The 144,179-nt window shown below is 40.5% G+C and overlaps 2 protein-coding genes across 2 annotated transcripts; both read right to left on the bottom strand.

Moving 5' to 3' along the window:
- Nucleotides 1-1,378: 1,378 nt before the first annotated feature.
- On the bottom strand, nucleotides 1,379-3,610 carry LOC147441710 (serine carboxypeptidase-like 43). The gene is made up of 7 exons (XM_086483472.1): nucleotides 3,565-3,610; nucleotides 3,452-3,487; nucleotides 3,262-3,363; nucleotides 1,960-2,061; nucleotides 1,776-1,871; nucleotides 1,592-1,684; nucleotides 1,379-1,509 (listed from the first exon to the last, which is right to left on the bottom strand). The coding sequence occupies exons 1-7, from the start codon at nucleotides 3,608-3,610 to the stop codon at nucleotides 1,379-1,381; spliced, it is 606 nt and encodes a 201-aa protein (XP_086339598.1).
- A 46,219-nt stretch (nucleotides 3,611-49,829) lies between these two features.
- Nucleotides 49,830-143,250, bottom strand: LOC147441709 (uncharacterized). The gene is made up of 3 exons (XM_086483471.1): nucleotides 142,148-143,250; nucleotides 50,186-50,331; nucleotides 49,830-50,068 (listed from the first exon to the last, which is right to left on the bottom strand). Exons 1-3 carry the CDS (start codon nucleotides 143,248-143,250, stop codon nucleotides 49,830-49,832), a joined length of 1,488 nt encoding a protein of 495 aa, XP_086339597.1.
- Between the last annotated feature and the right edge of the window lie 929 nt (nucleotides 143,251-144,179).

The raw sequence follows: 144,179 nt of genomic DNA, 5'->3' as shown, positions 1-144,179 counted from the left end.
ACCTACTAGATTTCCATCTTTAAAAAATTCCTTGTTTGTAGGTCACTTTCCAATGAGGAGCTCTAGCAAGATCACCCCAAATGAGGTGTCCCCTTTGAAAGTGCAATAAAATCTTTCGTAGTGATGTGGAGTGTGGAGGCACATAGTGACCTCCCGTGCCAATGTGCTCACATTCAAGTGAGTTTCCAATGCACTTATTGGTCCCGCCATGCCAAAATTAATATTTTTCTCTCAAGGTTATCTTTCGACACATTGGCACAAGGGTTCATTGGGAGAGGTCCAAAAATCCTATGATTCTTACATGCATTACACTCTCGACATGGGAGAGGTCCAAAAATCCTATGGTTCTAAGAGCCTCGTACCACCATACTGATGCCCTTGCATTGCAAACATCCTTGCTTAAAAGTGAGAGCACATCTAGAAAGATTTGCCACTACTCAGGGAAATGTATGTCTCCACTTATAACCGAGACGGAAACAAATCCCCCCCTCTCCCAAAGGGAACAAGTAATGATATAGTGGCTATGCTATTCCCTGTGAAAGACTCCTGAATCAGATTCAATTATTTCCCTTTTATTAAGGAAGGCATTGCCAACATCACCGGTTTTCAGAACTTGTAAGCAACTCGAAAGGCAACATTGTTCACACTACAATTAATTGATCTCCCGAAGAACTGTCATTTCATGTTCAAAGTAGACAAAAAGCAAGTTGGAGACCGCAGGCACATGAGGTCACTTTTTACATCGTGGAAGTGTTAATGGCAAGGTGGACCGAACACGAAGAATTCATTGGAAAACAAAGAATTTTCAACACAGTACTAACTATCATTAAAATCAAGAAAATACTATAACTTATTCAAAAAAGATCTTACAATTGACTTGCACTGTCTTGAGTGTGCAAATTAAGTTAAGCATAAGCAACAAGCTCACATTGCTTCTGGAATATAGAAAAGAAAAGTTTTTCATAGAAGAGATGCGATAGCTCGATGGGAAGGAAAAATATTCTTTTCAGTTTCACATCCTCCCCAACAGAATCATGAATAATGAGTGTTACATATGTAGATGGCAATTACATAATTTGCCCTTTGAAGGGCCATTTGAAGGCCTAATGCTATTCTGAAATTTTAAAAAAAAGTGAGTCACCCCTTCCTTTCTCTTCGAAGATCCCAATTAGTTGTGCATGAGTGTAGCCCAGTTGTAAGAATAACATCAGATCACAGACGAACAGGCACTTTCATGACACTAGATCAGATATGATTCCATGGGACCACAAGTATTCATAGGTTGCAGCAGTATCAACATCAAGTTGAAAAAGCGGATTGCATATTTGCAACCAAAACATCAAGAACAACTTAAGAACTAGCTAAAAGTAAGCATAGTTCAACTCCTGAAAGAGCTCACTAAATGCATTTTTTTGGAGGTCCTCAGAGCTATTCCCTTCAGGTTAAACTTGTACCCATCAGAGCCTTTGTATGCTAGCACTACCGATGCAAGTTGGGGAACATAATGATCTGCATTTCAATAGGAGCCTCAAAAAGTGAGTATAAAGAAATTGTTGCTTACAGAAAATTGGTTGGATAAAATGTGATTCACCTGCGTAACTCTCGCCAATGATATAAAAATCAGTGTTCTTGTACTCTGGGAAGAGCTCGAGCCACCCAAGAAGAAATGCTAATGAGTCTTGAGCTGCTTGCGAAAGTAATCAGCTTATAAGAGATTTAGATGGCTTGAATGAAAAGTTCAACAGAATTGAGACCCAAAATGATGGAAAAAACACCAGTTTCTTTATCTCCAAAAGATGAATAATCTGTGCTTGTATTTAAGTAGGACCATCCAACTCCAGCAGGGGATTCCAAAAATATGATATTCGACACTGTTAGAATAGCTCATGAGAGGTGGCCAATGATTATCACATACCAATTATTGACTTGTTCTTATTCTAATTGAAAGCCAACCTTTACCTTTGTTCCAAGAATAGTAATTTATTCGCAGACCTCTTCCATCAGTTTGAGGGAAGAAAGTTCCTAGCTCTGTGAATGCGCCCGCTCCAATGGAGGAACATCCTGGACCTGAAATGAACACGTTTTGTGAGCTGATGAAAATAGTGTTAATGTCAGAGTTCAAAGCATTAATCTTGTGAGATTTGGAGAAAGTGATGTACAAACTGGCATGAACGTGACTGTGGGAACTAGCAGAGCAATAGGCAGAGGGGCAACTTAGGGGCAATGTGCTTCAAAAACACAATTTGGCTTTGTTGGGTAGAGGAAAAGGCGCACTGCAGGGAGATGAAGGTAGTGGGTGGAGCTCAGGCTAAGGGTACGGCGTTCTAGACTTATTGTCAGGAACGTCATGGAGTCTGGACCCGAGATAAGAGGGAAATTGCAAGAGCCTATTGCAAGGGGGCCTGTACAATTCTGCAGAAGCTCTATGAGGCAGCAAAAGGGCATCACAATGGCGCACACGACAAAGGAGAACGAAACATGAGGAAGGCAGTAAAGGAGAATGGGCTGGAAGAGTTGGATGCACATAGGGCTCGTGCTCGACATAGGAGATATTGGGCAGCGGACTATGGCGTGGGGTTGCAAACTGAGTAGATGTCGTGGACCAATACGACATGGTGGGTGCAGAGGTGTGGGGGGGACAACGTGGAGCTTGAGGATGGCAGCACCAAGGGCAAGTTGCAACGCATGGCTAGGCAGAGCATATGGACACCGGGCAAGCTTTGGCACAGACAGTAGATTAGGATGGACTGTCGAGGCGAAGTCATAGGCAATGGATTGTCTCCCTGGGACTCTCTAGTGCCATCATTTGGCTTGTTTTTTCCATCCCACACAGCTCCCCAAATTCACGGTGGCTCATGTATATTTCCTACCTTTGCTTGCCACAGGTGGAATCTCTCTCTCTCCGTGCGATTGTGTGACCTCTATTTCCCACAACATGCAGATGCGCATGTCCTCAGTACAGACCGGCCAGCGTAGAACCTCTCTAGACGTGCTCTTACACCCTCCCCTTATATGTGCAACCTACTCCCACTATCGCCTTCGAACCTGCCTTGAAAGCCTAGACGTGCTCTTACACCCTCCCCTTATATGTGCAATCTACTCCCACTATCGCCTTCGAACCTGCCTTGAAAGCCGGTCATGCCCCTCTCTATGATTGCAACAGTCTACCTTGTTGAACCACTGGAGACAAACGAGAGAGAGAGAGAGAGAGAGAGAGAGAGAGAGAGAGAGAGAGAGAGAGAGAGAGAGACTGCGGATTACCTCTGAGATGATCCCCTGAAGAGAAAGTCAGAGAAGGGTCTATCTTTGCACCAATCCATCTCCTCTTCTGCTCCTTTCGTCTCCTGTAGCTAAATGCCCCACCTGCGCCGCAAAAGAAACACTTTCCTCACTCTTGCGTGCTTCCATGTAGCTTCCAAAGCCACTTGCTCTGGAGTCTCCATGCCTCTACCTGCCAGGTACTGGCATAACCAATTTGCTCTTGCCTGTCGTAACCAGGGTTGTCACGCCAACTACAAGTATCTTTATGGGTACCCCTATAATGAAAGCCCCCAAAAAGTTGTTCCCTCCACGGAGTAATCACCCCACTTCCAATCTTTAACGCTTGCATTCAATGTACATCTGCTTACTAGCCGAGTCTCTGATTTTCAATAGTGTGTCATTGCTATCATTTCCATAACCACTGACCTCCTACTCTTAGAAATGAGTACAGTCATCCAAATGAGTGCCCACTATCTTATTTCAACCAATCAGCATTTTAAGCCTAGCAAAAAATGCTTGAAAAATATAACTTAATTTTTTTCTATTTTAGTCAGGAAAAAGAGAATGCATTTCTATAGCCTTTGCCCTTTGGGCAGGCCAAAAAAGAAGTGGACCAATGCCAAGAGTAATACTCTAGCATGCAGCTAGGATGTTGAAAGGAAGTTAAATAAAAAATAATAATCTAAAAGAAATTTGTTAGTCACTGTCTGCATTTATAATAGACTCATAGTCATGGACTCATGGCAGATAGCAACTACATGAATCACAGTAACAACGCATCAGCAGCAAATATACAGCGAGTAAGCAAGCATGTGGCACTGCTCGGCAACAATATACAGCGAGTAAGCAAGCGGTCGTCGTCAATATGTCCATGAAGTAGCTCAATATGTCGACAACGTGGCAGACATAATCGATGGGATGGATACAGAATTAGAATCATGTGATGCGGTCGTATTAGATGATGGTCATGTTGAGGTGGCTGCCCATCACTCGTGGAGCCACGTCGACAGCTCTGCTGAATGTTTAGATTTTGAGGAGTTATTCGAACGCTATTTAGTAATCGATGGGCCGGAAGAAGAATGCTATGCAGAAGATGAAGCGACGTATGAGTTATACAGCTTGCCTGACGTACGCAACGTCCCGCGTGCAGCAGCAGAGGAGGGAAATAGCGATGATGAAATTAGACGAGGTCCCGTAGAATCGTTGATGCAGGCCCTAGGGGGCGGCGTCAGCAGGGTATGCCTACGTAGCTGCTATATCGGAGGAGGATGTCGTAGAGGTGTGAAAGCCTTGGGAAGGGACGTGGTGGTATAAATGTATGGTTAATGCGGTTTTTTAGGCCATAACTCCAAAGTGGGCCAATTGGGATGGTAGGTCTAGTTTTTTGAAGTGGTGAGATTATGCTTTGGGATGTAGTATTTGTGATGCTTTACGAGCCGATCAAGATGGCTCCTCAAACATAGTCACGATGAAAAGTTATGGTAGTTCAAAGCTAGAAGGTTTTGGGATGTAGTATTTGTGATGCTTTACGAGCCGATCAAGATGGCTCCTCAAACATAGTCACGATGAAAAGTTATGGTAGTTCAAAGCTAGAAGGTTTTGCAGATCCTCGACGAACGGGACAAGTGGGAATAGGTGGTGAGAGCAATTGTGAGTAGATAGATGTAAGGTGCTCAAGTTGTGGAGCATACCGGCCTCTGTGGTTCCTCAATGGGAGCTCAAACATGCAAGATATGCGCAATGCAAAATTTGTTGGGAGCCAGTTGTGTGTCCACTTGATTGTGTGGGTAAACATGCCATCTAGAGGGTTTTTGGCCTCAACGATGTTCCAAGTGGTAGAGCTCATCATGTTGAGTTGACAAGAAGCGATCGTTCGTCGATCGGGATTCCAGGTGATAAGTTATGCTAGGTTGAAATTTTGGAGCATCTGCTCGAGAGAAGATTCTAGGTGATTTTTGCCAATTTTGGCATCTTGGGTTAGCAAGCCTTGGAATCTCAAAATGTGCCAAGGTGTGCACGGTTTGGGATCAGGATAGTAGGAGCTTTGACTGGTCTTTATGGCCCAATCACAAGAGATGTGAGGAAAAAAATGGTAGACAAAGGAAGTTGGGGGGAAAAGCTCAAAAGAATGGTGTCCTTTTATATGGCATGGGGGCCTTTGGAGGACGAAGGCATGAGGGGCCTCCATGAGGCATCAAAGGAAACCCACATTTGGATGCTTCGCTAAGGAGGAAAGGCTATATAATGTGGAATGTGGCCTATAGTCAGCATCAAAGGGTGGTGAGAGAGCTTGAGCTCTCACGAGCTATGGAGTTAGCATTACGGCACTCTATCGGTGGCGCAGTTGTGGCAGCTCTGGGCGAATCCATGCAAAGGGTCGACGGGTTTTGGAGAAGGGCGATGGAACCAAGAGGTGAAGGCATGCACGAGAGTGTGGATGTGGCAATTTCCTTCATTGTTTCATTATGTGTTGTTCACCCTTACCCCCTTCTTTTTTTGACCGCTCTTATGAAATCCGCGGTTTCGTGTGCATGTGTAGGTATATGCCGAGCTGACAATGCTTAGTGTTGCAAAGAGGGTGAGAGATAAGTGTCGTGTGTGAAATGAGCATTACGAGATGAGTGGCCTTGAGTGTGATGCTACATAGGGTGTATGAGTTTTTGAAGTTTGTAGACAATACTTGGTTGGTGAAAGTGGTGTTTTTTGAAGGTGTATTCGAGAGGATAGGGATGTTGTGAATACCCTGAGCTACAGAGAGGAAATTTTGTGTGTGTTGGGCATGTTCCTCATTCCTCCTCTCTATCTTCTAGTTCCCCCCACTGAGGGAGGTACACTAATTGACACAAAGAGTCGGTTTTTAAAGTTGGGAAGCATGAAGCTACGGTCCAATTTTCACAGGTGAAGAAAATCTAGATGAATTGCCTGCAGGTTCTGAGTTGTACATGCTATTTCTGTGGATGCCAAATGAGGGTAGCAAAATGCAATGTTTTCTATTGGTGACGCACAGTAAATCTAAGCTATGGTATGAAGATTTGGAAGGGGAGTCAAGAGAGGCATGGCCGGCTCTATGGACGATATTTTTGCATGATTTTCATAGAAAAACGTCCCCAATTGAGATGGATGCAAAGCTAAAAGCTCTAAAATAGGATGTAAGTGAGGAGTTCAATTTGTTCTTGGATCATTTCAAAGCATGTTTGGAAAAGCTAGCAGCGGCTATGCCCTTAGCCAATGGTGAGTATTTCAAATTGGACAAATTTGTGGCACATTTGCATCCTAAAGTGTAAGAGAGTGGACTATGAAAGCCCAAAAAACTAAAATGGGTTAGTGACAATTGCACAATAAAAACGTGAGAAGATTAAGAAGAAGATAGAACAGGTGTCGCACGCTAGAAAATGATCATGCATGTTCAATTGCAAAGTCCTCAAGAGGTATCCCAGGAGGAAAAATAGGGGAATAGGGCTATGGATTCTATTCTGCAGTAGTGGGTGTGCACGGTCCCCAAGATATAATAGAGAAAATGCAATATGTGTGGCTAAGTATAATGGACAAGGGATAGACAAGAGGAGGAAGAGATAGGGCAAGACTGTTGTTGGGCAGGTTCTATAATTGTGTTGAAGAGGGTCACTATGCTCCAGATTGCCCCTAGCCACCGAGGGAAAAATGAGATATTTACCCGCTATTTGGTGGAGGGAGAGGTCAAGGGTAGTTCAACGGCCAAAGGGAGTAGGCAGTCAAGAATCCAGTGCAACCAGCCCCACCAAATGGTGGTGAAATCCCTAGGGTGGATATTATTTTGTGGATGATCAGGATGTGGATGTTCTGGCCAAATAAAGAGTAAGAGCTGAGAAGGAAATAGAAAACGAGAGGGAAACCCAAACTTGCAAAGATAAAGAGATGGTATAAGAAGGTAGAGACCAACTTGAAACTAGCAAGAGGAGGAGTCATCACAAGATCAAGGAGGCGGAACTTGGGCACGGCCATCCCAAGTACGACTTGGTAGGTGAGGTTCAAGTCAAAAATCTAACACTAATTTTGCATAGTTGTTGGTGTTGAATACAAAGCTAAGGTGACAATGTTCTACAAGCATTTGCAAAGCTATCAAGTGTCAAAGGGAATGTATATGCGATACAAAATATGGCCTTGAGGGTGGGAAGTCCTACGGATATTCTTCCTCTTGTGGAGGGAGTCATTGAAAAGAATATGGATGTACATGCATATAGAGATTGAGGAGGCCAAGTGTGTGTCATGATGGAAGCAACTATGAAGTATGCATGTGTTAAAGTGGTGTCCAAGTCAAACATGCACATTAGGATGGCCAATATTCCAAGGCGAGGTGTTTAGGTGTGGCTTGGAACGAGTCCTACCATAGCCCGAGCAAGATTTTGCGAGCAAAACAAAACTCGAGCGAAGATCTATAGTTGTGGTATTGACACCTATCTAGAAAAAATGGCCATGATCATTATGACACTTCTCACCAAAAACTATGCAGGACATATATAGTACTTTTGAAAAAAACAGACAGTTTCCCTTGTATATGAAGTATTATTTCAAAAATAACCATAAACCTTCACGGCACCTCACATGAGGATTTTAAATCTTAACCAAATCCATCAATAGAGTACATACTATATGTCCATAATCCAGAATATTAGAACATCTATAGTTGTGGTATTATCACCGCTCGAAAAAATAATAAAAATGGCTATAACCATTATGCCTCCTCTCACGAAAAACAAAGCAAAACAAACATAGTACTTTTTAACAAAATTGGACATAGTTTCCCTTGTACATGAAGCAATATTTCAAAAATAATCATAAGCCGTCATGGCACCTCACATGAGGATTTTAACCTTAACCAAATCCATCAAAACAGTACATACTACTTATCCAAAATCCAAAATATTAAAAAATCTATAGTTGTGGTATTATCACCGCTCGAAAAAATAATAAAAATGTCCATAACCATTATATCTCCTCTCACGAAAAACAAAGCAAAACAAACATAGTACTTTTTTTAAAAATTGGACATAGTTTCCCTTGTATATGAAGCACTATTGTAAAAATAACCATAAACCTTCACGGCACCTCACATGAGGATTTTAAATCTTAACCAAATCCATCAAAACAGTACATACTACTTATCCACAATCCAAAATATTAGAACATCAGTATTTGTGGTATTATCACCACTTGAAAAAATAATAAAAATGACTATAACCATTATGCCTCCTCTCACGAAAAACAAAGCAAAACAAACAAAGTAATTTAAAAAAAGTTGGACATAGTTTCCTTTGTACATGAAGCAATATTTGAAAAATAATCATAAGCCTTCACGGCACCTCACATGAGGATTTTAAACCTTAACCAAATCCATCAAAACAGTACATACTACTTATCCACAATCCAAAATATTAGAACATCAACTGTTAAAAGTTTTCTTCGTGATATAACGAGATTCTTATGAACACAACAAGACATGAATTTGAATTTTAACATCCACCAATGTTATAAATCCACTGTTCTTATGACGACTCGCACTCATCATCAATGAATACGTTATGTCTCTGATACCTCTCAGGGATGCAAGAATTGTACCGCGTATCTGCTGCCATGGTTCTAGCCATCTGCTCTGTGTAGACCAGCAATGCACTTCCATTATAAAAAAAAGATTGTGAATTTAAACACCAAACAAGTAATATAGGAAGTATCGATGATCAATAAATACCAACTCTAATACAAAAATAGTGACAAAAAATATGAGAGCAATGTCAATGTCAAAAGTAAGAGGGGCCCTCACTAGTCGTCAAAGGGATTGACACACGATGGTATGTCACTCTCATCATCAATATCTAAAGAGGTGGTGCCTCCTCTCTGCCCCGCTTTCTAGGGCGAAGCAATGGTAACACATATCCTGAAATCACTGGCTCATCAATGTCAACTGCAACACATGCTCGTCCTGAAGCCAAGCAAGCTGCTAGTACAGGGGCTGTGCCACATCCAAGCTCCAAACAAATACCTCCTCGTTGGCAAAGAAACTCAACAAAACATGCAATGAAAGAATGGCTCCGTTGCAGTCCTCCTCGCAGTGGCTCGCCTGATAATGATCTAGCTTGAGAGAGCTCCGGAAGGTGATGCACCATAAAAGAATCCAAAGAGTGCATACCAAGATGGGAGAACAAGGTAACGCTTTCTGATACAAAGCAAGGTGGATGCATACCCACTCTGTGAATCATAAATAGCATAGAGCAATTACACTGCAAAACAAGACACACGATTAGAGAAAACAACAAGACAAAGTGCTGAAATATTGATGTAAAAACAAATGTATCACCTCCACACGACCACCAAAACTCTCCACATAACCATATGCATCATGATGGAGCACTACAATGCGTCGATGAACCACCATCTCCGAAGCACGAGAAAATCTCTCCACCCAGCCAACTGCCTCTCCTGTTATTTTAACTAAATATCAATAATAAATACCACAAATATTACAATTTTTTTCCATGACTATAAACAAGATAGACCTGCCAAAGAAACCATGATCAACAGCCATCCAGAATCCACCAATGTGGAGAATGCCAAATGAACGCCAGCAAGTACATGATCCTCAGTGCAAATGTCCCAACGAGGTGAAGCAGAGGATCCTAAGAGGGACCCACCAATTGGAAGATCTAAGAAAATCAAATTTGTAGCCCATGAAACTGATTCCGTGCCGCGAGTATACAAGATAGAGTCAGAGTGTGCCCGCATGAGATGCTCGTGTACAGGGACCCATGCAAGATTACGGATCCCCGCCCTATAGTCTGTAGCAATGGCAATGTAGTCCCCAACAATAGCCATGCATCGAGTATCCATAGAACTAGAGAGACAATGAGATGGAGACTCCATAATATAAACAAAAGAGATAATCCTTCGAGCCACGATCGTGCTAGGAGCAACTGAGACATTACAGTGAGGTTTAATAAGCCATGCATCAACCACATGGAAGGGAAGCATTAACAAATGTTTTTGTAGTTTACCTGGAGGTGGATCCACCTCCTCGTCAATGATCTGATCCACAACCCTCTCCTTTTCCTTTTGTGAGTTGCGCATTGCTAAAATAGATAAATTCAAATCAGAGCACTGTAACTTTTAGATAGGTAAATATAAGCATGATCAAACATACCTGCACGACTTTCTTCTGCTATGTCTACTGGAGGAACCTTCATCGCAACATCCTTCGATATCATCTCTTGTAGCTCTCTTTCACGTCCAAGAACATGGCCCTTCTCCATATCTATCCACCATGGACAATTATCTATCTCCCAAGGAGTCAATGTGTGCATAGTAGAGGGATACATGATTGTGTCTTGGATCGATAGCTGAGTCCACTGTCTAGCCAGAAAGGGCATGGCAGGCAAGACACTCTTGGCAACCAAGAACATGAAGAATCTACAAAGGTCAATTAGGCGACACGAATGTGAGAAACAATAACAACGAATATTATATATCTAAGTCAATTAGTGATTCACCTGAAAGCCAAACGTTGTGCTGCCATTCTCAATGTATCCACCTTCTTTAATGCCTGCTTATCGATATCCTTAGTCTTCACTCCAAGAGACACCTCTATTGGAAATAGATAGGGCCTCGCCTCAAATTTAATTTATTCAAAGTAGAATGCAAGAGTGCAGTCATGCTGCAAAGGCACCCCGCCTCGCATATCCAAAAGATCTGACACAATATAAAATGCCCTCTGAAAAACCCGAGCCAAAAAACCCTCTCTACGAAGCCAGCTACAATCCCAAATAAAAAGAGGAGACAAAGTTAGACTTATATATAAAGGCATGATATATTTAGTACTTTTAATCTTAGCTATCCTTACATGCGAAAGACGTGATCTCCCTTTTTCAGACCATATGCACTCCTTGTAATCTTGTCTGCTTCCAATAATGAAACCCAATGAATCTTGTTTTTCATAGGGGCATCTTGAAGTGCTATTAAGTTCAGCTTCTCCAATGTAGCCCAACTATCAAGACCCCATTTCAAAGACAAAACTCTTGCTAGCCAATCCGTCCCAAGATTGGGATCAACAATGTTAAGCAGCTGAAAAATTTAATATTGCATATGACAAGTACTTAAGTAACTTTTTGCATGTTTTTCTCAAGAGAATGCCGTGAATTCATGTTATCTACATACCTTTCCAATTCGATCGTGATATTTGTGAGTAATCTCCTCACAAATTCTCTCTTCTTCTTTCTAATGCTCTTCCGCAGACAAGCTCTGTTTGATAAGAGCAACTCACTTTCTTTTTCTTTTGTCATTTGAATCTAAAATTAAATATACATTAACAAGCTTCGAAATCATGCATTTAAATGAGAGTAAAAATCATTTAGTCTGACACATACGTCATAGACCAATCTGCCAAGGTATCGTCGTGTAAGTGGATACCAAGGCTCTGTACCTTTGGCATTCTTCTTCCGTACAGCGGCAATAAGTTTTTGATCTCTATCTGGAAAACCCTTTAGTTACATTTCATGGTCCGCTGTGCAAATATGTGTCGTATTGACAATCTCACGAAGATGAGTGACAACAAGAGCATGAGTGTTCATGCTGCATTGAAAGACCAAAAAACCATTTGATACTCACATTCAAGTGTTAGCAAAGGTAGAAGAAACATCAACACTTACAAGTTCATTCGTTGTAAACTGCTTAGCAAGGCAATCTCTGGAACCTTAGTGGGATCTATAATGGTGCATAGGACTCGACAGTGTTTCTCCTTTTAAGTGGAGAACTTCTCTTTTATCGCTTCCCTCCAAGCCACGGTGCGATGATTCCCTTCCCAAACATAGAACTTGTGATTTGTGAGATCTTGAAACTTTCTTTGTTTTTTTAACTCGGCTTCAAATTCTTCATTGATTTCATTCCAAAGAGGATCCCATGTAGCCTTTATCTCATCTAGAACATTCACAAATTCAAACTTCAAACAACATTCACAGCACGTGGACATCAATACAAAAATGAAAAGTGTGAACACATACCATTCACAAAACTCTCCTCTCTTTTGCATGTTACCAAAGAGACAATGAATGCTCCTTTCTCTGGCATATAACCTTCTTTTGCAAAGGCCACCTTCAATCCACTAAGATCATCTCTCAAACCTCTCACTCTCGCATATGGAATCAATCTACATAAAGGAATGGAGGGACAATCGAATCAACTAAAAACACTTGTGATTTCAAGAATGTTTGCACCTCTATGCATAAAGATATTTTGCTCATCTTCCATCTCAGACGCTGCAGTAACCTCATCCATTATCTCCCATGGAACAATCTGTAAACCATTCTCCTCGGGGGCTAAAGTATCATCAACTTCGTGTAGAGAGCTCTGTCCCATTTCTATGGAAAGAACCTCCTCACCTTGTGTCTCAATTTCCTCTATCATGCATGTCGGTAGGTGAAACTGAAGATACTTGATCACTAGCATCTACCTGGCCATAAAGAGAAGCATTGTTACTCCTTCCCCTTAGTGATCTTCCACGCGGTTTCGGGTTGTTTCAACATCAACAAAAAACATGGAGACAATAATTTTACAAAAGAGTCAAATTATATATGGCACCATATTGAAATAAAACACAATAGAAATCTTTAAAAAAATTGGACAGAGCTACCTTTGTACATAGAGCATTATTTCAAAAAATAATATAGCCCATAATGGCTTCTCACATGAAAAATTTTGGTCTTTTAAATTCTTTCATAAACATAATTTATGAAGCAACACATTAAGCAACAAATTTAGTACAAATATCATAAGACAATGCATACGTAAATAAAGTAAATGGTTTATATGCGTGTTGGATATTGTTTTATTTGTCAGAAAGATAGTACTCACGCATATATACTAGTAGTCATCATAGTGTATACACCCTCTTCACATTTGTGAGACAAGTACTAGTTATAGTAAAAGATGAACTATTGTTTCTATGCCATCAAAAAGATGTAATTATTCAAGTGATTAAATATGCAAACAAGTCCTTGAGAGTTTGTGATGATCCATGCCATAGAATTTGCCAAACATCACAAACCAACGAAGATCCACCTTTTTACAATGGACTGTTTATAGTATCTAGGCCCCTCGTAATGCATAGAAAACGTGGTATTTAAACTAGGTAGCATTTGAACAAATGTATCACAAAACGTGCTAACAAACTACCTAATTAGCCGTGGTCTCCATACATCAAATGCAGGCATATGTCATACTGCATGCTGTAGAACCAACTGATATTAAATTGAGCAATATCCCCATTCAAATCCAAGCTATATAGAAGGGAAATGTTAAGCTAAGTTTAGGATGCATTAAGCTAGGAGTTTACTCATCACTTTCAAAGCAAAGAATCACACAATTTTAAAGACCAAAGTTTGCATTGAGCATCATTGAGTACCTCATAGATGGACGACCCCTTCGATTCAATGCGGAGTTTCGACCAGCCATTGTCAATCCGTGTTCTAAATCACACGTCTCAAAGCCCTTTCTAAAGTAGGAAACCACACTCTTTTGAAACTTGAATCCACGGACCTGCTGAGTTTGTCTTGGACGGAGATACCTGAACAACCGTGCGTCGGCGCGTGATCTTGCGGCTAACTAAACACTGACCTGCCTGACTGAATGCTGACTTGCCTGCTCGTGAACCTGCCTGAAATCGGACCTGCCTGAACCAGCCTGCCTGCTCATGAACCCGCTGAAACCGGCCGAACGATGACCTGCCTGCTGAAACCGGCTGAATGCTGACCGGCTGAAATCGGACATGCACTGGCCTTGTGTAGGGCAGAAAGAGATAAGCTCAGCTGAAATCGGACCTGCCTGAACTACCGCGCACCGGCGTGCGCTCCTACGGGTAGATAGGTGTGGCTCCTCGCACGCACGCGCAACAGAGCAAACGCAAGCACGCACGCAGAAGGGAAAACCTCAGAAAAGCAAGCACGTGTGCAACAGAGGAACCTCAGAGCAGTGTTTGGGAAATATCATTTTCACAAACATACAAAAATCCCTCCAAGACAAATCTGAACCGGAAATTTTACAATACTAGCCAATATTTTTGCAAAATTACACTATTTTCCATGTATTTTAAGCAGAATTTTCTCCTTCTTGCCCTCCCCTCAACCGGCTACTTTGATTTTGCAACTGGCTCAAGGCTGTTTTTGTTTTTGAAACATGTCTTTTAATTTACTATTGATGTAGATTACGACATATGTTCAATTTTGAATTGATGTATTGTGATTCAGTGTTACTTCTATCTACATGGCACATTTTGATTTAGATGTTTTGTGCTATGTTGTATGCCATTCTAAATTCAAATGACAAAGTCATTCAAATTTTTAATGTTTTGCTTGAATTTATTTTTGGAAGTGAGATATGGTGTGATTAGTTTCAAGTCCTCAATTTCCCGAACACTGCCTCAGAGAGATCGCGTTTCACAGAGGCCCAATTATTAAAATTTTAAAAGATTTTGGCATAAGTCAAGTTACTTAGAGGATCAATTTTACTAGATTTTACAAATTTTTACTCATTGACAAGATTTTATTGAATTTTTTAGATTTTGAACCGGATTTGCTTAACGTTTCGGTGATCATGTTTTATGAATGCAAGCCGTCTGCACCGCTTTTTGGAGAATGACGCCCGAAATAACGACTACCATCTGTATCTGATGTTATTTTTCAGTCTAGACTGTGCACTCACTTTCATTTGAAACTTAATTAGTAACCTTAACTTCTCTAAGACGATTGCTTCCAATGTCTAGGCACATTACAGTATTCGGGCCACAAGTTGGTCAAAAGCTTGTCCTTATTTTTGAAGGCAACACATATGCATTTTCTGTCTCTTCTATGAAACACCATTTTGAGCTAACTAATGCGTTTACTTTACATCCACTTACACTAAGTGGAGGACAGGTAAAAATGGAAGTTACTGAGTCTATTAGTGGTGAAGAGGTCTTCCTTCTGAATCATGATGTCTGTCAGTTCTTCAAGGTTCGCTTGACAATTCTTGAACATGACAATGGAATTAAGGCTCCTCCAGTAATTGTCGATTTAAATCAGATGCCGGGTCACGTGGCTGCTCTAGCGTACGTGATATTATATGCTCAATGCCTCTGCAGAGCAACTTGTACTTGGCCCTGAAACAAGCTAAAGATATCATTCAAGTTCAAGAGCTTCCTGTGTTTTATGATGGATGTGTTGCATTTGAGTTGCCCTCTCTAGGTCACGCTAATGGAATGATTGGGATGGAACAGAGACATGATAGCCACATGTGGACTGAATATGTCACATGTAGCAATGATACCTTTCCAGGGGACGTTAGGTTCACTCAATGCTCGGGTCACTTATGCTGTGTCAACATTGATTGTCCATATTACTCAAGGACAGGACTCTAGAATGAGGTTCATTGGCGAGGCCGGCTTTCAAAGTCATCTCCAAAAGGCATGCTGACACCTGAATATGGCACCTTGACATGCAATCATTGCTCTAAAATGCCAGAGTGTGTGGCAACCTGTCCTGCAGCTATTTATTATTGTATGCCAAGGGATAAACAAAAGTGGACCCGTTGTGTGCTGCATCTAGGTGAGCATCAACATCCTTGTGCGGAAGGGAGGTCAAGAGTAAATGAGAAAAAAGTAGCATCAATGCTTCAAGCTCGTGATGCTCAAGAACCATTCACTACAGCCAAACAGCTCGAGCGCATGACTGCTCAGGATATGATCATGGGAAATCTTGTAATGGAAAATGCAGACAACACCGAATATATTGAAGATTGTGAGTTTGTTGAATTTCTGGACACAATCACACCTTTTTCAAGTAGACGAAGGATTGAACGAAGCTTGGAATGCGCCAAAATATCAAAAAATATAAGTGCAAGAGGCTTAGAAGCAGTGCTTGACTTGAAGAGTAAGAGTAGGTATCCATATATACATGATGTTCTCTTCCCTGGTCAACTTGGAAATGCCCAGCAACCACATGTGTTCAAGATGTCAATAATTGGGCCAGGAAGTGGAGTTGATCTGGTTAATCGAATGCATCCAGGTGGAAATCTTGAGTAGATGTGGATACACTTTGATCATGTGCATCGTGTGCAAGGATGGCCCACAATGTCTGCACATGTTTATGATCCCGTTTGTTCGTGAACTCATGACAATCGCAACATGTGAGTTTACTGTGGAGAATAAGTTTGCACAGATAGAGTTTTGGAAGATGCTCAAATAAGGTGGTTCAAGGTGAAGGATTTGATAACCCTGAGTTCAGAGGTTTCATGTCTGATGAGACTAATGCAAATTGGATAGCAATCAGAACAGTTTACTTTGGCGGTCCCAACAAGGTTGTACCATCTAAGGAAAGGTCTTGCGTGTTTCATTGGGAGCAATCCATGATCCGACATACTAGTAAGTGTATCAAACCTTTCTCACAAGAGGAACACAAAATTAAATGCCGAAAATGGCAAAATGCACCATCAGAGAATCAAGCAGATATTTGCAAAGGAGAGCTTCGTCGCTTTTGGAGAGCAAGGCATGCTGTTGATGGTGAAGTTTCATGTTTGGAGACATGGTTGGCTTGGTGGGATATCAGAGTTTCACATTGGGGAGGAAGATTTGTTATGCAAGATGAGTCTTGGATTTTTGTGCCAAACACTAACTTGTCTGAGAGTAAACATGCTAGCATGCGAGCATGCTTTGGTTTCAAAGAGAAAATTAGTTTATATGAAGACGCAGGGGCAGATATGGCAATGGCTATACTACAAAGTGTTAAGTACAATGCATACCTTAAAGGTGCAAAGACATGTAGTGGTCCCGGAATACAAGACCTTGCGCAAAGATTTTTAAATCATTCATCCACTACCTCGGCTGCAATGAAGTTGGTCAATCTTACACACTGCTCAATGGACGAAATGGGTTTGCAAAGTCCATAGATGAATAGGTCAAATATAAGGGAGAAGAGTGTAAAGAAAAAGAGACCAATCTTTGTGGATGCTGGTGTTGTGCTAGAGGATGATAGCCACAGGCCCGAGTATGTCACAATCACTGAGCCCATTGGTAGAACAAAGTATGCACGTGCACATGGGGAAACAAAGTACTGGCCTGAGGTGACTGTTGCAAAAATGATATGGACAATTAGGAGAACTGAACCTGGACGTAAAATGACATGTTTGGAATTTCACAAGATCAAACAGATAGATGTGGACGATTCATTAATCAAGGCTCGCCTAATATTAATTCTGGGGTAGCTGCACCGTGCTTTTGGGGTCGGAGAAAATATCCCTCATCAGGATCAAAGCCTGGGGGGATTGTTGAGGGTTATGTTTGGTTCTGCAATGCTAGTAACATGCACACATGGAAGATTCATGACATGGTGGCGGGGCCACCCGGACCTACACCAGGGGTTTGGAGAGTCGCAGAGGGTACAAATCTACTACCACATGAGGCAGAACAACTCCAAGAAAATGGATTTGTACTTCAACAACAACATGGAGTAGAATGTGAAACTGTGAATGGGGGCATTCGAGCAACAAATAGAGTTACAAGTGCCTTTAGGCCCAAATACAGGGATGGCAAGGTTATTAAATGGAGCTCAAAGCTGACAAAATAATTTCAGACCACAATTGATATTGGAAAATGCATGGCAGCAACATTAGTTAAAGAGGTTATTGTTGTGTGCAATGAAACACATGTTTTCTACATTAGCACAGAGGGTTCAAGGGCAAAGGGAGTTTCATACTCTGTGACATTGTCTAGTTTTCCAAGATGTACATGTGAGGACTTCCAAAAGAGAGAGTCCAAGAGGTTGACATATGTGCCATGCAAGCATATTTACTATGTGTTTCTCCAAATTTTGGGTTTGGACTCTCATGCCCATGAGTTCATGCACCAAGCAGCCCTAACAAAGGTGGAGATGTTTCAAGCTTTGGGAGGATTGTGGCCAAATGTGCAACAATAGTTAAAGTCCCTCTAGATGTAAAGGCTTTGTGTGGTATGTATTTTGAAATGTTGTGGTTTTTTTTGTCTACTTATGATAAGCCCTAGTTTGTGAGAGATCAGCCCTATGATAAGCCCTAGTGGTAGTTTGTCTACTTATGATAAGCCCTAGTTTGTGAGAGATCAGCACAAGTTTTGAGAGTGCATTCTATTAATAGTTTCTTGTAAATTTCATATGTGTTTGTAAAAAATGAACACTATTTTGTTTTAAACAATGTAAGATGCAATGGGTTTGCTACATAATCTTATTGAAGATTGGGGTTATGTTCTTCATTCAATTTCTTTTGTCAGTATTTTGGTGGCTAGGTTAGTTCAAGTGCCACTCTTAAATTTTCCATTTACGTTTGCGAACAAATTAACATTATGGATCTTTTGTTATAAACAAAGTAAGATACAACAAGTTCGCTTATCTAACCTATCTCGCTCGGTTTTTTGTTTGCTCGGAAGTACTTGCTCGGGGATGGGGATTCCCCGCTTGGAACATAAGAGTCAAGGTAATGGGAATAGAGTGTCTGATTGACTTTTTTGTGATGAATGTAGGCAACAATTCTTACCCTATCATCTTGGGAAGGCTAAGCAAGATTGGGAGTGCTAGACTTGAATACTAAAGAAAGTTAGTGCCATTCTATGGTAGAAAGAGATGAAGGGGATTCAACCACAAGGTATGAGTATGAGATTGAAACAACTTATGATGAAGGCTACAATAGTACTACAAGGGAAGAGGAAAGTGATGATGATATGTTGAGAATTGATGCTGATCTGTTTGGTGTCACTATAGAGTATTCCCCTACAAAGAAAGGTGTGCATGGTATAGTTGCAAAGAAGGTGGTGGATATACTAAGGGAAAAACTAACCAAGCAGGAGAAGGAAATCTATATCCATATTTGAGCTTCTTATCCTAATCTATTTGCAACGGAGTGTAAGGATTTTTGGGGTACAAAGAGAGTAGAGCACAAAACTGTTCTTAAGGAGGAGTACAAGCCAAAAACACAAAATTTAAGGAGATTAGATGAAATTCAAAAGAAGAATTCATTGGCAAGAGCTAAACAATCCGCTAGATGTAGGTATCATATATCATATAGAGAAGTTGGAGTGGGTTTCACTGTAGTCATCACTCCTACAACTACTGGGAAATGGAGTGTGTCGACTACAAACCATTGAATGGAGCTACCATGAGGAACCACCACCCTTTTCCATTCTAGGATAAAATTTAGAATCAAGTAGCATTCATGAGAGGTATTCAATCATTGATGGGTTTTCAGGGTACTTCTTGATGGAAAATGCACTTGAAGACTAGCTGAAGGCAACATCCATATCTTCTTGGAGATATTTTACCCTCGTTTCACCTATCACAGAATGATGTTTGGTTTAGTGGATGTCTATGACACCGTCTAGGATTAGAAAAGGCAAACAAAGAGAGGATGAATATTTTGAGTTACCTCCCCCACCCTTAAATAACTACACCTCTAAGAGGTTCCAATAGAAAATACAAAGGTAATTTACTCCCCTTTACTTGCATGCAAGGGTGGGACAAAGAGACTATATCAATCTAATCAATAAATGAAAGCATATGTGTGTAAGACCATTTATTGATGGTAGCTGGTTTTGAAAGAGAAGAGTTAATATTATTTCTATAGAGAGAAGCAATGTAGTGAGTATTTGGAAGTGTAGATGTAATGGAATTTGCCTATTCAATTTGAGAGTAGCCGAATTTAATGAGAGTACTTTCAAGAAATGATTTTGTGAGCATAGCGGGTTGACATAATTGAAGATAGCAACATAATCATAGCAATTAGTTAACTTGGCATACACAATACTTTTGCAAGAGAGAGAATTTAATGAACATGACAACAGTTGAGGACCGGATTTATGTGGAGCCGGTCCCCCCTCCAATAGGCATTTGTATTATGATTTCTCCCATAAAGAGAGACTTGTTACAATACATTCTTTGTGTTCCTTGTGACCTAGGTGAAGCAATGAAGATGGAAAGCTTCATGCATCACCATCATAGCATAACCTAAACTTGAAGAAAGCTTTAACTATACCAAGCCTCAGTCCCAAGACCTCAAACACCTTCGAAGGTGGAGAGAGCTAGCAGGGAATGAGGGTAGGGAAGAGGAAGAGAAACATTTCATATGAGAAAGAGCTAGTTCCTCACTTATCATAACTCTTCTGCTAGCATACATAATAGCATAGTAATGAAGAATAAATAGATGGAAAGATCAAGCATTGAAGCATGGATCTTTGATGGATTTGCACTCCATAGCCAAGAGTGTTGGTGTAGGCTCTCAACCTCTACTTGCTTGGAGAAAGAGAGGGAGCTCTTGCACTTTGCATAGTACACAATGAGAGTGTTTGTGAGTGTGTGTGGGTGAGTATACCCCCTAAGCACCCCCCTAGCTTGCTTGGGTCGACCCCCCCTTGTAGCTCATGCTTGAAGCTCATTGGACCCCTCCAGGCCTAGCCAATCACAAGCAGGAGCCATTACAAGCAACAGGGATAGCCTTGGGAAAAGTGTCCCCCTTTCCCCTTTGAGAGAGAGGACTTGATAAATGCAAAATCAATTAATTAAATATCCTTTATTATCATTGGACCCCTTGGGTGGCCAACCAATAGGTTTCAGGCACACCATGAGGGCAACATGAGGAGGAACTTGACAAGTGTCCTTGTTGCCTCTTCAAGCTGGGGCTTCCCTTGTGTGTGTTCTCTCTCATCCCCCCCCCCCCCCCCCCTTGTAGGCTCGCCCCCCTCCTTGTAGGGATCTTTTTGACTTTGGATGAGCAAGCCCCTTAGTCATCAAGCATGACTAAGCACTTGAAGTAGGGGGTGTTCCCACAAGCATCTCAGGCAAGCTTCTCAAGGCACTTCAAGCACCTTAATCATGCACCAAGTCAAGCACCTCAAGCATGGAGATAGTCAAGCACCTCAAGAATCTTAATCAAGCACCTCAAGCATGACAAGCACCTCAAGCACGACAAGCACCTCGAGTTTGGGCCGGGTTCCCACCTCAAGCTCAGCCCTAGCTTACCTAAGGTCAAAGGACTTTTACACACATTATTGGAGGTCTTCAATGAAGCTAACCCTAAGGTCTTATGCTCCATTGGTTAGCCTTGCTCTTGATAGACCATCTCCCATTTGGGCCCCTTTACTATTGGCCCCGTGTTGAGATAGATCTATAAGCACATATCTATATCTTAACACTTGTTCCCGTTTATTCTCCCACATTAAGTGATCAATTTAATATGAGAAAATCATTTGGGTTGGTTAGATATTAGATTTTATGACAGTAGATGACATTGGCTTATCCAATGTGCAGATTCTCATGCATTGCAATGTTGAGAAATTGTATACATTATTGTCATGTGGATGTTCTAGAATTTCCTTTGCTACATAGATGTGGTAGGTAAACAAAATGATGGTTGAGAACTTTTTTTTGCTTTAATTACTCTTCTTTGTTTTATTATATCTATCACATATATTGCAATGTTATTGTTTATAGAAAGTACCTAAGAATATAAACTCTTTTCTTTTGGCCTATCTCTCTACCTTTCTACCTCTATTTCTACCTTTTTGCTTCTTTGTTACTCTTCTTTTAGCTCTCTCTCTTAACTCTTTCCCTTTTTACATTTATACTTTCTTCCTCCATGTTTCTCCTTTTTATATTCTACCTATAAATCTATCTTTCTTCATTTCTCTTTTTACATGAGAGTAACCTCAGTTTGGATATTGAGGGTGTTGATGTAGCCAAAGCTGGTTGATGCTGTGAACTTGCCTATGCACTCTTATGGTTGCCTTTGAGTGCAAGTTAAAAAATGAAAGCTGGTATGAAATCCCTGGGCAGGCAAGTGGTGGTATAAATGTATGGTTGATGAGTTTTTTTAAGATTAAATAGGAAAAGGGTGTATTTTACATTTTACATAGTGACAACCCGAGAGGTATACAAAGGTTGAGAACAACTTGAAACTAGCAAGAGGAGGAGGTGTCGCAAGATCAAGCATGCGGACTTTCAGTTTGGGCATGGCTATCCATAGTATGACTTGGTAGGTGACCTGGGTTGCATTTATACGCCCGTATAACAAAAATTATACGTATAAAAGGTCAATATACGCTGTATTTCCGAATAATTTTTGAATACCTGTATAAATAGTTTTCGATCGAGATATTTTTCGATCGAAAACAGTTTCGATCAAAAATTATCTCAATCGAAAAACTCTATATATATACAATCGTCGCCGTATTCGATCAAAAACCATTCTGGACTTTTTGGGAGTTTCCAGAGCTTGGAGCTTTTGAGAGATTAGCAGATTGCGACAGCCTCTTCGGTTTACAGCGGTTTTCAGGTATATTTTTTTAATTTTCAATAAATACTAACTTTTTTTTGTGTTGTGCCAGACTTGTGTGGTGCAGTAGTTTCGACTCTCACCACAAAGTTGGCTTGCAGGTCGTAGGCCACTTCGTGGTGTGTAGCCATATGGCTCACTCCAGAGATGTGTAGAATATAGTTTCCTTTCCTGTGGTGTGTAGTTATATGAATCAATCCAGGGAAGGCTTAGGGTAAATTTAGATTCTCACTCGTATGGTGTAGTAGTATATCTCTCACCATAGAGATGAATTAGGATTAGAGGTCGACTCGTGGAGTGTAGTAGGCATGCTGCTACACCTCTCACTTCAGAGTGGCCTATAAAATTTACAATCTTAAAGTAAATCATTGTTGATTATTCTACATAGAAGCACAAAGATTAACGTTCATCATTTTAAGAGTGCAGAGATGCATACTTTATGCCCTCTTCATCTTAATGTGACTTTCATTATTTTTGTGCTTCTATTTCCGTAGTAACATCATTGTTCATCAGAAGATGACTTAGTGTTACTCTGAATGTAGATATATACAACAATTGATTTACATTTGAGATTGTTGAGCTGTTTGCTGATGGTTGTGTTGTGCGTTCCACACACTCCATTAGAAATAGCTTATAAAATTTACAATTTTAGATTAAGTTTTTCTGTCATATGTGTTATATAGAAACACAAGCGTTACCACTCGTTATATTATGAGTGAAGAGATGCATATTTTCATGCCCTCTTCATCTTAATGTGACATACTGGCTACTCGTGTGTTTCATATTCCAAAAGAACATCATTTTTCATCATTAAATAACTTGGTGTTGTTTTGGACGTAAACATATACGATAGGTAACTTACATCTGCAATTGTTAATTTATCCACTGATAGTTGTGTTGTGAGTTCCACACACTTTATCAGGGATTAGATTGATAAAAACTATCAATCTATTTTACAACAGCATCCACGACTTGTGCTGAGAATATCTCACACTAGTTGAGTTGAGAATATCTCACACTAGTTGAGTTGTTCACATGTACGATTTTCCAATCCTTTAGATGTAATTTCTTTCATCATCTCACACTTCTGCACACAGCAGGGTCCAGTTCTTGTGTCGAGAGCATCTCACACTCCTGGCCTGTTTCTCTTTCTCTCTCTCTCTCATTTATTTTTCATGGTCGATTCACACAATGTGGTTTGTAATCATAAGATTTTCTCATTAATTTGCAATAATTTAATATTGTTTTAAAAATTTGTATCATCATTTAATATATATAGGGTTAACTCACATTATATAATAACTATGTCAGATGGTGTAAAATCTTTTCGTAAGATTCTTAATTTATAATTTTATCATACAGATATGGCAGACATGAAGCTAGTGAAACATCAACAAAAGTTCATCTCCGAAGTGATTGTGAGACACTTTCATTACACGTCAAAGGCAAAGATTAGGCGTTGTTTAAACCCTGTCACTCCGGAGCATTTTTATCAGCTTACAGAGACTCTGACCAAGTCTGTGTTTTTGCAGTTCCAGGCAGAGTTTGCACCAGCTATTTTTGACATAGCCCTCCTGACATCAGGTGCTTTAGTAAACATGGTCAAACAAACCATTGGACAGATCATGAAAACCTTTCAAGAACTGAAAAATCCTGCAATTAGTTCCTTGCCAAACATAGCTGAGCGCATACATCTTGTGCAACAGCTTTATACAGAGTTCAAGAGCAAGGAAAAGTTAGAAAGAGCAGCAAAGCGTGCAAGAGTGGAAGCCAACTCTTCTGAAGCTTCTATTGAACCAGAAATCCTTCTTAGAACAGAGCCTGCAACATCATCCGTTGCTGCATTAGACCTCTCTCAGCTACCACCTATTTTACACCTTTTACCCGACACAACCGTCTTCAATATCCAAGCTCCATAGCTGGGAGAGGGAAGATGGGCACATGTGAAGCGTGTGGGTGTCACACATCCCGCTTTCAAAGATCAATTGTATGCTGCAAAAGTGTTCAAAGTACACTTACATGGGTCCACCATGGAGCAATAGGTCAAAGACGAAGCAACAATTTTGGATATTTCACATCGTGGTATTATCTACCCTCTTGCGATGGTGCGCCACGTGGAACGACCTATGCTCATTTCACGATTTTGGAATGGCGGCCATGTGGAGCAATGGATCAAAGAATGCACTGTAGATGGCTGCCAGCCTGTCATTCGCGATTACGTACTCACTGCAGGAATAGTAGAGCTATTCTAGGAGAATATTTTGCAGATCATCAATGCTCTCCTCCAAACTCTGAAGTATATACATATGCATAACTACCTCCACAATGATCTACACTCTGGTAATATGATGCTGCATTTTGGCAAAAAAGGTGTTTACACCGGCATTGTGGATTGGGGCTCATGCACCAAAACAAATACGACAGTCGGTTTTCCTCCTCTACGCGATATGCAGATAGAAACTAGAAAACAATATGAGAGAGATTATCCATGGGCAGCCCCCAAATGTATATCTAGTAATCCTCCCTCCTGGACCAAAGCTATGGATATTTATTCCATGTGTCATATATGTAAACGCATTTTGAAGTGCTTACCAGAGCCCCAAAAACAAAGCAAGAGAGATTTTGTGAGTAATGTACTTGCTCATCTTCAAAGTGGCAAGCGCGTTCACCCCAAAACCTGGCCTAATTCTTTGATCTCTCCTTATGTTTAAATGGTGCCCATAGAGTGGGTTACAACATTGTAATGACATCTGGCTTACGACGAGCTGATGATTAATGAAAATGCAGTCTCATGATTTCATCATTGTTTTACTTTTGGTGTTAGATTTAATTTGTGTGTTTAATTGATCAAAATTCTATGTTTTTCATTCGATATACTGTCCAATGTCAAATTAATTGAATGGGTAATGAAAAGTAATGACATGTTCACCAGATATGGAAGAAGAACTCAACCACGCTGAAGCTCAGGCAATTTTTAAAGAAGAACAAGTTAGATGTGGACAAGTAGATGTTTCTACTATTGCCAACATTGAAGAAGACAAATCTGAGCTGCAGAGCGAACCATTAACCCTTAAAGAGTGCAAAAAGCTTTGCCCTAATCACTTTGTACGCCATCAACTATTTCAAATAAGTGGCAATGCAAAAGATATGGCTCCGTTAAAGCTCTCTGATTTGCAACATAAAGGACTGGCACGTGTATTGCTGCAAAGGTTTATACGACAAGAGAGATGCCTACCAAACAACAACCAAGTAGAAATTTACTTTATCTAGCAATGCTATGTTCGATATGTTTTGTTGAAGAGAGTGGATTGGTTAGATCGTCCAGGCACCGCTAGCGTTGGACGTGGATGCATTGTAGAAAAGGTGGCAACACGCAATGCAAATAATCCAATGCCTCCTCGCAAGCTTCCTATTGTTGTACTTCTTGAAGAGTCAAAAGCACTGATTGAATTAGCTAGCCAAGGACAAGACCTTGCCAGCCAAGGAGAAACACCGGACATGCTTCGTGGCCGGATTCTTGAGCTTGAAAAAGAGTTAAGTGATGCACAAGCAAAGCTTCAACGATATGAATCATTGTATGGACCTTTGCCAGATGATACTACCACTTCACATAAAGATGTTGCTCAACCATCCCCTGAGCTAGGAATTACAGATTTTACCATAGATGAACTTATAGCAAATCTATCAAACTCATAAGTCACTCAGAAGCTTTTTGTAATCTCAAAATTATATCAAACTCTTTTCGATTGAGTAATTTCCCAGAACCTTGTTGTAATTTCAAACCTACATCAAATTTATGTAATTTTTATTCGACAAGATATTATCGGCATTTTATATTTGAGTGTGAGTGAATATGTGTGTCTGAGAGAGAGAGAGAGAGAGAGAGAGAGAGAGAGAGAGAGAGAGAGAGAGAGAGAGAGAGAGAGAGAGAAAGAGAGAGAGAGGTTTTGATGTGAACGACAACGAGATAACACTTTCTTTCATCATATACAAAAACTTGTTGAGTAAGTATTACAATGTTACTCTCACAAATCATCTCCATCTTCAAAAACTGCAACCATATCATCTACTTCGTCCATATTTGAGAATTCTGAAACTATCTCCCATTCCATATCATCATCATCATCAACTTCTGTAGAAATAGCTTCATGCGTTTGGAAGACTCCATATTCCTTTTGAGCGGCTCTAGTTGCAATGCTTTGAGGCTTATAAATAATTCTCATATTGCAAAAAACATACACCAAATCAGCAGCCCGTTTAGTATGAAGTCTGTTTCTCTTTTTAGTGTGCACAAAGTCGAATGCTAACCAGTTTCGCTCACAACTTCCACTTGATGCAGCTACTGATAAAACTCTACTGCAATGTGTTGCAACTCCACTTTCTCTCCACCATACTGATTCTTCCACCATTAAGGTGCACTTGTTTTGACAATGGCATCTATATGCCACAGATCCTGAAACATACCAGTTCTATTGGCATAATCTACTCGCTGATGAAAAGCTGCTTTTCCATCTTCGTGCCCTAAGAGTTGGGAGCACACTGCTTTGAAGTCGGACGTAGCTTCTTTGTTGGCAGATTGCTGATGCATTTGAAACTTAGGATCCAATACAAAATCCGCACCATGCAATGGCGTATGCAACTGCACCCAACGCTTGTTAACAATTGTAATCATGGTAGCTTTATCCTTTGCACCAAAACTGACATTTTCTCTTAGCTTGCGTATAGCCTTTGACATATACCAGTAGACCCGACCAATAATAAAAAAATATGTGTCAACTTCTCTCAAAAGATCTACAAATGGATTTGAAACAGTTACTATTCTTTCTACATTACGCCAAAAGACTGGCGAGTTTACTATTTGCGCACATCGACCAGCTACTTTCTGATAACTTGGATACTTGCTGAGCCATCCATCCCATCTTCTGTCTTCTAAGGTTTTCATCAATGCAGGCTTCAACTCTTGCAAAGCAGCAAGAACATAGTATGCCATAGCAAACCTTGTCGTGCAAAATATTTGCAAAGCTTTATTTGGTGACTTGGTTCGAAAAAGAGCATACAAAAATTGATGCTCTCTAATGAATTTCACCACATGATTTGCATCCAATAAAGTTTGCTTCACACATGCCATTTTACCAATATCTTTTAAAAGCAAATTTAAAGTGTGAGCTGCACATGGTACCCAAGAAATCTTCGGATACTTGACTTGAATAGCTCTTCCTGCTCCTTTGTAGTTGGCCACATTATCTGTGACAATAGCAGTCACATTCTTTGGTCCACCTGCCTTTGCAATTGCACGCTCATACACCCCTGCTAGGTAGGTGATAGTCTTCTCTTTCAATGAGCTGTCAATTGCTTCCACGAACATAGCCCCTCTAGGGTTAATAAGCATTACATTGATTAAATGTTTTTTCTGACAGTTAGTCCATCCATCCAATGCTATGGTGCATCCATATGCTGGACCAAACTCTAGAACTGTGCGTTTGAGAATGGATTCAGTACTGTCTTTGACTTTATCAAGATATTCAGTTCCTAATCTTGTTATAGTCAGGAAGCACAAATCCTTTTTTGGCTGTACTCATCAAAGCATCTTGAAATATTGGATTGCGCATAGCATTGAATGATATTCCACACGCAACAAATTCTTGTGTCCATTTTAAATGCAACTCAAGCAACCATTGTTTACCTAATGCTTCAGGCATTGTTTGTCCATTGGATGACGCTCTCTCGGATTTGCTTGTGCTAGGAACCCTCCTGATGTAGAAGCATGTCCATGAAGAGGGTTCAATTGAAAACTTTGATCGTTTACTTGAGTGGTACACACCTCTTCTGTTGCCTCATTGCTTACAGATGGTTCAATATTCGCATGAATATCTTTAGAAACATCACCTTTATGTTTAGCTACAAGAATCAACTTTACTTTGCGAGAATACATTAAGTTGAGTCTATTGGTAAATGTCAGAGTCATTGCGCAAAGTAAGAGAGGATGAGGGCTTTGGTGCAAAGGACAAAGCTTCCATAACCGTAGCTGCCAATAAGCGATGGGTGTAATTGCATATGCCGTTGCATAGTGCTGCATTTGTATTAGATCCTAAATTTCAAATGCACCAACAATCTGCCAATAAAGAAGTCATGAATGATTTCAAAACACCGTGCTCGCAACTATTAGGACAAGAGGATGGGAATATCTCTTTTCATCATCGAGTTGATTATGCTAATAGAGTGTTCTAGGATCCATGGCATATAGATTCCATTTCACACAAAAGTGTGCCTCGATGATGAAAGGAGTATGGTGGAGATAAAGTGGAGCTGCAACACATTGCTGTTAGGGTTCTATCTAATGTAGCATCAAGTGGAAGCTGTAAGGGGAACTTGTTGGCTTTTGACTTTATGCATACTAATAAATGAAAATCGGCTTCATCCTCAACATGCTGCTGATTTGTTTTATGTTTTCTACAACATGAGACTCATTCATTAGCCGGTGAACATTGCGACAAGAGCACCACAAAAGCACTATGGTGTTTTCCAAACCCATGAAGCTGTAGACGATGATGATGATATGGAATGGGAGAGAGCTTCAGAATGCTCTGATATGGATGAAATAGATGATATGATTGGTGTGCTTGATGGAGATGAAGATGTATGACTTAAGGTCTATAAGTTTTTCTTGTTGTGAGGATGTGAAAAATTATGACACATCGCCATTTTACATTACAACATGTTCACCTCTCTCTCTCTCTCTCTCTCTCTCTCTCTCTCTCTCTCTCTCTCTCAAGTTACTCTTGCAATAAGAGTCATAATTACAATTAGATACAATACAAATCAATTTTTTTTATGAAGAATACAAAAATGGCTAGCTGAGGGGATAAGTGATGAACTATGATTACAAAAATTGTAGCCCTTTGCCAAAGTAGATAGGGGTAAAGTGAGCGAAGTGCTCAACCCAAAGATTGAGTTAGCTCATTTAGTAGTGCATCTATGTCAAACTCATCTATTTAGTAGGAGATGGGCATGGAGGTCCTTGCTGCAAAGGACCAGCCTGATTTTGCAATGGTTCGTAGAGTGTTGCATATTGTTGCAGCTTGGCTTCAACCTCTGATAGCTCTATCTCAACCTCAAGAATTATGTCGTGCAAAATATCAGGTGTTTCTCCTTGGCTTGCAAGATCTTGCCCTTGGATTTTCAATGCAACAAGTGTCTCCGCCCGCTCGCTCGCGTTTTTATTTTTCGAATTTTTTTTTTTTTTTTATTTTTTAAATATTTTTTTTTTACTTTTTTTTTTTTTTTGATGCAGAAAATACAGAGATTGAAAATGCAAAAATGCAAAAAATTGCAGAAACTGAAAACGCAGAAATTGAAAATGCAAAAATGCAGAAAATTGAAAACGTCGAACTTGAAAATGCAGAAATTGCAGAAATTGAAAAAACGCAGACAATAGCAGAAATTGAAACTTGACAGCAAATGCAGAAAATGCAAAAAATAGGAATCTCCACGCACTCCTTCACTTTTCCTATTGGTCCGACAAGCCCGGTACCTGACTCTAAATAATACAACGTGTATAGATCATAGGGTGTCCGTGTGCCGTGAGGGTTAACAGCTGTAAATGGGTGTATAAAACTAAGCATAAGGCTAATGGTAACATTGAGCGTCACAAGGCAAGGCTGGTCGCAAAGGGTTATGCACAGACGTATGGCATAGACTATGAGGAGGCCTTTGCTCCAGTGGAAAAGATGACGACTGTGAGAGCTTTCATAGCAGTGGCTACATCTAGAGGATGGATTATGCATCAAATGGATGTAAAGAATGCCTTCTTGAATGGTGAGTTGCAAGAGGAAGTGTATATGGATGAGCGACCTGGTTATGTCTATCCAGGTTACCCAGATTATGTATGCAGGCTTTTCAAAGCTTTGTATGGTTTGAAGCAGGGCTCTAGAGCATGGTATGACAGGATTGCCAAGTATCTTGTCAGTATTGGTTTTAGGAGAGCTCATGCTGATCATTCACTCTATGTACGTGAGAGTGATGTGGGGATTGTGGTCATTACCATATATGTAGATGACCTTATACTGTAGATGACAATGCTATGGAGATTGACCATGTGAAGGGTCTTCTCAAACAGGAGTTTGAAATGAAAGATTTGGGCGAGTTGCGCCACTTTCTTGGCATTGAGGTGATCAGGACTCCAGAGGGTGTATGGTTGTCACAGAGACAGTATGCTTTGGACATGTTGTCAAAGTATGGTATGGTTGATTGTAAGCCAATTTCTATTCCCTTGGATGTGAATGCAAAGCTGAGTGCAGAGAAGGGTGATGTTGTTGAGGATGTCAAGATGTACAGAAAGATTGTGGGTAGTCTAATCTACTTGACTATCACGAGGCCAGACTTGAGCTACACAGTAGGCTTGGAGAGTCAGTTCATGCAGCGTCCAAGGAAGCCACATTTGGATGGAGTACGACTCACACTTCGGTATGTGCAAGGGACTCTTGACTACGCATTTTTCTATGCAGCAGATGCACCATTATCATTGTATGGGTATACAAATGCATATTGGGTTGGTAGCATTGTTGATAGGAGATCTACGAGTGGCTTCATGTTCTCTTTTGGGAGTGCTGTTGTTACTTGGAGCAGCAAAAAGCAGCCTACGGTTTCCTTATCGAGCACAGAGGCCGAGTACAGAGGTGCAGCAGTTGCGGCGTGCGAGGTAGCTTAGCTACGCACATTACTTGAGGACTTGGGAGTGCAGGTGGACCAGCAGATTGTCATCCATTGTGACAACCTCAGCAGCATGTAGTTGGCTATAAACCGAGTGTTCCATGCCAGGACCAAGCACATAGAGGTCCATTACCACTACGTTCGAGAGCGAGTGTTGGCGGGTGACATCGACTTGGTCTATGTCAGCACAGAGGAGCAGATAGCGGATATCTTTACCAAGGACCTCGGAGCTGAGAAGCTTCGACATTTTCGGACTATGCTTGGACTCTGCGACATGCAAAGCTCTAGGGGGAGTGTTGAGATGTCGAGCTCTACATCTTGAGCTGGCATCCACTACGGTCTTGGCCGCTTACGACATTTACTCACTGGCGCGTTAGGTGACCGACACGGAGGATCTCTGCCAATGATTCTACAGCTGGAGTACACTTATAGTGCTAGCCTAGTACGCTTCTAGCGTGTTCACACTTAGTGACCGCATGTACATATGTGCTACTTTTTAGCTTTAGCACTTAGTCATTTTGTACTCTCTTTTCTGTGTGAAGAAGAAGAAGCTTTCCATCTCTGTGTGCTTTGTGCTTGTCTTGTGTAGCTCTCTTGCATCCTCTCTCTTTACATATATGGCTATGACTATTCTCGTCAATGGCTTTCCTTCTGGCCAGCGTTCTGTTCCTCCTTTCCAAGGCCAAGGATTTCTAGACTGGAAAGCAAAGATGTTGTTAATTCTTGAAGGTGATGAACTCTCTGATGTTGTTCTTGGAAATCATGTTTGTCTGCCTCAGCCTGTTGATACAGATAATGATAACGTGCTTATCACACTGAAGGACCTATATTTGAAGATTGGAATGTTGCCTATACGGATTGGCAACGACATGATAAGCAGCTCGTTGGTATATTATTTCTGCTCTTACTGATTCCCTTTTGCTTGATATGTATGAACTACCTACTTCCCATGAAGTATGGAAGTACCTTATTGCAAACTTTCAAAAGAAATCTGTTATACAGAAATACTTTATTTGAGAGGGTTGCTTAACAAGTTACAATATGAAGTTGGTACTACCATGACGGGACATACTGAATCTTTCAAATCTATTATTAATCAACTTGCTGCTGCCGGTGATCTTGTTCCACAAAAGCAACTGATTACACTTCTCCTTGATACAGTGAAGGACTCTTCTTATGATAACATTGTTACTATTCTCTCTAATAAAGATGGTCTTGATTTCGACCAAGCTTGCATGTCTTTAATTGAATACTCTCAACGTCAAGAACGTCGTAATGCTGGTCACGATACAACTATGATTTCACAAGAGGGGACTGAGTCACAGCAGATGGAACGTGCTTTTTATGCTCGAAGGCATCCATTTCAACGAGGAAACCGCAGAGGTGGCCGTCGCGGTAATATTTTCTCTTATCTCAAATTTCCTAATAAGCAATGTTCTTACTGCAACAAAAATGGCCATACTGAAGATGATTGTTGGGCACGTCAATATGATGCAGAACACAATATTACCACGAAACAACCACGTTTATCTAGAGACTCTTCTTCTTCTTCTTGTGAATATTGTGGACGATCTGATCATCCCACTCATATGTGCTATAAGCGTCAATTCAACACAGATCGTAATAGAGCATATGCTACTAAACATCGAAACAACATTGTACCAGAAACAAGCTGCGTCCTATGGTCAGTTGCTCCAGACAGAATACTTCATGTACATGATGGATCATTTTTTATTGTCGATTTTGGTGCTACAAGAAATATGACATATCACTCTAAGTGGCTCCATAACTATCATCCACTACCAGTTCAACGTGTTGTTTATCGTGCTGATGATACTACTTGTCAAGTAAAGGGTATTGGAGACTTATATCTTGGTACCTTATCTTCTTCCACTCAAATTTTGCGAGGAGTATTACATGTACCAGATCTTCAACGTAATCTTATTTCAGTTGCTAGACTTGTTGATCTTGGTCTGTTTGTTGGATTTGATCATACCAAATGCCGAATTAAAAAAGATGGACAGACTATAGCCACTGCTCCTCGAAACGGTAATTTGTTTGAACTCTCTCTCAACGATGTTGTAGAAAATGTTGTCATTGCTTTAGGTGATCATGATTGCAAAGTATGGCATCACCGTTTTGTTCATGTTGATCTCTCAAAACTCCTTGATCTTCAACGTCGTGATCTTGTTCATGGCATGGATCTTAAAGCCCATCCCCATATGGGCATTTTTGAATTTTGTGCTCTTGGGAAAATTTTGTCACTGCTCCAGGTGATCATGATTGCAAAGTATGGCATCACCATTTTGTTCATGTTGATCTCTCAAAACTCCTTGATCTTCAACGTTGTGATCTTGTTCATGGCATGGATCTTAAAGCCCATCCCCATATGGGCATTTGTGAATTTTGTGCTCTTGGGAAACACAATCGTAAACCCTTTCCTCTTTCAAATATAACTTATTCTGAAGACATATTGGATCTTGTTCATACTGATATATGTGGACCTCTACCTTCTTCGAGATCACAAGATCACTACTTCATTCCTTTCATTGATGATTTCTCAAGGTATACGACTGTATTTCTACTTAGACAAAAATTTGAAGCCTTATCTGTTTTCAAACAATTCCACAAGGCTGCGGAACTTCAAACTAGTCGTTGCCTTAAGAAGTTCATAGTGGCAATGGAGGCAAACATGTTTCTCGAGAGTTTGTGAGTTACTGTGCTGACAATGGAATTCACCATGAACACACTATTCCATATTCGCCTCAGCAGAACGATGTTGCTGAACGAAAGAATCGCACTATTCTCAATGCTGTAAGATGTATGCTGATTCATTCTGCCTTATCTCGTGTTTTCTAGGCTGAAGCTACTTTGACAGCATTATTTATTCAGAATCATCTTCCTACTACTGCACCCTCTCGTAAGATACCGATCACAACATGTTTAGGTGACATTCCTTCTGTATCTCATTTTCGAACCTTTGGATGTATTGCTTATATTCCTGTCCCCAAAGAAACAAGAACAAAGCTTGATGCTCCTAGTCTTAAAGTTATTTTTATTGGATATTCTAACACTTCCAAAGGCTACAAATTCTATGACCCTTCCTCCAAGAAAGTAATTGTGAATCGTGATGCTACTTTTAACGAACAGCTTATGGGAGGCTCATGGTCCATGGATCATTCTGATGATACTAAATCATTGCTTCAGGCTTTTCCATTTCTTTCAAATGATGAAACTCTTCCTATAGAGCAACTTTCCTCTTCACAACCATCCATTCCAAATGTTGCCAATGAAGATATTGATATTTTTGTTGATCTGCCTATTGATTTTGAACATGGCTCATGTCATGTTTATGATGACGATATTGCTGATAATGCTTTTTCTACTTCTGAAGATCCCGTTACTTATGATGAGGCTATCTCTTCACCATAAAAGGATAAATGGCAAGAGTCTATGGAAGCAGAGTAGGATTCTCTTATCTCTAAAGGTACATGGATACTAACTGAATTACCTCCTGGTCGTACAGCTATTAAATGTAAGTTGGTGTATAAGACAAAAGTAAAAGCAGATGGATCTTTTGACAAGTTCAAGGCACGTTTAGTTGCAAAAGGTTACTCCCAAGTAGCTGGTGTTGATTATCAAGAGACTTTTTCACTAGTTGTTTGCATTACAAGTGTTCGAGTTTTATTGGCATTTGCTGCTCAATTTGATTTAGAAGCTCATCAAATGGATGTGCGAAATGCTTTTCTTAATGGTGACTTGGAAGAGGAAATTTATATGGAACAACCAGAAGGGTTTGTTATTCCAGGTAAAGAAGACCTTGTTGCTCAACTCCATAAGGCACTATATGGTCTCAAACAAGTTTCGCGAGCCTGGTATACAAAATTTAATCTTTTTCTCACCTCTAAAGGATTCATCTCTTGCTCTTTAAACCCCAACTTATACATAAAACGCCAAGGTAGCAGTTTTGTGATTCTTGCTCTTTATGTGGATGATACCATCCTTGTTTCCAATGATTTGGGATTTCTTCAGCAAGTGAAAAAGTTATTGTCTTCTGCATTTGATATGGTGGATCTTAGAAAGATTCACTCATGTCTTGGCATTCAAATCCAACGGAACCGTAGAAAAGTTATTTTATTCCTTCGACAGTCAAAGTTTATTGGAGATACTATTCAAAAACTTGGTATGGAATCTGCACATTCAGCCAACACACCTTGTCTTGCGAGCTCTACAAAGAACACTTCTAACAATGGCGGTCAACTTGTCACAAATCAACCTTATGCTAACTTGATTGGATGTCTTCAATTTTTTGGCACCATTCATAGATGATGCGACTAGAAAAGCATGGGTTTATGTCATGAATAATAAGTCCGATGTATTTTCCATATTTCAAAAGTGGAAAGCCTTTGTGGAGAATGAAACAGGTACCAAGGTTAAATGCCTCAGATCCGACAATGGAGGCGAATATTGTAGCCAAGCTTTTGAAAGATTTTGTGCTAGCAATTCAGAGGCAAAGGACAACCCCAAGAAGACCTCAGCAAAATGGGATTTCAGAAAGGATGAACAGGAAAATCATGGAGCGAGCACGAAGCATGCGGCTACATGCAGGACTACCACTTGAGCTTTGGGCGGAAGCTGTAAGTACGTCTGTGTACTTAATCAATCGGTCACCCTCAATGCCATTGGATGGGGGAGTTCCAGAAGAAGCATGGACAGATAAACCGGTGAATTATGCACTTCTCAAGGTGTTTGGGTGTGAGGCTTTCATGCACATAGATAGAAGCCTAAGATCAAAGCTACATGCAAAGTCCAGAAAGTGTTTTTTCATTGGCTATGGACAAGGTGACTTTGGGTATCGCCTATGGAATCCTGAAGATGGTAAAATATTAAGGAGTAGTGATGTAATTTTTAACGAACAAAATATGTACAAAGATTACTTGGAAAGAAATCAAACAAAAGAAACAGGTGATGAGTACATGGAGCTTGAGGACGGGGAAGACTCAAGGACTACAAACGGTGACAATGTGCAACAACATCAACCAAATGAGGAGCCTCAACCTATTCCCCGAAGATCTACAAGAGAAAGTAGACCTCCAGAAAGGTTTGTTCCTTCCTTCAACCATCTCTTGATCTCAGATTCTGGAGAGCCGGAATCATACGAAGAAGCTATGCAACATGAATCCAAAAACACCATATTAGAGAGTTTGAGACTTTAGAGCCAATTTGGGAATCACCAATGTCTTGAAGATTTGGCCATATGGACAAATCTCAAACTAGTTTTTAAGGCCAAAAACTTCCATAAGGTAGTACTTGAAAAGATCTTCTGAGCCATGCTCTCAAAACTTTGGCTAAGATTTTCCCATGTGGTCAAATCTTAAGCTTGTTTTGAAAGTGGGAACTGGGAAATTCCCAAATTCACTAATATGGTGTTCAAAGAAGAATGGACGAAGAGCATGCAAGTGGAGATGGACTCACTACATCGTAACCAAACATGTGAATTGGTTGAGTTGCCTAAAGGTAAGTGGGCACTTCAAAAAAAATGGGTGTACAAGGTGAAGGAAGAAGAAGGTGGGAAGAAAAGGTACAAGTTTAAGCTTGTGGTAAAAGGTTTTTCTCAAAAGAAAGGTATTGACTTAAATGAAATATTTTCTCTTGTTGTGTAAAAATGAACTCAATTAGGCTTGTCTTAAGCCTTGTGGCTGCTCATGATCTAAATCTTGAGCAAATGGATGTAAATACGGCATTCCCTCACAGTGACTTAGAGGAGGAAATCTACATGCTTCAACCAAAGGGGTATGAAGTAAAAGGTAAGGAGAAAATGGTTTGCAGATTAAAGAAGAGCTTGTATGGTTTAAAGCAAGCATCAAGACAATGGTACTTGAAGTTTGATCCATGGATGTTGGATCATGGATTCACAAGATGCAACTCGGATCACTACGTCTACACGAAGAATTTGGGAGATAGGAAATTCATCATCCTAATGTTATATGTTGATGACATGTTGATTGTAAGTGCTAACATGCAGGACATCAAAGACCTAAAAGAGGATCTGTCTACATCTTTTTCAATGAAAGATTTAGGTGCTGCAAAGAGGATACTTGGTATGAAAATATCAAGGGACAGGACGAAGAAGACAATAAAGCTATCTCAAGAAGATTACATCAAGAAGGTACTAGAAAGGTTTGCAATGAAAAATGCAAAACCAGTTTCTACACCTTGGGCTGGTCATTTTAAGCTAACGAAGGATATGTGTCCAAAGACACAAGAGGAGATAGCCTATATGTCTAAAGTTCCATATGCTGCAGCGGTAGGTTCTCTAATGTATGCTATGGTCTGGACAAGGCCAGACATTGCACATGAAGTGGGAGTTGTCAGTAGGTTCATGGACAACCCAGGTAAAGAGCATTGGCAAGCTGTGAAGTGGATACTTAGGTATCTAAAAGGGACAACAACAAATGCTTTGTATTTTGGAGGAACTGATATTTTTCTAGAAGGGTATGCTGATGCAGATATGGTAGGTGACAAAGATACTCGAAGGAGCACTACTGGCTATGTGTTCACGGTTGGAGGCACAACAGTAAGCTGGGCTTCAAAGTTGCAGAAAGTGGTTTCACTTTCTACCACGGAAGCAGAGTTTGTAGCAATGACGGAGGCAAGCAAAGAAATTATGTGGCTTCACAGATTCTTAGAAGAGCTTGGATTCAAACAAGAAAATTGTGTCTTGTATAGTGATAGCCAAAGCGCTATCCATCTTGCAAAGAACACAGCCTTTCACTCAAGGACAAAGCACATTAAGGTGAGATATCACTTCATATGCACTCTTTTGGAAGAGGGACAGCTAAAGCTAGAAAAGGTGCATACAAGTGAAAATCCTGCAAACATGTTTACAAATGTGGTCAACAAGGAGAAGTTGAGCTTTTGCTCATCCTCAATCGGCATTCAAAGATAAGAAGCCAGGATGGAAAGGAGTCACACAGGTTTGGTTTTGAGATCAATCTCCAAGTGGGAGGTTGTTAAGTATGGAGCCTGATTTACTCTTGTAATTTTCTGTGGTAAAAGCGCACATTTGTAAGGAACCCATTATGAGGAGAAGCCATCGTGCGTGAAGGAAAATCACTCGCCGGAAACCAAAATTTTCACGGGGCCAAAAATCAGAGGCAAATTTAGGGCGATACTTTTTTTTTTCCTCGCCGGAATATTATGGCCGGACGGCCACCGGAAAGTGGTCGGAAAACAACCATCGGTTGGCCGCTGGCCAGTAGTCAATGGCCGGTGGCCAGTGGGGCCAGTGGCTGAATTCAAAAGCGGACTTGTCTTCTCAAGGGCAGCCACACTTGGGCAGATTGGAGGGTCCGATTTGGACTTATCTACACAAGGCCGGCTACACATGAGAGAGGGCAGCCCTTTTAGCCTATAAAAGGAGTCCATTTCTACACACATTTCATAGAGTGTGAAGTTGATGCAACAAGGTGAGTGTGAGGTGGTGAGAGTGAAGCAAGGCGGGAGCTCCATTAAGGGTATAATCCCTTTGTAAACTACTTCTTGTTTTGAAGTACTAAAGCCATTGAGTGGCTGCTTTCCCGTGGACGTAGCCCACATTGGGTGAACCACGTATATTGTGTGTACTCTCTCTCTCTCTCTACTCTATAATCTCGTGTATCTAAATCTATCTCTCTCCATTAAGTAATCTACTCAATTATCTATTTAGCTACGTCTTATTTCCTAACAGCGGTTGTTCCTCCTCTTCTCTCCACTTTTTTTCTGGTCTTCTCTCAGTTTTTTCAGTTCACACACTTAGATTTATTAGTTGGGCACCCTTGGCCTTTTAGATGATCTTAAACCGACCCCGAACAGGCCCAAAACTGACCTCATAGTGCATAGTTGTGACCCTACTGCATCCATCCGCACACTTGGTACTCAACGTTTTTCAATAATGCATCCCACCACCACGTGAATTGGCCCCAAAATGCGGTCCCCATGATGACCTTTCTGCATAGTTATCACAAGAAAACACCCACGTTGTGTCCGTACTTATCCACATGCAAGTATTGACCCCATTCGACCTCTTGATGACACTAGATTCCATCTGACGCACATTCTTACCTCATGTCGTCGGCCCGTGGATATCTTCCTCGAGAAGTTTTACGCGCTACCAACTCCTTATTATTATAGAAAAATACACTGGTTCTGGTAATAGTGAAAATCGATGCACTATGTACATGTTGTCCTACCTGTACACTTGTGGGACCCACCTAACCACCTGGCTCTAGAAAATGGGAAATTATTTATTCGATGCACCATGCATGTGTATGTACATATGCGCAATCCCTTGCTCCAAAAAACTCCTGACACTGTTAAAAATTATAGACATTACCTATTAGCCAACAAGTTTTTGTTCTTTGTGGACCACGAAGCTTTATTGTATTTGGTCAATAAGCCATGTAGCACAAGAAGAATAGTGAGATGGTTCATTATTCTTCTGGAATTTGATTTCACTGTGGTTGTTAAAAAGGGCACTACACATCAACAAGCGGATCATTTGTCAAGGATTGTTCCAAAAAAATCACCTAAAGGGGTAGGCGATGATCTACCAAATGCCTATTTGTTCTCCATGGAAATGATACCTAGATGGTCAAAAAACATTGTGTCATTGATGACAATAACTCAAATGGATTCACAAATATCACGTACTATCACGATCAGATTAATTGAGCAATTGGCTATGTATCAATTACTAGCTGGTAGGCTATACAAAAGAAATTGAGACGGGATATTGCTCTTATGCATTAATCGTGAATAAAAAGAACAGTACCTAAGTCAAGCACATGTTACCATAGTAGGACTTCACTTTTCAGAAGACCAAACTATGCAACGGATCTTGAGACTTGGAGTATTTTGGCCGACTATGAGGAGAGATGTTAGATCTTTTGTAAAGGATTGTCCTCAATGTCAAAAAAAAACACCCATACCTCATGTAACATTGGTTCAAATGTCACATGTTCCTAAGTGGAGTAATTATCTGGTTACTTACTTATCGAGCCGAGAATTCCCTGAGGATATGAGTAAACTACGTCAAAGATAAATTGAAACTGAAGCAAGAGACTATGCTCTTATTGAAAACCAATTGTATCGGAGAGGTAAAGATCAACACTTGCGTCTTTATGAAAATGAAGACGAGTATATTCCGATTATAGAACAAGCACATGTTGGATTAGTTGGAGGTCACTTTTCTAGTGATACCAGCGCAAGAGCAATCTTGATGGCAGACATATGGTGGCCAAAACTTTTTGTAGATGCCAAAGAATATGTCCAAAGGTGTGATGCTTGTCAACGAGAAAAAATGCCAACACACATAGATAGCATACCCTTAAGACAAATGATGGGGGCTAGAGCTTTTGCAAAATGGGGTATAGATTTTGTTGGGCCAATACAACCACTTGCTTATAGAACCCAAGCTCAATATATCATTGTAGCTATGAACTATTTGACCAAGTGGGTCGAGGCTAAAGCAACTCAAAAGAATGATGCCAAAACCACTGCTGCATTCTTATATGAGTATGTATTCACGAGATATGGACTGCCAATAGAAATTTTCAGTGATCGGGGAGCTCATATACTCAATGAGGTAATCGATTATTTTCTTAATGAGTTTATGGTTATCCATAACAAGTCAACTCCCTGTCACCCACAAGCAAACGGACAAGTTGAGCATACGAATAAAATTCTTAGCTTGCTACTGACTAAAGTGGTTAGTTCTGGAAGGATAGACTAGGAAATGAATCTCCATGCTGCTCTATGGGCTTATCGAGTTTCATTCAAAACAGCTTTAAATGCTACACCCTTTAACCTTGTTTATGGTCTTGATGCCATACTTCCATTAGAATTTCCATTGCCGACATTAAGGGTAGCACTGAATCTTGAGTGGACTGGACATGAATTGTCAGAAAGACTTGAAGATTTGGAAAAGCTAGATGAACAAAGGCTAATTGCTGTAGCTCACATCTATGCACAAAAGGAGAAACAAATTTTTTTTTTTGATTCCCACTTAATCATAAATCTTCAAAAAAGGGGACTTAGTTTTAGTCTATTCCCTTAAGCGACACATTCCCAAGTTTAAGAAAAAGGAAAACAGACCATTTATCACTGAAGATGTATCTCCAAGTGGAGCAGTTAAATTGTTTCCACCCTAGATGGTGAACCAATGGATAACTGGATTAGTGGATGTCGTTTAAAGAAATATAATTTGCCGCTAACCAAAGAATTTCTAGAAATAATGCATGCAACCAAAAAAAGGAAGATTAAACGACAATAGGTTATTGATGAAGCCCAAGAGGAAGCTCCACTATGGGTACTCAAGCGGAAAACTGCTCTCAAGAATCAACCGATACCGATTCCCATCAACAATCTGGAAATAGATGACCGACAATGGAAATTACCTAATGATGAAGTTTCAACAAATGATGACTGGTAGAGTGAATGGACCTGCACATCAAAGTACAACTCAACAATCACAACACCAATGCTTGGTTCGACATAGGAGCTAGAGTAAACGCTGTCAGTTATTCCACGTAAAAGAAGGCATCAAGTCAAGCATTGACAACAGGAATATCAACAATCAAAGTATGCAACAATAACCCAACCCCAACATCGGGAGTAGTCAACTTGAACGTGATAGTACATGGATGTTCATGTCCTCATCAGTTTGTATGCTTACCAGATGAGCACATGAATGAGACAATGAATCTTGAAATTCCCTGGATGTGGACATACAAATAAGTACCAGATTGGGATACAAATCAGCTAAAGCTATCACGTAAAGACTAGAAATTCATTTTTTCAATTGCACCAAGAAAGGAGGAATGGAAAAGAAGCAATCAGCATACCAAACCACGAAGTAGTCAATCTTCTCCATCCCCTTGATAAGAAAATTCTACAAGTAGCATGCAAGATGTCAGGCAAATTTGGGTACCAAAATCACAGCTTAAGGATAAATGGATTCAGATCTCGGTGCCTAAAACTTCACCAACAAAACAAAAGAAGGTTCCAAGGGTTACAACATAGAGACGACCATCTCCGAGCAAGGAACCTAACATGAAAATGGTTTGGAAGAAAAAGGAGAACTTATCTTCTCCACAAACCGTAAAACTAATCAAGCAATGGAGAGTAAGGTCTCAAAAGACTCCACCACACCATATAGCACCAAGCAGACCAAGCTACCAATGGCAAGAAAAAGCTCGACAACAATCAAAAGTGCTACCAACAACTCAAGCAATCAGTGTCCTAAAGCATCCTGATCGTACAATTAAACAGAGAGCACACAAACTACATGATTTTCTCTCTGGAAGACATCAGTAGCAAAACTGAACATCAGAAACCCTTGAGTTAATTACTCAAGACCCAGCTTTTGCACAGCATATTGGTTTGAATTGTATTGATCTTCATCATGGTAGAGCCAACCACGGCTATGCATAGACACAATTGTTCAGCCCATGCACACAGTCATCCCGGAGTACGCCATCTAGGAGGGGTGGAAGGGCACCAAGTACTAAGTAATTAACACTAGTTTGGTACCAAAACAAGAGACTTTAGGTTTCCTTTTTTAGCAAATTTAAAATAAATGCTATTTGCATTAGATGGTTTATTTAGGAAAACCCTCTTGATATGCTTAAATATGTTAGCTAGAGGGTCTTTTCAAAATATGGCCTTGCATTTTAGAATCTACCATGATCAAGAACTATACTCATCAAGTTGACCCCGTAAGACTGCAATTGATGATTTGAAGAAATGGTCTTTATAAGCTCAAGAAAAAATAAAGCGACCTTGTAGAAAGTTTTAGGTTACTCTTCCACAATTTTGCTATGGATAGTTGAAAGTTTCATGTGCAAAAAAATTGACTTTGGAGTATATAAAATAATGGAAAGCTCCATGTGTTTGATATGTTCATTTCAAGCATATCATTCTATACAAAAAGGAATATATTTTTGGTGTACTTGTGAGTTTTAGAAAGTGATACATCGCTTGCCATTTCCATTGAGCACTCAAGGTGGCAAGTAGAAGGGCTTTGGTATGCAACAATTATTTGATCATTTTAAATATTCAAGACTGCATAAGAGAAAACTTTGATATTTTCGTTTTTGAGACATAAGCATTCAAAATCTCAAATAATATCAAACTTTCCATGTAGATCAACTAGTGTATTGAAGTAGTGGTACATACACAATTGGCATGCCTAAAACCTTGGTTTCAATGTTATTATGGAGAACTCAAGCTTTCCAAGAGTTTTTTCACGATAAAAAATTAAAGATAGAGTTCAAGCAACGAGATTTAATCCAGTTTGGGAGCTCAAAAAATACGTAGTTTCTTGGTTTAAAAATATTTAGTCATTTGTAGTTGTCAAATTGCACTAGAATAGAACCAATTTCATGAGGGGACCTTTGGAAGACCAAAATTATGCTCTTATTCAGCACGTGCTCAAGTCTAAAATTATGTCTATAACTTGCATGTGACTTGAAAAGTTATCTTTGAAGTGTATTTCATTGTTTTGTAACACTATGTGCTAAAACTTGGCTTTTATAAACATAAAAAAGGCCATCTCTACAAAAAGATATGATAATTTTATGATTTTTTGAAAAAAACAGCTTGAAATTAAATTTATGTCTTAGAACATACCAAAATTCTCTCCATACGGATTGTATTTTGATATGGAGGAAAATCTAGTTTTTCTTTCCCTCATAACCAACCTATGTAGAAGCAAAGTGTAAAAAAAATCTTTATAGCTTGACAAATAAATTGCCAAAACTTGGTAGAAAAACAAGACACTTTAGTGTCTCAGGACACTGAAGTGTCCAATTACAGAATTAGTGTTAAGGGTAATGTTTGAAGAGGGAGAAAAAGGTTTCATATTATCGTGTGATTTTTTGCAAGATTACCTAATAATACCCTTATAATTCATCATTAAGGAAAAATTCATTGATGATATCTTTTCGATGAGTGTAAATAGTGTATATACTATCAAAAAAATAATTAAAAATAGTCCTTTTTTGGGTATTTTTTATCATTTATATTGATAATGAAGCTTAAAGAAAAATCCAGCAAAAAACAATAAACCCGTGTTTTTCAATGGATTCTCTTAATTATTCGATTTTCACTTTACTTTTTAGAGAATTTTCTTTTTATTTTTATTTTCTGAAATAAACAGGTAAAAAATTAATACTAAATAGCAGGGAAGCTCATATGGATAAATATAAGACACGATGGAGATCAGAAAGACAAGGGGGATAAGCACAAAATTTTTCAATGAAATTAGAAGATGGAAGCGAGAAGCCTAAATTAGGCAGCCAGGCCTACTTTTGCAAAATTCTTGCAGAATGAGCTATAGGAATCTAATTAGGGAAATTTTTGAGTCTAGCATAGATTTCCAGGCCTAGTAGGACTAACAAGGGAATGTGGGGAAAATTTTTTCAGGAAGTCCCGGTATAGATATCCAAGGTAGGCTAAAACCACCTCATTTCCACTAGTAGCCTTCACAGAGAGAGATTTCGACCTCTTTCGCGTGACTTTTCTGGAGTTCACAGTTGACCATTTTCAGCGCCGTCTCACACAAGACATGAGGGGTAAGTTCTTTACTCATCAATGATCCATTTTGTACGGTCGGTAGCTAGTCTAAAGTGTTGAGAGAGAATGAGAGAGCACAGAAATAGAACCCCAAAGTGTGTAGAATACACACATGAGATGATGTATATATAGAGGGGACCTAGGTGCCATATATAGAGAAGCCATATATTGAGTAGCTTCACATATAAGCTCAACACCCCCGCTCAAATAAGGGTCCCTAACTGTGGATGAAAAAACCCTTGGGGGATCAAGGGAAAAACCCACAGCTCTATATACGCCCACCGTTATTTTATAAAAATCATTGAATATACAAATGTTTACGAGGAGCTACATCACTCCTTTTACAATGAATGTTTTATGAGGAGTTACATTACTCCTATCCTATCAAATACAATAATGAATACAAAGGTTCAATAAAGAGGTGTAAAAGCTATCGATTAGCTTGTAATCAAAAGTGTCTCCGTGAATCTGTTGTGTAGCTTGTCATCAATATCGCATCACCAAACATGTCTTCATGTTGTCATCAATATGGCATCACCAAACATATCTTCATAAATCTTTTATTGTCACCAAGTTTGTCTTCATAAAATCAATTATTTGATAAATCCTACATAGATCATAGACTCCAAAAAAAAACATGTCATGAAAATTATTAGCATCGTTAATGAAATAATTACGTTCACAATGCCATAAGAGATGGTTCGCGACGCCACTCTTTTGACGACATATATACGCACGACAACATATGGTACATAAATTATAAGCGTAAAAGTACAAAATGTGTGATTACGTGATACAAATGATATGTGTATATACTACATAAAACAACATTTATCAATGTAGTGATCAATGAATACCATCAAAGTATTAACAAAATATCATCATTATATCAATAAAAATGAATAAATGATCATGGTATCAACGAAAAGCATCATGATATCACCGAGAATATTCATTGTATCAACGAAACAACATCATGGCATCACCGAGAATAACCATGGTATCAACGAAACATCATCATGGCATCACCGAGAATAACCATGGTATCAATGAAACAACATCATGGTATCACCGAGAATAACCATGGTATCAACAAAACATCATCATGGTATCAACAAAAATCACCATGGAATCAACGAAATATCATCATGGAATCACCGAGAATAACCATGGTATCAACAAAATATCATCATGGCACCACCGAGAATAACCATGGTATCAATGACATATCATCATGGTATCAACGAAAATCACCATGACCAAAGTATTAACAAAACATCATCATGGTACCATCAAAATCACTATGGTATCAATGAGAAATTATCAATAAAACGACGTAAACTATATCTCTAAAAGAATAATTATACGAAAATCAATGAACGAGTATATCATATAACAAAAGATCATGTACCAACAGTAGCTCGATAGAATTTGGACGATCATCAACGGCTCGACTGAATCGGAACGATGTGTAACTGGCTTCTGTAGCAAAGTTACGTCAGTAACTAATATATGATTGATGAAGAAAAATATAATTGAGAAGTTTTCAATTATGAGAAAAATCAAAAGCAAAAAGTAAAATTTTGATTTTCAAACATATTCGCAGTCCGAGACGATAACCCAAAATCGGTGCAGAATTTAGAGAAACTTTCTTCTGCAAAGTTATAGACCACATAGATTCCAATCCCCATCGCGGGTAGTTTCTTCTGCAAAGTTGTAGAACACATCGATTCCGGTCTCTCACGCGGGTAGTTTCTGCAAAATCGTTTTCAATAAGCAGAAAAATCAAAAACAAAAAATGGAAATTGCTTTTTAGGTATGTACGCAGTCCGCGAAAAATAACTCAAAATCGGTGCAGAATTTGAAAACACTTTCTTCTGAAAATTTGTAGACCACATCGATTCCGGTCTCTTTCGCGGGTAGTTTCTGCAAAATCGTTTCCAATTAGCAGAAAAATCAAAAACAAAACGCGAAAGCTGTTTTTCAGGTATGTACGCAGTCCGCGAACGATAACTCAAAATCCGTGCAGAATTTGAAGAAACTTCCTTCTGCAAAGTTGTAGACCACATCGATTCCAATCCCTCACTCAAATTGTTTCTGCAAAATCGATTTTGATCAGGAGAAAAATCGAAAACAAAAACGTACTGCTCTAATACCATGTTGAGAGAGAATGAGAGAGCACAGAAATAGAACCCCAAAGTGTGTAGAATACACACATGAGATGATGTATATATAGAGGGGACCTGGGTGCCATATATAGAGAAGCCATATATTGAGTAGCTTCACATATAAGCTCAACATAAAGCCCTAGAAAAAACCCTAGAAACCGAGCAGTGCACGAAGACCTACCATAAAAAACTGACCATAGCGGCCTGCCAGCTCAACCAAATCAAATGGGATTTGAACCATAGCATACCCTTGCATAGTAGAACCTTCCTATATCATCATTTGACCATTCGGCAAGGGTCGAAGGGGTCCCTAGTAGAAAAAGCTAGGTTTTTGGCAAAGATCAGAATTCTGATCTAACTCCACAGATGGCTTGCCTACCAGGTTCATATACAATGTATATGATTGGTTTGGTGAAATCAATCAAGCAAAGTCCTCGAAAAGCAAAAAACGGTTCGAAGGCTACAAATCGTCAAATTCAACATACAGGGTCAAACTTACTCCAAATGAGCTAGAATTGGATAAGTTGCTTCACGACTATGTTGCGGACAAGTCCAAAGGCTCGAAGTTGACCGACCAACCCAACAGGCACTGTAGTCACAAGGAACGGTGAATTCAGAGTCAACAAAGCACAAAGTGATGCCGGCATGACCAAACTTGACCCAATTCAATGTAGGACTTATTTTAGAATATGTCTAGGTCAAAAGTTGTAAGTTTTGCAAAGAATTTATCACTGTTGTAAATAATTGCGATAATTTACTTTTGCATCATTTTTGCTTGGAGATTGTCACATCACCCCACTTGTCATGTGTACACACCTAATACATGCCAAAAATCAAGTATGAGCTAGAATGACCACCTATAACTTGGAATATTGCCAGAAAACGCAAAGAAGTCTTTGCAAGACAATTTTTGGGTTATGGACAATATTTCTTGATCCAAATCACCTCATATCTCATACACATGGTCTATACAATGCCTAGAACTAGTTTGTACCAAAAAAAAATTAATTTTGGAAGAAAAGTTAATAATCTCAATTATTTACTTTTTAGCCAAATTTGGAGAGTTTTGATATTTTGCCACCATACATCCAAAGTACATGATGTGTTAAGCCCACTAGCCAAGTTTGAACCAATTTGGAGCTCAAAATCTTAAATTTCCTTTATATCTACTATTTCAGAGACCTAAAGCCAAAATCTGGTACCATTTTCACCCTATGTATCCAAATTAGGCCATATTCCACTCAGAGTATGTATTTGGTATACATGTCAAGCCTATGAAGCCAAGTTTGCAAAAAGTTGAAAAATTTGCTCAACTGTAAATAATCGTGATTATTTACTTTAGTTGCAAAAATTTGTTTTGACTTTAGAGTTTTGTTCCTTGCATGTTTTTATGAATCTATGCTTGTTCAGAAATTGATTTGAAGTAAGTTGGACCAAAATTGTCAGCATTTCAGACTAAAGGATATTTCAGAGAAAATTCCGACAAATCTGCTAACTTTGCACTCTATTCTCACTGAAGAGGAGCCACGCAAGCAACAGAGAGGGCCAAGAAAAAGCTCAACCAAAAGGAAAAGTTGCAGGAACTACATGCATATCAACTAAACCCCAATTCAGTCAAAACAACCAAGGCAGCATACCTCTCTAAATAAAAACTAGAAGAGCATCATACTATAGTCTTCACCGATAGATTCAAGAGTGAAGAGGGGCATCAAGTGGAGTTGCAACTCTTCCCCAAAGAAGTATATGATGTTGCCGCAAAGCCAGAGAACAAGGAATCCAACCGTAGGCTTGGAATCAGACACTTTTATGAACAGGAGCCTTGCGGAGTGGATTTTCAGAAAGCTTATGAGATTTTATCCACAATAAAAGAAGATAGAGCCGCACAAATATTAGACACTCAGAGGAAACAAGGTCGAGGTAGTCATAACCAAAGATATAGTGGAAGAGGCACCCAGACTGCCCACAGAAGGAATGACCATGAGAGAAAGGGATAGGAAAACAAAAGGCACCTTCACCAAGGAGACCGCCGCGGCTACCTTTGAAAATTTGATTCACAAACAGGTGGAAGAGCCAGCCGGATTATACCGTTAGCACTTTTATTTTTTGCAAAAAGGCCACCAAGGTACACTATGCCAAATGATGCGATTGCCACTAAATTTACCCAAGTTCTAAAGTCAACAACCAGGCAACCAGTGGACCACGCTCAGTATGTCCTGACGACCTTGAAGGGCACCAAGAAATAAGGTAAAATCACTTACTTGGGTGCCCCAGAAGTCTTGGCAAGGATAGCATACCATGCCATCGGCATGGCCGACAATCTACCACCTTCCCCTGACCAAAATACATGGATATTGGCAGCACAACCGTCTTCGAGAGCTACAAGGTAAGGAAAGAGATCTTATAAATCCGATGAAGAATCAGCTGAAAGCTCGTCAAAAAGGCATAGTAGCAAGAGCTCTGCTAACGAGGAGAAGAGACACAGAAGAGAAGAAATGAAGAGAAAAGTTGTGGTAGCCCACCAAGAAGAGCCCACGCAAAAACAAGCTCACTTCGAAACAAAAACATGCCTACCAATGCAACTGACATTCACAAGGGAAGGACCCAGAGAAATGGGTGCCGAGCGGAGGCCCAAGAACGAAGCATCACACAAGAAAAAGGTTGAAGACCCCACTGAGACTTTGGAGAAAATGTACCAAGAAGTCGAAGCCCTCAAGATGAAGGAAGTAGAAGAAGCGGCTAGGAAAGCCAAAGAGGCGAAGGAACCGAGACAGGCTGAAAAAATGGCAAGGAAAGAAGCCCAAGAACAAGGATATGCGTCTCCCATACCCACTTCACTGCCTGCGAAACAACAGGACCTCCCATGCCAAGCCCACCACCATCACCTGTAGGTAAAGACACCGCAAAAGAAGCAACTGAAGAAGCATAACCTAAGAAAGAGAAAGCCACAAAACCTGAGTCCACCAAAGAAACGAAATCTACACAAGAGGCTAACTAGCAAGAGAATTAAAAAGATAAAGAAGCAGAGCCAGAACAAGAGGCTACCATTGCACAAGAGGCCACTGCAACACAAGAGCAGCAACATCATAAAGAACCTGAGCCAGAGAAGGAAGTGAGTCCTGCACTTAAAGAGACCACACAGTCTAAGCCAGCACCGTCTACTTCCACACAGCAAGAAACAACCAAGGCATCCACAAGGCCTGTTGGAGCCCCATTGGTCCAATTGTTGTAATGATCCCATCTTGTAAAGCAAATCAAATTCCCATTTTATGTCAAAGACGTCTTATCATTTTGATCCATTCGTCTGGGTTATGTAAAGATTAATCAGTTAGTCAGGACTCAAATTTGTTCCCACTTTGTAATAATGAGTAAGAGAACCCCATGTACATTTTTGAGCTAAGGTGACTAAAGTATAAAAGTCACCTTAGAACCATTTTTAAACAACATTTGAATACTAATCCTGTGCCGTACGAGTCTGAGAGGGAGAGAGACAGAGTGAGTGTGTCTTATCCTCTTCGCTACGCACTTCTCCCTCACCGGATTCACGGCGCGACCACACCATCGTGGTAGTCTCTCCGAGAGCTACACGCCCACGCTACGCATTCACCGTTTCGAGTTGATTGCGATCGATCCTTCCTCGAGCTTGTTTTGCTTGTAAGTAGCACAAACAGTGTCTGTTTTCAATAATCAAGTGCTTTATAGAAAGAGAAAGAGATTAGCTACACATAGATGCTCATAAAATTAAGTTTCGCTCACTTTTGGATTATGACCTGTTAGTCTATCGCGATTGTATTCGAGATAACTAGGGTTCAAATCTGGTGAGATTAGACTTATAGGTAAGTATATCCTAGTGAGAGGATGGTGCCTAGTAAGTTTGATGCGATTCTGAGTTCATTGGATGTGTAAACTGTGTTGTGAGCGTTTAGGGATAGAGTGGGTTGCATTCTACCAGGGTTAGTGATGGATGCATCATAAAAGTGCGTATGTGTAGATTGGTCTCAGCCTGACAAGCTAACGAGATTGCCTACGTGCACCTACGGGTTAGTCGTGTCATTAGATGATAAGTATGTTGTCTGTGTCGTGCTGGTGAGTATGAACAAGGGAGTAGTTTTTCCCTAAAACATTGGCGCCACTGCTGGGGACACAAGACCTTAAGTAGGGAGATCTACGTCACTCGTGTGATGGTTAGTTTATTTTAGTTTTGACTAGAGAGAGCTTAAACTTTTAGAACAAGATCCAGGATAGAGTATCCTGAGGTCTAGTGGATAGCCAGGAAGCGTGTGTCTTGTCGAGGGTCTCTGACTAATTAGATTTAGTTAAGTAGGATAATGTGGAGTTATGGTTTTTGGTTTTGAGTGCTTGTTATACTTGTGAAGAAATAGTGTAGAAAAATGTTGTAAAACCGCAAAAAACAAACAAAAAGAAGAAACAATAAGGCAGTTGCTTGCCTTGAAAGAAAAACCCACCCCATATACCCTTGAAAGGGGTGAAAAGAGTCGACATTGAAATTTATGATCCAACACTCGAGAAACCATAAAAACAGCGACCAAAACCAACAAAAAAAGAAACAGGTGATTGTCATAAGGAAACACTAAGTGAACCTAAAGAGGCCAAGAAGAGATATAACCATTAACCAAGGGTAAACTGACTGTGTCATGGGGTATGACTGATGTTCACAAGTTTAAGATGAAGTGTCATCAAATTTGTATCACTTTAAGTGCAATGGAGTTGTGAATTGTCAGAGAAAAGTGAAATTTGTGAAGTGCTTGATTTTGAGGTCAAAATAAGTCCAAACTTCATAAACCTTGGGGGATAGACTTATATGCGCACAGGGAACAAGACTATGCAAAAACAGACAAAAAATTAAGTCCCCATTTCTCTCTGCCTGGTCTATCGCGATAGACTGATGAAGGTGGTGATTGACTAGCAACAAGCAAAAAACCTTTACACCACAGATTTAACACATCAATACAAGGGTACTCACAAAAATTGAGTGAATTTGAACACCATTTTGACCACAAAACTTCAAAACTGGTGTTAAGAGTCTGAATTCAGAGACAAGGGCAAGAAGTCCTTGACCAAATGTCGAAACAATGCCAAAATTGGTCAATGCACTACACAAGGGGAGGCTGAACCAACTGTGGTGAAAACTTGAGAAAAATGCTAAAATTGGAGAAAGTCCCTAGTCTATCGCGATAGACCAAGGAAATTTTCGCGATAGGAACTTTTCTTTCAAATTTTCCCTAGGAAGGGTTTTATCAGGGCCTAAATAGCAGACACACCAAAATTCAAGGCATTTAGAACACTCAAGGTCAATCTGAGGGTCAGATAGAGAATCAAGCTCTGACTGAAATACTAAAATGGGACCAAAACCCAACCCAAGTGTCCAAACTTCATAAAACTTGAGGGATAGGCTATAGAGGGTAACTAGAACTCAAGGGTAAAGTCACAATTTTGAATTGACTTATGCTAAGCAAATTGTCAGTCTATCGCGATAGACTAAGAAAGTAGTGAATCAGACACTTTTTGCAATTTGTGACTATACTGCTAGGACATACTCTCTATATAGATCCCAGCCATCATTTCATATTTGAAATTGGGCCACCAGAAGACTGACTAAGGGGTTGTTGTATGTACTTGAAAGATTTTTGGTAATTCAAGGAAAACCCTTGTGAACAGACTAACCATCCTTGTGTAGATCCCAAAAGGAGATCAGCACAAAGCCATACATGAAGAAGGAGTCCAGGTAAGCTTTAAGTTTGCAACCAAACTTTCATTCTTATGTATTTAAGGTCAGGAGTCTTTGTTAAGTCGGGAGCTAAAAGTGTCAAAAGTCAAATTAGCACCACGTCCACCGAAGAGAGTGTAACTCAGACGAGGCTAGACCCATTAGCACCAATCACTGAAGAGGGTAGTGATACTGACACTTCGTCCGAAAAGTCCTTCTTCATGACGGGGAGTCAACAACCAGGAGGTTTCAACGGTGAAGGACCAATGCCAGGGGGGAGCACCTCCCTACATCCTTTAAACGAAACCCAGTTCACTATAATCTTCTTGGAAGGAGCTAACTCGAGGGGAGCATTAGTTTATTCTGACTATCGAGGATGCAAGTGTATTTGCATTGAAGAAAGACCGGCTTAGAGACTAGAGATAATTCGAGTCTATGATGATGGTGACAGATTCCGAGACGAAAAGGGGAACCACTATCTGATAGTGAGTAACCCTGAGGATTACAACAGATATGGGGATAACGTGGCAAAAGGGAAAATGGTTTTAGAAACCCAAGAACCGCCTTCTAACATCAATCGACCTAGAGCGCTTTTTATGTATGATAATGATAGCCGTTTTTCGGCTTTCCATAATTGCCATAGTAAGCTACCTCACCCTATCAAATCACTCAAACACTGTGGCTATGCCTACCATTTCACTGTACATAGGCGTGTGTGAGTTACGGGACTTTTCCCATATCTTCTTAAAAACCCTCAATTAGCTAGTCACCGAGCTAGTTGAGCCAAAAAAAATAAAAAAAATAAAAAAATATAAGTATATTATGGCCCATTTGTGTGTAAATTTTTTATTGTATATAGGGCCTAAATAAAATGATTTTTCATAATTATTTTGGTATTTATTTAAATATTTATACTTAGGTGTGTGTTATTTATGCTATGTACATTGACTCACCATTACCATATTTTTTCTTACCATTTTGCATACTCTTTATTCCATATATAAATAATTTCATGCAAGCTTCTCTTATTTTTGGTGTCACTCCATCCCAATAAAAATCCAAAAAAACTAGTTTTATTTATGTGTATATTTTTTCACTATTGTCATTTTTTCCTTCCTACATCTATTCTCTATTACTCTCATAAATTAGACCACCAAAAATATTCATCTTTTTATGGTAGAATTATAATGAGAGAGATTTATTTTAACCGCTTTATATTTTTTCCACCTATATTATTTATATTTGACATGTACATTTTTTTTAATGTTGAGCTTATATGTGAAGCTACTCAATATATGGCTTCTCTATATATGGCACCCAGGTCCCCTCTATATATACATCATCTGATGTGTGTATTCTACACACACTTTGGGGTTCTATTCTTGTGCACTCTCCTTCTCTCTCTACATGGTATCAGAGCAGTATGTTTTTGTTTTTGATTTCTCTGCTAATTGAAAACGATTTTGTAGAAACTACCCTGCGTGAAGACCGGAATTGATGTGGTCTACAACTTTGCAGAAGGAAGTTTTTTCAAATTCTGCACCAATTTTGAGTTATCGTTCGCGGACTTCGTACATACCTGAAAAGCAACTTTTGCTTTTTGTTTTTTAATTTCTTTGCTAATTGAAAACGATTTTGCAGAAACTACCTGTCAACAAGACCGGAATCAATGTGGTCTACAACTATGCAGAAGGAAGTTTTTTCAAATTTTGCACCAATTTTGAGTTATCGTTCGCGGACTGCGTACATACCTGAAAAGCAACTTTCTCTTTCTGTTTTTTATTTCTCTGCTAGTTGAAAACGATTTTGCAGAAACTACCTGGCACAGAGAGAGTGGAATCGATGTGGTCTACAACTTTGCAAGAGGAAGTTTTTTCAAATTCTACAGCGATTTTGAGTTATCGTTAGCGGACTGTGTACATACTCGAAAAGCAACTTCCGCTTTTTGTTTTTGAGTTTTCTCCTGGTTAAAAACGATTTTGCAAAAACTATCCGCCCAAGAGATCGGAATCGATGTGTTCTACAACTTTACAGAAGGATGTTTTTTTAAATTATGCACCGATTTTGAGTTATCGTTCGCGGACTGCGTACATTTCCGAAAAGAAAATTTCGTTTTATGTTTTTGATTTTTCTGCTATAATTGAAAACGATTTTGCAGAAACTACCTGTGCAAGGGAACGGAATCGATGTGGTCTACAACTTTGCAGAAGGAACTAGCTGCTCTGCAGGCATCAGAATTGATGAGAAACTATTTTCTTAAGCCATCATAATCGATGTGGTCTATAACTTTGCAGAAGAAAGTTTCTCTAAATTCTGCACCGATTTTGGGTTATCGTCTTGGACTGCGAATATGTTTGAAAAGCAAAATTTTACTTTTTGCTTTTGATTTTTCTCATAATTGAAAACTTCTCAATTATATTTTTTCTTCATTAATCATATATTTGTTACTGACGTAACTTTGCTGCAGAAGCCAGTTACATATCGTTCCGATTTAGTCGAGCAGTGGATGATCGTCCAAATTCTATCGAGCTACTGTTGGTACATGATCTTTTGTTATATGATATACTCGTTCATTGATTCTCATATAATTATTCTTTTAGAGATATAGTTTCGTCGTTTTATTGATAATTTCTCGTTGATACCATAATGATTTTGATGGTACCATGATGATGTTTTGTTAGTACTTTGGTAATGGTGATTTTTGTTGATACCATGGTTATTCTCGGTGATGCCATGATGATGTTTCGTTGATACCATGGTTATTCTCGGTGATTCCATGATGATATTTTGTTAATTCCATGGTGATTTTTGTTGATACCATGATGCTGTTTCATTGATACCATGGTTATTCTCGGTGATACCATGCTGTTGTTTCGTTGATACCATGGTTATTCTTGGTGATACCATGATGTTGTTTCATTGATACCATGGTTATTCTCGGTGATGCTATGATTTTGTTTCGTTGATACAATGATTATTTTCGGTGATATCATGATGCTTTTCGTTTATACCATGATAATTTATTCATTTTTATTGATACAATGATGATGTTTTATTAATACTTTGATGATATTCATTGATCACTACGTTGATAAATGATGTTTTATGTAGTATATAAACATATCATTTACATCACGTAATCACGCATCTTGTACTTTTACGTTCATACTCTATGTACCATATGTTTTCGTGCGTATATATGTTGTCAAAAGAGTGGCGTCGCGAACCATCTCTTATGACATTGTGAACGTAAATTATTTTACTAACGATGCTAATAATTTTCATGACTATGTTTTTTTTTTGAGTCTATGATCTATGTAGAATTCATCAAAGAATTGATTTTATAAAGACAAACTTGGTGACAATAAAAGATTTATAAAGATATGTTTGGTGATATCATATTGATGACAAGCTACATAGCAGATTCATGGAGACACTTCTGATTACGAGCTAATCGATAGCCTTTACACCTCTTTATTGAACCTTTGTATTCATTATTGTATTTGATAGGATAGGAGTAATGTAACTCCTCATAAAACATTCATTGTAAAAGGAGTGATGTAGCTCATCATAAAATATTCATTGTAAAAGGAGTGATGTAGCTCCTCATGAACATTTGTATATTCAATGATTTTTATAATATAACGGTGGGTGTATATAGAGCTGTGGGTTTTTCCCTTGATCCCCCAAGGGTTTTTTCATCCACAGTTAGGGACCCTTATTTGAGAGGGGGTGTTGAGCTTATATGTGAAGCTACTCAATATATGGCTTCTCTATATATGGCACCCAAGTCCCCTCTATATATACATCATCTCATGTGTGTATTCTACACACACTTAGGGGTTCTATTCTTGTGCTCTCTCCTTCTTCTCAACATTTTAGACCCCTCAATATTCAATTTTCTTAGTTGTACTATTCACTTATATCATGATCTCAATAATATCTTCAATTATAGACCTACCAAATAAGGTCAAGGGTATGTGGCATGCATGCATGCACCATGGGGAGCTCAGTCTTGGAGGTATTCAAAAGAATCATCCAAAGAAGGACCTCACAAGGACTTTGTGCAGTGGAAAAAACAATCGGTTTTGCTGAATTTTTAAAGATCACATGCTCCTCAAATTTGAAAGGGTGATACAAACAAAAGTTGTAGCTCCTGAGCTGAACTTTCATCTCAAATTTTGTCATATTTTTTTGACCTACGAGCTCTGAGCTATGATTTTATTGGTGGACCCCCGGTTGCCCATGCTATGCAGCCACACTCCCTCTTCCACTTTATCATTTTCCTCTTTCACACACACTCCTCCCTCTCCTTCCCATTCCCAAACCTGCAACTCCCATGTCCTAATTCACCCTCTTCACCATTGCAACTTCTCTCACACCTCCATAGCCTTCATCCTCCATTTCTACACCCTAGGTGTCCCCGTTTCTCTCTACATATATGTCCATATTACCATACTCTCTTCAGCTTTGTAAAGAAATTAAAAAAATCAGCAAAAATCCAAGGTTAACCTCTGCAAATGAAGGCTTTATCATGAATTTTCCAAGGTTTGAAGATAACGTAGCTTCATCCACACGCGTTACTTCGCCATACTGACCGCTTCTTCTACCGGTGTTGTAAAGAGGTGAATGCCAACTTCTCCAAGCTTCAACCTTGCTTTACAAGCTTATCCCTTCTCTAGCTTTTCTCATCATATATCTCACCATTTGGTGAATGATTTTGTAAATATTTTTTAGTGATAATTACTAACTACTAGCCACTAACCTTATTGTAAAATGCACCCTCTACTAGAGTAATTATTCACTCAATCCTCTCTCCTTTCATCCTCAAAAATTCTCTTCCCTTGAGCCCACATCCATGTGACTCAAAGGACAAGAGAGACCCACCCTCATTAAAATTAAAAAAAAAATATGCATAATCTTTTATTCCTTCAAATAAACTTGATTAGATCTAATCCAAATCGGGTCTTCTAAAACCTATAAAAAGAGCCCTTCTCTCCCTTGTAAATCATCACATGATCACACTACACCACACCATTCGCAACACATAACACACCACTCTTCAAGCCTAGTTGTGTAGAGTGTGTGCATCGTGAGTGCTCTATTTCATCATTACACATAGGTGCATGGAGAAGCTTGAAGTTAGTTATGCCATCTAGAGGAGTGGAGTGTATGCCATACTCTTCACCACACTTGTAACCTACTCTTGTGCATAAATAAGATTTATAGTTTTGGGTGCAATTGTATGCTGCAACTACGACTCTTCTCTTCAAATTGACTAGATAAGTTGGCTAATCAGGTGGTTGAAGGTATAATGTCCTTGAAGTTTGTTGTGCCATTTCATGCTTGGTGGTTTGAGGGATTGTTGAATTGTTTGCCTAAAAGGTCAATTGTAAGAGGGTGCTGAGTGAGAGGGCTCCCGTGACCCTAAGACAATTTGTGTATTGGTAACAAGGTCAAGTTTTGTGTTGTCTCTCTATTTCTCATCAAGCTTTGTGTGCATCTAGTCTTTAAGGCTAAGATTGAGTTTCTGAAGTTGATTTGTGCTCTTTACCTCTCGCTGGCGTGGTGAATGTTTGTGTTTGGTGTGTGTGGCTATCTTGCATTCCCCTCTCTTTGTGCGTTTGAGTACAAGGAGATATCATGTGCGTCCTAGTTCGCATCTACAACTAGGTGGTGCCCCTTTTCTTGTTTGGTTATGGATGTGGGTTGTTGTTGTCTCTGATTGTGCTTGCCCCAGCCCCAATTGAGCAGCACGGGAGCCTAGAAGGGCGTTTAGAGGCCGCTCTTCTTGTTGCCCGCCCCGGACCGCCTCAAATTGGTGCCCCCACTGAGGACGGCTTGTGTATTTTTGTGAAGGCTCAACCTTTAGCATAATCAAGTAGCTTGCATGAATCACGAGAATTTGTATGATCTCTTCATTCCCATATAATTGTTAGTACTAAGTTGCAATTCAACGTGTAATTCGTAGAATTTTAGGTCCTCTTAGGTTGGCAGAGATGAACGCATCAGTAAATTCTTTTATTTTGCCTCTCATTAGGTACGACCTTAGTTTGGACGTCTATATTTTTGTTTTGTTTTAAGAATTAGGTCATGCATAGACCATGGATAATGGCCCAAGAATAGAGGTTTTCCCCTTTCATTTCACTCCACACATTAGAATAAACATTACAATTAGTAGAAAAATCCATTTTCAACAACATATGGTGTTCATGTTTGGTGCCCAAAGAGTAGGAGAAATTCTCGCATCACCAAACCCTGTCATCCTGCCTCTTATTGATTATCATAGGTCATTTGATGTGAATATTTTTATTTTGTTGTAGAATAGATTGCAATTTAGAAAACATTATTGTGTAATTTTTTAAGAAAGAAAAACAAAAACGTGTTGTCACTTTGAAACCGATTCAATGGAGGCCCAACGCCAAATGTCCAGATATCCTCTTTTCTTTGGAGAGCCTGGAGAGGATGCAGAATTATTTTTAGCAAATTTCAGGATGTCTTGTCGTATCAAGAGGATAGTAACTGATCAAGAACGTGTAGAGATGTTTGAGGTGATCCTTAGGAAAGATGCTAGCACTTGGTTTGACTCTTTACCTGAGGAAGTTAAAGGGAATTACACGGAAGTTGTGAATCATTTCAAGAGATACTTATTTGATCCCCAAAACACTGAAAAGCTATGGCAAGACATTGTTTCTCATAAGCAAAAAGACTTAGATGGCTACTACTTGTACAAGCAAGAGTTTCTACATCTTTGGGCTGTATGGGTGAGGAATGTTGCTTACCCTGGTGATGGTGCAAAATTTCTAAAGAAGGAGAGATTCATAGCTGGACTCTTTCCTGATCTTAAGGTAAAGGTGGAGGCGGATGCACCTGCCACCTATGATGCAACTGAAATTAGAGATTCCAAGAAGTATAGGAAACTCAAGTGCTTAAGGGGGGAGGTTCCAATAGAAGGTCTTAGACCCAAAGGTAAGTCACAAGCATCAACATCTAAGGAGATTCCTGAGCATTAGGCAAAATTTGGACTCACAAAGGGGCCCTTTAAGGAGTTTGACTTTACCTCTCTCTACCAAAACGGGCGCATGGATAAATTTTTGCAAATAAAATCCAAAGTAGGCGGAGGTTTGACAATCAAAATGTCCTCTTCAAGCTCTATCTACTGATATATACCATGCCATGAGATTCATCATATTTTAGAAGATTCTTTTTTGGATTCACCTATGATGTGACAACTCTGTCAGAATCTAGGTGAATCAAAAAAAGAATCTTCTAAAATATGACAAATCTCATGGCGTGCTATATATCAGTAGATAAAGCTTGAAGAGGACATTCTAGTTGTCAAACCTCCGCCAACTTTGAAGTTTATTTGCAAAACTTTATCCATGCGCCCATTTTGGTAGAGAGAGGTAAAGTCAAACTCCTTAAAGGGCCCCTTTGTGAGTCCAAATTTTGCCTAATGGTAACGGCGGAAGTGATTGAAAAGTTAAATGAATCTTTAAGCAGACTGTCAATTCACCTTGCACAAGCTGTAGGTCCAAAGGGACAAGCAAAGAAGTCTGAAGAGCGAGATTCACGACCTAAAAGATTCTTGCAATGTTGGAATTGCGGTGAGTCTGGACATGGGATGTATAATTGTCCTTGGCCCCGTGGGGAGCCAGGGAGACCTAACTTGAATTACCCAGTGATGAATGCAGATGAAGGAACTGGTCAACAACCAAGGCCTCTACAAAGACCAAATGGAACAAGACCACCTCCACAAGGGGTAGAAGGAGTTCCACCTTTGCCAGATCCAAATGTACATGTGGTAGAGGTGACAAATTCAAGAGAGGTTGACATGGAAGCAAATGGCATTAAGCGTGGCCGAGGAAAAGGTAAAGAGAAAGAAGGTGTCACATCACAGAGTGACCATGGACGAGGCAAGAAGGCAAAGGAGACCAAGGAAGCTAAGAGAACTCGACGTCGTATCAACCTCCAAGACTTCCCTCTTGGACATGGTATGGCTCCATACAACCTATTGGAAGACATGAGAGGTAAGGATCCTGATATCTCATGGCCTCAGTTTCTTGCATTATGCCCACAAGTTAGGAGGGATTTAACGAAGGCAGTTAGCACTAGGAGAAAGATAAAAGAGAGTGTTCCTGTTGTAAAAATTTCACATGCTGGAATGAATGAGGATATCACACCTGTGCTAAATTGTTACATCAAAGGAAGATTGGTTAGGAAAGGTCTAGTGGATGGGGGTGCACAAATTTGCATCATGACAGAAGGACTCATGCAAAGACTAGGCACGCACATCCAAGAGACACCTGGAATTAAAGTCAAAATGGCAAACAATAGCAACGCTAGGTGCATAGGCATTTGTAAAAATGTCTCTGTGGAGGCCTTTGGCATTAAGAAGGCCGTAGATTTCTATGTCATGTCTACCAAAGGAAATGGTTACCCATTTATCCTAGGGAGACCATGGCTAATGAAAATGCAAGCTTTGCAGGATTGGGAGAGTGGAAAGCTAATTTGCAGGAATGACAATCATAAGAAGGTTGTCTTTGACATGAAGGAGCAACGCCAAGAGGAGCTCCATGAAGAATCATCTCAAAGTGAGACGGAGGAAGACTGGGTGGACCGATAGCACTTGAGAAGGACAAAGTAGCGACAGCATTACTGAAGGGGAGTCTTCCATCGAAGTCATGGGGGTAAGGTTTAATCCAAACAACCAAGAGACCTCTTGCCCAGGTTTGGAAGAGGTAGTTTCCCAAGAGAACCAAAATGTGCAAGATGAAGGAATGTTAGAAGGTATGTTGTCTACAACACTTACAAAGGATGAAAGAGAGGAGTTCAAATGTGTGCTAAGGAAATTTCCTAGGATTTTTGCTAAAGACTACACCGATGTGCATGGAATAGATGCTGTTTAACACAAAATTGAGTTGAAGCCAGAGGCCACACCTAAGGCTCAGAAGCTACGAAGGCTAGGAGTCATCAAGGAGCAGGCTTTACTCAAGGAGGTAAGAAAGATTCTAGCAGCAGGTTTCATTTATCCAGTGGAGAATTCAGAGTGGGTCTCTCCCGTTGTTGTCACTCCTAAGAAAAATGGAAAGTGGAGGGTGTGTGTGGATTACCGTCCGCTCAATGAGGCAACAAAAAGAGATCACTTTCCCCTCTCATTTCAGGATGACATACTAAATGAGGTAGCTGGTCATGAGAAGTACACTGTGTGTGATGGCTACTCGGGTTACTTTCAAATAGGTATCGCATTGGAAGATCAGTTGAAAACAACCTTCATCACTCCTTGGGGTTGTTATGCTTTTAGAGTCATGCCATTTGGACTGACAAATGCTCCTCCAACTTTCTGACGCTTCATGAACATGGTGTTTCAAGCATTCTTTGGAAAGTCCATTAGGGTTTTTATTGATGATTTTTGCATTTATAGCTCAAAATCATTGCATCTACAAAGCGTAGAAGAAGGTTTAAAGAAGCTCTACGACATGGGAGGTCAACTCAACCCCGACAAGTGTCACATAGGTGAGGATGAAGTGATCTTGCTTGGTCACAAGGTTTCCTATAAAGGCATTGAGGTGGATCCTTCAAAGGCAAAGGCTCTTATTGAGCTTCCATCACCCAAAAATCTCAAAGAGGTCATCTCATTCATTCAAAAGGTGAAGTATATGTCACGCTTTATTCACTTAGCTTCGGAGTTGCTTCATCCTTTGCAAAAGTTGACACAACAAGAAGAATTTTCATGTTCTTATGAGCTTGAAGAGTACTTTTGTAACATTAAAGTCATTTTGTCAGAGCTACCAACCCTCATGCCTCCTTGTTGGGAGTACACATTCTTTGTTAGCTCTAGTGTTGGGAAGGAAACAATTGGTGCAGTTTTATTACAACAAGATCCCCACAGTACCAGGATGCGACCCATCTACTTTTCTAGTAGGGTCATGAATGCTTTGGAGAGAGGCTACACGGAGGCAGAACTCATGATGCTTTCTCTCGTGTTTGAGGTGAGAAAGTTTAGATCCTACTTGCTACCAAAACCTTTTGTAATTCTGACTGCAGAAAATTTGTTTCCTTGGGTGTCATCTCAAATGAATCTTAGCACTAGGATCTCAAAGTGGATTATGGAATTGCAAGAGTTCCAATACTCTTTCAAGGTAGAAGATAGTGTGCGTGCACAATTGGCAGGGATCCTTACTTATAGGGTACATGAGAAGGAGATTAAGGTGCTTGAAGTAAAGACCTTACCATTGCCACCACCTAAAAGTATTCCTAATGCTTTTACCTTGTTCTTTGATGGAGCTTTTCGACAAGTCACAGGAAAAGCAGGGGGAGGGCTAGTGTTGCTCAACCCAAGTGGGGAGGTGGTCATGAAAGAGAAGGTCAATCTACCAGGTTCAAATAGCAACAATGAAGCAGAATACGACACACTACTTCATGGTTTAAAGATATGCATTGGCCAAGGTATACAACGTCTCATGGTAAAAGGGGATGCACTTCTCATTGTGAAGCAAATTTTAGGCATTTGGGCACGCAAGAATGAAAGCTTAAGGACAAAAGTTCATGCCATTCGTAGGATGTTTAATTAGTTTGAAGAAGTGCAACTATATCATATTCCTAGGAAACAAAATGAAGATGTCGATTTACTTGCACAACAAGCAGTTACATGTGTTGAGAAAGAAGTGCAGGTCATCATGGTGGTAGCAACTGTCAAGCAACCGAGATACCAGGGATTGGAGTCATTGACTCCCATTATTAGCTACATTTTGGAGGGTGAGTTTCCACAAGACTTCATGAAGGCTCAGAAGAGGAGACTCATGAAGAAGGCAAGCACGTATCTCTTCCTAGAAGGATCCCTCTATCAAAGACGGAAGGATCAAGTGTGTAGAAGAGTACCAACTATCAAAGAGATTCCAGCCATTCTAAAAGGTTTGCATGAAGAGGCATGTGGTGGTCATTTTTCACAAGAGTTAACTGTGAAGAAGATTTTGCTTGCGGGGTATGTTTGGCCAAGTATGCATGTGGATGTCCAACATTGGTGTAAAAGTTGTCACAATTGTCAGGTAAATGGGCATAGAAGATTGGTTTATGGTCCAAGGCAAATCGTGCTTGCAAATGGACCCTTTGAAAAGTGGGGCATTGATGCTATGGGTCCTCTGCCTAGGACAAAAAATGGTAAACTCTACATTCTAGTGGTTGTAGACTATATGACTAGGTGGGTGGAAGCACAAAGTGTGGCAAAGGTAAATGAGAGGACAGTGAGCAAATTTGTCTACACTCACATTTGTTGTAGATTTGGCACACCTTTGGAGATTGTTTCTGATAATGGTCCAGGGTTTAGAAAGGGCTTGCTCACAGAAGTCTGTGAAGAACTTCACATTCTACATCGTCATAGTACACCCTACTATCCCCAATCAAATGGTTTGGTAGAAAAATCTAATGGTGTCATGACGGGCATCATTAGAAAGATGGTGAAAAACAAGACAAAGTTGTGGGATGACTTCTTGGATGGTGCCTTGTGGGCATATCGAACCACTTATAGGGAAGCCACGAAGTTCACACCATTTCACTTGGTCTATGGTCAAGAGGCTTTACAACCAATTGAGCTCAACATTCCAACAATGAGACTTCATGGCAAAGCAGCACAAGATGACCAAGAAGCATGGATGGATCAACTTCTTACCTTAGCTGACCTTGAGTGGAAAAGAGAAGCAGCATACGAGTGCTACAAGAGGAAAGCTACGTAGGCGAAGGAGAAGCTTGACAAGAAACTAAAGGACAAAGGCATCAATGAAGGAGATCTTGTGCTAAGGTATGACAATCGACTCGATAATCGTTTTGATGCCAAATTTGAAACTAGATGGCAAGGAGCATACATAGTTAAGAAGGCTTTCAATTCAAGTTACTATCAACTTATGGACTTGAATGGGAAAGAGCACTCTAGGAAGGTAAATGGTTATCGCTTGAAGCCCTATTTGAGTTGCCTTCTACCAAAGGATCTACCAAAGATCTGTCAAAGGGCAGCTGTCTCATGTAAGTATTGTTACATGAAGCATGAGTGTAACTCCAACCAAAATTATGAGGGGCCAAAGAATGAAGATCTCGTCAAGGACTCTGAAGCACTCTCTTTGGAAGAGATGCTCTATGATGGTACATGAATATACCATCATCCTGGGGGAGGGCTAATGATAGCCTTTTTTCGGCTTTCCATAATTGCCATAGTAAGCTACCTCACCCTATCAAATCACTCAAACATTGTGCCTATGCCTACCATTTCACTGTACATAAGCGTGTGTGAGTTAGGGGACTTTTCCCATATCTTCTTTAAAACCCTCAATTAGCTAGTCACCGGGCTAGTTGAGCCAAAAAAAATAAAAATAATAAAAAAATATAAGTATATTACGGCCCATTTGTGTGTAAATTTTTTATTGTATATAGGGCCTAAATAAAATGATTTTTCATAATTATTTTGGTATTTATTTAAATATTTATACTTAGGTGTGTGTTATTTATGCTATGTACATTGACTCACCATTACCATATTTTTTCTTACCATTTTGCATACTCTTTATTCCATATATAAATAATTTCATGCAAGCTTCTCTTATTTTTGGTGTAACTCCATCCCAATAAAAATCCAAAAAACCTAGTTTTATTTATGTGTATAGTTTTTCACTATTGTCATTTTTTCCTTCCTACATCTATTCTGTATTACTCTCATAAATTAGACCACCAAAAACATTCATCTTTTTATGGTAGACTTATAATGAGAGAGATTTATTTTGATCCCTTTATATTTTTTCCACCTATATTACTTATATTTGACATGTACATTTTTTTATAGACCCCTCAATATTTGATTTTCTTAGTTGTACTATTGACTTATATCATGATCTCAATAATATCTTCAATTATAGACCTACCAAATAAGGTCAAGGGTATGTGGCATGCATGCATGCGCCATGGGGAGCTCACTCTTGGAGGTATTCAAAAGAATCATCCAAAGAAGGACCTCACAAGGACTTTGTGCAGTGGAAAAAACAGTCGGTTTTGCTGAATTTTTAAAGATCACATGCTCCTCGAATTTGAAAGGGTGATACAAACAAAAGTTGTAGCTCATGAGCTGAACTTTCACCTCAAAGTTTTTCATATTTTTTTGAGCTACGAGCTGTGAGCTATGATTTTATTGGTGGACCCCAATTTGCCCATGCTATGCAGCCACACTCCCTCTTCCACTTTATCATTTTCCTCTTTCACACACACTCCTCCCTCTCATTCCCATTCCCAAACCTGCAACTCCCATGTCCTAATTCACCCTCTTCACCATTGCCACTTCTCTCACACCTCCATAGCCTTCATCCTCCATTTCTACACCCTAGGTGTCCCCGTTTCTCTCTACATATATGTCCATATTACCATACTCTCTTCAGCTTTGTAAAGAACTTCAAAAAATCAGCAAAAATCCAAGGTTAACCTCTGCAAATGAAGGCTTTATCATGAATTTTCCAAGGTTTGAAGATAACGTAGCTTCATCGACACGCGTTACTTCGCCATGTTGACCGCTTCTTCTACCGGTGCTGTAAAGAGGTGAATGTCAACTTCTCCAAGCTTCAACCTTGCTTTACAAGCTTATCCCTTCTCTAAATTTTCTCATCATATATCTCACCATTTGGTGAATGATTTTGTAAATATTTTTTAGTGATAATTACTAACTACTAACCACTAATCTTATTGTAAAATGCACCCTCTACTAGAGTAATTATTCACTCAATCCTCTCTCCTTTCATCCTCAAAAATTCTCTTCCCTTGAGCCCACATCCATGTGACTCAAGGGACAAGAGAGACCCACCCTCATTAAAATAAAAAATAAAATATGCATAATCTTTTATTTCTTCAAATAAACTTGATTAGGACTAATCCAAATCGGGCTTCTAAAACCTATAAATAGAGCCCTTCTCTCCCTTGTAAATCATCACATGATCACACTACACCACACCATTCTCAACAAATAACACACCAGTCTTCAAGCCTAGTTGTGTAGAGTGTGTGCATCGTGAGTGCTCTATTCCATCATTACACATAGGTGCATGGAGAAGCTTGAAGTTAGTTATGCCATCTAGAGGAGTGGAATGTATGCCATACTCTTCACCACACTTGTAGCCTACTGTTGTGCATAAATAAGATTTATAGTTTTGGGTGCAAATTGTATGCTGCAACTACGACTCTTCTCTCCAAATTCACTAGATAAGTTGGCTAATCAGATGGCTGAAGGTATATTGTCCTTGAAGTTTGTTGTGCCATTTCATGCTTGGTGGTTTGAGGGTTGTTGAATTTTTGGCCTAAAAGGTCAATTGTAAGAGGGTGGTCCGTGAGAGGGCTCCGGTGACCCTAAGACAATTTTTGTATTGGCAACAAGGTCAAGTTTTGTGTGCATCTAGTCTTTAAGGCTAAGATTGAGTTGCTCAAGTTGATTTGTGCTCTTTACCTCTCGTTGGCGTGGTGAATGTTTGTGTTTGGTGTGTGTGGCTATCTTGCATTCCCCTCTCTTTGTGCGTTTGAGTACAAGGAGATATCATGTGTGTCCTAGTTCGCATCTACAACTAGGTGGTGCCCCTTTTCTTGTTTGGTTCTGGCTGTGGGTTGTTGTTGTCTCTGATTGTGCTTGCCCCAGCCCCAATTGAGCAACACGGGAGCTTCGAAGGGCGTTTAGAAGCCGCTCTTCTTGTTGCCCGCCCCGGACCGTCTCAATAAGAAAACAACCAGGGTCCCAACCTATAATGAGAATGTAGGGATTTACAATCTTGAAAGCGAGGGAATAGTCTCTTACTTTCGATGCAAGGAACCCTACCCAAATGAATTAATGAAAGACAAGGTTCTTTACTTATTTTCTTATGAAACTGCTATGGGGAAGGATATTGTTTTTGTTGACAGATACGGGCGAGAATACAAACGTATTCTTCCAGAAGAGGTTGAAAGGGCAACAGTTCCGGGAGCATCGACCTATGTCCCCGATGAAGTACCAAGAGCCACCTACACCCCTAGCAAGTCGACTAATCCCTTTTCAAAAGAGTATGACGCTACCTCACATTCTACCCGACCACCGACTTCGAACTACCAGGACCAACCAGCTACTCATCCATCATTGCAAGCATGGCTTCGACAGAGTGCTACATTAGAACAAGACCAAACCCGAGAGGGTTATCAAACCGCACGAGGACTAAGGGATCTACAAGAACCACCACTCTATGCACAGTATCAAGGAGAGAGTAAGCCAAATACTCAGGGGTCAACTGAGCTTGGAAGAACACTCGAAGAACGAGTTCGGAGAGATGAACCATCTCTCACGAGAACTGTTAGAAATTATGGATTAGGAGCACCATTGGGAGAGGAACCTGGCCACTACAGAAGACCAGAGGAGGTATATCGGCTAGGACGGGGAGATCCCATGATGAGATTTGTAGACCATCGTAGAATTAGACCTTCTCAAGTGAAAAAATGGGTAAACAAGAAATATACGGGAAGCAGGGATCCGAGAGATCATGTAGCAGCCTTTGTGCGTGTAATTAGAGCTGAAGAGGTGTTAGACTTTTCTACCCAATTTGTAGGATTCGGTTTAACCTTAGAGGATGATGCTACTACATGGTTTGACTCGGTGGAGCGAAGAGACTTTGAGTCTATGGAGGAAGTGTTTGACGAGTTTATCGAGGAATTCTCACAAAGGGAGATAGCTCATAATATAGTCTCGCAAATCCATAAATTCAAACAGAAAGATGGAGAGTCTGTGCAAAAGGCGGCCCTCCGATTAAAAAGATATGTTAAGTTCTGCCCCGTGGAAGAACTACCAACTCAGTCCAGACTTATGCTTATATTTATCCAAGGACTAAGGAATGCAGATCTTCAAAAGGACTTACATATGAAAAGGAGCACGACGTTGAATGATTTAACCAAGGAAGCTCTATACCTTGTGGACAATTGTGCGGTCTACAAAGAGGGTGAGTTCAAGGATCTTGACGATGATTCTTCCTTGCAACAAAGCGGAAGCAAGTCTGCTAAGACAACACTCAAAGGAGAAGTAGTAGTAAGCCAAGAGCAGCTTGTAGACGAGGTGCTTAAAAAGATTAACTGGTATTCCAAACCACATGCTAAACAACCAAAATGGTGTGCGATTGAACAAAAATGGACAAACCATGCGACGGAGGAGTGTAATTATAACAAGGGATATGTGAGAGAATGACCATATGCTCTGCAAGCTCAGGCGACATCTCCTCAAATCCCACCGATTCCTAGATATCAGTGGCAATCTACCAGGACCTGGAGGTGCAGAAACACCACAACCAGTGTTGGGACAACAACCACCCCTACCAGGATTACAACCATTCGGCATAAGATACACACCCACAGTAACTGAGTCGGATGAGAAGGCTTTGGTACCTATGCATGCATACTACGATGAGCCCAACGGATATGCGGCGAACTCTATCTATTATCCACCGGACGCACCCTCTACACCAGAACCATGGAGCATGATAGGAAATACACGACCATCAACTGCTGCACAGGCAGCGGGGGAAGGACGATATAGCCTGGATGAAAGAACACTGTTTTTCATAGCCAACGGAGGCATGAGCGGGCAAAGAATTGCACACCAACAAAGAGGAGATCCAAGAGCACCTCAACAACCTAAAGGACCATGCTACAAGTGTGGTGGAGACCATTGGCCGAGGGACTGCCTTCATGACGAAATCATTAGGGTCAACGCATATTGCACATAGTGTGGAATTACTCACTTGATCCCTGATTGCCCTAAAAACCCGAGCAAAGGAGCAAAAACTACCTTGAATATGCTGGGAGCGTTACCTTCCAGTGGAGGGTCAGAAAATGAAACTCTGATTCCTGTTAAGGTCTTGACGAGAGCCCAAGCAAGGAAAAATGACAATCAGCCCAAGAGTAATGATGAAAATCAAGAAGAAATCAAAACTGACAAGTGTAGTGTCAGTCATGATAATCCTTGGAAATAACGAAGAGCAAAAATGAAAGCTAGACGTGAGCGAAAACAAAAAGATGTAGAAGCTGAGCTAACGATAGCTCGAGAGAAACTTAAACAGCAAAGAGAGTCCGACTCTCTTAAATCAACGGAAGGACCAATAAGTGCAAGGTCAAGAGGGTTGGTATTGGTAGATAAGATCAATGAACCCTTAGATGCAATCTTGCAAGCATATGAAGCAAGATTGAAGAACAGACAGACTCAAGAGCAAAGATGGATGACATATCCATATCCAGAGATAGAAAAACAGAGACTAGAGATGTGCAAACAGCTGATTGAAACTGCACAAGCTTTACTGGAGCCTCCACCTATGGAAGCAGGAGATAGAGTAATCTAACCACCAAAAAATGAAGCACCTCACAAAACCGAACAAAGGATACCCGACAAGATAGAAAACATTAAATCCTTGCCGAATGTAGAGGATGCAAAAGACGTACCTAATAGCACTGATGAATCACTGAAAGATTTTCCACCATATTCCCCTATTGTGGAAGAAAATTGGCCTGAAGAGCTATGGGAAATGGTGCGAAAAGCTCAAGAAAAATATGAGACAAAAATAGTCGAGTCAGCGCCTTTCTCGGAGCTGAACTTGAATAAGCCTCCATGGGATTTAGACGTTAAATCATTTCAAGGGGATAATGGTTCAGTTGCATCCGAAGATAGCAGACCACAATCACTCAGAACTTTGCCATCATATATGGGGGACTATGAGGCAAGGTCAGAAATTTGAAGAGTACCTTCTCAAAGAATAGGCGGGTCAAATCAATTGGACACTAAAATCCTGACAGACTTGTTGACCACTCCGGTCAAGTGTACAATCACATTGGCAAAATTGTTAAAACTTAGGCCAAGCATGTGGACGGAAGTGGGCAAATGTCTTGAAAAATTTGGCATAAGGACGCATCTTAAGTTCTTCGAAACCGAGCTTAATGACATAGAACCGAAGAAAGTCAACACTAGACTAGTGCCACTCAACAAGGTAGGAGGGTATTGTGAAGGTGAAGACGGAAACACAACCCTACCAGTTGAGTATAACGGCATAGAGACTAAGGCAATACTTGATAGTGGAGCTGGAATTGCCATTGCGACCAAAATGCTATGGGAAAAATGGGGAAAACCAGCAATACGAACAACTAGAATGAAATTGCAACCGGCGGATGGGCACATAGAAAGGCCTATAGGATTGCTTGAGGAAATTGTGGTATCTTCATGTGGCATAGAGTACGAACATACCTTTGCCATAGTAGATTTCGGCAAGAAGAACAACTATGAAATTATCCTTGGTAGGCTGTTCATGAGGCAACTCAAAATGGTGCAGGACTGGGGGTATGATTATTTGTATCTAAGACATGCTGAAACTACTACATGCATAAACATGAAAAATCATAGCTACCACGATGTCTCGAGAACCCCTATGGAAGAATTTGACTCAGCCACCATTAGTGGATCAGAAGTCCCAGCGTGGCTTTGTAAGAAAAAGGAGATATAGGCATCTTGGAAGACGATGCCTATATACGAGAACCTTTTCCTGAAGAGAAGCTCGAACCCCTAGAATGGTCTCAAATTTTGGCTACATTGGATGTATGCGTCAATGAAGTCACTCCCACCAAATTTTGTGATGAGAATGGCTACGATATCATACCATACTACATGTTGAGCAAAATTGTGGAGGAGGATGAGAACGATGGAGATACTGAGAATATGAGGATCCATAAAACAGAAACGAAACTTGAGATTAAGATAGGGGGCTATGTGGACATCCCCACTGCAGAAATCAAGCAGGAAGGAGAAGAATTTTATGATTCTTCTGATCAAAGTGAAAACAAGGATAATGCGGATGACGGGAAGTCGGAAAATACGGAGGGAGACGACAATCAAGATCAAGACAATGACGTCTTCTACAAATTCCCAAACCAAAGTGAGAGACGCCAAAAAAGATACAAGAGTAAATGACACCATATCAGCTCACCAACGAGGTTGAGACCCATGCCAAAATTTAAGGGTAAGACACATTTCCTTATGAACATTCATGCTGTTGATTGTGCTAAGGATAAAGTGTCAGGAAGATTTCTTAAGGTTGTTGACTCAGGATTTAAATCCAGACTGTTGAAACCTAAGAAAACTAGAAAACCAAAAAAAAGAGTTGCAACAGAAAAACTGAATGTCTGTGGTAGCCCAATTATGACGAAAATTGAAAGGAAAACGAGATACAATGAGTTGAAACAAAAAATTAAAAAATGTATGGACAACTGAAATGGAAAGTAGTGATGGAACGAACGAGAGTGATGGGAGTAAAAAGATAGATGTACCTCCTCACTATTGTAAGTACACCATTCAGGAAAGAAGATTGGTGGTTCAGCAACCAATGAGGGAGCCTAAATCAAACAAGTCCTACGATGGGCCAGAGAACGCCAAGAAAATAGACTTAGTAGAGCCAGGAGAAAATCTGCGACCTGCTTACATTGCCACAGATCTAAGTCTAGAAGAAGAGGACTTACTGATCAAAACACTTAAGGAATTTCGAGATGTATTTGCATGGTCGTACAAAGATTTGAAGGGAGTGGATCCTAACATTTGTGAACATTCAACCCCTCTGAAGTCTGATGCAAAGCCAAGCAAACAACGTCCATACACGTATAATGAGACATTCACCAAAAGGATAAAAGATGAGATAGACAAACTTATGGAGGCTGAATTTATTTATGAGATAGAGCACACGGACTGGGTGTCCCCGATAGTAGTGGTACCCAAGAAAAACGGGAAATTACGAGTGTGTGTAAATCTCAAGAAGGTAAACGCAGCCACGATAAGGGACAACTACCCTCTTCCTATCACTGAACACGTCCTGGAATGAGTGGCAGGCAAGCAAGCCTATAGCTTCATGGGCGGATTCTCTGGTTATAACCAATTGGGGGTCAAACTAGAAGATCAATACAAAACAGCATTTGCAACAGAATGGGGCATATATGCGTTTAGGGTAATTCCATTTGTCTTGACCAATGCTCCAGCCACATTTCAGAGATTAATGACACAAGCTTTTAAAGAATACTTGTGAAAATTCTTGGATATTTACATGGACGACTTGTGTGTCTATTCTCTATTGAGAGAAGACCATATAGATCATCTGAGAAAGGTATTCCAAAAATGCAAAATGTATAGGATTTGCCTCAACCCAGAAAAATGTGTATTCATGGTACGACAAGGTAAAATCTTAGGCCACATAGTGTCGGCTAATGGAATTACCACTGATGAAGACAAGGTAAGGGTGATCATAGAATTTCCAAGACCAAACACTGTACGAGAGGTACAATCATTTATGGGACATTGTGGATACTACCGACGTTTTATCTACATGTATACTGTAATAGAAAAACCCTTGTATAGTCTAATCACGCTCTTGATTTGGACAAATAAATGTGAGGAGTCATTCCAGAAACTGAAAGATGCACTGGTATCTGCACCAATTCTAAATGCACAAGATTGGTCAAAGATCTTCCATGTACATTTAGATGCTTCGGCATTTGCAATAGGTTGTATATTAGCACAACCAGATGAGGGTAAGACGGACTTTCCAATTAGTTATGCTAGTAGACAACTCAACAGTGCAGAAAAGAATTATACTACCACTAAAAGAGAAGGATTGGGTATGATATATGCGGTAAAGAAATTTTGGCATTACTTACTCGCGAAAAAATTTACATTCTTTGTGGATCATCAGGCACTCTTGTACTTAGTACACAAACCTTGTAACATGGGACAAATTGTAAGATGGTTCATATGTGTTACTGGAGTTTGATTTTATGGTAGTAGTTAAGAAAGGAAAAACGCATCAAAGAGCAGACCACCTTTCTCGACTACTACATGGCGAAAAAGCTACTGGGGTAGATAATGATCTCCCTGACGCATACCGTTTTAATATAGAGATGATACCGAAATGGTCAAAGCAAATTATTCTGTTGCTAACATATGGAATGAATTTTCACGAAAAATACACGGTGGAAGACGTTAGACAAGCACGAAATTACACAATGCTTGCGGGAAAAATGTACCATCATGGAAATGATATGATTCTAAGGTTGTGTATAGGCCCAGAGGAGTATGAAGCGTATCTAGAGGAGGCCCACACACAAACAGGGGGATTCCATAGAGGAAATCAAATGATGTATGAACAATTAAGAAGACTTGGAGTGTATTGGCCAGGAATGGCAGGTGATGTAGAAAATTACATCAAGAAATGCGACTTTTGCACATCCAATACCACTGTGGATTATGCCACATTATACCAAGTGACAATAGCACCCGCATGGAGTCATGCTATTGTGGAATATTTGACTAATAAGGAGCTGCCAAGAGATTGGTCTAAAGCAAAACAAAAGGCTCTACAAATCGAAGCGAATAGGTATACCCTCATTAGTGACCAATTGTATAAAAGAGGAACTGATGACCAACTGAGGTTAGTTCCTCATGAAAATGACTACTTTCCATTATTGGAACAAGCTCATGCAGGCATAGCAAGAGGTCATTTTTCAGTAGAGAGAACCATAAAAATCATTATGGTTTAGGTATATGGTGTCCGAACATGATTCAAGATGCAGCAGAATTCGTGAAAAGGTGTGATGAATGTCAACGCACTAAGGTACCAGTTAAAAGAGATGAAATGCCCTTAAGACCAATGATGAGTGCTCGAGCATTCGCTAAATGGGGATTGGACTTTGTTGGTCCTATCACTCCACCAGCGTATCGTTCAGAAGCACAATATATCATAGTGGCCACGGACTACATGACCAAATGGGTGGAAGCAAAAGCCACAACGAAAGCAGACACTAGAACCATGACACAATTCTTATATGAATATGTGTTTACACGTTATGGCCTTCCAATCGAGCTCGTGAGTGATAGAGGGATACACTTTGTAAATGAAGTTATCCAACATCTCTTAAATGACTTTATGGTAATTCATCGCAAATATGAACCCTATCATCCACAAACCAATGGCCAAGCGGAAGCGACCAACAAAATATTGTGCACGGTTCTTACGAAACTGGTTAGTGAAACAAGAACAGATTGGGATAAAATGCTCTATTCGGCATTGTGGGCTTATCGAGTTGCATATAAAACAACACTCAATGCTACACCATTTAATATGGTATATGGGTTAAATGCAATATTGCCTATTGACTTTTTGATCCCCACACTAAGGGTAGCCAAACAATTGGACTGGACGGGACATGAACTTTCAGAACGGTTAGAGAACCTCGAAAAATTAGATGAGTTACGACTCAATGCTGTAGCGGCCATATATGGAAAAGAAAGACAACAGAAAGAGTTTTTTGACAAACATGTCAAGAACAAGGACTTTAAAATGGGAGACTATGTCTTGGTATACACCCTTAAACAGCATGCCAAAAAGCTAAAGAAAAGGAGAATGGGGCCTTATTTGATCCAAGAAATATCGTCCAGCGGAGCAGTAAAACTGTCGACACTAGATGGAAAAGAAATGCCGAACTGGATTAGTGGGTGTCGTTTAAAAAAATATCATCTACCTTTAACACCGAAAATGTTGTTTCAACTACATTATGGAAAAACCTATAGACAGGAACAACAAAGAATTCAGGACTAGGCACAATAAGAATCAAAGGAACGGATTGCTAAACGAAAGCAATTTCTCAGGACAATAAACGAAAGCAGTTTCCCAATGATGAATGACGAATATCCTCTTTCAACATCCCAAACGATCGAAGCGGATATACAAAGCGACGAATTAGAAAAGACCATGATAGACTTTAGGGTTCAGGACGATAGCATCCGGGACGACTTGGAAGATACATGGTGTAGTCCTTACATAAAAGCTTATGCAGGCACAAAACAAGTTGAAATCTATGCATTGCTTGACACTGGAGCAAAAATGAGTGTCATCAGCTTTGAGCTCTTTCAGAAACTTGGACCAATGAAGACGATCCCAGAGACACACCGGTTGAAAGTAGCATCGGGTGATGAAGTGACCACGTTGTGGTCTATTATAATACCAATCAAAATGCAGGCATACCCGTATACTACAAAATTCCATGTACTGCCACCAAGTAGATCAGCAACGCCGTGTATCTTAGCAGTGTCATGGATGAAAGCTAACACGATATTCATCGATTTGGATACTAATGAGGTACTGTTCAGAAAGGAAAACTTTTCAGAACCCTTCTTATCATATAACCAATTCATGTCAAGGAGGAAACAAAAGTCAATACAACCGCAAAGACCTGCCCAACAACAAACAAAGTTTACAAGTCCAGCAACGTCTTATCGAAAATCAGCAACCATGCAGGGAACCAGGCAAGTTTGGGTACGGCGTATAGAGATGACCGAGGCATAATTACATCAAAAGCGGAAATACAAAGTTCGGATAAGGCACGATAGCCTAATTCCTATAAAAAAGGAGTCAGAAGAACAGACAAAACACCGAAAGCCAGCAAAACGTCAAAGAAACATAGTCAATCTGTCAAATACGCAATGGACTATATTGGTATGGCGGCCAAAATTGCCAATTCAAAACGAGCCAACAACACAAGAAGGGCGGCCAAAGATGGCAAACGAGTAGTTATCTACAACTGTCAAGGTCATGCAACATCATGAAAACAGCACGAGGAAAACAAACAGAATCAACAACAAAAACTACAAGGATGTCTAAGACCCAAGTCATCAAGGCAGAAAGAAAGAATGTTCCACTAGATACGACAATATCGACTTCAAAGGAACCACATACGCCAATTCAAAACTAGTTGAAAACAATCAAACAAAGAGCAACAGATCTACAACTACTCCTTGCAAAGAAAATCTGCCAGCCAACTCAAGCTACCACAGGAAGCCTCAACGACAAATGCCAATAAGTGAATCGCTTATACCTTCTTCCTGCACCGCATAAATTCTTTCTACATGCATTGACTGCACATGCATATAGGGCTATATTACAAGGCCTGCATTAGCACGAGTTCAAACCCATGCACATCACATACCCTTGACGATACCCTCTCGTCTAGGAGGACTCCAACAAGGAGGGGAGGAGGCATTCCAAATGCGGACTCATGTCATATATTAGAGGGCAATGTTTGTGAGCAATTTTTCAACCATTTTTGCGTTTTATTGTGTGATTTTTGGAAAAAGAATATGTCCTCGTAATTAATCAGAATTGGGGACCAAATCATCATTCATGAGCCCCTAGGGATGCGTATAGACTATAAAGAGAGTCAAATCTGGCCAGGAAATGTCAAAAAAAAAACAGCAAAAAATAGGCCAAGGATGACGATAATGAGCGAGTTTGTACATATACGAGAGAAAAGTGAGCTACAAAGTGTTTTGCTTTTCATTGGAATTTTTCTAGGTTAGAATTGCTATTTTCGGGTTATTTTGGGATTTATTTGCTTTATTTTAGCCATTTTCTAGTAAAAATTATAGAAAAAAATCTGTAATCCAGATGGAAACACAAAAGAAGAGACGCCTGATCAAAGCAAGGTAAAGAAGACACAGAAAAAATAGGGACTGCAAAGGTGACAGGGCAAAATGACCACCGTCATGAAGGGACGACCTCCAACAGGAGAAATCTACATCACTGGTAAAATTGGAGCAAACGAAGTCCAAATCATGAAATTTGCGAGCCTAAACCGCATCTCGCAAAAAGTTATAACCACAGGTAAAAGATTGGAAAATTTGGTGTCGGAGTCTCGATTACATATAGAGAGGCTAGGCTAGAAATCCCTCATTTGAGTCATTTTCCATAGTGAGAGAGAGAGAGCTCCCTGCTCCCTACAGCAGTTCAGACTTCCAAGAGCTCATCCATCGCGCACGGTCACCAGATCGACATCAGATATGAGAGGTATGCTCGTCAACAGTGACTCTAAGTGTTGTTTACTTCAGTTAGTCGCAAAACCTCATCGGCATCACAATCACAACCTGTGCACACATACAGTAGACCGGTTGTTAGGGAGACCTAGAGGCCACCAAATGGAACCAAAATTGAAAGGCACAATGCCTATAGCTTAGGGATCGAGCCTATGACCTCGAAAAGCGTGAAGGAAGCCGCTCAGAAAACCCTAATTTCACAAGACCTGCAAAAGGGCAACTAAACCAAGGTGATCGGAAATGAGACAAAATTCATAGATAGCAAGCCAATAACCTCGACAAACCGACTGAATGAATAGACTATGAAAAAGTTCGTCAAATCGGAGCCTAAAGTCCCTATCGGACGAAAACCGCACAAAGTGTCACGATACTCTAACGGGCCGACCAAGTGACAAAATGACACCAAATTCAACAAGGTACATCCAAAAGAGGTCAACTACGAGATGGAATGTGTCCACTTGGGAAAAAAGCTCTTCCACTAGGGCAAATGCCGGCAACAGACCAGAAGGATGTCCAAATGGTCGTTCTTGGTGTTGTAAACACCAAGAACGACCATTTGGTGTTGTAAACACCAAAACAACAACTGACTGCTTGGATGGAAGGTCAAAAGGAAATAAAAGACAACTGGAATCATACAATGACCAAAAGGAACCGCGACCATCACCTAAGTGGTCTACTTCGACTCCAGGACCAGCTAAGTGCTGCAAACAGGGAGTACACTCTGCTAAATTGATTAAAACTTGATGTGTGTGTCTAGGAGGGCCTATTAAAACCATGGCGGTCAACTAACATCAAGAAAAAACTGGTAAAAATGACCAAGTGCTAGTCTATCGTGATAGACTTGAATTTACACTTAGACAAGTGAAATTTTGACTTTAGCTTCGTGAGGGGTGCTAACAAGGATTATTAACCACCAATATCAATTCAAAGTGCAAGAAGGATCTTTTCTGGCCAAAAACATAGTCTATCGCGATAGACTTGCTACACCAATTATTGGGGGAAAGACTTTTCAAAAATTTTACAAGCTAGACTTGGGGAAGCACATGAAGGAAATACACCAAATTTGGTGACAAGATGGACTCATATGGCAAGCTGAGAAAGACATGGAGACAACTCAGAGTCAGAAAAGGACATCTCAAGGGCAGACAGGTAAAATTCTCATGTGAGGGGTAAAGAAACCTTGCATCGACTGGGAGAAGGCAGACAGATGGTCATAGAGCCAAAAAATGACAAATTGGCACTAAGTACCAGTCTATCGCGATAGACTAAGTAGAGGGATACTGGACCATCTTATCAAAAATTTGAATTATCAGTTGTCTTCAACATGATGCAAGAGGACCACCCAGTAAGTTTGAGCCCAAAACAACACAAAATGAAGGAGATAGACCAACATCTCCTTGGCAGAAATCTGAGAAAGTGGGAGTTGATCTAAAAAGGGGTCACTTGACATTCATTTGAGGTGAAAATGAGATCAGATCATGTGCAAGGTATGGGAAACCAATTGGTGGAGGCACAAATGCAAAATAGGACCTTGGTCAAAAAAAGGTTAGTCTATTGCGATAGACTGAGCAAAAGCTGCAAATGAACAGATTTTGAGCCTGGGCTTATAGAGTGACTTACATGCCTTGTGAGCATACACCACAACAAATTTCAAGACATTTGGACTTGTTCTCCTTCACCAACAACATCAATTTGAAGCCGCCAAAGTCGCACAATGGAAGAGCTTGTCTATCTACTAACATTTTACCTTAACTAATCTTGGGACTAAGAAGGCTCATCTAGATGCATGATTAAGTAATAATCAATTTAGGAGAGTAGTACTATGTTTGTGCATTAACTGTTAATTATGAATACGGGATCTATGGAGGCTTCTCCAGGAAAAAGAAAAGGCAAGAACCTGGCAACGGAAGGTGCAGTACCCTATGCACTTCTACCCAATTCCTTAAAGCCAGCAGCCACCTGGATACCTGCAGATGTGCAACAGGCAGCAGCCTTTCAGATCTACCAAGGTTCATATGTGGATGACAAAAGAAACTTAGTGGATACAGTGGTGATTCCCAAGGAGGCAGAGAATTACTTGAAAAGATCACCGCAAAGGTCATGGCTCAAAAAAGTTGGCTTGTGGAACTTTGTATCACTACCACCAGTAGGGATAGATTTCAAGAGGGTACAACATCTAATAGAGACTATCCAAGAAGATAGAACTTGCAGAGTGGCAGGCATGGATAACGAAGTGATGGAGATCCAGATCACCAAAGAGATCATCAAAGAGGCATTGAAATTGTCAGATCAAGGAGCCAACATGAGAGAAAGAAGGAAAAACCTCACAGTTTACTTGCAAAACCAAACTACCTTCTTTCGAGCTCATAGCAAACTCGGAAGTAAGAGATCTGACACAGATCTATAGTCAGTGTTTGTTGAGCTACAGCAAAAGACCGCCAAGATACACTACACCACACGGGAGCATCTCAACCACACTGACATGGGCTATGAGAATGACCCATGAGTTCTATATAGATCATGCGTCATATCTGTTTGAAGAAATGACAAAGCTAAGGCAGGACAAACCAAATTACATTGCAGGAGGAGAAGTCCTAACCAGAGTTATATACCATGCCATAGGTGCGGCAGATCAGTTGCCACCTGCCCCTCATCAGAATGACTGGCTGGTATTAAGGGAGAATATCGAAGACAGATCACAAACGAAAGTACCGGCCTCTATTAACACCATTAGAGGACGCAAGCTGGAAAGAGTAACAAGAAGTACACAAGAAAAGATGGAAGAAGAGAGAAGAACCCAAGAGGAAGATGCCCAACTAAACAAGCGGAAAGCGGAAATGGAAAACAACACTAGGTTGCAGAAGATAGGAAAAATGGAAAGGATGCTAGAAGGATTTTCTCTAGAAAGATCTCTACGAGGCGATGTAGGCGCCACTTGGAAACCTTCTAGTAGCACTTACACACTGAGAACGAAGAATAGAAACAACCCATTTTTTGAGTTGGACTGGTTCGAGAGGTACATCCAAGAAAGAAATGCTAGGGACGAACCAAAACTGCTACTAGAAGAGGAGCATCTCCAAACTTTGAGAGATCAGTTGAGGCCAACTTCACGTGATCAAGAAACACCGCCACCATCTCCAAGGCCAGATACAAGTGAGAGGCAATTTAGCCCACCTGCTCACTCTACTTCGCATTCAGAAAGTTCACATCGTGATGACAGAGTTCACACACCTCCAAGTGAAGAAGAAGAGGAAGAAGAAGAAGAAAGAACAGATGGACACCCAAACACTGGAACCATATCACAAAGTGATAAAGGCAAGCAAAAGGAGGTGGATCAGACTAAAGATAAAGCTTCCTCCTCTCAAGAAATTGAGCTGGAAGCTACTATAGATGAAGATTTGCAGTCAATGGCGACAATACTAAACAGAACAAGACTGTGAGTCAATGGTTAGCTGATCAGAACCGGTCCAACAAGATGAAGTTACAAAAAACCCATGAGGAAGTTCTGAGACTACAAGAGCAAAGGGAGGACACTCTAAAGCTGATCAGCATCAGAGATGCTGAGATCTTGGGGCTCAAAGGCACAGTAAATCTCCTCAAAGACAATTTACAGGAGTCGGAAGACTTCAATGCCATATGTGAGGATACAATAAACGTATTCCTTGAAGATGTCAGTGACAGAGATGAACACATCCAAAAGTTGGAAAAAGAAAAGCAAGATGCGCTGGAGACCATCAAAAGTTTGCAAGTCGTCATCGATGACTTACAAATTGAAGTCAAAGATTTGAGAGCAGTAACAGATATACAAGCAAGAGAAATCGAACGAGCTAAGAAGAAAAAAACATCGCTACCAACACCACCGGTAGTCCACCCAGAAGAAGAAGTGGCTGCACTGAAAAGGGAGCTAGAGTTGGAAAGAAAACAACATTTAATGATTGCTGAAAGTGCGCTTAGAGCAGAAGATCAACTACAAAGACAAATTTCAGACTTACAAAGTGAACAACAACAAGGACCAGCACCTGACAGTGAAATGGAAAGCATTGTTTCCAAATCACTCAGGGAAGAAAATGAAAACTTGCACATCAGGTTAAAACAGTTAGAGGAGTCTGCCGCTCAAAAAGAAATGGAATTTCAAGCTCTACAAATCAATAGTAGAACAATGGCCGCGCAAATCGCAAGTCTACAAAATGCAGGGCAACCCCAAGGACAGGTACGAGTGCACCTGGAGCAAGCAACAACGAGTTTGGCTGGACTCGCCGAAGTATATGGGGGTCAAGATGAGTACGAGGAAGATTCAGATGAACAGGAGGCACCAGATACACAGACTGATCAAACCGGCTCCAAAGACCAAGAGACAGAAGAAGATCTAGTCACGAAATTGAAAGAGTACAGGCTGGCCGAGCAGATGGAGAAACAAACAGAAATGATATGGTACAAGGCAATGCAACTCGAAAAGGAGTTGCTACAAGGGCTTTCCAGATCGGGCAAAACAGAAGCAAAGCTACGGAAGGAATGGAATGCACCTATGTTACCCTATGCTCTGCTGAAGTACAAAACTCTAACACATCAACGGTAGCTCAAAAAAGAAGAACAAGTGCCAGTGTTTGAAGGAGAAGTACAGGATCGAGAACAACAAAACAGAATAGTAGACAGCCAGCCAAAGTGGAGGCGTCAATGGCTCTTGGATCATCCTAATAACCTGATCCACTTAGTCAACGCACCGCCTGAGCTGAGGAATGACAGAACTTTTTGCCCAAATCCCCGAACATACACCTACAGCAAACATAAAGCACTACAGAGCAGAAATCCAACATGGCTAAATTATCCAGTAATGCCAGGGCCAGCAGAGGGAGAGAGAATATCCGGTTCTTACATGGTGAAAACCCTGCAAGGCGCCATCGCAGAATTCGGAGGCTCTCCCGACCTATCCTGCAAGATGCTATGTAAAATAGCTCGAACATTTTTGGCCTGTCTCACAGTCTTCTCAGAAAGCTGGACATCAGAGTATATGAATACTGAAAGAAGCATCTCAGAGTTGTCATACGATCTAAGTGGGCCACCGACAGAACCAGTATTGTATGCCTACTTCAAACGGCTAATGTTTCTGCCAAGCTACCATCTCCAAACCTTTGAAGAAGCATTTTACACAGGCTTCTTCATGTACAAGTCAAAAAATTTTGGCCCATTAATGGCAAGTGAGTCTATGCGATATGATGCGTTTCTACATCAAATCAACCAAGAAAGACGACAACGACAATGAAGACAAAGACAATCATGTCGTGGTAAACATGCATTAGGAGGGGGGGAGTGTTAGAGCCCCATTGGTCCAATTGTTGTAATGAGCCCATCTTGTAAAGCATATCAAATTCCCATTTTATGTCAAAGACGTCTTATCATTTTGATCCATTCGTCTGGGTTATGTAAAGATTAATCAGTTATTCAGGACTCAAATTTGTTCCCACTTTGTAATAATGAGTAAGAGAACCCCATGTACATTTTTGAGCTAAGGTGACTAAAGTATAAAAGTCACCTTAGAACCATTTTTGAACAACATTTGAATATTAATCCTGTGTCGTACGAGTCTGAGAGGGAGAGAGAGAGGGAGAGTGTGTCTTATCCTCTTTGCTACGCGCTTCTCCCTCACCGGATTCACGATACGACCACACCATCGCGGTAGTATCTCCGAGAGCTACGCACCCACGCTACGCATTCACCGTTTTGAGTTGATCGCGATCGATCCTTCCTCGAGCTTGTTTTGCTTGTAAGTAGCACAAACGGTGTCTGTTTTCAATAATCAAGTGCTTTATGGAATGAGAAAGAGATTAGCTACACATAGATACTCATTAACTTAAGTTTCGCCCACTTTTGGATTATGAACTGTTAGTCTATCACGACTGTATTCGAGATAACTAGGGTTCAAATCTGCTGAGATTAGACTTATAGGTAAGTATATCCTAGTGAGAGGATGTTGCCTAGTAAGTTTGATGGGATTCGGAGTTCATTGGACGTGTAAACTGTGTTGTGAGCGTTTAGGGATAGAGTGGGTTGCATTCTACTAGGGTTAGTGATTGATGCATCATAAAAGTGCGTATGTACTATAGATTGGTCTTAGCCTGACAAGCTAACGAGATTGCCTACGTGCACCTACGGGTTAGTCGTGTCATCGGATGATAAGTATGTTTTCTGTTTCGTGCTCGTGAGTATGAACAGGGGAATAGTTTTTCCCTACAACAAGGCCTTAGAATGACAAAGAAAAAGAACAACCCTCTACCTCCACGCAAGAAGAAGCAGCAGCTACGAGGTAGCAAAAAGACACACATGAGGCTGAATTCACATCCACTCAGCTGGAAAGACAGGAGGATTGGTAGTCAAATGATGAGGTAATATTGCAAGTAAACAAATATGCAAGGCAGATGCAAGATATGACGAAGAGACTTCGTTTAGTACCACTTAGTCGTAGCACAAAGGCTAAAGAGCTCGAGATGGTGATTGATGCTCTCCAAGGAGAGTTAGAAGACACGATGATTGTCATCACTGATGTTCAGAGGCAAGTGCAGGAGATGAAGGCCGAAGCTGAACAACATCAGTTAGCCAAAGATAGGTAGCAGAAGGAAATAGAAGAGTTAGGTGATCTGCTCACCAAATTATCCGATGCGTGAAAAGCAAAAGACGAGCAGTTGGAAAAAGTTACAAAGAAACTTCTTACAATATCCCTTTCAGCTCAAAAAATTCAAGTGCAATTGGATATCGCAAATGCTTCTTTGCAATACTTTGAACAGTAAATCAATGATCGGGCAATCTTCTTTTGGCAAATCAAAGAAAATCGAGTTGTGGCCTCGATCAAAGGGACTGATGAAGTATACAAGGCACTAGAAAAGAAGAACAAGGACCTCGAGTTAGAATCAAAGCTGGAGCAATCACAACGCAGGGACCTGGCTTTGATATGGGTCCAGAGAGAAGAAGAGATCCTTAAAGAAATAGCTAAGCTCAAGAGAGTTAACCAGATCCTGAGGAAAGGAAGGCCGGATACGCAGGAAGAGGCAGGCACTTCAAAGCCGTCTTGCAGATAGATATACCCTCGGTCTCATTTGCTGAGTTGGAGACGTAGTCCATAGGAGAGCCAAGTGATGAAGAGGATTTTTAGATTAACATCACAAATTCCGACACAGTGCCTATGGCCCAGCTATCAAAAGCTGATGAGGACGCACTGAAAGAAAAGATCACCCAAGAATTGGATGAGAAGTGGAAAGCCGTGATGGATTGGGAGTTGAGAGTTCTACACTCTGTCAACGTCACTCAACTCACTCCCAATCAGATCAATGTGCAATGGCATTAGCAATCCCTGCCATATTGTCTCATAAAAGTGGAACTACTACAGGTAAAAGAGAGGCTCTACAAAGACATGCAAGAAGATAGCGTAGATAAAGACCACCAAAAGTGGAGGTTGAGTGGCTGAACAAGAATCCATGGTATTTGATTCTGTTCCCAAGCGCACTTGCAACCCTACAAAGAGATCCAATATTTTTTCCTATACCATGGCAAGATTAAGGACATGGCAAGAGCATGAGGCACTGACAAAGAAGCGGCCAACCAAGTTTAACTACCCCAAATTGCCAGCTCCAAAGAAAGGACAAGCAACAGAGGAATACATGGTGAAAATCCTAACGGGCGCCATGTCTTTCTTCAAGAGTCTACCGGATCTCTCATGCACAATGCTATACAAGATATGCCGAATGCTTCTCACTTGTATTGAAGTTTTTCATGAGACAGAGCAAGCAGGTGCCCCGTGGATATCATTCCTCGAGGGAAACAAGGGGTTATGCTATGATCTCAGTGGCTCTATGGCTTCTACGCCTGGTGTATATTCTTACCTTCACATAATATGTTGGCGTTTGAGGAAGCTTTCTACACTCAATTCTTTACTTGGCAAACAAAGATCTTTGCGCCAGTGATCAACAACCTCACATCCAGATTTGTAGGCTACTCAGCGGTGGAGCTGAAGAACAAAGCGACCATGCAAATTCTACAAGTGCCAGACAAAGAAGGAAAAATTAGATACCAGAAGGCATTGAATGCACTTAAAGACCGCATCACCAGCCGTCAACCCGAAGATTATTTCAGCCCTTAAAGTTGTGTCAAGGGACGACACAGGCGAGGAGGGGGGGAATGTTAGCATTAAGCTAACACGGACATCGTTTTTTGGAGTTCTCTTTGTGAAGCATTTATTATTTTGATAAATTGGAAATATTGTAACTCCTATTTTCGCGGATAAACTCTATAACTAATGAGCCTAGGCTACAAGCTTCCAGATTGTATCATCCAATCATTTCCCAGCTTTGGCAGAACTCTAGATTATTAGTTTTGACCACCCAAAAACCTTGGCTAAGGTATAAAATCCAATTTTTGTAAGTTTTTGGATAAGAAATACACAGTCTGAGCTAACGGCACTCACTCCTCTCCTTCTCGCGCTTCCTACTCCCTCCCCGGTTGTCACATTGCAGTTGCGTTTGTTGCATTGTAATCGCAGGGAGATCTACACATTGACGTAAGCAGTTCATAGTATTTCCTAGATTTTGACGTCACCGAACCCGCGGGCTAATTTCATCATAACTAGGAATTTACACTTTCAAATCAAAAACTAAGTATAGGGGGGTATTGGAGCATCATTTCTAAGCATTTAGATGCATTCTGGGTCGAAAACGACTAGGTCAAAAATCCACTACTATTAATAATCACAATTTTGGAGCTTGATTTAAAGTGGGGTTTGAGACCATAAGCATGTGTCCTTAGGTCTTATAAACATGTTCTATAAGTTTTGTTACATTTGGATGTCATTTGATGATGTAATAGATGTGATTTGTTTGTCAATGAGTGATTGGCTTTTGGTGATTTCAGTCACTTGAGTGTAGCCTGAGTTAGATGAAAGTTGTTAGAGGTCTTCCAAGATATTGACAACCTCTTCTAGCCTCTATGCACTAGTCGAGTCAGCTTCATCCAATAGATTGACAAATGAATCGTGGTTCTCACTAATACTGCAATAAGATAGGATGGTGAGGTTAGACATGCGTCCCACAAGCGGGCTCTGCGTGTCAGTAAAGAAGTGAACCACAATGTGTCTATATCCTGCTGTGTCTAGAGATGTCACAAAAAACTTGGCCAATGGAGAAAGAGTCTGAAGCAAGTCTGAAATCCCTAGGTCTCCCTTGTGATGAGATAACTCTAATACATGTGTTTGCATCCGCTCCAACACTGATTCTATAGTTTACTCAACCTCGTCCCTGCCGCATAAGAGAAAGAGAGAAGCCAACCACTAAGTCCAAGGCCTCTATCCGCCTAGTTGCAAGGAAAAATACATGAACTCTGAAGGAGGCTATTTCAAGGTTTGGTGAGGGGTCACCGAAAAACTGTGTAAAGTCGTTGGCAAAGAAATCCCAACGGCAACGAATGTCAAAGCTCATCAGACCATGATGAGCTGCTGCAAAGGGGGGCGTCTGCACCAGAGGAGGGGGTTTCAAGAAAGGTTGTCCCTCTCTCGCCAAACTACTTGACATTGCAAAGGTGCTGCCAAAAGATCTCCTAGCAACCGAGGAAGGCCCTGCCCCCTAGGACGATTGCGGGACTAGAGCGGGAGGAGGTGAGGGAGTAGGGGGAGAGTGGGGGTGAGGGGGATTGGCAAAGGTAGAAGGCAAGATGAAGAGGGAGAGAGAGAAGGAGGAGGGAGGGGGGGCGGAAGAGGGGGGAACTCGGAGGGAGGAGGGACTGTTGAGGGTGAGGCTGAGGTGGAGGCTAGAGCAGGGACCTTGTTTTGTTGAAGAGGGTCGAATCGATTCCTTGTGGGAACCCATTGGTGCTGGGCAAGAGCCTGAGGAACAGTTTGAGTGCTAGGATGGTGCGGTGGCCCCTCTGGACGTCGACCACGAACTTGCTACCCGCCCTCCTTTGCTTGAGTCCCATGCTCAGAGGGCGGCTCTGCCTGCGTACTCTATGACTCTTTCTGTAGTTGTTGGCCAGACCTTGCGGGCTGGGGCTGGGCCTGTGGTGTAGGTCAGGGTCTCCTCCATGGATAGGCCTTATAAAGATGTCCCATCTGTCGACAAATGAAACACTGATTAGAGAGGCACGAATACTCCATGCTCTGTCGAAACCAACCCCGACTCAACCGAGGATGTTAGGATGACCTTCGAGGGAGTGTGGGTGTCCCTAACTAGAACAAGTACTGAGGGAATGCCTGATGCCTTGGCAGCTATCTACTGAGGCTGCCATGTGAGGTGTCTCCAAAAAAGTCCCAATCTCTGAGCCTATCCTGAACAAAAGTGGTAGGTACTTCCTTCTCAAACCACGAAAGCAGACGGAGATGGGAAGGTCTACGTCCTCTACCAGAACATTTGAAGCTAGGTCAAAACCATGCCTCCACTGTCGAAAGTGGGCTCGAACTTCTCGGATGGTCAATGGGCTCATCGTGATGACCTTGGACGCCATCTTAGAGGTCTCAAAATCTATCTGATAGTACCCGCGTCCAAGGAGCTGAACATGCTAGATCTTGCCCACGTCTGTGCGAAGGCGGGCCTCAAGAAGATCACGCTATCAAGAAATTTGCATTCTTGCCAGGAAAGCGCCGGGATTTTGGCTGTGAGAGTTTGTGAGAGAAATCCAAAAAGTATATGAAGGAGTTACACCATAGATGCCATGAAGTATAGGGTTTGGAAGGAAGTGCAATCAAAGAATCTTGATTCTTTCTCTCTTGTACTCACACACACAAAGAAAGAACACAAAAGAGAATATCAAAACAACACAAAGATAAAAACATCGGCTATGGTCATATCGTATCACGGGTAATATAAAAGGGTTAATAGATGAGTTAATGGCGTTCAATCTTTGCCGACCAAACAGGCTACAAATTGTTCTTTGGAATTGTAGTTTTATGCTCACCATAATATATATGTTTTGTCTAGTGATTGAGAATAATTGTGTGTACAAATCCTCTTGGTTCATAGCAAGATAACTAAACTTACATCAAAAGAAAAGTTATAATCTATAAGAGGTAGTATAATGGGATCCAGTAAAAGAAGTATTTCATTGAGCCTTTTTGGGCCAAAGAGAAACAATATACGTTGTTGAAAGTGTATCTTACGGCTAATCCATACATTAATTCTAATAGATCTCACAGAGTGGGAGCGATAGAAATTCTCATCATGTGGATTATTCATCTAGGATAACTCTAGTATGTGTAAAATGTAGATATGAGAGAATTGAAGAGATGAGAAGTTTCCCTCCCAAGCCCTATTCTTGCATGTCATTAGGAAAAATTTGGACTCACAAAGGGTCCCTTTAAGTAGTTTGACTTTACCTCTGTCTACCAAAACAGGCGCATGGATACATTTTTGCAAATAAACTCCAAAGCTGGTGGAGGTTTGACAGTTAGAATGTCCTCTTCAAGCTCTATCTTACTGATATATAGCACACCATGAGATTCCTCATATTTCAGAAGATTCTTTTTTTGATTCACCTATGATGTGACAACTCTGTCGGAATCTAAGTGAATAAAAAAAATAATCTTCTAAAATATGAGGAATCTCATGGCGTGCTATATATCAGTAGATAGAGCTTGAAGAGGACATTTTAACTGTCAAACCTCCGCCAACTTTTGAGTTATTTACAAAAAATTATCCATGCGTCCGTTTTGGTAGAGAGAGGTAAAATCAAACTCCTTAAAGGGCCCCTTAAATTTTACCTAATGAGGCAATAAGGATACTGCATGGAGAGATGTACCTGTAGCAAGGAGAACCTAGAATTTGTAGAGAGAATTAATTTCTAAGAGTGAGAGAGGTAGGTTTGGCTAAGGAGATGAGATTAGATATATATATATTGGATTAGGGATGAAAAGAAAACAACAAAATATCAATGTAGAACACATCTTACTTGGAAAACTCTTCAACACCATTTTTTATGGAGAGAGAAGAAGAAGGAAGAATTAAACTTTGATTGATATCCCAAGTCCAAGACCTTCTTTGATTAGAGTTGATCTTCCAAGTATGGATAGTCTTCCTCTAGGAGAAAGTGTAGGCTTAGGCTTATGTTGATGGCTAAGTACAATTAGGCATTACTACTCACTTTTTCATGAATTTATCTCATCAATGGCTTGAATCATTTTTTCAAGTAAGAATAGGTCCCCTTTTATAGGTGAAGGGAACCCCCAAGGGTTTACACAAGAAGAGAAGAGCCAGTGTGAACAGAAACTGGAAAAGTTGGAAACGAGCTATCCCTGCATGAAGTGGGCAGACTGGGGTCCAGTATTTTGATCATATCTCCTCAACTCTGGCTCCAAATAAAAAAGTAAAAATGTGGGCAAAAACTTCAGTTCATTAGCTACGACTTCCATTTTATATATTGTTTCCAATTTGGATTGGAACCTTGTGTAAAAAAACCATCAGAATAGGGTACAGTTTTGGCAGCAAAAGTCTTCTTGTGGTTCCCTCAGCCTAGACTTTTATTTGATTCCAATGGACACCTCATGCCATATGAAAGCATGACATTTCTCCTTGAAATTTTTTTGTAATCATGCTTGCATATGAAAGTATCTTTGAAAATCATGCCACCTAGTGTCCCACTAGGATTTGATTCCTTGCTAGTAGCTATTTAAAAAGAAAAATATGAAAAATACATAGAATATATATATATATATATGAATTTATCCTGGATATAGGATCTAGCTATGGTGTGAGATGATAATGAGATAGTAGAAATAAAGATCAATGATTTTTGCCCCAAGTTAAAGAGACGGAGCTATAGACGCTTTTTCCATAGTACATTTTGATGGTAAAGTAAGAATATGTTACCCTTGAGATAAGTAATAGGATAAGATAGAAAGCTTATTACTATACTTAGATATGCATATGTACATCATAGGAAATATAATTACGTATCTAAAAGGTTGCAAGATAGATCGTGTAGCATGCGTTCCCACTATATATGTGTTATAGCACGACATCCACCCCCTCTAAACCTGCAGATGCTCCGGTATGTGCCACATTATTTCTTTGTAAGATCAACCCTCTTGTACATCTTCCTTGCTTTCTTCTTCACTAGACGATTCCAAAGCTTTATCTTCACTTTGATCTTCACCTATGGTTTGCTCTTCCTCCTCATCAACAACTTTTGGATCATTGTCTTCTCTTCTCTTAAACACTTGGATACTTTTTCATGTGTTAACCCTCACGGCACACGGACACCTGATCACCTACGACGGACGTGTATTATGTATTTGGTAGAGTCAGGTACCGGGCTTGTCGGACCAATAGGGAAAGGTAGAGTGATCGCCGATGAGAGGCGCACTTTAACTTGGACATTCAAGGGATTAGTTGGTTAAGCATGGGCGCCCAAGTGTGAATGGGGTGAGCTCCTATAAAAGCCAACTAAACCTAATTTTTACTCATTCTCTCATTTGTGCAATTGAAGAGTGCTCTTGCTCCATCTCCATCTTCTTCTTCTTCTTCACCTCCTTGTGTGTGTGTGTGTGAGAGAGAGAGAGAGAGGGAGAGTGTGTGTGCGATCGAGTATTACGAAGGCACGACGACGGCGAAGCGGTTGAGCGCGGCACGACTGCAGCTTCTTCTTCATCGCGGCGAGGAATCCACCACGAAGGCGAGCGTAGAGCGGTGAGTGACACACCCTTTGTTTTCTTGAGCTTGCTAGTTTAGGCTTGTTGTGTGCTTGGAGCCGTTTGTGGCTCGCATACGGTGTATTGGCAAGTCCCTTGCTTCGACAGTGCGGCAAGGAGCGCACATTTTTGGCGCCGCTGCCGGGGATATGCCCTACACTAAGCTCGGTTAGCACTTTACGCTTCCTTGTGGTGCAATTTGTATCATAGGAAAGGGCAGGGAAGGAGTGTGTGGAGATTTCTGTTTTTTGCGTTTTCTGCATTTGCTGTCAAGTTTCAATTTCGTGTGCTGAAAAAAAGTTTTTTGAGAAAAAAAAAAAAAAATTTCGGAAAAAAAAAAAAAAATAAATTTGAAAAAAAAAAGTCGGAAATTAAAAACGCGAGCGAGTGGGTGGCGAAATTTTTCGAGCCCAAGCCCAAGCCCAGGCCCAGGCCTCAGTCCTCAGTCTTATGATATATACTAGACTCACTCTTATATATATACCCTACTCCCTCAAGAGAGAATGAGAGCATGTGGGACAAGTCCTCCACTCTCCTCCTTTCTCTTCCCACTTGCACCCTTAGACTTTCTAGTTTGGGCCTAGTTCCCTACTGGAAATTGACAGTTTTAGGGATTCCGAGGGCATAGAGTGACCAAACGGAGGGCTGTAAAGCACGGCACGACCCTCTGACCGATACGCTCGTTTTGAGCTATCACACGGCCCATTCCACGACACGCTCAAAAAAATCTAGCAAAAAAACAAACAAAAAACACGCTAAAAACTAGTCACAAGGCCTCCTAAAGCAGCTTTTTGACACCTTAGGGTATCAAAAGCACATGCACTTATGCTCTGGGCGGGTGCTAGAACACAAGCATATTGAGGGTGCCTCTGTTCATACGGACACCCATTACCCATCCACGATAAGCTCTAGACCCTCAGCGGGGACACAAGGTAGCACCACCCAAGACCCTAAAATAGCCGCTAGTGATTCCTCCTCCGACTCAGAAATCATGGAAGCATACCCTACCCAAAACACTGAGAGAGAAGGCCATGCACCTCCCGAAGCTCCACAGCCTAGTACTAGTATGTTTAGCCGTTTCATGGAAACATTAGGTAGAGCTACTCGCTCGGAACCTAATGCAAATGAAGCACACGAAGAGGATGGGTTGGACTCTGACACACCTCTACGATACCCCATTGAGTTAAATAGTGCCTATGGAAAAGTGCTATATAACGCCTTATTGGACACGGGTGCTAAATACAATCTGTTATCCTATGGGGTGTGGTGTCAGTTAGGGAAGCCACCTCTATCTGAGAGTATTATCCAAGTCAAGGGTGTCAACAAGAAAAAAACTACGGTTTTTGGAATCTGGCACACTTCTGTCAGTTATGACAATGGGGTGGTAGCTCAAGACTTTTTGGTCATGCCTACTGGAACTATGGAGGGTAATATAAACCTAGGCCGCACGTGGATGATAGCCACCAAATGCACTATTGATTGGGGGACTGGGGGTGTTACAACGCAAAAACCAGCTCTTAGCCCTACCACTCGAGCCATAGTCCCTGAGATATTGCCCAAGGAAATAAAACCCAAGACGTTGCATGTCCAGGAGGTTGAACCATACGTCCCCATAGCCCAACTCTCTAGAGCTTCAACTAATGTAGTTGAAAGAAAGCTTGAGACACACAAGAACCATCCTAATATAACAGAGAAAACATACAAGTGGGTCCCTAAAGCTTCTTTAGCGACCATAGCTAGTGCTAAAAAACAGAAGCCTTGTAAGAAACGTACCAATCGCTCCAAGAAAAGTAAGAAAATGTTGCGATGGATCCCTAAACGACTATTGGAAGCCCAAGGATACTATGAAGGAAATGATCAAATCTGGGTGCCCAAACGTAAAGTGTACTCTTACCTGTCACTTGGCCCATGTAAACCCAATCCTGTGGCTCCAAAACAAATTGAAAATCGCGGAAAGGAAAAAATCATGGAATGTTACACACCCGTTCTAGAGCTAGTTTGGGTACCAAAGAAAGAACGATTTGTCCCACCTAGCTCAGGAACAGGGAAATCAAATGAAGCTTCTTGCTCTTCATGTAGTTCCTATATGCAAATAGAAGCTTCGACACAACCTCCACCTACCACTGTACATATCCATCCAAGCACGAAAGAGTTTGCACCTTCCGGGGTAAGTTCACCACCTACAACAACGTTGCAAATAAAATCCTGGGAGAGTACCTTGCCACCCTTGCAGCTTGACGAGGCACCTAGGGTAATAGAAAACTACTGGCAAAAATCCTCACCTATTACCAACTGGAACAATTGGTTTCAAAGGGTGACAAGCTCATTTCAAACGGTATGATCTACCCAAGGAAGGGGGGAGTGTTTGCTGACATCCATTATTCACTTGTTTCCCTCTCAACCTTTTTCCCTGACCTCTTAATCTCCGATCTTAGGGAATGTATATATATAGCCTTATACTCACAAAAAAACAAAAATAGTAAAGAGCAAGAGCGCCTAGCAATGAGAGAGCACCCTATCAGATCTTACTTATAAGTCCAAATTCACCGTGTCAAGTCAAGCAACACACAAAAACAACTCTTATGTTTTAAAGGCCTAACCAAATCTATCTGTCTTGTCAGAAATGGCTACTTCACCAGAGGCATGCACTTCTATTTTTGATGAAAGGTACCCCTTGTCTTTTCAACAAGTGTTCTACGTATGCTACCCTATACTTTCTTGCGAATGGGATTTGATAGAGAGCCTTGCATGTGAGAGAAATTTTGAGGAGTTAGAATGGCTGATACGTCTATGGCTAACTAGTGATCCCTACCCAGTGGCGAATGTGTCTCCAATGGCACATGCTTATTCTTTTGCACAAGATGAGTATCCACGCATCACGAGGTTCTTGATTAGCATGCTTGCACAAGAGGATGATGAAGAGGAACTAATAGAGACCGAGGAAGACTATGGCCTCACGGACAACGATTTTATTTATCTAGATGATGAGGATAGAGGCCTAGCCTTAGGGTGGCCACCCGGTTTATATAATATCCTCTTTCCTTGATTCTAAAAGGGGTGACAGATAGGTAGGTTAGGGGTCTAGATTGTGTTTTGAGTTTGTTTTTTAGGAGTTTTAATTTTTCCCACTGATGTGCCTCCTGGAGGTATTCCTTTTGTTTCCTAGTGTGTACAGGAGCGTGTTGCTATTGATAGGATTTGGACCTTCATGGAACCTTTCTCTCGTTCACACTTCATATCAAGCGCGACCATCAACACAAACAGGTGTTTCTTGTCCATTAGCATTGCCCTTATCTTTTTTGCATCCATGTTTGTCTGCTTTGATTGTGATTGGTAGCATACTATTCAGCGCATTGGCTTAGTATCCAACATTTAATTCAATGCAATCTTTTGTCATAATCACTTGTTTAGGTGTAAAAATCAAGCAGTCCGACTAAGCTAGTTTGACCAAGCTAGGTATTAGAAATCTTCTCTTAATACCATGGGGAATGCCTTCCTAATAAGCAATGGTTACTTAGGTTCTTAATCCGATTTAGGCAGCATTGTATGAAATGTACTAGGGCTTTCTAGTGGGCTTAACCCTATCGACCTTTAGCTTAAGTATTATAAAGGGAGTTTACTAATGTGATGAGCCTGGGGAGGGTAACAGTGTTATATGACCCCCCAAAGTTACAAAATTAAAATGATGAAAATGAACAAACAAAAAATCAAAGTGCCACAATGTAAAATTTTAAGCTGGAAGAGAAATCTCAGCTTGATTTGGTACTTCACTCACATGTATTGCCTATGGTACTAGAGCCCTAGAGGTTCCCAGTGTGGGCGCTTTTCCTTGAAAAGCAAAAAACCCAAGGCATACAAAATAAGCACCCACTTCAAAATTGAATCAGTGTGAAAAGACCTTGGGGGGTCAAAGAAAAAGTAATCAGTCAGGCGATGATTTCATGAGAAATTCCTTTTATGGTAGCTTAACTACAAGGTTTTCTAGATATAGCCTCTAGTCAGCCCTCGAACATGAATACTTGGCTCTCGCGATTAAACAACTTAATTGACCACAGAAAGTTAAGAAGCTTACCCATGGTATTAATATTCGATCTCTAGTGCTTTTCGACCGTCAAATTAGCGACCCCAGACTTGTTTAATTTTTTGCCTTTACATCAGTTTATGCATTTGATTACATTGCAATTTAATGTTCATTGCTAACAAATTGTTTGAAATTCTTTTACCAATCAATGTGTCTACCTAAAACTGCATATGCTTTTTAAGAGAATGCAATGACTGTGCCAATGTTCTTTGATTTTGCAGTGACTGAAGAAGGCTAAGGACATTCATCTCAAATGCTCTTCCACCTCGACGAACCAGCTTCAACTCAATAGCTTCCGAGGACGGAATCTACATCAGGAAGGGGGGCATGTTAACCCTCACGGCACACGGACACCTGATCACCTACGACGGACGTGTATTATGTATTTGGTAGAGTCAGGTACCGGGCTTGTCGGACCAATAGGGAAAGGTAGAGTGATCGCCGATGAGAGGCGCACTTTAACTTGGACATTCAAGGGATTAGTTGGTTAAGCATGGGCGCCCAAGTGTGAATGGGGTGAGCTCCTATAAAAGCCAACTAAACCTAATTTTTACTCATTCTCTCATTTGTGCAATTGAAGAGTGCTCTTGCTCCATCTCCATCTTCTTCTTCTTCTTCACCTCCTTGTGTGTGTGTGTGTGTGAGAGAGAGAGAGAGGGAGAGTGTGTGTGCGATCGAGTATTACGAAGGCACGACGACGGCGAAGCGGTTGAGCGCGGCACGACTGCAGCTTCTTCTTCATCGCGGCGAGGAATCCACCACGAAGGCGAGCGTAGAGCGGTGAGTGACACACCCTTTGTTTTCTTGAGCTTGCTAGTTTAGGCTTGTTGTGTGCTTGGAGCCGTTTGTGGCTCGCATACGGTGTATTGGCAAGTCCCTTGCTTCGACAGTGCGGCAAGGAGCGCACATCATGCAATGGGAATCTTTACTTATGTAACATCTAGTTCAGACAAGCTCTAAGTAGCATTCTCATGCACATGCTTTACAGCATACGGTCCAAACCATCGTTTTGAGAAGTTACGCATGACTGTGTGTTGGTTATCAAGGCTACTATCATACACTAAAACCCAATCACCTTTGGCAATTGCTTTGCTCTTGAGCCGATGTCACTTATCAAAGTAGTCCTTGTTTTTCAGCCTTGCATTTTTGAGTCATTCTTTTGTAGCCTCAATGTCTCGAAGTTTTCTCTCTAGTTGCCTTATGTGCAATGCACGCAGACCTTCCCTGCTAATCCCCTCTTGCCAAGGTAGTACATTCCATGTGGAAATTGTATCTTCAATCGGAATCACTGGCTTTTGACCATACATTAGCTCTGGAGGCATGTAGCTAGTTACTGAGCTATGTGTTGTACGGTCAGCCCATAAAGCATATGGTAACAATTTTGGCCACTCACCAACTCTTCCTTCGCAAGCCTTGGCCAAAGCTTTGATGATAGGAGGATGCCCTCTTTCACTCCTTCCATTGCCTTCAGGGTTGTAAGCTGTAGTAAGAGAAATCTTGATTCCTAATCTAGAAAAGAGCTCCCTTGCTTCTTTGTCATCCAATTCACCTCTGTCTGTAGTGATCTTTTCCACACAACCATAAAGGCAAATCACCTCATCAAGAAGGAATTTTCACACAGCTTCTGTGGTTTTATCTCTTAATGCTCTTCCTTCAACCTGTGTAATAGGACTAATATTTGAAGTTCTTAAAGTTGAAAAGAATGTAGCAGGGCATATCTTTCGTTAGCACGATTTGAAAGATTGTTGAATAGTCTATTAAATAGAGCTTATACGAATGAGTTGAAATATTAAGAGAGAACATATATTCTTTTTTTTTAATAATACACTAAAGACGGATTTGATAAAGATTAATGAATAACAGATAATCTGTCTATGAACAGTAAAATTGAGATTTTTATTAATATCAATGTTTTATATTTATGTGTTTTAGCTTAAAATGCATGGGTAGGCTTAAAATAAGTTGTAAAAGTAGTGGATACCCAAAAATAGAGGTTTTATGAGTCGCGACCTAAAAGTTGCATTTTTAGCCAAACAGAAACGTTTTTTTTACAATTCTGTCCGCGTTGCCTTGTAGACCAGACCTACACCTTATTCCAGATCTCCATACAGGTTCAATATTGATGAGCTTAAAGAGCTCAAGATACAACTTGATGATCTTTTGAAAAAGGGTTTTATTAAACCTAGTGTATCTCCTTGGGGTAGTCCTGTGTTATTCCAAAAGAAAAAGGATGGTACATATAGGTTATGCATCGACTATAGGGGATTAAACAAAAAGACCATTAAGAACAAATATCCTCTTCCTCACATAGATGAATTGATTAGTCATTTGAGTGGTGCTACAATATTTTCAAAGGTTGATCTTCGTTCTAGCTACCATTAAATCCGCATTAAGGTCGAGGACATTCCAAAGATTTCTTTTCGTACACGTTATGGACATTATGAATTTAGAGTTCTTGCTTTTGGTTTGACTAATGCACCAACAACTTTCATGTGCTTAATGAATAATATTTTTCACCCGTATCTTGAGGACTTCATTCTGGTATTCTTGGATAATATTTTGTGTATTCTACGAATAAAGAAGATCATGCATTGCACTTAAAGAAAATATTTGAGGTTTTGCGTGAACATAAATTGTATGCCAAAGCAAGTAAGTATTCTTTTGCAAAGAATCAGATTGTGTAATTGGGAAGAGTGATTTCTAAAGTAGGGATTCACATTGATCTTGATAAAGTTAAGACTATGTTAGTAAGAGATGTAAGAAGCTTTATGGGTCTAGCACAATATGAGAGAGCACACATTAAAGATTTCTCTAAGATAGCAAGTCCTTTGACCGAATTGACCAAGAAAGACAAGGGTTTTGTGTGGACTTCTACCTGTGAGACTGCTTTTGAGACCTTGAAGGCTAAAATAGCAGAAAATTGTGTTTTGAAAGTTCCTGAGATGGGCAAACCGTTTGTTGTGTCATGTGATGCTAGTGGTGAACAACTAGGGTGTGTTTTGACACAAGAAGGAAGAGTGCTTGCATATGAGTCTAGGAAATTAAGACGACATGAATTGAACTATGCAACACATGATCTAGAATTGCTTGCTGTTGTTCATGCATTGAAACATTGGCATCATCTTTTGCTTGGTGTCAAATTTTAATTGCGTACTGATCATCAAAGTTTGAAGTATATTTTCACGCAGCCATTGTTAAACAACAGACAAAGAAGATGGATTGAATTGCTGGCTGAGTATGACTTTGATTTGAAGTATTTGTGTGAAAAAGAAAATAAAGTTGCACATGCATTGAGTCGTAGGCCCATGTGTAATTTGTTGACTGTTGTGCGATCCAATTTGATTGATGAGATACATACTGAAGTTGAAAATGATTCCTTTTATATGCCTATTTTGAAATTCTTGCGTGAGATGTATGAAAATAGATATCACTTGTATAAGGGAAATCTGTATTGTTATGACCGCTTGTGTATTCCTGCAAATTCTTCTTTTAAGAGTCAAATTCTGCATGAGTGTCATAATTCACCTTTCTTCTGGTCATCCTGGATTAAATAAGACATATGAAAATATTAAAACCTCATTCTTTTGGCCGCGTATGAAATTGGATGTTAAGAATTATGTGTGTGAGTGCTTTCAATGTCAACAAGTTAAGATTGAGCATAAGAGGATGCCTGGTGACCTTCAACCCTTAGACATTCCTTTACAGAAGTGGGAGTGTATATCCATGGACTTTATCATTAGACTTCCTACTACTCGTGGAGGGTATGATTCGATCTTTCTGGTGGTAGATAGACTCACAAAACAGGCTCACTTATTTCCCGTGAAAATAACTGATACTGCTTTGACCATTGCACGCTTGTTTGTGAAAGAGATATTTCGTTTGCATGGCATGCCCAAGAGCATAGTGTCTGACAGAGATTCTAAGTTCACTTCACATTTCTGGAGAGTGACTTTTGACTCTATAGGTACCCAGTTACGCATGTCTACTGCTTTTCATCCTCAAACCGATGGGAAAACGCAGAGAGTGAATCGTATTTTAGAAGATATGTTACGAATGTATGTCAATGAAAACCAATCTAATTGGAATGAATATTTGCCTTTGGTTGAATTTGCATACAACAGTTCATATCATTCATCTATTAGGATGACTCCGTTTGAGGCAATGTATGGCTATAACTATCCTACACCTATTCATTTTCTTAATTCGAGGAATAAGGTAGAACTCTCACGTGAGATTCTTGAGAAAATGGATAGCGAGTCGGCCAAAATCAGGGGGAATATTAGAGAATCTCAAAAGAGACATAAACCGTATTATGACAAGAAACATCGTGTTGTGGAGTATGAAACTGGTGATATGGTTTTTTAAAGGTTATTCCTGAGAAGTCTCATTTGATTCTTGGAAATGATAGAAGATTGTCTCCACGATTTGTTGGTCCATTTAAAATTTTGAAGCGCATTGGTTCATTAGCTTACAAATTGGAATTGCCTTCTCATGTTAAAGTGCATCATGTATTCTATGTGAGTTTATTGAAAAAAGTATGTTCCTAATGTGCATCACGTTTTAGAGGACAACTCTAAGTTGAAAGATGACGGACCATTGACTGTAGAATCAGACTTAGTACTAGATAGGCGTTTTAAACATATGAGAAATAGAGACATTGTGGAAGTTTTGGTTAAGTGGCAGAACTATCCAGTAGAGGATGCATCATGGGTTGATCTTAGTGTTTTGCAAAGAGAATTTTTCTCTCTTTAGACCAACTCTGAGGACAGAGTTAATTTTGATAAGGGGAGAATGTAATAGGACTAATATTTGAAGTTCTTAAAGTCGAAAAGAATGTAACAGGGCATATCTTTCGTTAGCACGATTTGAAAGATTGTTGAATAGTCTATTAAATAGAGCTTATACGAATGAGTTGAAATATTAAGAGAGAACATATATTCTTTTTTTTTAATAATACACTAAAGACGGATTTGATAAAGATTAATGAATAACAGATAATCTGTCTATGAACAGTAAAATTGAGATTTTTATTAATATCAATGTTTTATATTTATGTGTTTTAGCTTAAAATGCATGGGTAGGCTTAAAATAAGTTGTAAAAGTAGTGGATACCCAAAAATAGAGGTTTTATGAGTCGCGACCTAAAAGTTGCATTTTTAGCCAAACAGAAACGTTTTTTTTACAATTCTGTCCGCGTTGCCTTGTAGACCAGACCTATTCCCGTCGTTTTGAGTACCTGGATCGCTCTGTTCTGAGTTCGTTTGTAAAATTTATGATGAAAACAAACAGAAGGCAGCAGCAGTGTAATGTACACAGGGACAGACAGACCTACAACATCATACAGTTCTCCCTGCTATCAACCAAGAAGTGGATTGTTTCTTCATGGTAGAGTATGGCAATTGAGATTATGAAGGTATATAATTATGTTTTTTTACTTTGATTATCATGTTGAATTGGTTGCACGAGTATGTTCTTTTGGCTATTTTGTAGGTGATGCAGAAATCAATGTGTGAAACACGATCTGTGCAAAGTGTCATGATAGAAATCTAACCTTTACGGATCGCTTAGCGATCACGTTCTTATATTATTCTCGCAGGTATACTTGGTACGAAAATCGTGCAGGCTTTTCGAGGAAAAGAAGGATAAAAGCACGACGGGTGGTGCGTTTGGGGATCATTCACCGATCTCTTCTTCTGCGAGTGCGAGTACAAGTGCGAGTGAGAGTGAGAGTGAGAGTGAGAGTGCGAGTGCGAGTGCGAGTGCGAGTGAGACGCTGCATGCAAGCGAACTGAAGCTCGGGGGTGGTCGGGAGGTTCGAGCTCCGTACAACGGAGTGCGCCCATATATTTTGCTCCTCTGTTGTATCAAATCTCTACAAAGATTCATCAATACAAAGATCTCTTTCTCTATCTTTTGCTATCGATCTCTATTATTCGGTTCCCGTGACAACCTGATTAGTTAGGTCTTTTCGTGCAAGAACCAAGTATCTCATCTACCAGAGTCTTAAAGACATTGTGACTAGATCCACAACCCATTTATAGTGCACGGCTAGTGGATATGTAGGGTGCAATCCATGACAATGTCAAGCATTTGAATATATTTGACAAGTTACACATGACTCTACAAATTGAGATACATCTTTATACATACCTTCCACCATTATTTTTCTTTCAACTTGGAGAAGGTTTCCCACAGGCCCCTATGTCCAGCTCATATACTCTCATGAAAGTCTTGCATGAGCTTTACTTGAGTCTCTTTTTTACCTATAACCCTTTGTGGTGTAGGCACCCTTTTGTTTACGATACTTCCATAAGTAACCATATCTCAAAAATAACCATATGCTTTCCTGCGTATCCTCTTGAATTCATGTTCAGACCAATCATCCTGTTTTGTTAGAGTACTCAAGTAGCTTCCAATAAGAAGCCAACCACCTTCATGAAGATCTTCCAAGAATAATTCAAGTGGATTAGTTATGCAAACATTGTTACCTTTGACATGAGAGATGGAATAGAACTTTGTGCCCACATCATCTCCCTCATCAATCATATGTGACTCATCTTCATACCTTGCCCTTGATAGCATATCTACCAATGTATTGTCTTTACCTGAAATGTTCTTAAACTCAGGTTTCAGTACTTAATGTAGGCAATCAACCGCAACATAGTAATGTGTGGCATTGAGCTGCTTGTAGTCATCCCAAGAAGTGGTAGACAATATGTTTCTACAACCACACATGCACCAATTAGGTATTCTTTCCCATTTTTCAAGGCTGTAACCATACCCCATAACTCTCTCTTTATCTGTGGATAGTTTCTTTGGCGAGCACTTAGTAACTTTGCTCCAAATCTCACCACATACCTGTGTCCTTCTTCGTCACCTTGCCCTATTGCCCATGCAATCCTTGTAGGACTGGTGTCTACTATCACAATTACTCGCCTTTGACACTCATAGTCTACCTTTCTCAAAGTTGGTGCTGACTGGAGCAACTCCTTCAAATTTTTAATGGCTTTTACATGTGCTTCTATCCATTTAAACTTTTGATTCTTTGTAAGCAATTGATAAAGAGGATCAGCTACATGTGCTTAATGTGGAATCCAAATAGCATAAAAGACACATGCTCCCAGAAACATTCTAACCTCAGTGATAATAGTGCATGTTTCTTTAATTCTTTGGATGGCATCTACCTTTGTTGGACAAGGTGTCTTACCATATGGCCCGCACATGTGCCCCACAATGAGCACTTCATTGAAACCAAACATAGCTTTTTCCCCTAACAATGTAAGATTCACTTCTTCCAAATTTGACAAAATTTTATCACAATCATTTATATGATTTACCACAAACCTGCGACATCCCCTGAAATCCAAAGATTCATCTTTCTCACTTTCTTCACATCCTTTGATAGTCAAATCATCAATGAAAGGCATTGTACTGATTTGAGTAATAAAGTCACATAAGACCTTATTCAACCCATTCATCATATGTGCAACCGAGTTGGTTGCTCCCTGTGGAAAGGTACACATCCTTACCAAGCCCAAAGGTGTCCTCATGGTTGTCAAGTCTCTCTTTTGATTGCAAGATGAAATTGATGATACCCTCTGTAGAGATCCCCAATTGAGTAGATTGCCCTCCTTGCAAACGCCTCTGCAAACTCATCCACAGTTGGACCTATACCTACATTTCTAATGGTGACCTTGTTCCCTGGTTGCATATATTGGATGAAGCATAGAGAACCATTCTTCTTTGGAACTGTGAACCACCTATTTGAGTATGGAGCACAAGAAGGCTTCAAAATTTGCATTTTGATCTTCTCATTCAGTAGCTCCACTAAATTTGGAAAATGAGCCTTTGGAACCGGAATAGGCCGCAGATTCCAAGGCACATGAGGTATTGTGGAAATTACCATAAGAGCTGCAATAGAAGGATCACACATCCTATCTCATGTGGCTCAAATGCAAAAGCCTTACCATGCTCTAAAAGCATTTCTTTGAAGCACTTTGTCTCCTCTTGTGTTAGAAACTCCTCGCAATCAATCTGCAACTCTTGAAAAGAGTCCTTTGTGAAGATATGCCCAATCTTTTTAGGATTCCTTAAACTTGGTTGCAAAGAAGCTTGCTCAATCGTTTCCCTGTTGTTGGGTGGTAAGGGTGAAGCTATTGGTTTCACCTTATTTGCTACACTCTTGTATTTAGTTTCAACATGGACTTCTCGGCCAACTGTTTGGTTTTCTTTAAAGGCTTCTATTACTTCATACATTTCCATAGAGAAAACTTCCACAACTTCATTTTCAAGATGCAAACTAGAGCCCATTATAGCATCAAGCTCACCCATAGTACAAAAGAAACTTGTTCACACAAACCCAAAACATTTTCAGTAGGCTCTAGCAACCCACTCTCTTTCATGCCCATTTGTACATTATGTACATATTGCACCTCACATCTCTTCAAATCTTCAAGTTTTGTAAAAACATATTGATCCATTCCTTGTTACCAAGGAGCCCGTTGAGAAAGTTTCACCTATTTTTGGATCAGGTGAGACCCTTTTTCTTTTTGTACCACTGCAATCCCGCTTTACAATGGTACTTGGCCAAAACCCATCATTTCCCTATGGTCATGAAACTCTTTGCTCACCTTTGGTAGAGGATGTTCTCTGAGGTTGTCACAATTTCTTTCATGGTTCACACAAACTCTCAGAAATTGGACAGCACGTTTACCATCTTTGCTGCGTATCCTAGCATATGCTGAACCATCATCCATTACCTTTGTTTCCATTCAAACTCCCACAATGTAGGGTTGTCCAAGGATGAGATGATATGAAGATGTATCTTGTACAAAGAAGTTTTGGTCAATCTTTACATCACCTATTGTCACCTTCACACCTGGACATGCTACATACAATTCATCGGATGAATTGTTTGCCAGTTTTACCATCCAACCATGATCTCTGTCCATCGGCCATTTGCACTTTTTGTAGAGACTCTTTGACATTATTTTTATTTGTGAACCATGGTCAATCAAGGCAACAAATGGCTCTTCAAGGTCACCTACCTTGACCAAAGTTTCTGTAGTAGCCCTTGCCCAATGACTTTGTGAATAGTAGCTCCTAGGAAGAGCTTCAAATTTTTCATCATCATTTGAAAAATGCACTTGCTTCACTCTCCCACTAGATCGGTAGCATCCTACCACATCTCCATCATCCTCCTTATTTTGCAACTACATCCCTTGTGTCTTCAAGGTTTCGCCGTCAACCTGTGGGGACGAGAAACCTCAGCAAGAGTTTGCCTCTTTCTCTTGATGATGTCAATGATCTCCTCGTGGAATTCACGCTTTGCAATGCCAAGGACTTCTCCCAGAGTGAACTCAATATTGATATTCAAAATCCTTTCCTCCAAGACTTTCTTTAAATCTGTAGCAACCTCAATATCAGATTGTAGTTTATAAGTTGGGCCTTTTGTCTTAGCTTTTGTTGGCTCTTTCTTCTTTCCTATTGTAGACTCCTCCACGAGTACTTCAGGTGGAGATGCTCCTTGTGTCGAGGGTGTTTGAGAAGGCATTGAGTCACTTCTTCCCGCACTTCTAGAAGCTCTTTTTGATGGTCCTTCATCAACATTATCACCTCTGTGCTTCTCTTCTACAATAGCCTCATTTTGTTGTCATTTTGTGATGTAGGCATGCACTAACAATGAGTCCACTAGATCATTCCATCCTGTTTCTAGACGTATGCGATCACTTGCTTCATGTAGAATCTCATTTGGCCAAATTTGACCATGATAGTCACTCACCTCTTCATCACTAAGATGCTCAATTTTTACTCCATAACTAGATACCTCAACTGAAGAGGTGGCATGGCTAGTTTCGATATCTTCAACTAAGGTTTGCATTCCCCCATTCCCAAAGTTAGTTCTCAAGGGTAGACTTTTTTCTCTTAAGTGTATTTTACCATCCTTAAAAAAGACAACATCTTTTCACAAAGCATCACTACAATCGTCACAATCCCTTCTTACATGGTTTGGACTATCACACCCAATACATCTATTAACAAACCCTTCTTTGGGCTCTTGCCTTTGCCTAGGAAGTGACCCTGACAGTTGGTCTTTTTATTGAAGCTTTGCAAGATTCAACTTAAAGTCACGCATTCCCTTCACAAGCTCATCTAGAATGGACTCATCAAACTTAGGAGTCATAAAAGTAGGCTTTACCATTTTGTCAGAAGTTGAGGTGGAAGGACTTGTAATGTTTACTACCATCTTGTCCCTTCTTCTTTTTCATTTGGCAAGCAGTGAGACATCACCTTCAACCTCATTCTACTCGGTCTTTAGTCCCTACTCAACATCTTTATCTTCATGAAGAAGCTCCAAAGTTTCTTGAAACTCTTTACCTGCAGCTTGTAAGAAAAGATCTGTCTTCTTTGCATCTAGTGTGGCCCTTTCTGTCCTGGTGAGTTGTACATAGCATCGCTCAAATTCCCTAAGTAGCTCTGTTATTGACAGCCCTTTCTGTTATTGATAGTCACTCTCTCAGAGTCCTCCATGAAATATTCCTCCTTTAAAGCTACTTTGAGTTCTTTCCAATTTCTCCCATGTCCATCTTTAATTCCCCTAACATGTTCTCTAATTTCTGGAGCAACAACTAGCTCAAAGCTTTGCATCATGTCACCTTCTGACACACGATGCAGCTCCATCTCCTTCACATACTCGCCTAAGTACTTGGTTACATCTTTTCCATTGAACTGATCCATTCTACTGATGACTACTTATATGGCCTTCGTTGCTGAAATCTCTCTTCTTTCAGTGTCATGTTGTTGTCGCATGAACATTTCAAATTCTTGAAACATTTGCATTGTTGCTGGGTAAAAATGCATACCCTGTTGCTCAACATGATCACCCATGCTTACCCAAAAACTCTTACCCTGGGAGTTTTGCTTCGGGTTCACCAAAAATATGTCGAGAAATTTGCGGTCTTGTTAGGAAAGCACTGGGCTTTTGGCTGTGAGCGTTTGTGAGAGGTTGTGAGAGAACTCCAAAAACTATACGAAGGAGTTAAACCATAGATTCCATGAAGTGTAGGGTTTGGAAGGAAGTGAAATCAAAGAAGCTTCATTCTTTCTCTGTTGTACTCACACACAAAGAAAGAACACAAAAGAGAATATCAAAACAACACAAAGATAAAAACATCAAGGCTACGGTCATATCGTATCATGTATAATATGAAAGGGTTAATAGATGAGTTGATGGCGTTCAATCTTTGTTGACCAAACAGGCTATGAATTGTTCTTTGGAATTGTAGTTTTGTGCTTATCATAATATATATGTTCTGTCTAGTAATTGGGATTAATTTTGTGTACAAATCCTCTTGGTTCATAGAAAGATAAATACACTTACATCAAAAGAAAAGTTATAATCTATAAGAGGTAGTTTGATGGGATCCGGCGATAGAATTATTTCATTGAGCCTTTCTGGGCCAAAGAGAAACACTATACGTTGTTCAAAGTGTCTTTTACAACTAATCCATACATTAATTCTAATAGATCGCACTGAGTGGAAGCAATAGAAATTCTCATCATGTGGATTATTCATCTAGGATAACTCTAGTATGTGCAAAATGTAGATATGAGAGAAGTGAAGAGATGAGAAGTTTCCCTCCCAAGCCCTATTCTTGCTCGTGGGCAATAAGGATACTGCGGGGAGAGATGTACCTTTAGTAAGGAGAACCTAGAATTTTTAGAGAGAATGAATTTCTAAGAGTGAGAGAGATAGGTTTGGTTAAGGATATGATATTGGATTAGAGATGAAAAGAAAAAAACAAGAAATCAACAAAACATCAATGTAGAACACATCTTACTTGAGAAACCCTTTGGCACCATTTTTGATGGAGAGAGAAGAACAAGGAAGAATTAAACTTTGATTGACCAATTCCAAGACCTTCTTTGATTAAAGTTGATCTTTTAAGGATAGCTTGCAAGGATGGATAGTCTTCCTCTAGGACAAAGTGTAGGCTTAGGCTTATGTGAACACTAGGTTGGTAATGGGACACTTTTATGTCCTGTTAAGTGACCATTTTCCTTGAATTATGTCAAGAGTTTCAAAATGGATTTTGAGGTGTTATCTATCTAGAAAGTTGTCTCATAAGCTGAAAAAAACTCGACATTTTTTTGGAATATCAATTCCATGTTTAACCTTGTCCTTGCACAACATTTCACAACCTAAACTGTGTGAAAAAACGGGTCCTGTTTTTGCCTTTTTTCAACTTTTTGCAGCTATACCACTCTAGAATTCATGTATTTGAGGTCTATAATGCTAGAGAACTATCTTTAGTAGTCCTCAACATGTCCTGATGCTTCTAGGGAGAAATAAATGTTAAAGTTGTAAGTTAGGACCAAATTACAAAAATTGTCAAATCCTCTTTTTTAGCCAATTTTAGCTCTTCTATGATTTTCTTGGTGGCTTTCATAATATCCAAATGAAGTTTTGATTTTCTATGTCGCATATTGTAACATAAAGCTAATATTCCTTGAGCTTTGGGGCACCTAATACCCTATTTTGCATAGTAGACAACGATGGTTGATTTTTTCAATTATAGAAGAAAACGAAACATTCAAGTATATCAAGTATAGCTTTTTCAATATTGTTAGTTTCTTGTGACAACTACATGCATTTTGTAGGTAGTAACCATATCTAGTCATAAGGATCAAATTTGGCTAGATATTGAATAGTTTCTATGGGATTCTACAACTCATAATATTGAACCCAGATTTTTCCCGTTTGCTGTATTTAGCACTTCATCCATGTCCCCAAGATTCCCCTTGGTAAGAGATGTATTATTCTTTTGACATGCTCCATGGCTCCTTATGAACCTAAAGGACAATAGGGAACTAAGAAAACATGCATATATTATTTGTATTGAGTGTGGCTGTAGAAACTTTGATGATAGGTTTGCAGAATGGTAAAAATTCAACTTTTTTGTACCTATTTCTTTTGGCAAAACAAAAAATAGTGAGTGAGAAGCAATCATATGTACTGATCACCGACCCATTGAAGTTAACTAGGGAATTTATCTCAAGTCCTATAAAAATCCCTAATCTTATTTTTATGCAACAAAATGTCAGAAATGACTGTTTTGATGAAAATGTACTGGTCCATCAACTTTGGAGGCTTGGTGGGTGTGACCAAAATATGAGAAAATTTTACAAGTTTCTTATTTTTTCCATGTGTAGTAGGACTTGAACTATAACCTCATGAAAGGATTTTACAAAATGAGTGGATCTACTATGGTTGTGGAGGTTTTTTTCAAAACCCTGAAAGGACACTTTTATGTCTTGTTAGGTACCAACCTAGTGTTAACATTGTCCTTGCACAACATTTCACAACCTAAACTGTGTGAAAAACCGGGTCCTGTTTTTGCCTTTTTTCACATTTTTACAACTATACCACTCTAGAATTCATGTTTGTGAGGTCTATAATGCTAGAGAACTATCTTTAGTAGTCCTCAATATGTCCTGATGCTTCTATGGAGAAATAAATATTAAAGTTGTAAGTTATGGCCAAATTACAAAAATTCTCAAATCCTATTTTTTAGCCAATTTTAGCTCTTCTATGATTTTTTTGGTGGATTTCATGATATCCAAATGCATTTTTGATTTTCTATGTCGCATATTGTAACATAAATCTAACATTCCTTGAGTTTTGGGGAACCTAATACCCTATTTTGCATAGTACACAACGATGGTTGATTTTTTCAATTATAGAAGAAAACGAAACATTCTAGTATATCAAGTATAGCTTTTTCAATATTGTTAGTTTCTTGTGACAACTACATGCATTTTGTAAGTAGTAACCATATCTAGTCATAAGGATCAAATTTGGCTAGATATTGAATAGTTTCTATGGGATTCTACAACTCATAATGTTGAACGCAATTTTTTTAGGTTTGCTGTATTTAACACTTCATCTTTGTCCCCAAGATTCCCCTTGGTAAGAGATGTATTATTCTTTTGACATGGTCCATGGCTCCTTATGAACATAAAGGACAATAGGGAACTAAGAAAACATGCATATATTATTTGTATTGAGCGTGGCTATAGAAACTTTGATGATAGGTTTGCAGAATGGTAAAAATTCAACTTTTTTGTACCTATTTATTTTGGCAAAACAAAAAATAGTGATTGAGAAGCAATCATATGTTCTGATCACCAACCCATTGAAGCTAACTTTTTTGTCCTATAAAATCCCTTATCTTATTTTTATGCAACAAAACGTAAGAAATGACTGTTTTGATGAAAATTCACTAGTCCATCAACTTTGGAGGCTTGGTGTGACCAAAAGTTGAGAAATTTTACAAGCTTCTTATGTTTTCCATGTTTAGTAGGCCTTGAACTATAACCTCATGAAAGGATTCTACAAAATGAGTGGATCTACTATGGTTTTGGAGGTTTTTTTCAAAACCCTCAAAGGACATTTTTATGTGTTGTTAGGTTACCAACCTAGTGTTAATGGCTAAGTACAATTAGGCATTACTACTCACTTTCTCATGAATTCCTCTCATCAATGGCTTGAATCCTTTTTTCAAGTAATAAGAGGTCCCATTTTATAGGTAAAGGGAAAATCCAAGGGTTTACACAAGCAAGAGAAGAGCCAGTGTGAACAAACACTGGAAAAGTTGGAAATGAGTTTTTTCTCCATGAAGTGGGCAGACTGGGGTCCACTATTTTGATCGTATCTCCTTAACCGTGGCTCCAAATAAAAAAATAAAAATGTGGAGAAAAAAATTCAGCTCATTAGCTATGACTCCCATTTTATGTACTTTTTCTAATTCGGATTGGAACCTTGTGTTAAAAAATCATCAAAATAGGGTACAGTTTTGGCAGCAAAAGTCTTCTTGTGGTCCCCTTAGCCTAGACTTTGATTTGATTCCACTGGAAACCTCATTGCATATGAGGGCATGACATTGTTCCTTGACAAATTTTGGTAATCATGCTTGCAATAATGCATTAAAATAAGTGTATCTTTGAAAATCATGCCACCTAGTGTCCCAATAGTATTTGATTCCTTCCTTATAAAGCCTAGGGGTGACTAGAGCCTGGAATCCACCTCGCAACCTCCCACTATATAGGTAATGCTCCTAGACCTTTGCCCTAGCCGGATTCCCTTTCCACACTACCTAGCCTGGTCCCTAGCCCAGTCCATGACTCCCTAGCCTTGCCCTTGTCCTGACATTACTCCCCCCTTAAGGAAGAGTTTTTGTCCTCGAAAACAAAAGTGGGAAACTTATTCTTAAGAGCACTAATGTTTTCCCAAGTGGCACCTTCCTCAGGTCAACCTTTCCACTTGATTAAAGCTTGTCGACGTACATAATGACGCGTACGTAAATCATGATAGTCAAGAATTCGTTCAGGTTTATGCGGTAAGTTAGGAGGTTCAACAAAATCGACCAGAATCTACTGGTCAATGATATTGTCATCCCCATGTAACCGCTTTTGTAAAAGGCTTATATGAAACACCGGATGGATACGAGAATGTGTAGGTAGCGATAGTTTGTAGGCACGATCACCCACTTGCTTGAGTATTTTGAAAGGCCCACAATATCGTGGAGATAATTTAGGTGTTGGCCCAGTTTTCATACTTTCCGAATGCTCTGGCACATGTAAAAATACTTCCTCCCCTTCCTCAAAGGCAACTTGCCGACGTTTCTCATCAGCGTACTTCTTATACTGATCCTACGCTTGTCCGACGTTCTGAGGAGCGAGTTTCAGGATATCCATGTGGTCTTGGAGAAAATCCTTAACCTGTTGGAGTTTTTCGATTACCAACCGCATCGTAACTGGTGATCTAGGTTGAAAGCTATACATAAGCATGAAAGGACTAAATCCAGTCGTGACATGCTTAGCACTATTGTAAGCAAACTCAAGAAGAGGTAGATATTCTACCCAGTCTGTTTGTTTCTTGCTAACGTTGTTAGGAGTTTTTAGGAGAAAGGAATTGTGCATATGTATTTACACATGCATGGTGCATAAAATAAAGAGTTGCCCATTCTTTAGAGCCAGGTGGTTACGTGGGGTGCACATGTGTACAGGTAGGACAGCATGTACATAGTGCATCGATTTTCACTATCACCAGTACCAATGTGTTTTTCTATAATAATGAGGAGTTGGTAGCATGTAAGAATTCTCGAGGAAGCTATCTGCGGGCTGATGACATGAGGTAAGTAGGTGTCGGATGGGGTCAAGACTAGAACGTGGTAAGCGAGGACACAATGTAGGTGTTCTCTTGTGATGATTATGTAGACAGTTCATCATGAGAACTATATTTGGGGCCACTTCATGTGGTTGCGGGATGCATTATTGGAAAAAGTTGAGTGCCAGGTGTGCGGATGAAGGGTGACAAAAATGCACTGTGAGGCTAGTTTTTGGCATGTTCAAGGTCCATTTGAGGTCAACTAGAAGTCCAAAGCTGCCCAAGGGATAAAGTGAAGTGTAGGCACTGAAAAACCTAAGAGAAGACCATAAAAAACGTGAAGAGAGGAGGAGGAACAACCGCAACTGAGATTTTGCTATTTTTGGAGCTTGTTTTGGCCATAAACTGTTGATCCGAGGTCGGATTTGAGCACTTTGACATTGTAGACTAGGGTTTTGGGCCTTTCCGGACACAATGGCTCTGTCCATTTTACCAAACTTCTCACTATTTTGGCTTTGTAAGTTCCTCCTATGAGCAAAGTCTCTATTCCAATTTGTGATTGTATCTGGCATATTTCATCCATATTGTGTGAGCTATTTGCCCCATTGGTGTTGGCCCAAGCTCAATTGTATCTGAACATAAAAAAATCTCCTCTTTTGAGCTGAGTTTTTTGGGTGTATGTGTGTGTGTGTCTCTTTGTGTTGAGTGGGCAAATGGATAGTCTCTCTCCTCTCACTCCATCGGTGTGTTCTCTATCTCGGCTAGGTGGGTTTTGTAAGCCGAGTGGTGCCCCATAGTGTGTGTGTGTGTGTGTGTGTATCATTGCAAGAGTGTGTGTCGGGTGATTATAGAGGTGTTGTGTGTGTTTTTATATTCTGCTCACATTTTTTTGGTGCCCCCACGGAGGATCTTCTTTGCGTACCTTCAACTTCGGGATTACAGGTCGCAGATTACAGGCTACAAGTTATAGCTATAGGTACAAGTACAGGTGATTCACACAGGTACATGTAGCTAGAGTAGAGTGATACACTGATAGTGAAAGTCACTTGCAGTTGCCGTGGGTATGCATCATTTGGAGCCTGTTTGAGCACATTGTCTTGTATGGTACGTTGCTTGAGGATACTACCATTGTATGCCTTTGTGGATCCATACTTGGTTTTATTTGGCAGTCCCAGCTATTTGTGAGACTTGGTCGGGAAGATAGTTATTTCTAAGACTTGACTGTATGAGATTTGCATAAGCTTCCATGAGAGAGTCAATAGCGTGAAATTTTATTGAGCTGGGGGATTCTCAAATGTGAGATCCTTTTGGTGATACAGGCGGCTGGAGCACCCTTTTCGTGACCTTGCCATAGGCTATGTACTAGTGATTCATACTTGATGCTCAGGTTCTATTGTTGGTAGGTTATGCATACATATACAGTCTATATCTTGGGTTCTTACTGCTCTACTTCTGGGAAAACTCTGCCAAAATTTTTCCAAGTTGTGATGGCTGGTTTTTGGCCTTTTGAGCCATTTATGCTGTTGTGCTACTGAAATTCTGGCAAAATCTGAGGATATCTGCCTTCTTGGGAGCTGCATGGTTGGCTTTAATGGATGATCAAAAGGGACCTCAATTCACTCCTTTTCATTTAACACAAAGAATCCAGATAAATGTTCATGTGTCGAGGAATATTTTTCTCCAGCAGCGCATAGTCTTTATGTTTGGGCCAAAGAAGTGAAGAGAGATACTAGAATGCCCTTTGCATGTTGTAATTCTGATGATTAACTATGAAAACTCATTTGATGTGTATGTGTTTTTCCTTATCTAAAGACAAGCTCCATTGAAGTTTCTAGGGATCGAGTCAGTCAAAAGTTTTAGGTTCTTGCACATGTGTCTCAAATCATCGCAACTTGGGTAGCCATGGTTTTCTCTTATCCAGAATTTCATGGAAGAACTGATGAAGATTTGGAAGACTTTTTGAAAAAGATGGAGGTTGCCTGCATTAGCAACCAGATTCATGACCCAAGGCAGATGTTACATCTACTCCAAATTTGTTTTAAGAGTGATGCACGAGTTTGGTCCAAAGCATTTGAAGAGGAGTTGCGTGTGGCTGATCCACGTGTAAGATTGAGTTGGAACAATCTAAGGCATGGATTGGAAGTGGAGTTTGTGAAGAGAGAAGATCCCGATAAAGTGTAGCAAGAAGTACAAGGTTTGGTGAAAAAGGAAGGTGAGCCAGTAGATATGTACATACGTAACTTTTCGTTTGACATGGGAGAGGATGTGCAAGGCCTTAGCACCACAGGTACCCCCACTTGACGTGATGAAGAAGGACAGGTTCTTGGCTGGTCTTTTGGAGAATATACGTTGGAGAGTGGAGCTAAAGAATCCTAGGACATATGAAGATGCACTAGAGGTAGCGAGGAACAAAGAGTGGAAGCTGAGAAGAATGAGTAAGCTAGGAGTAGAATCTTTTCCTAGGAGGTCTGAGTTTTAGCCTATGGATTCTTTGCAAGGTCGCATGCCAGGGGTTCATCATGAACCAGTGGTTTCTATTACTCCTCAAGTTATGCCAGCAATGGTCACCACAACAGTGCAAGATGATGGGCTAAGGCAAGACATGAGGCAAGTTGTAGATTTAATGAAGAATATTAGCCTAAACATGGTAGGTAATGTGGGAAATAATTGAGGTTGGGGAGGTTTGCAAATCATCCATGAGGTGAATAAAGATCCAGGAATGGTGTTGGACAAAGCAATGGTAGAGTCTGGAGGCAGACGCCCACGTGTTATAATTGTGGAGAGTTTCAAGAGGTGCTAGGGGGGTTGAAGAAGTGTAAAGAAGTGTTTCAAGAGGTGTTAGGGGGGTGGTCAGCCATGCAGGCTCCTAATTGTTGGCAGCAAGCGTTTTGTGTAAATCCATCAGTGGGAGATGATGCCATTGGAGCCATAATTTTGCAAAAGGGGAAGGGAAACCATTATATGAGGCCAGTGTATTGTGCAATCCGAGTGAAGCTGGTAGCAGAAAGGAAATTGTCGAAAGTAAAGCTAGTGATGGCCAATGTAATATTTGCTTGTCGACAATTTCGTCATTACTTGCTACCACGACCTTTTGTTTTCTTAACGAGCTATGATTTTTTGCCACAGTTAAAGAATGGCATTAACATGTCAAATGTGGTCAAGGAATGGGTAATTGAGCTGCAACAGTTTGAGTTCTCATTTTTAGTGGAAGACAGTACAAGAGCTACCCTAGCCAATTTGTTGACCTACAAGGAGAATCCCCTTATTGTTAAGGAAGAGGCGGTGAGAAAGGTAGTCAAAGAAGTGCCACAGATCAGCAATACACATGTTTTGTTCTTTGATGTCTCATACAGGAAGAGCCATGATGCGGCTTCAGGGGGTATAGAACTCTACGATCCAGAGGGTTAGTTAGTATGCAAGAGAGGGTTCAAATTGGATGATCATAATAACAATGAGGCTGAATATGCAACTTTGGAAGCTGGATTACACATTTGTTTGAAGCAGGGGATTAGAAGGTTGAGCATAAAAGGTGATGTCGTGTTAGTTGTGAAGCAAGTGTTGGGTGTGTGGAAGAGCAAGAACACCTCATTGAAGAAAATTTGTTTCAGAATTAAAGGCCTATTAAAAAAGTTCAAAGCATGGAGCATCAGACACATTGAATGCACTACTACATTTGTCCCCCTATAGCGACGGCTACAACGATGAATTATCGTCGCATTTACGAGGCAAAAAGGTGTCGCTCTAACTATCGCTACTATACGTCGCATAAACGAGGCCTTTAGCGAGGGCTATAGCGACGAGTAACTATCACATAAGCAACAGAAATAAGATTTTTACTTTGCATCGCATAAGCGACGCATGGCAAGATGCGTGGAATAAGTGACGCGTAGCATAAGCGGCGAGATGCTTAAGCGACGGATTGTTTCTTTTTTTTTATAAAGATCGCATCAACGACTCTTTGAACGCGCAACTACTATATGGCGTGCAAGTTTCACTCGAGATCTTTAAGTGATCTCTCTCCGCTCCCTCTCTCTCTCTCTCACACACACACATTAGCTCTCAGGTGAAACATACATACAAAAATCTATCTATAGTGCTCTCTCTCTCTCTCTCTCTCTCTAGCTCTTCTACACACACATACAAACTCTAGCTCTCAAGTGGAACACACACACCCACAAACTCTAACTCTCTCTCTCGCGTCGGTGTTCTTGCATTTGTGATTGCTCTCGTTGCTCATATATTTGTTGGCATTTCGCATAGTAGTGCGGACGTTGGTCGGACTGGTGCGTACGTAAGCGATATAAATTTACAATTTTTGCTTCAAGATGAATTATGGTAAACAACTCTCTCTCTCTCTCTCTCTCTCTCTCTCTCTCTCTCTTTGCTAATTTTTTAAGTTAGAACTTTAAATTTTTAAAAAATAGACGATTATGTTTGTTTATTAAAACTATATATTAAAATAAATACATAGAGTCTTAAATAGCAGGCCCTCAAGCCAATATTAAATCTCAAACCCATGATTTCTATCATGTAGCAGTCGTTTCTATAAGTCCTAAATTGGTTCCCTTTGTTCAGTTAAGGAAAACATTCTTGATGTATAACAGAAATAATTCTTGCGAACTTCTAAAATGATCCATTGGCCAGCCCCTTCAGATATCGTGAGCCATATAGCTTGCTAGCATGCCTCGTGGGCACGTGGACAAGCTATGTGGGCTCACAAAAGCTCAAACGGCTTGCAAATGGGCCATTTTCAAAGTTCAAACAAGCTGTATAACTTGTTTACATGCCTCATTGTCATGTGGGCTCGATGTGCTAAAGCTCATTTGAGAATCTTGGAGCCCACATAGCTTTTCCGCGTGCCAAATAGGCATGTGGGCAAGCTATAGGACTTGCCGAGAGCTCAATTAGATGACCGATGTATTGTTTCCGAGTGTTTTTTGCTCGAGGACTTTGAGAACAATCCATATATCGACGAGCTGTTTGAGCTCTTAGCGAGTCGTATAGCTTGCCCATATGCCTCATTGGTACATGGACATTCCATGTGGGCTCACAAGAGCTCAAACGGCTCGCCGATAGATCGTTTCTAGAGTCCACAATCAAGAAAACTTGTCCCTCTTTCATACAACTCGGGACATGTGGGTTTAGCATGAAAATAAAGAAAACTTGGTACATGTCGGTACTTGGTACTTGGTCCTTGCTTTAATTTTGGTCGCAGTTGGTACATGGTCCATGGTCCTAATTGGTCGGTGTAACTTTGTGGTACTGTAATAAATTAACATGAAAACAATAAAACCTCTTTAGTGTTATATTTGGTACTTGGTACTTGATTTGGTACTTAGTACTTGCAACTTGATACTTGGTACTTGATTTGATATAAGGTATGTAGAATCTGACACTTAGCGTAAAATCTACTAACTTTACAAAAAATATGGAAATCAAAAGCCCATTAATACTAGAGCCTGACATAGAAATGAAGAAAACTTGTTAGTGTTAGATTTGGCAGTTGATTTAGGGTTTGGTATGAGGTTTTATAATGAAACTTGACACTTGTAGTTGGTGCATAGTACATGGTATGTAACTTGAAACTTGGAGCGTATGATGCTTGGTACTTTGAAACTTCATAGTTCAAATCTTCATCTTCAAAAAAACATTAGAAGCCTTTAAAACAATGTGTAAACCGACCGGGCAAAAAGCTACAGGCGGTGACTCAAAACCAAAACAACAACAACTGAACAGAAAGACTAACGTCCCTTGCGATATTTCTTTTATATTCTTAAAGACTTGCATAAGAGCGCTATCAGATCAAAATGCCTTAGTTTTGAGAAGTAGAGCAACTAAATAAAAACTTAGGACTAGGTTTCACATGCCACATCATCATTTGGTAGCACAATGACCACGATTTCAATCCATCTTTAAAAAATATATATATATATATATAAAAAGACAAATAAATAACACTGAGATGGTTACTTAGGCTAATTATCTTATCGACAAATAATTAATTGTTTCAGTGATGCAACAAACACATGTCAGTATATATCATCAGTAAGTTTATGTACATGTGTCCAAAATGTGTGGTGATCAATGCTCACATATACAAAACAAATCTCATCATCACTATGATGTAGTAATGCACACTGAAAAATACATATATAATGATCCCAAACATGCAAAGGAAATCTCTATGCAGGACCACTATGTGATCCATTGCTACTGGAAGAATCACTATCATCGGTCTCATGATAGCTAGTGCCACCACCACTGGTCCGAACTGTGGGACTACGACTGTCCCCATTTCCACGATTGTCACCATCATGGCCAGTGATTGGGCCACCTCTCCTCTCAGCCTCTCAACATCGCCTCTCGGACTCCTGTCGAGCCACCTCTGTCATATCAACCTCCCCATGCTGCTCTTGTATTAGTTAGTGAAATAAAAGAAGAATATATTATAGTTACCATGATAAAAACTACAAAGCAAAACAAGGATACATACAAGTGTATTTGGAGCGTTCGTAAGTGTCTGACACAAAGCACGGTACCCGCAGTATGTGGCGTACTCTATCTCTTGTGCCGTCGATGCACGACCATAGTCTTTCGTCTACATTAAGACACAACCAAAGACTTATTAATTTTTTCATTCAATAACACTACCTTTAAAACTTAAAATGTGAATGATCTGTACTCACAAATGTGGCCACAAATCCATCCTGTCCCATACGCCCTAGTCTAGATGTGTGACGTAAAGCTACTCTCTTTCATGCTGCCTCCTATGCAAATTTGATTAAACAAAATAGCATAGATCAGAGAAAAGTTAGAAGTAGTCTAGGAAAGTTCATATTAATTCTAATATATATTACCAAAGTCACACACCTTTTGTTGGGAGAAATTAATGTGTAGGTGCATCTCTTTGCAGAAGAATTGCCATGTCTCCATGCTAATGGTTTCCTTTCTCTTGTTTGATGGCACCATACAATAGAGCTTGTTTATTTTTAAATTACAATAAGCGTCAAAATATACCATATAACTATTAGACTTCAATGTTTTGTTACATACGGGCATCGGTTTGACGAAAGGACACTTGTTCTAGAGCACGTGAAGGAGGACCCGCAATTGGAGAGGAGAAAAGCAACCCCATCAAGAAACACAAGGGACCTGCGTTTTTAGCCTAGAGAGATGGTTGCTTGGCTTTATACCTTTGATCTTGCCTTCAACTTCCCGGCTTTGCATCCGGTGCATTGCCTACCCGTATCCTCTTTACACGACACTGTTTCTAGCCTTAAAACCTTACTGTTTTTTCTTTGTTTTTAGTCCTCCAATGGCTGTGGTACTAGAGATCCACACCCTATCAAGCCTTTGCTTTGCTCCGACATCTATCGGCGACGAACGAAAGCACTGAAATCTGCGTTACAACAACATTTTCAGCCCCTCGGAGTTGCAGTTTGGGTGGACAGCAGTACCTTGGCTTGTATTTTCAATAGAGGATGATGCTACCTCCTGGCAGGACACCATCTAGTGTTGTTTTATTGCGGTATTTTGTTGACTGCTCAGCAAAGGTTGGCTTTGACATCCGCTTGAGTAGACATGTATGCTAGGTTCAATTGTAGCAGCATGAAGACTAGGAAATTTATGGTGAGCCATCCTGCCATAAAGGTAACCTTCCCAAAGCTGTCAATCAGGGCAAAAGGTGGTGCTAAAGGCAAGATGATGTTTGACAATATGTTTCCTAGATGCACGGTGAATGGGCTTTCTTGCCATGTTCATGCCCATGTCGACTCTGCACTTATGATCACGTGGGTTTTGCTTCCAGAGTAAGGACAATTTAACCAGGCTCAGCTTCGCCGCCGCAGGGCTGATGTAGGATCATGAGCCGGAGTCAGATCGTTGGCGATCTTGTAGAGGTTGTAGGCTTCAGTGATATCGCGCAAGGTGTGAGCTTGATTCCGGCAGAGGTGAGAGCGTTTTTTCAGATTCTAGCCCATCTTGTTGTCGTCCTCATCATCGTCGAGATCGTCGGCAAGTCCATAGCATTGTAGAGATTATGCAATCAATAGTAGACCGCTCTCGCCATCAAGAGTGGGGCCTTCAGAGGAGGGTTTGACAAATTTTCTTGTGTCATATTCTTCTCTCTATATCTCTCAGTCTCAGCACCTTCATGCACAATGTTTACCACTGTTTGTGTTTTGTGAAAACAGCCAGCGTTTTCACCTCTCACGCTGCGTTTTCTGTGCTATGGAGCCAGATCAGCCATCTCTCCTCCCTTCTCTCTCATCCCTGAAGGAATTGCCCCAAATCAGCCCTAAGATCTTGTTCTTCGCGGCCAACACACAAGACTTGTCTAATTTGCACCTTTCCGTTAACTATCACACCTTGTGTGAATCGCATACAGACACCGGTTCGATGAAAGGATGCTTGTTCTAGAGCACGTGAAGGACCCGCAATTGGAGAGGAAAAAAGGAACCCCATCAAGTGGAACATGGGACCTGCGTTTTTAGCCTAGAGAGGTGGATGCTAGGCTTTCTACCTTTGATCTTGCCGTAGACTTCCCGGCTTTGCATTCGGTGCATTGCCAGCCCGTATCCTCCTCACACGACACTGTTTCCAGCCATAAAACCTTACTGTTTTTTCTTTGTTTTCAACCCTCCGACGGCTGTGGTATGAGACATCCACACTCCATCAAGCCTCTACTTTGCTCGGACATCTATCAGGGGCGAACAAAAGCGCTAAAATCTGCGTTACAATAGCGTTTTCAGCCCCTCGGAGTTGTAGTTTTGGGTGGACAGCAGTACCGTGACTTGTGTTTTCCATAGAGGATGATGCTACCTCCTGGTAGGATGCCATCAGGTGGTGTTCATTGCGGTCTTTTGTTGATTACTGAGCAGAAGTTGTCTTGGACATCTGCTTGATTAGACATGTATGCTAGGTTCAGTTGTAGCAGCATGAAGACTAGGAAATTTATGGTGAGCCATCCTGCCATAAAGGTAACCTTCACAAAGCTGTCGATCAGGGCAAAATATGGTCATATAGGCAAGAAGATGTTTGTCAATATGTTCCGTAGATGCATATTGGACCGGCTTTGTTTCCATGTTCACATCCGCGTTGACTCTGTACTTATGATCCCGTGGGTTTTGCTTTCAAAGTAGGACCAATTTGATCAGGCTCAGCTTCGCTTGCAGGCTGATGCAAGATCATGAGCCGGAGTAAGATCGTTTGCGATCTCGTAGAGGTTGTAGGCTTCAATGAGATTGCACAGGGTGTGAGCATGATGCGGACAGAGGTGAGAGCGTTTTTTCAGATTCCATCCCATCCTGTCGTCGTCATCGACATCGTCGGCAAGTGCATAGCATTGTAGAGATTGTGCAATCAATAGTAGACCGCTCTTGCCACCATCAAGAGTGGGGCCTTCGGAGGAGGATTTGACTACTTTTCCGGTTTCGTATTCTTCTCTCTCTATCTCTCAATCTGAGCACCTTCATGCATAGTATTTACCACTTTGTCTGTGTTTTCATCAAACAACCAGTGTTTTCACCTCACAGGATGCCTTTTCTGTGCTATGGAGCCAGATTAGCCATCGCTCCTCCCTTCTCTCTCATCCCCAAAGGGACTTTCCCAGATCAGCCCTAAGATTTTTTTCTTGGCAGCCAACACACAAGCCTTGCATAATCTGCACATTTGCGTTAGCTCTCCGTCCTTGCCTTAATCGCATACAGACACCGGTTCGACAAAAGGATGCTTGTTCTGAGCACGTCAAGGAGGAACCGCAATTGGAGATGGAAAAAGCAACCCCATCAATTGGCACAAGGGACCTGCATTTTTAGCCTGGAGAGGGGGATGCTGGGATTTCTTCCTCTGATCTTGCCTTCCACTTCTCGGCTTTGCATCCAACACTACAAGAGGTTGTGTGCTCTTGTGACGCTGTTAGCGACGGAAATACACTGGGTTTTTATAACCGCCGGCGTCGCTAAAACCGTCGCTACGAGCGTCGCTACGAGAGCGTCGCTATATGCGTCGCTATATAGCGATGGTCATAGCGACGTTTACACAGAAGACTATAGAGACGCTCATAGCGACGCTACAGAGCCATAAATAGCGACGGTTATAGCGACGCCCGAGAGAATTTTTTTTTGGTGGCAGGGCATTGAATGCCCTGCCACCCATCAACCATATTGTACTTGATTCACTTTTAAAAAAAAGTGCAAGGGTAGATAATAGACCCAAAATAGTCACCCACAAGACGCATTGTTTGCAAAATTGACAATTGTACACATCATAGGCAAAATGAATTGATTGGCAAATGTAATAATGACAATTGTACAACATCATAGGCATAAAGAATTGATTGGCAAAAGGAACTGCGGTGACAAATGTAATAATATACATGGTTCAAAAAGACGTATAAAATCCGTCTCATGATACATAAGCTATGAGAAACCCTAAACTAATGCTATCTAGCTACGGCTAAACTGACGTCATCTAGTCAGACGTCTCATCGCGTCCAAGCGGCGTATCTGTCGGATTCTGCAAAAAAAGACAATAAGACAGCTTTCAGTAAGTATAAACATATAACGACATTTATAAAACAATACAAAAAATAGAAAAGAGTAAACCCTAATACTAACCATGCCGTCGCGAGAACTGAGAATGTCCATCAGGGCGTTTAAGCCCTTCTTGCATGCGTACTCGCGCTCGTACGGTGTGGGATCACGTCCTGTCATCGACCACTGTCAAAACATACAAAGATTTCATTATGTTAGAATTAAAAAACTCATAAACCCTAAACTATCGAACATAAAGAGCAATGCGAAAACACTTACAAAATCGGCCTCAAATGATGCCCATCCACCGCTCCCCAAGTGGTGCGAGCTCCCTGCCTCTACTCGCGCTCTGGCTGCATCCTTTTGTTGCTTCCACTTGTCGGGATTCTCGCGCGCTGCTTTCTTCGCATTCTTCCAATCTTCTTTGGCCAGCCAATCTGGCCTGTTCCACCCATTCTTGATTGCTTTTTGCACTTTGGAACGCTTGTGTTTGCAGTATTCGCGCATTCGAATCTTCATCAGGTCTTCATTGAAGCGTTGATCCCGTGTTGGAACGGGAAACTCATCATGAAGTATGCTGATGACTCTGTTTTTTAAATCACTTTGTACTTCACTCCATTTGTTTAGTATGTAGTGTCTAAACAGCTGAGAGCAAAGACCACGCATGCGCGAGATCACCTTCTTGCCGTCATCATCCATGATGATGCCGCCGCTGAAGTCGACGGAGTAAGACAAGCCCTCTGGCCGGTGACGCGTGAACCTGGGTGTCCCGGTAGGGGTCTCTAGCAGCGTGTCGATGGGGGTACGGACGTCAGGTGTCTCCACCGGCGTCTGGGCCTCGAAGCGAGGAGTGTCGAGTGGGGTGGCTCCTGGCAGAGTAGGTAGAGGTGTGTAGCTTCTAGGAATAGTCAGCCGTGCAAAACCTGGCATAGATGGCGATGCTGTGGCTGGTGTGGGGGCGGGCAAAGAAGGGGAGGGTAAAGAGCCTCGTCGAACACGAGGCGGTGTGGAGGCATCGGTGGCGGAATCCCCACAACAACCGCCACCGCCACCACTAGAGCGTCGGTGTCTAGACGAGTGTGAAGCTCGTCTCGTTGACGCCGAAGCTTCGGAGCGCGCCGAATGCTCCGAAAGAGAGGGAGATGCGGATGGAGTAGGAACGCGCGATGATGCGCCAGAGCGATGACGCTCCACGTACCACTGTCTCTGCTGCGGTGACAAAGAAGAAAGAAACTCCTCATCATCCATACCTGCATTAAACACACGAATATTTAAACTTAATATTGAATGAATGGAGTAGACAATGACGCAAAAACCATTAAATACAATGACGTAATGACGCATATAAATACAATGATACAATGAATTGAGTGATAGAAGAGGCAAGTCGAAAAATCAGAATTTTCAATCAAAAGATGTGAGCGCGAGTAGAAAAGAGCGTTATACACCATGGAAGGTACTTAGAGAGCCAGAGCTTTTACAACACGGAGCAAAATTGTTCAAATACAATATTTGTGGCTTTAAGAGATCTCTCTCTCATCCTCGCATAACTCAGCATAACTTCCTATATCTATATAGAGCTCTCCGTTTAAACACATATCCTCTGTTTCATTTTGTAGCTCCTCTGCATGCACCCCATATAGAGTAGTAGCATCTTGATGCTCGTCTGGCACCACCGCAGCGGCTTCTGATTGAGCATCTTCTCTGATCTCCTCCATTGATGCCGTTGTGATTGGCACATGGTAGCCTTCATTCGTCCTTGCACTACGAGGGGCTACCTCTATGACGTACCACCGGTTTGATGTAGACTTTGTAGGATGAAATATTACCTGCCAGAGCCACATAACTTACATGAGAGCTTTCAAGCACATAACTTGTAAAAGGGGGATGTTAACTATTTACATACTTACTTGTTCACAATGCTCGGGTAGTACGAAAGTGTCTCTTAGGTCAGTCCATTTCTTAGTAAAATCCACCTCAAGAAAACCAGACTCTCCTCTACGCAGAGTAGCGTTGCGACCCTCCATGATTATCTTGAACCATTGCACGTCGAACAAGTCGACAAAAAATCCTCTGTAATCGATCCTCAAAATCTCTTGCAGCGTGCCGAAGTAAGTGAGTTCCGCCACCATAGGATCTGCATCAGAGGAACGTCGTCGACTAGACTGTTCAAATTTTGCCATGATTCCACAATCTTGAGTAAAATGCTTTTTGTCGATTCGTTCCACCCTAAAATGTCAACCTTTACACCATGCTGCTGTGTATGACTTATACTACAACGAACAAAGATTATGAGTGACTGTTCAAACGTTTATAAATAAAGTCACTTGCTAGTCGTAAATTGCAAACTTACCTTCGTCACCGCATTGTTGTGCGCTTTTCAATTGGTTGTGCAACTATCTTAAGCTCATGAAGGTTGGTAGGCTCTCCAGAACCGCTGGATAGTGCATCGGTGGTCGTCTTCCCCGTCTCCACTCGATTCGTGCCCTTTGTCGCTCTTGCTTTGCATACTCATATTGTGAAATCTACTTTTGCATCACTGGATTGTGAAGCATGCAAAATCGGTTGATTTTAGCCTCTAGATCTTCCGTCATCTTCTTCTCAACACCGAGATTGCACATGACAATCCTAGATATGCGCTCATCATCTATGGTTCGCCATAGCGTGTCCTGGGCTTTATCAAATCCGTCTAGCCACTCTCCAATGTACACTAGGGACTCTGATACCAACCAACCTTCTACCATGCTACCCTCCGGACGTGCCTTTTGACGCACATATCCCTTAAGCGTTTTCATGAAACGTTCTAAGAAGAACATCCATCTGGAATGAACTGTGCCAGCTATTTCCACCTCATCAACTATGTGAACAAGAAGATGCACCTGAATGGTTAGCATGGTAGTAGGAAAATGTTTCTCAAACATGCACACAAGCTCCGCAGCATTTAGTTTGGTGAATGGTATGGAGTCTACGTTGATGTCCTTTTGTGAGATCCATTGCACCAGCTTTGCAAGTTTGTAGATTGTGATACGGATGTCGAGAGACAAACATCCCTCAATGGAAACCGGTAAAATAAACTGTAAAGTATGTGCAGCAATGATATTAAAGTCCACATTTTATGCAATGATATTAAAGTCCACTATGAACGTACCTGACACATTTTATGCCAATCGTGTGACTTCAAACCGGTAAGCTTTCCTTCTTTAGTAAAACACGTTCAGAGCGAGTGCATTACGCCAGTGGGGGTCCGCAAATATCGAATGGTCTCTTTTATTTTGCGTTCTTGGGCTCCTGTGAAAATCCATGGTGCTTTAGGGAGTTTTATCGATCCATCAGACACTGTTTGCGGCCAATATTGCTCCATACGATGCACATTTCTAAGGTCAACTCTGGCTCCCAAAGTATCTTTCTTGCCGGTCAGATGGTCCCATAGTAGATTACCCACATTCTTGAATATGTGCATTGGATCGAGCAATTGATTTATCATGAGTCGGGGCCAGTATGGTAACTCGTACCATAGAGATAGTCTCTTCATCCCTGGAGGCAATCCGTCATCGCACATCTCCTTCTGCTCTAACCATGCTTGTGCAGACATCCTTGGTGGCTCTCTTCCCAAAAAGGCGTCGCGTAACACATGATTCTCTGGAAGATACGCTTGATGACCTTCGTAGATTTGCTTCTTCAGTGAGGGTGCCCTACGTGCATTCAGTCTAGGTCCACATGTGACACATGCTCTGTATCCGCTTGTTTGAAGCCCTGCATGTATACACATGATAATAGATCAACTATGGGAAAAAACAAGATTTACAGTGTCTGAGTGAGGAGTGTCAATAGATCACCTGAGCATTCTGTTAGCCCGGGATAGTCATGCATGGTCCACATTAGAATGCCTCCGATCAAAGCATTCCGTCGTCCTGTGTGTCGGCTCATATCCACCACCACTATGCCAATCCACAATTGTTGTAGCTCTTCCAATAGTGGACAAAGATACACATCCATATTCCCCACTTTATATCGCTCTGGCACAATCAAGCTTAGCCATAGGTGCCCCTTCTTCGTAGTCAACCACGAGGGAATGTTGTAGTTGACGATGACAACGGGCCATACACTGTAAGATGTTGATCTTTGACCAAATGGATTTACGCCATCCATAGCCAGGCATAAGCGCAAATTTTGAGCTTCCCTGGCAAAATCCGACCATGTTCCATCTATATGTTTTCAGGCTGTGCAATCTGCAGGAACTTCGTAGCACACCATCCGAAGATTTATTCTCCGCATGCCATGATTCTAGGGCGTCCATGAACTTACATTCGAAGAAATGCTTGATGCAAGGAAGCAGAGGAAAATGTCGCAAAACCTTTTGTGGAATTTTTTTCCCGTGGAGATCTACTCGATATCTTTTGGAATCACATTTCGGACACTTCTCCATGTCTATGTATTCCCCTCTGAAAAGAATGCAGTCATTAGGACAAGCGTGGATAGAATTGTAATCCATCCCCAAGTTTCGCAAAATCTTTCTTGCTTCATCTCGGGAATCTGGCATCACATTGTCAGCTGGTAGTATGTGCTCTTTAAGCAATCTACACAACATAAAAATACGACACAGTCGTGTAAAAATCTATCAGATCATTATACATTTAGAGTTTTATTAAAGTAAACTAATTGTAATAGATCACCTGAAAAGCGCTCTGACGCTAGTGTCACTCCATCCAAACTTTGCCTGCATGTTGAGAAGAACTAGGAGTGCTTTCAATCTAGACATACGTGCTCCATTATACAATGGCGTATCGGCTTCACTTTTCATATCATCATAGATAAGCCTTTCTGAATCCATGATCGTCTCGATCATTTCATCAATCTCGGGCTCAAACATTCCCTCGTTGGGAATGTGCTCTGCATGATCATCCCCCGAGCTGTCAGAGGCTACATCTTGTGGCCTCACATATGCTGCTTGACCAAAGCGCCTGCGAACACGTCTATTGGGTTGCAAGATTGCTGCTTGTTGGCCAGCGTCAGAGTCCGACGAGTTATAATTGGCAACAACTCGATCTATAATAGATGGATCGAACTCGCCAAATTCGCGAACGTGCTGCAAAGAAACACGTCTTGTCCGTCGCACAGCATGCTTGCATTGATTACAAGGACATAAGACCCTCGTTGAGAGATAGGTGTTTCGGTTGGACGGTCCCACATCCTCATCACTACTCATAATGAGGATAAAAATCTTATAACCTGGACAACAAATTTAATATTCTATTGGCATTCTCTCTCTCTCTCTCTCTCTCTCTCTCTCTCTCTCTCTCTCTCTCTCTCTTTACCTCACATTCTCTAGTCATGTCCAATCCCCGCACACCTCGGTCTAGAGGTGCACGGAGATCAGAACCACCGGGTTATAATCTCGTCTTTATTGGTCAATACCTATATTTGTGGGTGCAAGAAATCTACACACCCACGTCTACATGATACTGCATGTAGTGGACAAAACCCCTTTGCCTCTTCTCTAGCTGTAGCACTTCACAGCATCTTAACATCTTTTCACAGTAGATCTTTTCACTGTTCGTCTAACTCTAAACCCTAAACCGTAAGTAATTCTTGCGTGGACTCGATCTAACGTAAATAAACGTAAATCTAACTAAAAATAAACCTAGATCTAATTTAACGTAAGTCTACATCTAACCTAATCTTTAACGTCTTTTGGGATAGTTTCCTACGACGTTAAAACTCTCTTCTTCTTGTGTGTGTGTGTGTGTGTGTGTGTGGGTAAACCTAAATAAACCTAAGTCTAATCTAATATAACATAAATCTAAATCTAACGTAAATTATGTTATATTAAAAACAAAGAACTAAACTAACAGGGATTATAAGAACCTTAAAACTGATTTAACACATAATTTTTCACATAACTCGGCAAGAGTTGGCATTCTCATCACTAAAGATGTGAGAGTTAACTTCCGGCGGTGACGCTGCCTCATCTCCATCCACATCTGATGACAGCAATTGGCCCTTTAGACCGTTCTTGCTCTTGTTACTAACTTTGAAGTTGTTGTTGAATGACTAGAGGTTTTCTAGATGGTCATTGTGTCGGGGATGTAGTGACTCTTGCCGCCCTGAAGATCCACCTTCTTCCCTATCTTCTGAAGACATTTCACCGGTACTTTTGGATCGATGGAGCCCACCATGAGTGAAGGCAACAATACCCTATATTCCATTGAGGGCTTTCTTCACCCGCTTCATGCAGGCATCGCAGTCTATGGAGACCTAAATCTAATCTAATATAACGTAAATCTAAATCTAGTGTAAATAAACGTAAATCTAGTTAAAAATAAACCTAAATCTAATCTAATTTAACTTAAATAAACCTAAATCTAATTTAACGTAAGTCTACATCTAACCTAATCTTTAACGTCTTTTAGGATAGTTTCCTACGACGTTATAACTCTCTTCTTCTTGTGTGTGTGCGCGTGTGTGGATGTGTGTGCCAATAAAAAGAGATAAATGGTATAACCTTTCTATCACCCATGCCAAGTATGATAGATTGATTATGCCATTTCCCTCTTGAATAATAGGTCTTGAGTTCAACTCCTTGTCGGCTAGATCTTTAGGTCTTTTAATTTTAATTAGTTTCCTACGACGTTAAATTAGTTTCTCTCTCTTTCTCTCTCAATGTGTGTGCGTTTTTTTGGATCGTATGCATGTTTTCTCTCTCTTTTCCTCTCTCAATGTGTGCGTTTTTTGTTTATGCATGTTCTCTCTCTCTTTTCCTCTCTCAATGCGTGCGTTTTTTGTTTATGCATGCTCTCTCTCTCTTTTCCTCTCTCAATGTGTGTGTGCATTCTTTGTTTATGTATGTGTGTGTGCGTTTTTGTTTATGTTTGTACTCTCTCTCTCTCTCTCAAAAACACTATGTGTGTGTGTGAGAGAGAGAGAGAGGGAGAGAGAAAGAGGGGAAGGGAACATGAGAATGAGGAGAGGGAAGGAGCATACCTGGCTCTCCTTCCTCTCTTCGTGTGTGTGTGTGTGTGTGTGTGTGTGTGTGTGGAGAAGAAAAAGAGAGAGAGAGAGAGAGAGAGAGAGAGAGAGAGGAAGAGCGTTACCTGCTCCTTGCTTGAGGGCGCCGAAAAACTCAGATCTGAGATCTGAGTTTTTGGGCGCGCTCGGTTATTTTTTTAGCCCAGCCGGCGTCGCTATGAGCGTCGCAAATTTCTTTGTAAATTTGCGACGCTCATAGCGAAGCTCATAGCGACGCCGGGAATTTTTTTTTTGAGCGTCGTTGTGTGAGCGTCGCTAATATGAATAGCCTCTTGTAGTGCAATGCATTGCCGGCCCGTATCCTCTTCACATGACACTGTTTCAAGCCATAAAACCTTGCTGTTTTTTCTCTGTTTTCAGCCCTCCCATGGCTGTGTTATGAGAGATCCACACCCCATCAAGCCTCTCCTTCGCTCGGACATCTATTAGGGGCGAACGGAACCGCTGAAATCAACATAACAATAACATTTTCAACCCCTCGGAGTTGCAGTTTTGGATGCATAGCAGTACCTTGGCTTGTGTTTTCCATAGAGGATGATGCTACCTCCTCGCAGAACACCATCCGATGTTGTTCATTGCGGTCTTCTGCTGACTCCTCAACACAGGTTTGCTTCGACATCCGCTTGAGTAGACATGTATGCTATGTTCAGTTCTAGCAGCATGAACACTAGGAAATTTATCGTGAGCCATCCTGCCATAAAGGTAACCTTCACAAAGTTGTCGATCAGGGAAAAAGGTGGTGCTATAGGCAAAACGATGTTTGACAATATGTTCCATAGATGCACGGCGGACGGGCTTTCTTGCCATGTTCACATCCATGTCGACTCTGCACTTATGAAAACGTGGGCTTTGCTTCCAGAGTAAGGCCAATTTGATCAAGCTCGGCTTCGTCTACAGTTGATGCAGGATCATGAGCCAGAGTTAGATCGTTGGCGATCTCGTAGAGGTTGTAGGCTTCACTGAGATTGTGTAGGGTTTGAGCTTGATGCCGGCAGAGGTGAGAGCGTTTTTTCAGATTCCAGTCTGTCTTGTCATCATCCTCATCATCGGCGACATCATCCGCAAGTCCACAACATTGTAGAAATTGTGCAATCAATAGTAGACCACTACTCTCCCCATCAAGAGTGGGGCTTTTCTGGTGTCGTTTTCTTCTCTCTCTCTCTCTCTCTCTCTCAGTCTCAGCACCTTCATGCACAGTGTTTACCACCTTGTCTGTGTTTTTGCAAACTACCAGCGTTTTCACCTCTAAGGCTGCGTTTTCTGTGCCATGGAGCCAGATCAACCATTGCTCCTCCCTTCTCTCTCATCCCCGAAGGGATTTCCCTAGATCAGCCCTAGGATCTTGTTCCTCGAGGCCAAGACACAAGCCTTGACTAATCTACACCTTTACGTTCACTCTCCGTCCTTGAGTTAATCGCATACAGACACCGGTTCAACAAAAGGACCCTTGTTCTGGAGCACGTGAACGAGGACCCGCTACTAGGGGATATGTGTTTGCTATGTGAGCCCGGCAGGCGCCGGGCCTCTGGCTGTGGGAGGTGTGAAAGAGAGAGAACAAGAACAATAGATGCAACTGAATTTGGAAATCACCGTAATCATCAATTAATTGATTAATACATCTAAGTACAACTTAATATTTAGCCAAGGCGGGCAGTTAACAACGCCGTTACTTGGATCATCTGCTAAATAGGAGTTTAAGCTCCCGCTTTACAGAATTAACCGGGCCGTTAACGACACCGGGCTTAACAGATTGATTAATCAACCTTCAGACTGATGACGGTGATGGATACTTTTGCTCACAAATTTCGTGGTCTCCTCTAATCAACTTAATTTGATTGTCATCAGGCTTTGTACGCCCTTGGTAATTTCTTTTTTCCAGTTCGACCTTCTTCTTCTTGCTTTGATTGGAGATCTAGAGAGAGATAGCACGCCTTGATTCCTTGGCTTGGAGATTCCTTCTTGGCTCCTTGAAGCTTCGAATTGCCTTTATCTTCTCCTCGTTATGCCTCTTTGCTTTGATAGCCCTTATTCTTCGTTCAAGCGAGAGAGAGAGAGAGAGAGAGAGAGAGAGAGAGAGAGAGAGAGAGAGAGAGAGAGAGAGAGAAATAGTCTCTCCTTTGCTTCGTTCAAGCTCGATAAGCTCTCCTTGAGCTCCCTCACCTTCACTTGCTTCTCTTCGTTCAAGCTCTAGAGGGAGAGAAAAAGAACTTTGCCTTCCTGTTCAAGTTCGTGACGGAGAGAGAAAGAACTTTTCCTTCCTTTCGCTCCTCCCTTCTTGCTCGTTTCCTTCCCTAATCTATGGCTTCTTCGTTACCCCTCGAATGCCCTCCTTTTTGCATGAAGCAATCCTATTTATTACCCTCCCTCCCTTAGCAATAGCGCCGGGTGTCATTGATGTGGCGCGGTAGTCCTACCTATGACGTGGCAGGGCTGGATGTTGAGGTGCTCCAAACTCTGCATGGCTGGGACCGAATGGGGTCTCCCCGCGATGGTGAGGACTTTTCGCTTCATGGCCATGCCCGCCTGAGCATCCGAATGGACGCCGCGAGCTCTTCTTCCTGCTTGCGCCCTCCTTGCTTGCTTCTTGCCCGCCATGCTCTTTTTTTCCTTTTCTTTTCACACACTCTTATTAAACCCCTTACTGGGCGGCCTTTGTGCCTCATTGGGCGGGTTTTTTTATCTAATTTTTGGCGGCTCTTGGCCCTTGTTGGTCACCACACATGGCATACATCTTGGCCAAGGAAATGCCTCGCACGATAACTCCAATCTTCCACCAGCTCTTGACTAACAATATCATCGAGAATTCCAATGCTCATATCCACTTCTAAATGCCATAAGTGGATACATTTGGAGATTTTTCCTCTCTTTGCATCTGCTCCAAATAGCTAGCTTCCTGGTCCAGCCTTGTTGGCTATATCTCGCGACCATTGCATTCCAAGATCTAGTCGAGAGCCAAAACTCCGAGATGGCACTCCAACCGAGTGGATAGGGTTGGTGCAGAACCGGCCCCCCATAAATCTTTAATGATCAATAACTTGGCAACTGTAAATCGAATCACCAATCTGAAAAGACCGACGGGCTCCAGAAATTCAACACTTCAGGCCCGTGCATTCATTTCAAATATGTCACACCACGTTGTCGAGAAATTTGCGGTCTTGCCAGGAAAGCACCGGGCTTATGGCTGTGAGAGTTTGTGAGAGAACTCAACAAAAACTATATGAAGGAGTTAAACCATAGATGCCATGAAGAATAGGGTTTGGAAAGAAGTGCAATCAAAGAAGACTCACTCTTTCTCTGTTGCACTCACACACACAAAGAAAGAACGCAAAAGAGAATGTCAAAACAATACGAAGATGAAAACATCAAGGCTATGGTCATATCGTATCATGGGTAATATGAAAGGGTTAATGGATGAGTTAATGGCATTCAATCTTGGCTGACCAAATAGGCTACGAATTGTTCTTTGGAATTGTAGTTTTGTGATTACCATAATATATATATTTTGTCTAGTGATTGGGATTAATTGTGTGTACAAATCCTCTTGGTTCATAGCAAGATAACTACGCTTACATCAAAAGAAAAATTATAGTCTATGAGAGGTAGTATGATGGGATCCGGTGATAGAAGTATTTCATTGAGCCTTTCAGGGCCGAAGAGAAACACTATACATTGTTGAAAGTGTATTTTACGGCTAATCCATACGTTAATTCTAATAGATCGTACAGAGTGAAAGCGATAGAAATGATCATCCTATGGGTTATTCATCTAGGATAGTATGTGAGAAATGTAGATATGAGAGAAGTGAAGAGATGAGAAGTTTCCCTCCCAAGCCCTATTCTTGCCCATAGGCAATAAGGATACTGCGGGGAGAGATATACCTGTAGCAAGAGAACCTAGAGAGGATGAATTACTAAGAATGAGAGAGATAGGTTTGGTTAAGGAGATGAGATTAGATACATATATATATATATATATATATGTTGGATTAGAGGTGAAAATGAAAACAACAAGAAATCAAGAAAACATCAATGTAAAACACATCTTACTTGAAACCCTTCGGCACCATTATTGATGGGAGAGAGAAGAAGAGTGGATAATTCCACTTTGATTGATACACCAAGTGCAATACCTTCTTTGATTAGAGTTGATCTTCCAAGGTTAGCTTGTTGCAAGAATGGCTAGTCTCCCTCTAGGAGAAAGTGTAGGCTTGGGCTTATGTTAATGGCTAAGTACAATTAGGCATTACTACTCACTCCCTCGAGAATTACTCTCATCAATGGCTTGAATGCTTGAGTTCCTTTCAAGGAAGAAGAGGTCCCCTTTTATAGGTGAAGGGAACCCACAAGGGTTTACACAAGAAGAGAGGAGCCAGTGTGAACAGGAATTGGAAAAGTTGGAAATGAGCTGTCCCTGCATGATGTGGGCAGACTGGGGTCCAGTATTTTGATCATATCTCCTCAACCGTGGCTCCAAATAAAAAAGTAAAAATATGGTCAAAAACTTCAGCTCATTAGCTACGATTTTCATTTTAAAATCGTTTTCCATATCGGATTGAAACCTTGTGTAAAAAATTCATCAAAATAGGGTCCATTTATGGCAGCAAAAGTCTTCATGTGGTCTCCTTAGCCTAAACTTTCATTTAATTCCAAAGGATACCTCATGCCATATGAAAGCATGACATTGCTCCTTGACAAAGTTTTGTAATCATTCTTGCAATAATGCATTAAAATAAGTGTATCTTTGAAATCATGCCACCTAGTGTCCCACTAGGATTTGATTCTCTCCTAGTAGCTATTGAAAAAGAAATATAAGAAAAGTATAAAAAATACATAGAATATATATATATTGGAGTTTACCCTAGATATAGGATCTAGCTAGGGTGTGAGATGATAATGAAATAGTAAAAATAAAAAATTAATGCTTTTTGCCCCAAGTTAAAGAGGCAGAGCTATTGATTCTTTTCCCATAGTATTTTCTGATGGTAAAGTAAGGATATGTTACCCTTGAGAAAAATAATAGGATGAGATAGAAGGCTTATTATTATACTTAAATATGCATATGTACACTATAGGAAATATAATTATGTATCTAAAAAAATACAAGATAGATCTTGTAGCATGCGTTCCCACTATGTACGTGTCACAGCACGACATCCACCCCCTCTAAAGCTGCACATCCTCCGGTATGTACCACATTGTCTCTTTGTAAGATTAGACCTCTTGTACATCTTCCTTGTCTTCTTCTTCACTGGATGATTCCATAGCTTCATGTTCACTTTGATCTTCACCTGTGTTTTTCTCTTCTTCCTCATCCATATCCTCTAGATCATTGTCTCCTCTTCTCTTAAACATTTTAATCCTTTTTCCTGCAATGGGAATCTTTACTTCTGTACCATCTAGTTCAGACAAGCTGTAAGTAGAATTTTCATGCACATGCTTTACAACATATGGTCCAAACCATCTTATTGAGAACTTACGCATGACTGTGTGCTAGTTATCAAGGCTACTATCATACACTAAAACCCAGTCACCTTTGTCAATTGCTTTGCTCCCGAGTCGATGTCGCTTATCAAAATAGTCCTTGTTTTTCAACCTTGCATTTTTGAGTCGTTCTTTTGCAGCTTCAATGTCTCCAAGTCTTCTCTCTAGCTGCCTTATACTCAGTGCAAGGAGATCTTCCCTACTAAGCCCCTCTTGCCAAGGTAGTACATTCCATGTGGGAATTGTATCCTCAATCGGCATCACTGGCTTTTGACACTCATAGTCTACCTTTCTCAAAGTCGTTGTTGACTGGAGTAACTCCTTTAGCTTTTTCATGGATTTTACATGTGCTACTGTCCATTTAAACTTTTGATTCTTTCTAAGCAGCTGATAAAGAGGATCAGCTACATGTGCATAATGTGGAATCCAAATAACATAGAAGACACATGCTCCCAGAAACCTTTTAACCTCAGTGATGCTAGTGCATGTTTCTTTCATTCTTTGGATGGCATCTACCTTTGATGGACAAGGTTTCCTACTATATGGCCCGCACATGTGCCCCACAATGAGCACTTCTTTGACACCAAACATAGACTTTTTCCCTGACAATGTAAGATTCACTTCTTCCAACCTAGACAAAATTTTATCACAATCAATTATGTGATTTAGCACAAACCTGCGACATCCCTTGAGATCCAAAGCTTCATCTTTGTCACTTTCTTCACATCCTTTGATAGGCAAATCATCAATGAAAGGCATTGTGATTTGAGGAATAAAGTCACGTAAGACCTTATTCATCCCATTCATCATATGTGCAACTGAGTTGGTTGCTCCCTGTGGCAAGGTACACATCCTTACCAAACCCAAAGGTGTCCTCATGGTTGTCAAGTCTCTGCTTTCGATTGCAAGCTGAAATTGATCATACCCTGAGTAGAGATCCCCCATTGAGTAGATTGCCCTCCCTGCAAACGCCTCTGCAAATTCATCCACAATTGGACCTGTTCCTACATTTCTAATTGTCACCTTGTTCACTGGTTGCATATCTTGGATGAAGCGTAGAGAACCATTCTTCTTTGGAACTGTGAACCACCTGTTTGAGTATGGAGCACAAGAAGGCTCCAAGATTCCCATTTTGATTTTCTCATTCAACAGCTCTACTAACTTTGGAAAATGAGCCTTTGGAACCGGAATAGGCCGCAGATTCCAAGGCACATGAGGTATTGTGAAAATTACCATAGGAGCTACAATATAAGGATCAACACATCCTATCTCATGTGGCTCAAATGCAAAAGCCTTACCATGCTTTGAAAGCATTTCTTTGAAGCACTTTGTCTCCTCCTGTGTTAGAAACTCCTCGCAACCAATCTGCAACTCTTGAAAGGACTCCTTTGTGAAGGTATGCCCGATCTTTTTAGGATTCTTCAAACTTGGTTGTAAAGAAGCCTGCTCAATCTTTTCCCTGTTGTTGGGTGGTAAGGGTGAAGCTACTGGTTTCACCTTCTTTGCTACCCTCTTGTATTTAGTTTCAACATGGACTTCTGGGCCAACTGTTTGGCTTTCTTTAAAGGCTTCTATTACTTGATACATTTCCATAGAGCAAACTTCCACAACTTCATTTTCAAGATGCAAATTAGACCCCATTATAGCATCAAGCTCACCCATAGTATCTACAAAAGAAACTTGTTCACAGAAACCCAAAACATTTTCAGTAGGCTTTAGCAACCCACTCTTTTTCATGCCTATTTGTACATTATGCACATATTGCCTCTCATATCTCTTCAAATCTTCAAGTTTTGTAAAACATACTGATCCATTCCTTGTTACCAAGGAGCTCATCGAGAAAGTTTCACCTATTTTTGGATCAAGCGAGACCCTTTTTCTTTCTGTACCACTGCAATCCCGCTTTACAATGGTACTTGGCCAAAACCCATCATTTCTCTATGATCATGAAACTCTTTGCTTACCTTTGGTAGAGGATGTTCTCTGAGGTTGTCACGATTTTTTTCATGGTTTACACAGACTGTGAGAAATTGGACAGCTCGTTTACCATCTTTGCTACGTATTCTAGCATATGCTGAACCATCGTCCATTACCTTTTGTTTCCATTCGAACACCCACAATGTAGGGTTGTCCAAGGATGAGATGATATGAAGATGTATCCTGTACAAAGAAGTTTTGGTCAATCTTTAAATCACCTATTGTTACCTTCACACCTGGACATGCTGCATACAATTCATCGGATGAATTGTTTGCCACTTTTACCATCCAGCCATGATCTATGTCCATCGGCCATTTGCACTTGTTGTAGAGACTCTTTGACATTATGTTTATTTCTGAACCATGGTCAATCAAGGCAACAAATGGCTCTTCAAGATCACCTACCTTGACCAAAGTTTCTGTAGTAGCCCTTGCCCAATGACTTCGTGAATAGTAACTCCTAGGAATATCTTCAACTTCTTCATCATCATTTGAGAAATGCACTTGCTTCACTCTCCCACTAGATTGGTAGCATCCTACCATAGCTCCATCATTCTCCTTATTTTGTAGTTGCATCCCTTGTGTCTTCGAGGTTTCCCCTTCAACCTGTGGACGAGAAACTTCAGCAAGGGTTTGCCTCTTCCTCTTGATAATGTCAATGATCTCCTCGTGGAATTCACGCTTTGCAATGCTAAGAACTTCTCCCAGAGTGAACTCAATCTTGCTATTCAAGATCCTTTCCTCCAAGACTTTCTTTAAATCTGTAGCAACCTCAATATCAGATTGTAGTTTATAAGTTGGGCCTTTTGTCTTACCTTTAGTTGGCTCTTTCTTCTTTCCTGTTGTAGACTCCTCCATGAGTACTTCAGGTGGAGATGCTCCTTGTGTTGAGGGTGTTTGAGAAGGAATTTAGTCGCTTCTTCCCCCACTTCTAAAAGCTCTTTTTTATGGTCCTTCATCAGCATTCTCACGTCTCCGCTTCTCTTCTACAATTGCCTCATTTTGTTGGCATTTTGTAATGTAGGCATGCACTGACAATGAATCCATTGGATCATTCCATCCTGTTTCTAGACGTATGCAATCACCTGCTTCATGTAGAATCTCTTTTGTAAGATTTCCCTTTTTAGCTAATTGCATGACATTTGGCCAAATTTGACCATGATGGTCACTCACCTCTTCATCACAAAAATGTTCAATTTTTACTCCATAAGTAGCTGCCTCAACTGAAGAGGTGGCATGCTTGGTTGCCATATCTTCAACTAAGGTTTGCATTCCCCCCTTCCCAAAGTTAGTTCTCAAGGGTAGACCTGTCTCTCTTAAGTGTATTTTACCATCCTTAAAAAAGACAACATCTTTTGAAAAAGCATCACTAAAATCATCACAATCCCTTCTTACATGGTCTGTACTATCACACCAAATACATCTATTAACAAACCCTTCTTTGGGCTGTTGTCTTTGCCTAGGAAGTGGCCCTGATGGTTGGCCTTTTTCTTCAAGCTTTGCAAACTTCACCTTCAAGTCACGCATTCCCTTCACAAGCTCATCTAGCATGGACTCATCAAACTTAGGAGCGATAAAAGTAGGCTTTACCATTTTGTCAGAAGTTGAGGTGGAAGGACTTGTAGTGTTTACTACCATCTTGTCCCGTCTTCTTTGTCGTTTGGCAAGAAGTGAGACAGCACCTTCAACCTCATTCCAGTCGGTCTTTAGTCCTTGCTCAACATCTTTATCTTCAAGAAGAAGCTCCAAATTTTCTTGAAACTCTTTACCTGCAGCTTGTAAGAAAAGATCTGTCTTCTCTGCATCTAGTGTGGTCCTTTCTGTCCTAGTGAGTTGTGCATAGCGCCGCTCAAATTCCCTAAGTAGCTCTGTTATTGATAGTCCTTGCTTTGGCTTGACTACCCATTCTAAGAATTTCCTTTTGGTCACTCTCTCCGAGTCCTCCATGAAACATTCCTCCTTTAAAGCTACTTTGAGTTCTTCCCAATTTCTCCCATGCCCATCTTTAATTGCCCTAACATGCTCCCTAATTTCTCGAGCAACAACTAGCTCAAAGCTTTGAATCATGTCACCTTCTAACACCCGATGCAGCTCCATCTCCTTCACATACTCGCATAAGTACTTGGTTACATCTTTGCCATTGAACTGATCCATTCTATTGACGACCGCTTGTATGGCCTTCGTTGCTGAAATCTCCCTTCTTTCAGTAGCATGTTGTTGTTGCATGAACATTGCTAATGCTTGAAACATTTGCATTGTTGCTGGGTCAAAATGCATACCCTGTTGCTCAACATGATCACCCATGGTTACCCACAAACTCTCACCCTAGCAGATTCGCGTCGGGTTCACCAAAAATATGTCGAGAAATTTGCGGTCTTTCCAGGAAAGCACCGGGCTTATGGCTGTGAGAGTTTGTGAGAGAACTCAACAAAAACTATATGAAGGAGTTAAACCATAGATTCCATGAAGAATAGGGTTTGGAAAGAAGTGCAATCAAAGAAGACTCACTCTTTCTCTCTTGCACTCACACACACAAAGAAAGAACGCAAAAGAGAATGTCAAAACAATACGAAGATGAAAACATCAAGGCTATGGTCATATCGTATCATGGGTAATATGAAAGGGTTAATGGATGAGTTAATGGCATTCAATCTTGGCTGACCAAATAGGCTACGAATTGTTCTTTGGAATTGTAGTTTTGTGATTACCATAATATATATATTTTGTCTAGTGATTGGGATTAATTGTGTGTACAAATCCTCTTGGTTCATAGCAAGATAACTATGCTTACATCAAAAGAAAAATTATAGTCTATGAGAGGTAGTATGATCGGATCCGGTGATAAAAGTATTTCATTGAGCCTTTCAGGGCCGAAGAGAAACACTATACGTTGTTGAAAGTGTATTTTACGGCTAATCCATACGTTAATTCTAATAGATCGTACAGAGTGAAAGCAATAGAAATGATCATCATGTGGGTTATTCATCTAGGATAGTATGTGAGAAATGTAGATATGAGAGAAGTGAAGAGATGAGAAGTTTCCCTCCCAAAGAGATGAGAAGTTTCCCTCCCAAACACTATTCTTGCCCATAGGCAATAAGGATACTGCGGGGAGAGATATACCTGTAGCAAGAGAACCTAGAGAGGATGAATTACTAAGAATGAGAGAGATAGGTTTGGTTAAGGAGATGAGATTAGATACATATACATATATATATATATATATATATATATATATATATATGTTGGATTAGAGGTGAAAATGAAAACAACAAGAAATCAAGAAAACATCAATGTAGAACACATCTTACTTGAAACCCTTCGGCACCATTATTGATGGGAGAGAGAAGAAGAGTGGATAATTCCACTTTGATTGATACACCAAGTGCAAGACCTTCTTTGATTAGAGTTGATCTTCCAAGGTTAGCTTGTTGCAAGAATGGCTAGTCTCCCTCTAGGAGAAAGTGTAGGCTTGGGCTTATGTTAATGGCTAAGTACAATTAGGCATTACTACTCACTCCCTCGAGAATTCCTCTCATCAATGGCTTGAATGCTTGAGTTCCTTTCAAGGAAGAAGAGGTCCCCTTTTATAGGTGAAGGGAACCCACAAGGGTTTACACAAGAAGAGAGGAGCCAGTGTGAACAGGAATTGGAAAAGTTGGAAATGAGCTGTCCCTGCATGATGTGGGCAGACTGGGGTCCAGTATTTTGATCATATCTCCTCAACCGTGGCTCCAAATAAAAAAGTAAAAATATGGGCAAAAAACTTCAACTCATTAGCTACGATTTTCATTTTAAAATCGTTTTCCAATTCCGATTGGAACCTTGTGTAAAAAATTCATCAAAATAGGGTCCATTTATGGCAGCAAAAGTCTTCATGTGGTCTCCTTAGTCTAGACTTTCATTTAATTCCAAAGGACACCTCATGCCATATGAAAGCATGACATTGCTCCTTGACAAAGTTTTGTAATCATGCTTGCAATAATGCATTAAAATAAGTGTATCTTTGAAATCATGCCACCTAGTGTCCCACTAGGATTTGATTCTCTCCTAGTAGCTATTCAAAAAGAAATATAAGAAAAATATAAAAAATACATAGAATATATATATATTGGAGTTTACCCTAAATATAGGATCTAGCTAGGGTGTGAGATGATAATGAAATAGTAAAAATAAAGAATCAATGCTTTTTGCCCCAAGTTAAAGAGGCGGAGCTATTGATGCTTTTCCCATAGTATTTTCTAATGGTAAAGTAAGGATATGTTACCCTTGAGAAAAATAATAGGATGAGATAGAAGGCTTATTATTATACTTAAATATGCATATGTACACTATAGGAAATATAATTATGTATCTAAAAAAATACAAGATAGATCTTGTAGCATGCGTTCCCACTATGTACGTGTCACAACACGACAACGTGCAGTTGCCCAATCCGGTACGGATCTACAATCGTCTTAAACTTCAAAGTGCCATAACTTCTTCATCGTAGCTCCAATCGACGAGCCGTAAAGACAGGCCAGTAGAGCACTTCAAGCACTGCAGTTCTAGATCATAAACTCACATATGTGCTCACTTCAGGCATACTCCTTTCTGGCATCATTAAGGCATCGATTGGCCCTTTAAAGCCGCATCTGGCATACATTAATTATTAGACTTGGCCTGTTAACAAGCCCTTATCACTAACCATTAATCAAGTGGTCTTCAAAGAAGCTTAGCTTGCATTTCTCTCCTCTTTTTCTTATCATGGAAGCGGAGCTGCACGACATCCACCCCCTCTAAACCTGCACAGCCTCCGGTCTGTGCCAATAGCACTTCAATTGGCATCTGCTACAGGTACCTTAAGCTCTTTCCCATCATCAGACTCACATAGCTGATAAACATATGAAAAAAATTTGAAATAAGGCTTATACCCTTTCATCAATGTTCTAGCTTAATCATTAGGCAGCTGTCCATCGAAAATCTCTCAACTGTATCTGTCGTATCTTCAAAGCATTCAATCATGGATAACTTGCGTAGGGAACCCCGCCAGACTCAAGCGCTCCAGTTAATGATGCACATGGCTTGATCATTAAGTTTTCTCTTAAGGAACCCTGTCAAGCTCAAGTATGCCTTACTCTATCTGCACACGGAATGGCCGTTAGGTTCTGTTAGCAGAACCAACTCAATAGATGTGAAGATACTTCATCAATTATCCAAAGAAGTCAACTGGAAGCCAGCCATGTAAGCTTATTGACCGCATAACAAAAACTATTCTGGCTCGGCATAATCTAGAAAACAAAATCTTGTACCATGCAACCTGCTACATCAGATAGCTAGTACTCTTCAAATCTGGAACTTTGCACTTTAGTAGGCCCCGGGATCAAACGGGAAACTAATCATTTGCCCAACTGTGAGCATTCCTTTAAAAAAATTTGCACCATCCTCCACAATCATAGGGAAAGTACAAGAATTTCCACTCAATAAAGCATAAACATAAATTAGCCCACAAATATTCATGAACACTGCCTGGATCATATGGCATATATAGTAACTGACAGCAATCAAATCTAGCATGATAATCTTCTGGGTTATAAGGAATAGATAGTAACTGCCAAGAATCATAACTAGCATGATAGCCTCCTGGGTCATAAGGTGGTAGAAAATTATATTTCAAGTATATTGCATCTCCACAAACTTTCTCATAGCATAGCAAGAGAAAGTCCCAAATTCCCAGCATAGCAGAACCCAGAGGCAAAATGAATTCAGTCACTATGGTTTCCAAAATATCAATCTGCATTTGTGAGTCATTGAACTCCATCACTTCATTTGATACCACAAACGCTGCATGGTTGTCTTCTCTAGTAGGCACAAACTCCTCTAGAGCCTCATCCAAAAGAGACATAAGCTCTTCATCATATGTTGCAGGATGTTCTTCACTGCTCTTGTCACAAGGAACTGGAAATTCCTCTAGCGCATCATCAAGCAGATCCATAAGCTCCATATCTTCCTCCTTGGAAGAACCACCTAGTTTTTGAGTATTATCACAGGAAACCTCATCGCTTGTTTCATACATAGGCACAAATTGTTCTGGAAGCTTCACACTCCCATTCAAATATCTTTCCACTTCAATAGCACAAGTCTCAGCATGCATTACAAATATAACATCAATTTCTTTTTCCATAGCATCATCATAGCAAACCCTGTAACCTGTAACAGTCATAGAATGATCATCATCCATCACCCCCTCTAAATATGCATCTCCATAATCATAATCTTTGTCTTGGTTCACATCAAATACATATGGTTGAGCATCAAATACATCTACATCATCATCAGTGTCCTGAAATGCATCCATAGACATGAAACCCTCTTGTATAGCATCATCCAAAATAATTTCTTTTGCATGAAATGTTGCATAAGCATTCTCTTCATGTTCTACACCCAAAGAGCACTCCAAATGGGCATCCACATCACATATTGACTCTGACAAACATGTTTCTTGATCACTGCTAGCAACTATGCTTGTATGCAAACCATGTACTGGCTCTGAGAAACCTGCTTCCTCATTTATGTCACTTTGAGAGGATATGACTGCTTGCTTAGCATCCATAGAGTCATATCTGCTTTGGAATAAAGAAGACAATCCCAATCGAGCATAAACAGTATCTACTATGAAATCATCATCTGCATGCAATAATTTCTCGTCTTCCAAAAGACATGCATCAATAACAGATTCTAGCTTAGCATTTTCTTTGGCTTTATTTCTTGCAGAAATATGCTCCCAGAATTCATTATAGTTGAGGATCTGCATCTGATCCCCTTCACCTTTACTGAAGACAACCTTACTTCGTTCAGTAATCTCTTTTATTTCCCGATCTAGAATCCTTGAGCTTTCATAAATGAATTCCTCTACAAAATACTCCCACCGTGTGGGATATTCTTCTGCCCGTTCTTGAACCTGCTTTTTAAAATCTGAGTTTACAGCCTCTTCAAAAGCTGCAATCATCCGATCTTCTGGAAAATTTCAGCTCTTCATCTCAGCTTCATAACATGCAATAAAACCTTCTGGATCATATCCTTGAAAAATATAATACTACTCCTGAACAGCATCAAGTGCTAGCTCTACAGAACCATCAGTCTGCTTTTTTAACTGCACGGCTTTCGCTTCCTGCAGACATCCCTGAACTAATTCCATCATTTTAGGCAAATTTGCAACTGCTAGATTCTTATCAAATCCATTGGCACTGAAATTGTCAATAAACTACTTTAATTGTTCTGTCATCTCCATCTTCACCTGCCACCCCGGCTCGTTTCGCGTCGGGTTCACCAAAGATGTCAGGGGATATGTGTTCGCTACATGAGCCGGGAAGGCGCCAGGCCTCTGGCTGTGGGAGGTGTGAAAGAGAGAGAACAAGAACAATAGATGCAATTGAATTTGGAAATCACCGTAATCATCAATTAATTGATTAATACATCTGAGTACAACTTAATCTTTAGCCAAGGCGGGTTGTTAACAGCGCCGTCACTTGGATCATTTGC

This window comes from Adiantum capillus-veneris, chromosome 15, assembly GCF_014529385.1.
Source record: "Adiantum capillus-veneris isolate H3 chromosome 15, ASM1452938v2, whole genome shotgun sequence".
Taxonomy (NCBI): domain Eukaryota; kingdom Viridiplantae; phylum Streptophyta; class Polypodiopsida; order Polypodiales; family Pteridaceae; genus Adiantum; species Adiantum capillus-veneris.
The sequence above is the reverse complement of the archived record's forward strand: the minus strand, read 5'-3'. Positions and strand labels throughout refer to the sequence as shown.

Bases quoted from the DNA above. Each gene is read 5' to 3' on its own strand.
- LOC147441710 (XM_086483472.1), bottom strand. From the start codon at position 3,610: ATGCAAGCGTTAAAGATTGGAAGTGGGGTGATTACTCCGTGGAGGG. The intron at 3,488-3,564 runs AACAACTTTTTG...CCTGGTTACGAC, and splicing joins GGTGATTACTCCGTGGAGGG to AGGCAAGAGCAAATTGGTTA. The intron at 3,364-3,451 runs GTAGAGGCATGG...TTTGCGGCGCAG, and splicing joins GTTATGCCAGTACCTGGCAG to GTGGGGCATTTAGCTACAGG.
- LOC147441709 (XM_086483471.1), bottom strand. From the start codon at position 143,250: ATGGATGCTAAGCAAGCAGTCATATCCTCTCAAAGTGACATAAATGAG. The intron at 50,332-142,147 runs GTGGGCTAATTT...TTGCTTTACAAG, and splicing joins GGCAGTGTTCATGAATATTT to ATGGGATCATTACAACAATT. The intron at 50,069-50,185 runs GTTCTTTATGAT...CCTCTTGTGTAG, and splicing joins CACTTCCTTCTCTGGCTCAG to ATTTCGTTTCTTTGGTGGAC.